At 42.4% G+C, this 109,651-nt stretch overlaps 2 protein-coding genes across 9 annotated transcripts; both read left to right on the top strand.

The window, feature by feature from the left end:
* Positions 1–45,245: 45,245 nt before the first annotated feature.
* LOC125240547 (choline-phosphate cytidylyltransferase A-like) lies at positions 45,246–83,681 on the top strand. 4 transcript variants are annotated; one of them, XM_048148455.1, is made up of 9 exons: positions 45,246–45,366; positions 45,938–46,140; positions 74,055–74,277; positions 75,150–75,247; positions 77,705–77,867; positions 78,345–78,514; positions 79,618–79,919; positions 80,080–80,152; positions 82,379–83,681. In XM_048148455.1, exons 2-9 carry the CDS (start codon positions 45,973–45,975, stop codon positions 82,430–82,432), a joined length of 1,251 nt encoding a protein of 416 aa, XP_048004412.1. In that variant the 5' UTR covers positions 45,246–45,366; positions 45,938–45,972; the 3' UTR covers positions 82,433–83,681. The 4 variants fall into 4 exon arrangements, with proteins under 4 accessions (XP_048004412.1, XP_048004411.1, XP_048004413.1 ...); XM_048148454.1 differs by having other exon boundaries at positions 80,080–80,144; positions 82,379–83,677; XM_048148456.1 differs by lacking the exons at positions 45,246–45,366; positions 45,938–46,140 and adding an exon at positions 65,358–65,489 and having other exon boundaries at positions 80,080–80,144; positions 82,379–83,673.
* On the top strand, positions 64,927–109,357 carry LOC125240548 (choline-phosphate cytidylyltransferase B-like). Of its 5 annotated transcripts, none has more exons than XM_048148461.1 (9): positions 64,927–65,378; positions 91,060–91,170; positions 92,866–93,088; positions 96,550–96,647; positions 99,014–99,176; positions 106,231–106,400; positions 107,292–107,593; positions 107,769–107,833; positions 109,220–109,357. In XM_048148461.1, exons 2-9 carry the CDS (start codon positions 91,060–91,062, stop codon positions 109,327–109,329), a joined length of 1,242 nt encoding a protein of 413 aa, XP_048004418.1. In that variant the 5' UTR covers positions 64,927–65,378; the 3' UTR covers positions 109,330–109,357. The 5 variants fall into 5 exon arrangements, with proteins under 5 accessions (XP_048004418.1, XP_048004415.1, XP_048004420.1 ...); XM_048148458.1 differs by lacking the exons at positions 64,927–65,378; positions 91,060–91,170 and adding exons at positions 86,076–86,270; positions 87,722–87,924; XM_048148463.1 differs by lacking the exons at positions 64,927–65,378; positions 91,060–91,170 and adding exons at positions 86,076–86,270; positions 87,722–87,924 and having other exon boundaries at positions 107,769–107,841.
* The last annotated feature ends 294 nt before the right edge of the window (positions 109,358–109,651 follow it).

The following is a 109,651-nucleotide window of genomic DNA, read 5'->3' as shown; positions in this document are numbered from 1 at the left end:
TCGGCCCTCCGCGTAGTTACTGTGGGGTTGAGGAAGTTGGAGCTTAAACACGACCCAATAGTAAAAGTGTCTTGAGAAGCTCACGACGGGCCTGCGGCCTGCGGCCTCCGGCCCGTCGTTTCGCTTCTCTAAGACACTTTTACTATTGGGTCGTGTTTAAGCTCCAACTTTCCGGTCCGCCGGCGAGCCGATCAGGGACGCTCCGGGCCTTCGGCCCTACGCGGAGCTCGGCCTTCGGCCTTCGCTCGGTTTCGAAGCTCCGCGTCGGGCCTTCGGCCCGCCGCTTCGCTTATTTAAATACTTTTAATTATTGTTTTGCTTGGGAGCACAGTCTGTACGCAGCTCGGCCTGCGGCCTTCGCGTGCTCGGGAGCACTCTGCCCGCAGCTCGGCCTGCGGCCTTCGCGTGCTTGGGAGCCTCTCAGGCACGCTCCGGGCCTTCGGCCCTCCGCGTAGTTACTGTGGGGGTTGAGGGAAGTTGGAGCTTAAACACGACCCAATAGTAAAAGTGTCTTGAGAAGCTCACGACGGGCCTGCGGCCTGCGGCCTCCGGCCCGTCGTTTCGCTTCTCTAAGACACTTTTACTATTGGGTCGTGTTTAAGCTCCAACTTCCCGGACCCGCCGGCGAGCCGATCAGGGACGCTCCGGGCCTTCGGCCCTACGCGGAGCTCGGCCTTCGGCCTTCGCTGGGTTTCGAAGCTCCGCGTCGGGCCTTTGGCCCGCCGCTTCGCTTATTTAGATACTTTTTGTTATTGTTTTCTTGGGAGCACAGTCTGCACGCAGCTCGGCCTGCGGCCTTCGCGTGCTTGGGAGCACTCTGCCCGCAGCTCGGCCTGCGGCCTTCGCGTACTTGGGAGCCTGTCAGACACGCTCCGGGCCTTCGGTCCTCCGCGTAGTTACTGTGGGGATTGTAGGATTTGTAGGGAAGTTGGACCTCCGGCCTGCGGCCTCCGGCCCGCCGCGTCGCTTTTTAGACACTTTTACTTATATTTTCTTGCTTGGGAGCACTGTCTGTACGCAGCTCGGAACTTGGACCGGAGCAATGACCGTCGGGCTGTAAAACGCTCCCTCAGGCTGGTAGGGAAATTTGACTTTGTCGCCTCTCGCCGCCGTTTTTGACTTTTCCAAAAATTTTTTTTTCTCATTTCTATTTTTGGCCCCCGCTCTTACCACGTGCCAAATTTGAACGCGCTCGGACCGAATATAAAAAAAAAAAAATTTCAAAGTCGGCCATTTTGAAATTTTGTAAATGCCATTCGATGGACCTCAGATAACTGTACAACATTAGTTTAAGCACTATTAACCTTTTTCCTACCGTTACGGAGCTATGGGGATTTAAAAAAAAACTCCATACAAACTGGTAGGGAAATTTGACTTTGTCCCCTCTCGCCACCGTTTTTGACTTTTCCAAATTTTTTTTTCTCATTTCTATTTTTGGCCCCGTTCTTACCACGTGCCAAATTTGAACGCGCTCGGACCGAAAATAAAAAAAAAAATTTCAAAGTCGGCCATTTTGAAATTTTGTAAATGCCATTCGATGGACCTCAGATAACTGTACAACATTAGTTCAAGCACTATTAACCTTTTCCCTACCGTTACGGAGCTATGGGGATTTAAAAAAAGGACCTCCATACAAATTTCAATTGGCCTTCAAAGGGCGCCATTTTGAATTTTTTAAAATTTTCTTTTTGTATACTAATCTTGGGGTGGCTGTCTACCCGTGTGCAAAATTTCAGCGCGCTCGGACCATTTTGAAATTTTTCAAAAAAAAAGTCGGCCATTTTGATTTTTTTTTTAATGCCATTCGATGGACCTCGGGTGACTGTATAACATTTGTTTGAGCACTTTTCACTTCTTTGTACCGTTACGGAGCTATGGTAATTAAAAGAAAAACCTCCATTCAAATTTCAATTGGCCCTCAAAGGCCGCCATTTTGAATTTTTCAAAATTTTCTTTTTGAATACTAATCTTAGGGCGACCTTCCACCCGTGTGCCAAATCTCAGCGCGCTAGACCATTTTGAAAATTTTCAAAAAAAAAGTCGGCCATTTTGATTTTTTTTTAATGCAACTTTTTTCTACTCGGATACCTGTATGACATTTGGTCGAGCACCCCCGGCTATCTCTTACGGTTTAAAAGTTGCCATACAAAATAAATGTGGCCAGTTTTCCCACATTTGTAGCACTTTTCAATTTTTTTATTTCATTCGAATCAAGGCCGCTTGGAGATTCTACGACCAAAATTTGAGCACTCTACGATAAATTTGAAAAATTGTCAAAAAAAGTCGGCCATTTTGAAAAAAAAATGGCGGCGTCAAAAACTGCCCAGGGTCCTCTATGACATTTGGTCGAACACTCCCCGGCTAACTCCAGCCGTTTAGCCAGGCCGTCCGACATTTTTTACCCGGAACCGGTAGACCGACGGTCTGTCTATCCGGGGTCGCAGGACCAAACTTATACGACCACAAAACACTGCCACCTGTAGACCGACCATCTTTTGAAAAATGTCAGTCGGGTTGTAGCTTTATATTATATAGATCTATACGACCACACAAACACTGCCACCACGAAAAACCCCCTCTGCCTATTTTTTGAAAAATGTCAGTCGCAGGTTGTAGCTTTATATCTATATAATATAAAGCTATTATATAGATATAAAGCTACAACCCGACTGACATTTTTCAAAAAATGGGCAGAAGGGGGATTTGAAGGTGGCAGTGTTTGGTGTGGTCGTATAGAGTTTGGTCCTGCGACCCCGGATAGATCAGACCGTCGGTCTACCGGTTCCGGGTAAAAAAATGTTGGACGGCCTGGCCAAACGGCTGGAGTTAGCCGGGGAGTGTTCGACCAAATGTCATAGAGGACCCTGGGCAGTTTTTGACGCCGCCATTTTTTTTTCAAAATGGCCGACTTTTTTTTTTGACGATTTTTCAAGTTTGTCGTGGAGAGCTCAAATTTTGGTCATAGAATCTCCAAGTGGCCTTGATTCGAATGAAATAGAAAAAAATTGAAAAATGCTACAAATGTGGGAAAACTGGCCACTTTTATTTTGTATGGCAACTTTTAAACCGTAAGAGATAGCCGGGGGGTGCTCGACCAAATGTCATACAGGTATCCGAGTAGAAAAAAGTTGCATTAAAAAAAATTCAAAATGGCCGACTTTTTTTTTTTTTGAAAATTTTCAAAATGGTCCTAGCGCGCTGAGATTTGGCACACGGGTGGACGGTCGCGCCAAGATTAGTATTCAAAAAGAAAATTTTGAAAAATTCAAAATGGCGGCCTTTGAGGGCCAATTGAAATTTGAATGGAGGTTTTTCTTTTAATTACCATAGCTCCGTAACGGTACAAAGAAGTGAAAAGTGCTCAAACAAATGTTATACAGTCACCCGAGGTCCATCGAATGGCATTAAAAAAAAATCAAAATGGCCGACTTTTTTTTTTTTTGAAAAATTTCAAAATGGTCCGAGCGCGCTGAAATTTTGCACACGGGTAGACAGCCACCCCAAGATTAGTATACAAAAAGAAAATTTTGAAAAATTCAAAATGGCGCCCTTTGAAGGCCAATTGAAATTTGTATGGAGGTCCTTTTTTTAAATCCCCATAGCTCCGTAACGGTAGGGAAAAGGTTAATAGTGCTTGAACTAATGTTGTACAGTTATCTGAGGTCCATCGAATGGCATTTACAAAATTTCAAAATGGCCGACTTTGAAATTTTTTTTTTTTTTCGGTCCGAGCGCGTTCAAATTTGGCACGTGGTAAGAACGGGGGCCAAAAATAGAAATGAGAAAAAAAAATTTGGAAAAGTCAAAAACGGTGGCGAGAGGGGACAAAGTCAAATTTCCCTACCAGTTTGTATGGAGGTTTTTTTTTAAATCCCCATAGCTCCGTAACGGTAGGAAAAAGGTTAATAGTGCTTAAACTAATGTTGTACAGTTATCTGAGGTCCATCGAATGGCATTTACAAAATTTCAAAATGGCCGACTTTGAAATTTTTTTTTATTTTCGGTCCGAGCGCGTTCAAATTTGGCACGTGGTAAGAACGGGGGCCAAAAATAGAAATGAGAAAAAAAAATTTTTGGAAAAGTCAAAAACGGCGGCGAGAGGGGACAAAGTCAAATTTCCCTACCAGCCTGAGGGAGCGTTCTACAGCCCGACGGTCATTGCTCCGGTCCAAGTTCCGAGCTGCGTACAGACAGTGCTCCCAAGCAAGAAAATATAAGTAAAAGTGTCTAAAAAGCGACGCGGCGGGCCGGAGGCCGCAGGCCGGAGGTCCAACTTCCCTACAAATCCTACAATCCCCACAGTAACTACGCGGAGGGCCGAAGGCCCGGAGCGTGTCTCACAGGCTCCCAAGTACGCGAAGGCCGCAGGCCGAGCTGCGGGCAGAGTGCTCCCAAGCACGCGAAGGCCGCAGGCCGAGCTGCGTGCAGACTGTGCTCCCAAGAAAACAATAACAAAAGTATCTAAATAAGCGAAGCGGCGGGCCAAAGGCCCGACGCGGAGCTTCGAAACCCAGCGAAGGCCGAAGGCCGAGCTCCGCGTAGGGCCGAAGGCCCGGAGCGTCCCTGATCGGCTCGCCGGCGGACCGGGAAGTTGGAGCTTAAACACGACCCAATAGTAAAAGTGTCTTAGAGAAGCGAAACGACGGGCCGGAGGCCGCAGGCCGCAGGCCCGTCGTGAGCTTCTCAAGACACTTTTACTATTGGGTCGTGTTTAAGCTCCAACTTCCCTACAACACCCACAGTAACTACGCGGAGGGCCGAAGGCCCGGAGCGTGTCTGACAGGCTCCCAAGCACGCGAGGCCGCAGGCCGAGCTGCGGGCAGAGAGTGCTCCCAAGCACGCAAAGGCTAAAGCAAAAAAGCAAACAATTGCAAAGCAATAAATCAAACAAGCAAAGGACAAAAACAAAAAAGCATAGCTCAAAACCAAAAACAAAAAGCAAAAGCAAAGCAAAGCACAAAAGCAAAAAAAAAAAGAAAACAAAAAAAAAGACCGCGGGGCCCTCGGGCCCCGCGCACCTTTAAAAAACTAGTCTATATCTATATAATATAAAGCTACAACCCGACTGACATTTTTCAAAAAATAGGCAGAGGGGGTTTTTGCGGGTGGCAGTGTTTGGTGTGGTCGTATAGAGTTTGGTCCTGCGACCCCGGATAGATCAGACCGTCGGTCTACCGGTTCCGGGTAAAAAAATGTTGGACGGCCTGGCCAAACGGCTGGAGTTAGCCGGGGAGTGTTCGACCAAATGTCATAGAGGACCCTGGGCAGTTTTTGACGCCGCCATTTTTTTTTCAAAATGGCCGACTTTTTTTTTTGACAATTTTTCAAATTTATCGTAGAGTGCTCAAATTTTGGTCGTAGAATCTCCAAGCGGCCTTGATTCGAATGAAATAAAAAAAAATTGAAAAGTGCTACAAATGTGGGAAAACTGGCCACATTTATTTTGTATGGCAACTTTTAAACCGTAAGAGATAGCCGGGGGGTGCTCGACCAAATGTCATACAGGTATCCGAGTAGAAAAAAGTTGCATTAAAAAAAAATCAAAATGGCCGACTTTTTTTTTTGAAAATTTTCAAAATGGTCCTAGCGCGCTGAGATTTGGCACACGGGTGGACGGTCGCGCTAAGATTAGTATTCAAAAAGAAAATTTTGAAAAATTCAAAATGGCGGCCTTTGAGGGCCAATTGAAATTTGAATGGAGGTTTTTCTTTTAATTACCATAGCTCCGTAACGGTACAAAGAAGTGAAAAGTGCTCAAACAAATGTTATACAGTCACCCGAGGTCCATCGAATGGCATTAAAAAAAAATCAAAATGGCCGACTTTTTTTTTTGAAAAATTTCAAAATGGTCCGAGCGCGCTGAAATTTTGCACACGGGTAGACAGCCACCCCAAGATTAGTATACAAAAAGAAAATTTTAAAAAATTCAAAATGGCGCCCTTTGAAGGCCAATTGAAATTTGTATGGAGGTCCTTTTTTTAAATCCCCATAGCTCCGTAACGGTAGGGAAAAGGTTAATAGTGCTTGAACTAATGTTGTACAGTTATCTGAGGTCCATCGAATGGCATTTACAAAATTTCAAAATGGCCGACTTTGAAATTTTTTTTTTTTTTTCGGTCCGAGCGCGTTCAAATTTGGCACGTGGTAAGAACGGGGGCCAAAAATAGAAATGAGAAAAAAAAATTTGGAAAAGTCAAAAACGGTGGCGAGAGGGGACAAAGTCAAATTTCCCTACCAGTTTGTATGGAGGTTTTTTTTTAAATCCCCATAGCTCCGTAACGGTAGGAAAAAGGTTAATAGTGCTTAAACTAATGTTGTACAGTTATCTGAGGTCCATCGAATGGCATTTACAAAATTTCAAAATGGCCGACTTTGAAATTTTTTTTTTTTTTTCGGTCCGAGCGCGTTCAAATTTGGCACGTGGTAAGAGCGGGGGCCAAAAATAGAAATGAGAAAAAAAAAAATTTTTGGAAAAGTCAAAAACGGCGGCGAGAGGCGACAAAGTCAAATTTCCCTACCAGCCTGAGGGAGCGTTCTACAGCCCGACGGTCATTGCTCCGGTCCAAGTTCCGAGCTGCGTACAGACAGTGCTCCCAAGCAAGAAAATATAAGTAAAAGTGTCTAAAAAGCGACGCGGCGGGCCGGAGGCCGCAGGCCGGAGGTCCAACTTCCCTACAAATCCTACAATCCCCACAGTAACTACGCGGAGGACCGAAGGCCCGGAGCGTGTCTGACAGGCTCCCAAGTACGCGAAGGCCGCAGGCCGAGCTGCGGGCAGAGTGCTCCCAAGCACGCGAAGGCCGCAGGCCGAGCTGCGTGCAGACTGTGCTCCCAAGAAAACAATAACAAAAAGTATCTAAATAAGCGAAGCGGCGGGCCAAAGGCCCGACGCGGAGCTTCGAAACCCAGCGAAGGCCGAAGGCCGAGCTCCGCGTAGGGCCGAAGGCCCGGAGCGTCCCTGATCGGCTCGCCGGCGGACCGGGAAGTTGGAGCTTAAACACGACCCAATAGTAAAAGTGTCTTAGAGAAGCGAAACGACGGGCCGGAGGCCGCAGGCCGCAGGCCCGTCGTGAGCTTCTCAAGACACTTTTACTATTGGGTCGTGTTTAAGCTCCAACTTCCCTCAACCCCCACAGTAACTACGCGGAGGGCCGAAGGCCCGGAGCGTGTCTGAGAGGCTCCCAAGCACGCGAAGGCCGCAGGCCGAGCTGCGGGCAGAGTGCTCCCAAGCACGCGAAGGCCGCAGGCCGAGCTGCGTACAGACTGTGCTCCCAAGCAAAACAATAATTAAAAGTATTTAAATAAGCGAAGCGGCGGGCCGAAGGCCCGACGCGGAGCTTCGAAACCGAGCGAAGGCCGAAGGCCGAGCTCCGCGTAGGGCCGAAGGCCCGGAGCGTCCCTGATCGGCTCGCCGGCGGACCGGAAAGTTGGAGCTTAAACACGACCCAATAGTAAAAGTGTCTTAGAGAAGCGAAACGACGGGCCGGAGGCCGCAGGCCGCAGGCCCGTCGTGAGCTTCTCAAGACACTTTTACTATTGGGTCGTGTTTAAGCTCCAACTTCCCTCAACCCCCACAGTAACTACGCGGAGGGCCGAAGGCCCGGAGCGTGTCTGAGAGGCTCCCAAGCACGCGAAGGCCGCAGGCCGAGCTGCGGGCAGAGTGCTTCCGAGCACGCGAAGGCCGCAGGCCGAGCTGCGTACAGACTGTGCTCCCAAGCAAAACAATAATTAAAAGTATTTAAATAAGCGAAGCGGCGGGCCGAAGGCCCGACGCGGAGCTTCGAAACCGAGCGAAGGCCGAAGGCCGAGCTCCGCGTAGGGCCGAATGCCCGGAGCGTCCCTGATCGGCTCGCCGGCGGACCGGGAAGTTGGAGCTTAAACACGACCCAATAGTAAAAGTGTCTTAGAGAAGCGAAACGACGGGCCGGAGGCCGCAGGCCGCAGGCCCGTCGTGAGCTTCTCAAGACACTTTTACTATTGGGTCGTGTTTAAGCTCCAACTTCCCTCAACCCCCACAGTAACTACGCGGAGGGCCGAAGGCCCGGAGCGTGTCTGAGAGGCTCCCAAGCACGCGAAGGCCGCAGGCCGAGCTGCGGGCAGAGAGTGCTCCCAAGCACGCAAAGGCTAAAGCAATAAATCAAAAAAGCATAGCTCAAAAACAAAAAGCAAAAGCAAAACACAAAAACAAAAAGCATAAGCATAGCTCAAAAACAAAAACAAAAAAGCAAAACAAAAGCAAAAAAAAAAAAAGAACACCGCGGGGCCCTCGGGCCCCGCGCACCTTTAAAAAACTAGTCTATATAATATAAAGCTACAACCCGACTGACATTTTTCAAAAAATGGGCAGAAGGGGGATTTGAAGGTGGCAGTGTTTGGTGTGGTCGTATAGAGTTTGGTCCTGCGACCCCGGATAGATCAGACTGTCGGTCTACCGGTTCCGGGTAAAAAAATGTTGGACGGCCTGGCCAAACGGCTGGAGTTAGCCGGGGAGTGTTCGACCAAATGTCATAGAGGACCCTGGGCAGTTTTTGACGCCGCCATTTTTTTTTCAAAATGGCCGACTTTTTTTTTTGACGATTTTTCAAATTTATCGTGGAGTGCTCAAATTTTGGTCATAGAATCTCCAAGCGGCCTTGATTCGAATGAAATAAAAAAAAATTGAAAAGTGCTACAAATGTGGGAAAACTGGCCACTTTTATTTTGTATGGCAACTTTTAAACCGTAAGAGATAGCCGGGGGGTGCTCGACCAAATGTCATACAGGTATCCGAGTAGAAAAAAGTTGCATTAAAAAAAAATCAAAATGGCCGACTTTTTTTTTTTGAAAATTTTCAAAATGGTCCTAGCGCGCTGAGATTAGGCACACGGGTGGACGGTCGCGCTAAGATTAGTATTCAAAAAGAAAATTTTGAAAAATTCAAAATGGCGGCCTTTGAGGGCCAATTGAAATTTGAATGGAGGTTTTTCTTTTAATTACCATAGCTCCGTAACGGTACAAAGAAGTGAAAAGTGCTCAAACAAATGTTATACAGTCACCCGAGGTCCATCGAATGGCATTAAAAAAAAATCAAAATGGCCGACTTTTTTTTTTTGAAAAATTTCAAAATGGTCCGAGCGCGCTGAAATTTTGCACACGGGTAGACAGCCACCCCAAGATTAGTATACAAAAAGAAAATTTTGAAAAATTCAAAATGGCGCCCTTTGAAGGCCAATTGAAATTTGTATGGAGGTCCTTTTTTTAAATCCCCATAGCTCCGTAACGGTAGGGAAAAGGTTAATAGTGCTTGAACTAATGTTGTACAGTTATCTGAGGTCCATCGAATGGCATTTACAAAATTTCAAAATGGCCGACTTTGAAAATTTTTTTTTTTATTTTCGGTCCGAGCGCGTTCAAATTTGGCACGTGGTAAGAACGGGGGCCAAAAATAGAAATGAGAAAAAAAAATTTGGAAAAGTCAAAAACGGTGGCGAGAGGGGACAAAGTCAAATTTCCCTACCAGTTTGTATGGAGGTTTTTTTTTAAATTCCCATAGCTCCGTAACGGTAGGAAAAAGGTTAATAGTGCTTAAACTAATGTTGTACAGTTATCTGAGGTCCATCGAATGGCATTTACAAAATTTCAAAATGGCCGACTTTGAAATTTTTTTTTTTTTTTTTCGGTCCGAGCGTGTTCAAATTTGGCACGTGGTAAGAGCGGGGGCCAAAAATAGAAATGAGAAAAAAAAATTTTTGGAAAAGTCAAAAACGGCGGCGAGAGGGGACAAAGTCAAATTTCCCTACCAGCCTGAGGGAGCGTTCTACAGCCCGACGGTCATTGCTCCGGTCCAAGTTCCGAGCTGCGTACAGACAGTGCTCCCAAGCAAGAAAATATAAGTAAAAGTGTCTAAAAAGCGACGCGGCGGGCCGGAGGCCGCAGGCCGGAGGTCCAACTTCCCTACCAATCCTACAATCCCCACAGTAACTACGCGGAGGGCCGAAGGCCCGGAGCGTGTCTAACAGGCTCCCAAGTATGCGAAGGCCGCAGGCCGAGCTGCGGGCAGAGTGCTCCCAAGCACGCGAAGGCCGCAGGCCGAGCTGCGTGCAGACTGTGCTCCCAAGAAAACAATAACAAAAAGTATCTAAATAAGCGAAGCGGCGGGCCAAAGGCCCGACGCGGAGCTTCGAAACCCAGCGAAGGCCGAAGGCCGAGCTCCGCGTAGGGCCGAAGGCCCGGAGCGTCCCTGATCGGCTCGCCGGCGGACCAGGAAGTTGGAGTTTAAACACGACCCAATAGTAAAAGTGTCTTAGAGAAGCGAAACGACGGGCCGGAGGCCGCAGGCCGCCGGCCCGTCGTTTCGCTTCTCAAGACACTTTTACTATTGGGTCGTGTTTAAGCTCCAACTTCCCTACAACCCCCACAGAAACTACGCGGAGGGCCGAAGGCCCGGAGCGTGTCTGACAGGCTCCCAAGCACGCGAAGGCCGCAGGCCGAGCTGCGGGCAGAGTGCTCCCAAGCACGCGAAGGCCGCAGGCCGAGCTGCGTACAGACTGTGCTCCCAAGCAAAACAATAACAAAAAGTATCTTAACAAGCGAAGCGGCGGGCCGAAGGCCCGACGCGGAGCTTCGAAACCCAGCGAAGGCCGAAGGCCGAGCTCCGCGTAGGGCCGAAGGCCCGGAGCGTCCCTGATCGGCTCGCCGGCGGACCGGGAAGTTGGAGCTTAAACACGACCCAATAGTAAAAGTGTCTTAGAGAAGCGAAACGACGGGTCGTACTATTGGGTCGTGTTTAAGCTCCAACTTCCCTACAACCCCCACAGTAACTACGCGGATGGCCGAAGGCCCGGAGCGTGTCTGACAGGCTCCCAAGCACGCGAAGGCCGCAGGCCGAGCTGCGGGCAGAGAGTGCTTCCAAGCAGACAAAGGCTAAAGCAAAAAAGCAAACAAGTAAAGCAAAAAACAAACAAGCTAAGCAAAGAAACAAAAAAGCAAAAAAGCAAAGCAAAAAAACAAACAAGCAAAGCAAAAAAAAAACAAAAAAGCAACAAGAAAGACCGCGGGGCCCTCGGGCCCCGCGCACCTTTAAAAAACTAGTAATATAAAGCTACAACCCGACTGACATTTTTCAAAAAATAGGCAGAAGGGGGATTTGAAGGTGGCAGTGTTTGGTGTGGTCGTATAGAGTTTGGTCCTGCGACCCCGCATAGATCAGACCGTCGGTCTACCGGTTCCGGGTAAAAAAATGTTGGACGGCCCGGCCAAACGGCTGGAGTTAGCCGGGGAGTGTTCGACCAAATGTCATAGAGGACCCTGGGCAGTTTTTGACGCCGCCATTTTTTTTTCAAAATGGCCGACTTTTTTTTTTGACGATTTTTCAAGTTTGTCGTAGAGAGCTCAAACTTTGGTCGTAGAATCTCCAAGTGGCCTCGATTCGAATGAAATAAAAAAAAATTGAAAAGTGCTACAAATGTGGGAAAACTGGCCACTTTTATTTTGTATGGCAACTTTTAAACCGTAAGAGATAGCCGGGGGGTGCTCGACCAAATGTCATACAGGTATCCGAGTAGAAAAAAGTTGCATTAAAAAAAAATCAAAATGGCCGACTTTTTTTTTGAAAATTTTCAAAATGGTCCTAGCGCGCTGAGATTTGGCACACGGGTGGACGGTCGCGCTAAGATTAGTATTCAAAAAGAAAATTTTGAAAAATTCAAAATGGCGGCCTTTGAGGGCCAATTGAAATTTGAATGGAGGTTTTTCTTTTAATTACCATAGCTCCGTAACGGTACAAAGAAGTGAAAAGTGCTCAAACAAATGTTATACAGTCACCCGAGGTCCATCGAATGGCATTAAAAAAAAATCAAAATGGCCGACTTTTTTTTTGAAAAATTTCAAAATGGTCCGAGCGCGCTGAAATTTTGCACACGGGTAGACAGCCACCCCAAGATTAGTATACAAAAAGAAAATTTTGAAAAATTCAAAATGGCGCCCTTTGAAGGCCAATTGAAATTTGTATGGAGGTCCTTTTTTTAAATCCCCATAGCTCCGTAACGGTAGGGAAAAGGTTAATAGTGCTTGAACTAATGTTGTACAGTTATCTGAGGTCCATCGAATGGCATTTACAAAATTTCAAAATGGCCGACTTTGAAATTTTTTTTTTTATTTTCGGTCCGAGCGCGTTCAAATTTGGCACGTGGTAAGAACGGGGGCCAAAAATAGAAATGAGAAAAAAAAATTTTGGAAAAGTCAAAAACGGTGGCGAGAGGGGACAAAGTCAAATTTCCCTACCAGTTTGTATGGAGGTTTTTTTTTTAAATCCCCATAGCTTCGTAACGGTAGGAAAAAGGTTAATAGTGCTTAAACTAATGTTGTACAGTTATCTGAGGTCCATCGAATGGCATTTACAAAATTTCAAAATGGCCGACTTTGAAATTTTTTTTTTTTATTTTCGGTCCGAGCGCGTTCAAATTTGGCACGTGGTAAGAGCGGGGCCAAAAATAGAAATGAGAAAAAAATTTTTTGGAAAAGTCAAAAACAGCGGCGAGAGGGGACAAAGTCAAATTTCCCTACCAGCCTGAGGGAGCGTTCTACAGCCCGACGGTCATTGCTCCGGTCCAAGTTCCGAGCTGCGTACAGATAGTGCTCCCAAGCAAGAAAATATAAGTAAAAGTGTCTAAAAAGCGACGCGGCGGGCCGGAGGCCGCAGGCCGGAGGTCCAACTTCCCTACAAATCCTACAATCCCCACAGTAACTACGCGGAGGGCCGAAGGCCCGGAGCGTGTCTGACAGGCTCCCAAGTACGCGAAGGCCGCAGGCCGAGCTGCGGGCAGAGTGCTCCCAAGAACGCGAAGGCCGCAGGCCGAGCTGCGTGCAGACTGTGCTCCCAAGAAAACAATAACAAAAAGTATCTAAATAAGCGAAGCGGCGGGCCAAAGGCCCGACGCGGAGCTTCGAAACCCAGCGAAGGCCGAAGGCCGAGCTCCGCGTAGGGCCGAAGGCCCGGAGCGTCCCTGATCGGCTCGCCGGCGGACCGGGAAGTTGGAGTTTAAACACGACCCAATAGTAAAAGTGTCTTAGAGAAGCGAAACGACGGGCCGGAGGCCGCAGGCCGCAGGCCCGTCGTGAGCGTCTCAAGACACTTTTAATATTGGGTCGTGTTTAAGCTCCAACTTACCTACAAATCTCACAGTAACTACGCGGAGCGTGCCTGAGAGGCTTCCAAGCACGCGAAGGCCGCAGGCCGAGCTGCGGGCAGAGTGCTCCCAAGCACGCGAAGGCCGCAGGCCGAGCTGCGTACAGACTGTGCTCCCAAGCAAAACAATAACAAAAGGTATCTAAATAAGCGAAGCGGCGGGCCGAAGGCCCGACGCGGAGCTTCGAAACCAAGCGAAGGCCGAAGGCCGAGCTCCGCGTAGGGCCGAAGGCCCGGAGCGTCCCTGATCGGCTCGCCGGCGGACCGGGAAGTTGGAGCTTAAACACGACCCAATAGTAAAAGTGTCTTAAAGAAGCGAAACGACGGGCCGGAGGCCGCAGGCCGCAGGCCCGTCGTGAGCTTCTCAAGACACTTTTACTATTGGGTCGTGTTTAAGCTCCAACTTCCCTACAACACCCACAGTAACTACGCGGAGGGCCGAAGGCCCGGAGCGTGTCTGACAGGCTCCCAAGCACGCGAGGCCGCAGGCCGAGCTGCGGGCAGAGAGTGCTCCCAAGCACGCAAAGGCTAAACCAAAAAAGCAAATAAGCAAAGCAATAAATCAAACAAGCAAAGGACAAAAACAAAAAAGCATAGCTCAAAACCAAAAACAAAAAGCAAAAGCATAAGCAAAGCACAAAAGCAAAACAAAAAAAGAACACCGCGGGGCCCTCGGGCCCCGCGCACCTTTAAAAAACTAGTCTATATAATATAAAGCTACAACCCGACTGACATTTTTCAAAAAATGGGCAGAAGGGGGATTTGAAGGTGGCAGTGTTTGGTGTGGTCGTATAGAGTTTGGTCCTGCGACCCCGGATAGATCAGACCGTCGGTCTACCGGTTCCGGGTAAAAAAATGTTGGACGGCCTGGCCAAACGGCTGGAGTTAGCCGGGGAGTGTTCGACCAAATGTCATAGAGGACCCTGGGCAGTTTTTGACGCCGCCATTTTTTTTTCAAAATGGCCGACTTTTTTTTTGACGATTTTTCAAGTTTGTCGTGGAGAGCTCAAATTTTGGTCATAGAATCTCCAAGTGGTCTTGATTCGAATGAAATAGAAAAAAATTGAAAAATGCTACAAATGTGGGAAAACTGGCCACTTTTATTTTGTATGGCAACTTTTAAACCGCAAGAGATAGCCGGGGGGTGCTCGACCAAATGTCATACAGGTATCCGAGTAGAAAAAGTTGCATTAAAAAAAATTCAAAATGGCCGACTTTTTTTTTTGAAAATTTTCAAAATGGTCCTAGCGCGCTGAGATTTGGCACACGGGTGGACGGTCGCGCTAAGATTAGTATTCAAAAAGAAAATTTTGAAAAATTCAAAATGGCGGCCTTTGAGGGCCAATTGAAATTTGAATGGAGGTTTTTCTTTTAATTACCATAGCTCCGTAACGGTACAAAGAAGTGAAAAGTGCTCAAACAAATGTTATACAGTCACCCGAGGTCCATCGAATGGCATTAAAAAAAAATCAAAATGGCCGACTTTTTTTTTTTGAAAAATTTCAAAATGGTCCGAGCGCGCTGAAATTTTGCACACGGGTAGACAGCTACCCCAAGATTAGTATACAAAAAGAAAATTTTGAAAAATTCAAAATGGCGCCCTTTGAAGGCCAATTGAAATTTGTATGGAGGTCCTTTTTTTATATCCCTATAGCTCCGTAACGGTAGGGAAAAGGTTAATAGTGCTTGAACTAATGTTGTACAGTTATCTGAGGTCCATCGAATAGCATTTACAAAATTTCAAAATGGCCGACTTTGAAAATTTTTTTTTTTATTTTCGGTCCGAGCGCGTTCAAATTTGGCACGTGGTAAGAACGGGGGCCAAAAATAGAAATGAGAAAAAAAAATTTGGAAAAGTCAAAAACGGTGGCGAGAGGGGACAAAGTCAAATTTCCCTACCAGTTTGTATGGAGGTTTTTTTTTAAATCCCCATAGCTTCGTAACGGTAGGAAAAAGGTTAATAGTGCTTAAACTAATATTGTACAGTTATCTGAGGTCCATCGAATGGCATTTACAAAATTTCAAAATGGCCGACTTTGAAATTTTTTTTTTTTATTTTCGGTCCGAGCGCGTTCAAATTTGGCACGTGGTAAGAGCGGGGGCCAAAAATAGAAATGAGAAAAAAATTTTTTTGGAAAAGTCAAAAACAGCGGCGAGAGGGGACAAAGTCAAATTTCCCTACCAGCCTGAGGGAGCGTTCTACAGCCCGACGGTCATTGCTCCGGTCCAAGTTCCGAGCTGCGTACAGACAGATAGTGCTCCCAAGCAAGAAAATATAAGTAAAAGTGTCTAAAAAGCGACGCGGCGGGCCGGAGGCCGCAGGCCGGAGGTCCAACTTCCCTACAAATCCTACAATCCCCACAGTAACTACGCGGAGGGCCGAAGGCCCGGAGCGTGTCTCACAGGCTCCCAAGTACGCGAAGGCCGCAGGCCGAGCTGCGGGCAGAGTGCTCCCAAGCACGCGAAGGCCGCAGGCCGAGCTGCGTGCAGACTGTGCTCCCAAGAAAACAATAACAACAAGTATCTAAATAAGCGAAGCGGCGGGCCAAAGGCCCGACGCGGAGCTTCGAAACCCAGCGAAGGCCGAAGGCCGAGCTCCGCGTAGGGCCGAAGGCCCGGAGCGTCCCTGATCGGCTCGCCGGCGGACCGGGAAGTTGGAGCTTAAACACGACCCAATAGTAAAAGTGTCTTAGAGAAGCGAAACGACGGGCCGGAGGCCGCAGGCCGCAGGCCCGTCGTGAGCTTCTCAAGACACTTTTACTATTGGGTCGTGTTTAAGCTCCAACTTCCCTACAACACCCACAGTAACTACGCGGAGGGCCGAAGGCCCGGAGCGTGTCTGACAGGCTCCCAAGCACGCGAGGCCGCAGGCCGAGCTGCGGGCAGAGAGTGCTCCCAAGCACGGCAGCAAGGCTAAAGCAAAAAAGCAAACAATTGCAAAGCAATAAATCAAACAAGCAAAGGACAAAAACAAAAAAGCATAGCTCAAAACCAAAAACAAAAAGCAAAAGCATAAGCAAAGCACAAAAGCAAAACAAAAAAAGAACACCGCGGGGCCCTCGGGCCCCGCGCACCTTTAAAAAACTAGTCTATATAATATAAAGCTACAACCCGACTGACATTTTTCAAAAAATAGGCAGAAGGGGGATTTGAAGGTGGCAGTGTTTGGTGTGGTCGTATAGAGTTTGGTCCTGCGACCCCGCATAGATCAGACCGTCGGTCTACCGGTTCCGGGTAAAAAAATGTTGGACGGCCCGGCCAAACGGCTGGAGTTAGCCGGGGAGTGTTCGACCAAATGTCATAGAGGACCCTGGGCAGTTTTTGACGCCGCCATTTTTTTTTCAAAATGGCCGACTTTTTTTTTGACGATTTTTCAAGTTTGTCGTAGAGAGCTCAAACTTTGGTCGTAGAATCTCCAAGTGGCCTCGATTCGAATGAAATAAAAAAAAATTGAAAAGTGCTACAAATGTGGGAAAACTGGCCACTTTTATTTTGTATGGCAACTTTTAAACCGTAAGAGATAGCCGGGGGTGCTCGACCAAATGTCATACAGGTATCCGAGTAGAAAAAAGTTGCATTAAAAAAAAAAATCAAAATGGCCGACTTTTTTTTTTTGAAAATTTTCAAAATGGTCCTAGCGCGCTGAGATTTGGCACACGGGTGGACGGTCGCGCTAAGATTAGTATTCAAAAAGAAAATTTTGAAAAATTCAAAATGGCGGCCTTTGAGGGCCAATTGAAATTTGAATGGAGGTTTTTCTTTTAATTACCATAGCTCCGTAACGGTACAAAGAAGTGAAAAGTGCTCAAACAAATGTTATACAGTCACCCGAGGTCCATCGAATGGCATTAAAAAAAAATCAAAATGGCCGACTTTTTTTTTTTGAAAAATTTCAAAATGGTCCGAGCGCGCTGAAATTTTGCACACGGGTAGACAGCCACCCCAAGATTAGTATACAAAAAGAAAATTTTAAAAAATTCAAAATGGCGCCCTTTGAAGGCCAATTGAAATTTGTATGGAGGTCCTTTTTTAAATCCCCATAGCTCCGTAACGGTAGGGAAAAGGTTAATAGTGCTTGAACTAATGTTGTACAGTTATCTGAGGTCCATCGAATGGCATTTACAAAATTTCAAAATGGCCGACTTTGAAATTTTTTTTTTATTTTCGGTCCGAGCGCGTTCAAATTTGGCACGTGGTAAGAACGGGGGCCAAAAATAGAAATGAGAAAAAAAAATTTTTGGAAAAGTCAAAAACGGTGGCGAGAGGGGACAAAGTCAAATTTCCCTACCAGTTTGTATGGAGGTTTTTTTTTTAAATCCCCATAGCTCCGTAACGGTAGGAAAAAGGTTAATAGTGCTTAAACTAATGTTGTACAGTTATCTGAGGTCCATCGAATGGCATTTAAAAAATTTCAAAATGGCCGACTTTGAAATATTTTTTTTTTATTTTCGGTCCAAGCGCGTTCAAATTTGGCACGTGGTAAGAGCGGGGGCCAAAAATAGAAATGAGAAAAAAAAATTTTTGGAAAAGTCAAAAACGGTGGCGAGAGGGGACAAAGTCAAATTTCCCTACCAGTTTGTATGGAGGTTTTTTTTTAAATCCCCATAGCTCCGTAACGGTAGGAAAAAGGTTAATAGTGCTTAAACTAATGTTGTACAGTTATCTGAGGTCCATCGAATGGCATTTACAAAATTTCAAAATGGCCGACTTTGAAATTTATTTTTTTATTTTCGGTCCGAGCGCGTTCAAATTTGGCACGTGGTAAGAGCGGGGGCCAAAAATAGAAATGAGAAAAAAAATTTTTTGGAAAAGTCAAAAACGGCGGCGAGAGGGGACAAAGTCAAATTTCCCTACCAGCCTGAGGGAGCGTTTTACAGCCCGACGGTCATTGCTCCGGTCCAAGTTCCGAGCTGCGTACAGACCAGGGATGTAACAGATGTGGTTTTAACGGAACCGGAAGCGGAAGCGGAAGTTTTGAATTTAGTTTAACGGAAGCAGAAGCGGAACCGGAACCAGAAGCGGAAGTTATAGATGTTAAAAACGAAATGAAAAAATACCACATAGGTATAACATAAACCAATACTAATTAAATTACCTAGAACTTTTAGGTGTTTACTGTTCAGCCTGTAATCAGCAGTTTGTAATCAGCCTTTAGGCCCACTTAGGTTTTAAAAACGAAAAGAAAAGTTACCTGATATTTTATCCGAAGTATATCAATCATTACAATCCAAAAATTTAAATCACCTTGAACTTTAAGATGTTTAGTTGTTTAGGTAATCACTAAAAACACATAAGAATCCTTTTAAACCTTTATTATGCCGTAAAAGGTTTTAGAAACGAAAAGAAAACTTACTCGTAGGTAGTATAATACAATCCAAAACTAACCAGTAAAAATTATATGTGTAATTGTTAGCACACAATAGGCTACTAGACTCGTATCGAATTTAGAACATCAAGTTATTGTTTTCTGTAGTATTTGACTTAAGAAATCAATATTTATAGCTTGCGGGCATTAAAAGTGCGTGATGATTGCGTATTTTTAATTAAAGATGTGTGTATGTTTTTTTTTAATTATGGACTCCGAAAACGGTGTTGGCCAATGGAGTGACGTCACATAATTCAGATCAACTATGGAAATTAGAGGTAGTAATCTGATCTCCATACAAGCAACCTCTACTTATTGAATTTAAATTCCTAGTCGTTGACGGGTGTGACAATGTGAAATATTTTTTTCTAAATATACTGACGTCATGTCATAGATATTCTATAGATTAATATGGCTTATGTTGTTTTTGCCTGATCACGTAAAAGTAAACTTTAAATAATTTTTTTGCGGCTTTTTAAGTCGTAACAAAATATGGTACTATTTTTTTCGTTTAATTAGACAGTAATTAATAATATGAGACCACAGTATAAGACATACTTTGAAAAAGGGTCAAGTAGCCTAATTTTTAAATTAAATGGAGTGATTGTAAAAAAAAGTAAACTGTATTTAATAAACAAATTAACAGCTTTATCTCCCGGCAGTTTGCTTCTAAGGGGATCGTAGATAAGCCCTGCACCACTGAATAGTTGTTCACTCGCTACTAACTAGGTGGACAGGACAAATATTGGCGCGCAATGGAATGCAGCGATTGATGTTTAGTATCGCAGCACGTGGAAACGGAGAGATGAGCGAATGACAAGTATAGACCTGTTGGTCTTTGATGTACGCCGCTCATGTCCCACCGTCGCGCTAGGTTCCGACATCCGTTATAACTTCCGTTTGAAAAATAACAGAACCGGAACAGAAGCGGATGTGTAAAACAAAACGGAAGTTCCGCAGTAACGGAAGCAGAAGCAGAGCTCCGTTACATCCCTGGTACAGACAGTGCTCCTAAGCAAGAAAATATAAGTAAAAGTGTCTAAAAAGCGACGCGGCGGGCCGGAGGCCGCAGGCCGGAGGTCCAACTTCCCTACAAATCCTACAATCCCCACAGTAACTACGCGGAGGGCCGAAGGCCCGGAGCGTGTCTGACAGGCTCCCAAGTACGCGAAGGCCGCAGGCCGAGCTGCGGGCAGAGTGCTCCCAAGCACGCGAAGGCCGCAGGCCGAGCTGCGTGCAGACTGTGCTCCCAAGAAAACAATAACAAAAAGTATCTAAATAAGCGAAGCGGCGGGCCGAAGGCCCGACGCGGAGCTTCGAACCAAGCGAAGGCCGAAGGCCGAGCTCCGCGTAGGGCCGAAGGCCCGGAGCGTCCCTGATCGGCTCGCCGGCGGACCGGGAAGTTGGAGCTTAAACACGACCCAATAGTAAAAGTGTCTTAGAGAAGCGAAACGACGGGCCGGAGGCCGCAGGCCGTAGGCCCGTCGTGAGCTTCTCAAGACACTTTTACTATTGGGTCGTGTTTAAGCTCCAACTTCCCCACAACCCCCACAGTAACTACGCGGAGGGCCGAAGGCCCGGAGCGTGTCTGAGAGACTCCCAAGCACGCGAAGGCCGCAGGCCGAGCTGCGGGCCGAGTGCTCCCAAGCACGCGAAGGCCGCAGGCCGAGCTGCGTACAGACTGTGCTCCCAAGCAAAACAATAACAAAAAGTATCTTAACAAGCGAAGCGGCGGGCCGAAGGCCCGACGCGGAGCTTCGAAACCCAGCGAAGGCCGAAGGCCGAGCTCCGCGTAGGGCCGAAGGCCCGGAGCGTCCCTGATCGGCTCGCCGGCGGACCGGGAAGTTGGAGCTTAAACACGACCCAATAGTAAAAGTGTCTTAGAGAAGCGAAACGACGGGCCGGAGGCCGCAGGCCGCAGGCCCGTCGTGAGCTTCTCAAGACACTTTTACTATTGGGTCGTGTTTAAGCTCCAACTTCCCTACAACCCACACAGTAACTACGCGGAGGGCCGAAGGCCCGGAGCGTGTCTGACAGGCTCCCAAGCACGCGAGGCCGAAGGCCGAGCTGCGGGCAGAGAGTGCTCCCAAGCACGCAAAGGCTAAAGCAATAAATCAAAAAAGCATAGCTCAAAAACAAAAAGCAAAAGCAAAACACAAAAACAAAAAGCATAAGCATAGCTCAAAAACAAAAACAAAAAGCAAAACAAAAAAAGAACACCGCGGGGCCCTCGGGCCCCGCGCACCTTTAAAAAACTAGTTAATTAATATTATATATAGCTGCAACCCGATTGATTTCATATATAGATGTTTTATTTGGAAACGGTGGGGGGTAGGGGGAGGGTCGATGCGGGGTTGTATAGAGACGGTCGACGCGTGGTCCGGAAAAATATGGATTTTCGTCTCCGACTCCTGGGTCAAAAAATGTTGGACAGCCTGGCAAAACCGGGGGAGATAGGTGGGGGGTGCTCGACCAAATGTCATAGAGGACCCTGGGCAGTTTTGGAGGCCGCCATTTTTTTTTCAAAATGGCCGACTTTTTTTTTGGTCATTTTTCAAATTCATCTTAAAGATTTGAAATTTTGGTCAAAGAATCTCTGGGGGGCCCTGATTTCAAAAATAAAAAAAAATTTTGAAAAATGCTACAAATGCAAAAAATTTGGCCACTTTTTTTTTGTATGGCAACTCCTAAACCGTAAGAGATAGCTATAGGGTGCTCGACCAAATGTCATACAGGAGCCCGAGTAGAAAAAAGTTGCATCAAAAAAAATTCAAAATGGCCGACTTTTTTTTTTTTTTTTTTTTTTTTTCAAGTTGCTCCGAGCGCGCTCAAATTTGGCACGCCGAGAGGTATGGCCCCCCAGATTACAAATGTCAAAAAAAATTTTTCGAAAATCCAAGATGGCCGCCGTTATGGCAAAATCAATTTTCCAAGTAATTTCGCGAGCCCGAAGGGCGAGCTTCAGGGTGGGAGGCCGAAGGCCGACCGCGGAGGGCCGCAGGCCCGGAGCTCGACTTTAGGCTCCCACCCGGGCCAAATCCAAGTAATTTCAGGCGAGGCCGAAGGCCTCGCCGCGGGCAGAAAATGCTCCCATACAATTTCCTTACAAAAGTGTCTAAATAAGCGTAGCCGGCGGGCCGAAGGCCCGACGGCGGAGCTTCGGAGCCGGGCGAAGGCCGGAGGCCGAGCTCCGCGTAGGGCCGAAGGCCCGGAGCGTCCCTGATCGGCTCGCCGGCGGTCCGGGAAGTTGGAGGTTACACACGACCCAATAGTAAAAGTGTCTTAGAGAAGCGAAACGACGGGCCGGAGGCCGCAGGCCGCAGGCCCGTCGTGAGCTTCTCAAGACACTTTTACTATTGGGTCGTGTGTAACCTCCAACTTCCCTACAACCCCCACAGTAACTACGCGGAGGGCCGAAGGCCCGGAGCGTGTACGAGAGGCTCCCAAGCACGCGAAGGCCGCAGGCCGAGCTGCGTACAGACTGTGCTTCCAAGCAAAACAATAACAAAAATATCTAAATAAGCGAAGCGGCGGGCCGAAGGCCCGACGCGGAGCTTCGAAACCCAGCGAAGGCCGAAGGCCGAGCTCCGCGTAGGGCCGAAGGCCCGGAGCGTCCCTGAGAGGGGCCGGCACGTGAGCCCGGCGGGCCGCAAGGCCCGCGGGGCGAACCCACGCGGTCAAACTGCTCACCCCAAGTGTCTTAATAAGCGTAGCGGCGGGCCGAAGGCCCGACGCGGAGCTTCGAAACCGAGCGAAGGCCGAAGGCCGAGCTCCGCGTAGGGCCGAAGGCCCGGAGCGTCCCTGATCGGCTCGCCGGCGGACCGGGAAGTTGGAGCTTAAACACGACCCAATAGTAAAAGTGTCTTAGAGAAGCGAAACGACGGGCCGGAGGCCGCAGGCCGTAGGCCCGTCGTGAGCTTCTCAAGACACTTTTACTATTGGGTCGTGTTTAAGCTCCAACTTCCCTACAACCCCCACAGTAACTACGCGGAGGGCCGAAGGCCCGGAGCGTGTCTGAGAGGCTCCCAAGCACGCGAAGGCCGCAGGCCGAGCTGCGGGCAGAGTGCTCCCAAGCACGCGAAGGCCGCAGGCCGAGCTGCGGGCAGAGTGCTCCCAAGCACGCGAAGGCCGCAGGCCGAGCTGCGTATAGACTGTGCTCCCAAACAAAACAATAACAAAAGGTATCTAAATAAGCGAAGCGGCGGGCCGAAGGCCCGACGCGGAGCTTCGAAACCGAGCGACGGCCGAAGGCCGAGCTCCGCGTAGGGCCGAAGGCCCGGAGCGTCCCTGATCGGCTCGCCGGCGGACCGGGAAGTTGGAGCTTAAACACGACCCAATAGTAAAAGTGTCTTAGAGAAGCGAAACGACGGGCCGGAGGCCGCAGGCCGCAGGCCCGTCGTGAGCTTCTCAAGACACTTTTACTATTGGGTCGTGTTTAAGCTCCAACTTCCCTACAACCCGCACAGTAACTACGCGGAGGGCCGAAGGCCCGGAGCGTTTACGAGAGGCTCCCAAGCACGCGAAGGCCGCAGGCCGAGCTGCGGGCAGAGTGCTCCCAAGCACGCGAAGGCCGCAGGCCGAGCTGCGTACAGACTGTGCTCCCAAGCAAAACAATAACAAAAGGTATCTAAATAAGCGAAGCGGCGGGCCGAAGGCCCGACGCGGAGCTTCGAAACCAAGCGAAGGCCGAAGGCCGAGCTCCGCGTAGGGCCGAAGGCCCGGAGCGTCCCTGATCGGCTCGCCGGCGGACCGGGAAGTTGGAGCTTAAACACGACCCAATAGTAAAAGTGTCTTAGAGAAGCGAAACGACGGGCCGGAGGCCGCAGGCCGCAGGCCCGTCGTGAGCTTCTCAAGACACTTTTACTATTGGGTCGTGTTTAAGCTCCAACTTCCCTACAACCCCCACAGTAACTACGCGGAGGGCCGAAGGCCCGGAGCGTGTCTGACAGGCTCCCAAGCACGCGAGGCCGCAGGCCGAGCTGCGGGCAGAGAGTGCTCCCAAGCACGCAAAGGCTAAAGCAAAAAAGCAAACAAGCATAGCTCAAAAACAAAAAGCATAAGCATAGCTCTGAAACAAAAAGCATAAGCATAACTCAAAAACAAAAAGCAAAAGCATAAGCAAAGCACAAAAGGCATAAGCAAAGCACAACAAAAAAAGAACACCGCGGGGCCCTCGGGCCCCGCGCACCTTTAAAAAACTAGTTTTAATATTATATATAGCTGCAAAACCACTGATTTCATATATAGATGTTTTATTTGGAAACGGTGGGGGTTAGGGGGAGGGTCGATGTGGGGTTGTATAGAGACGGTCCATGCGTGGTCCGGAAAAATATGGATTTTCGTCTCCGACTCCTGGGTCAAAAAATGTTGGACAGCCTGGCCAAACGGTGGGGGTTAGGTGGGGGGTGCTCGACCAAATGTCATAGAGGACCCTGGGCAGTTTTGGAGGCCGCCATTTTTTTTTCAAAATGGCCGACTTTTTTTTTTGGTCGTTTTTCAAGTTTGTCCTAGCGACCTGAAATTTTGGTCATAGAATCTCTCTAGGGTCTAGATTCGAACGATAAAAAAAAATTTTGAAAAATGCTACAAATGCGAAAAATTTGGCCACTTTTTTTTTGTATGGCAACTCCTAAACCGTAAGAGATAGCTATAGGGTGCTCGACCAAATGTCATACAGGAGCCCGAGTAAAAAAAAGTTGCATCAAAAAAAATTCAAAATGGCCGACTTTTTTTTTTTTTTTTTTTCAAGTTGGTCCGAGCGCGCTGAAATTTGGCATGTGGAGAGGTATGGGCCCTTAGATTACAAATGTCAAAAAATTTTTTTCGAAAATCCAAGATGGCCGCCGTTACGGAAAAATCAATTTTTGAAGTAATTTTCGCGAGCCCGAAGGGCGAGCTTCAGGGTGGGAGGCCGAAGGCCGACCCCGCGGAGGGCCGCAGGCCCGGAGCTCACCTTTGGGCTCCCACCCGGGCCAGATCCAAGTAATTTCAGGCGAGGCCGAAGGCCTTCGCCGCGGGCAGAAAGTGCTCCCATACAATTTCCTTACAAAAGTGTCTAAACAAGCGTAGCCGGCGGGCCGAAGGCCCGACGGCGGAGCTTCGGAGCCGAGCGAAGGCCGAAGGCCGAGCTCCGCGTAGGGCCGAAGGCCCGGAGCGTCCCTGATCGGCTCGCCGGCGGTCCGGGAAGTTGGAGGTTACACACGACCCAATAGTAAAAGTGTCTTAGAGAAGCGAAACGACGGGCCGGAGGCCGCAGGCCGCAGGCCCGTCGTGAGCTTCTCAAGACACTTTTACTATTGGGTCGTGTGTAACCTCCAACTTCCCTACAACCCCACAGTAACTACGCGGAGGGCCGAAGGCCCGGAGCGTGACGGAGAGGCTCCCAAGCACGCGAAGGCCGCAGGCCGAGCTGCGGGTAGAGAGTGCTCCCAAGCAAAACAAAAACAAAAAGTATCTAAATAAGCGAAGCGGCGGGCCGAAGGCCCGACGCGGAGCTTCGAAACCCAGCGAAGGCCGAAGGCCGAGCTCCGCGTAGGGCCGAAGGCCCGGAGCGTCCCTGAAGGGGCCGGCACGTGAGCCCGGCGGGCCGCAAGGCCCGCGGGGCGAACCCACGCGGTCAAACTGCTCACCCCAAGTGTCTTAATAAGCGTAGCGGCGGGCCGAAGGCCCGACGCGGAGCTTCGAAACCGAGCGAAGGCCGAAGGCCGAGCTCCGCGTAGGGCCGAAGGCCCGGAGCGTCCCTGATCGGCTCGCCGGCGGACCGGGAAGTTGGAGCTTAAACACGACCCAATAGTAAAAGTGTCTTAGAGAAGCGAAACGACGGGCCGGAGGCCGCAGGCCGTAGGCCCGTCGTGAGCTTCTCAAGACACTTTTACTATTGGGTCGTGTTTAAGCTCCAACTTCCCTCAACCCCCACAGTAACTACGCGGAGGGCCGAAGGCCCGGAGCGTGCCTGAGAGGCTCCCAAGCACGCGAAGGCCGCAGGCCGAGCTGCGGGCAGAGTGCTCCCAAGCACGCGAAGGCCGCAGGCCGAGCTGCGTACAGACTGTGCTCCCAAGCAAAACAATAACAAAAAGTATCTTAACAAGCGAAGCGGCGGGCCGAAGGCCCGACGCGGAGCTTCGAGCCGAGCGAAGGCCGAAGGCCGAGCTCCGCGTAGGGCCGAAGGCCCGGAGCGTCCCTGATCGACTCGCCGGCGGTCCGGGAAGTTGGAGCTTAAACACGACCCAATAGTAAAAGTGTCTTAGAGAAGCGAAACGACGGGCCGGAGGCCGCAGGCCGTAGGCCCGTCGTGAGCTTCTCAAGACACTTTTACTATTGGGTCGTGTTTAAGCTCCAACTTCCCTCAACCCCCACAGTAACTACGCGGAGGGCCGAAGGCCGGAGCGTGCCTGAGAGGCTCCCAAGCACGCGAAGGCCGCAGGCCGAGCTGCGGGCAGAGTGCTCCCAAGCACGCGAAGGCCGCAGGCCGAGCTGCGTACAGACTGTGCTCCCAAGCAAAACAATAACAAAAAGTATCTTAACAAGCGAAGCGGCGGGCCGAAGGCCCGACGCGGAGCTTCGGAGCCGAGCGAAGGCCGAAGGCCGAGCTCCGCGTAGGGCCGAAGGCCCGGAGCGTCCCTGATCGACTCGCCGGCGGTCCGGGAAGTTGGAGCTTAAACACGACCCAATAGTAAAAGTGTCTTAGAGAAGCGAAACGACGGGCCGGAGGCCGCAGGCCGTAGGCCCGTCGTGAGCTTCTCAAGACACTTTTACTATTGGGTCGTGTTTAAGCTCCAACTTCCCTACAACCCCCACAGTAACTACGCGGAGGGCCGAAGGCCCGGAGCGTGTCTGAGAGGCTCCCAAGCACGCGAAGGCCGCAGGCCGAGCTGCGGGCCGAGGGCTCCCAAGCACGCGAAGGCCGCAGGCCGAGCTGCGTACAGACTGTGCTCCCAAGCAGAACAATAATTGAAAGTGTCATAATAAGCGTAGCGGCGGGCCGAAGGCCCGACGCGGAGCTTCGAAACCCAGCGAAGGCCGAAGGCCGAGCTCCGCGTAGGGCCGAAGGCCCGGAGCGTCCCTGATCGGCTCGCCGGCGGACCGGGAAGTTGGAGCTTAAACACGACCCAATAGTAAAAGTGTCTTAGAGAAGCGAAACGACGGGCCGGAGGCCGCAGGCCGCAGGCCCGTCGTGAGCTTCTCAAGACACTTTTACTATTGGGTCGTGTTTAAGCTCCAACTTTCCTCAACCCCCACAGTAACTACGCGGAGGGCCGAAGGCCCGGAGCGTGTCTCAGAGGCTCTCAAGCACGCGAAGGCCGCAGGCCGAGCTGCGGGCAGAGTGCTCCCAAGCACGCGAAGGCCGCAGGCCGAGCTGCGTACAGACTGTGCTCCCAAGCAAAACAATAACAAAAAGTATCTTAGCAAGCGAAGCGGCGGGCCGAAGGCCCGACGCGGAGCTTCGAAACCCAGCGAAGGCCGAAGGCCGAGCTCCGCGTAGGGCCGAAGGCCCGGAGCGTCCCTGATCGGCTCGCCGGCGGACCGGGAAGTTGGAGCTTAAACACGACCCAATAGTAAAAGTGTCTTAGAGAAGCGAAACGACGGGCCGGAGGCCGCAGGCCGCAGGCCCGTCGTGAGCTTCTCAAGACACTTTTACTATTGGGTCGTGTTTAAGCTCCAACTTTCCTCAACCCCCACAGTAACTACGCGGAGGGCCGAAGGCCCGGAGCGTGTCTCAGAGGCTCTCAAGCACGCGAAGGCCGCAGGCCGAGCTGCGGGCAGAGTGCTCCCAAGCACGCGAAGGCCGCAGGCCGAGCTGCGTACAGACTGTGCTCCCAAGCAAAACAATAACAAAAAGTATCTTAGCAAGCGAAGCGGCGGGCCGAAGGCCCGACGCGGAGCTTCGAAACCCAGCGAAGGCCGAAGGCCGAGCTCCGCGTAGGGCCGAAGGCCCGGAGCGTCCCTGATCGGCTCGCCGGCGGACCGGGAAGTTGGAGCTTAAACACGACCCAATAGTAAAAGTGTCTTAGAGAAGCGAAACGACGGGCCGGAGGCCGCAGGCCGCAGGCCCGTCGTGAGCTTCTCAAGACACTGTTACTATTGGGTCGTGTTTAAGCTCCAACTTCCCTACAACCCCCACAGTAACTACGCGGAGGGCCGAAGGCCCGGAGCGTGTCTGACAGGCTCCCAAGCACGCGAGGCCGCAGGCCGAGCTGCGGGCAGAGAGTGCTCCCAAGCAATTAATCAAACAAGCAAAGCAAAAAAACAAAAAAGCATAGCTCTAAAACAAAAAGCATAAGCATAGCTCAAAAACAAAAACAAAAAGCAAAACAAAAAAAGAACACCGCGGGGCCCTCGGGCCCCGCGCACCTTTAAAAAACTAGTCTATATAATATAAAGCTACAACCCGACTGACATTTTTCAAAAAATAGGCAGAAGGGGGATTTGAAGGTGGCAATGTTTGGTGTGGTCGTATAGAGTTTGGTCCTGCGACCCCGGATAGATCAGACCGTCGGTCTACCGGTTCCGGGTAAAAAAATGTGGGACGGCCTGGCCAAACGGCTGGAGTTAGCCGGGGAGTGTTCGACCAAATGTCATAGAGGACCCTGGGCAGTTTTTGACGCCGCCATTTTTTTTTCAAAATGGCCGACTTTTTTTTTTGACGATTTTTCAAGTTTGTCGTAGAGAGCTCAAATTTTGGTCATAGAATCTCCAAGTGGCCTCGATTCGAATGAAATAAAAAAAAATTGAAAAGTGCTACAAATGTGGGAAAACTGGCCACTTTTATTTTGTATGGCAACTTTTAAACCGTAAGAGATAGCCGGGGGGTGCTCGACCAAATGTCATACAGGTATCTGAGTAGAAAAAAGTTGCATTAAAAAAAAATCAAAATGGCCGACTTTTTTTTTGAAAATTTTCAAAATGGTCCTAGCGCGCTGAGATTTGGCACACGGCTGGAAGGTCGCCCCAAGATTTATATTCAAAAAGAAAATTTTGAAAAATTCAAAATGGCGGCCTTTGAGGGCCTATTGAAATTTGAATGGAGGTTTTTCTTTTAATTACCATAGCTCCGTAACGGTACAAAGAAGTGAAAAGTGCTCAAACAAATGTTATACAGTCACCCGAGGTCCATCGAATGGCATTAAAAAAAAATCAAAATGGCCGACTTTTTTTTTTGAAAAATTTCAAAATGGTCCGAGCGCGCTGAAATTTTGCACACGGGTAGACAGCCACCCCAAGATTAGTATACAAAAAGAAAATTTTAAAAAATTCAAAATGGCGCCCTTTGAAGGCCAATTGAAATTTGTATGGAGGTCCTTTTTTAAATCCCCATAGCTCCGTAACGGTAGGGAAAAGGTTAATAGTGCTTGAACTAATGTTGTACAGTTATCTGAGGTCCATCGAATGGCATTTACAAAATTTCAAAATGGCCGACTTTGAAATTTTTTTTTTTTATTTTCGGTCCGAGCGCGTTCAAATTTGGCACGTGGTAAGAACGGGGGCCAAAAATAGAAATGAGAAAAAAAAAATTTGGAAAAGTCAAAAACGGTGGCGAGAGGGGACAAAGTCAAATTTCCCTACCAGTTTGTATGGAGGTTTTTTTTTAAATCCCCATAGCTCCGTAACGGTAGGAGAAAGGTTAATAGTGCTTAAACTAATATTGTACAGTTATTTTTGGTCCATCGAATGGCATTTACAAAATTTCAAAATGGCCGACTTTGAAAATTTTTTTTTTTTATTTTCGGTCCGAGCGCGTTCCAATTTGGGACTTGGTAAGAACGGGGGCCAAAAATAGAAATGAGAAAAAAATTTTTTTGGAAAAGTCAAAAACGGCGGCGAGAGGGGACAAAGTCAAATTTCCCTACCAGCCTGAGGGAGCGTTCCACAGCCCAACGGTCATTGCTCCGGTCCAAGTTCCGAGCTGCGTACAGACAGTGCTCCCAAGCAAGAAAATATAAGTAAAAGTGTCTAAAAAGCGACGCGGCGGGCCGGAGGCCGCAGGCCGGAGGTCCAACTTCCCTACAAATCCTACAATCCCCACAGTAACTACGCGGAGGACCGAAGGCCCGGAGCGTGTCTGACAGGCTCCCAAGTACGCGAAGGCCGCAGGCCGAGCTGCGGGCAGAGTGCTCCCAAGCACGCGAAGGCCGCAGGCCGAGCTGCGTGCAGACTGTGCTCCCAAGAAAACAATAACAAAAAGTATCTAAATAAGCGAAGCGGCGGGCCAAAGGCCCGACGCGGAGCTTCGAAACCCAGCGAAGGCCGAAGGCCGAGCTCCGCGTAGGGCCGAAGGCCCGGAGCGTCCCTGATCGGCTCGCCGGCGGACCGGGAAGTTGGAGCTTAAACACGACCCAATAGTAAAAGTGTCTTAGAGAAGCGAAACGACGGGCCGGAGGCCGCAGGCCGTAGGCCCGTCGTGAGCTTCTCAAGACACTTTTACTATTGGGTCGTGCTTAAGCTCCAACTTCCCTACAACCCCCACAGTAACTACGCGGAGGGCCGAAGGCCGGAGCGTGTCTGAGAGGCTCCCAAGCACGCGAAGGCCGCAGGCCGAGCTGCGGGCAGAGTGCTCCCAAGCACGCGAAGGCCGCAGGCCGAGCTGCGTACAGACTGTGCTCCCAAGCAAAACAATAACAAAAAAAGTATCTAAATAAGCGAAGCGGCGGGCCGAAGGCCCGACGCGGAGCTTCGAAACCCAGCGAAGGCCGAAGGCCGAGCTCCGCGTAGGGCCGAAGGCCCGGAGCGTCCCTGATCGGCTCGCCGGCGGACCGGGAAGTTGGAGCTTAAACACGACCCAATAGTAAAAGTGTCTTAGAGAAGCGAAACGACGGGCCGGAGGCCGCAGGCCGCAGGCCCGTCGTTAGCTTCTCAAGACACTTTTACTATTGGGTCGTGTTTAAGCTCCAACTTCCCTACAACCCCCACAGAAACTACGCGGAGGGCCGAAGGCCCGGAGCGTGTCTGACTGGCTCCCAAGCACGCGAGGCCGCAGGCCGAGCTGCGGGCAGAGAGTGCTCCCAAGCAATTAATCAAACAAGCAAAGCAAAAAAACAAAAAAGCATAGCTCTAAAACAAAAAGCATAAGCATAGCTCTAAAACAAAAAGCATAAGCATAGCTCAAAAACAAAAAGCAAAAGCAAAAGCAAAAAAACAATAAAGCAAAACAAAAAAAGAACACCGCGGGGCCCTCGGGCCCCGCGCACCTTTAAAAAACTAGTTAATATTATATATAGCTGCAAAACCACTGATTTCATATATAGATGTTTTATTTGGAAACGGGGGGGTTAGGGGGAGGGTCGATGTGGGGTTGTATAGAGACGGTCCATGCGTGGTCCGGAAAAATATGGATTTTCGTCTCCGACTCCTGGGTCAAAAAATGTTGGACAGCCTGGCCAAACGGTGGGGGTTAGGTGGGGGGTGCTCGACCAAATGTCATAGAGGACCCTGGGCAGTTTTGGAGGCCGCCATTTTTTTTTTTCAAAATGGCCGACTTTTTTTTTTGACCAAATTTCAAATTCATCCTAGAGATTTGAAATTTTGGTCAAAGAATCTCTGGGGGGCCCTGATTTCAAAAATAAAAAATAATTTTGAAAAATGCTGTAAATGCGAAAAATTTGGCCACTTTTTTTTTGTATGGCAACTCTTAAACGGTAAGAGATAGCTATAGGGTGCTCGACCAAATGTCATACAGGAGCCCGAGTAGAAAAAAGTTGCATCAAAAAAAATTCAAAATGGCCGACTTTTTTTTTTTTTTTTTTTTCAAGTTGGTCCGAGCGCGCTCAAATTTGGCATGCCGAGAGGTATGGGCCCCCAGATTACAAATGTCAAAAAAAATTTTTCAAAAATCCAAGATGGCCGCCGTTATGGAAAAATCAATTTTTCAAGTAATTTTGCGAGCCCGAAGGGCGAGCTTCAGGGTGGGAGGCCGAAGGCCGACCCCGCGGAGGGCCGCAGGCCCGGAGCTCGACTTTAGGCTCCCACCCGGGCCAAATCCAAGTAATTTCAGGCGAGGCCGAAGGCCTCGCTGCGGGTAGAAAGTGCTCCCATACAATTTCCTTACAAAAGTGTCTAAACAAGCGTAGCCGGCGGGCCGAAGGCCCGACGGCGGAGCTTCGGAGCCGAGCGAAGGCCGAAGGCCGAGCTCCGCGTAGGGCCGAAGGCCCGGAGCGTCCCTGATCGGCTCGCCGGCGGTCCGGGAAGTTGGAGGTTACACACGACCCAATAGTAAAAGTGTCTTAGAGAAGCGAAACGACGGGCCGGAGGCCGCAGGCCGCAGGCCCGTCGTGAGCTTCTCAAGACACTTTTACTATTGGGTCGTGTTTAAGCTCCAACTTCCCTACAACCCCCACAGTAACTACGCGGAGGGCCGAAGGCCCGGAGCGTGTCTGAGAGGCTCCCAAGCACGCGAAGGCCGCAGGCCGAGCTGCGGGCAGAGTGCTCCCAAGCACGCGAAGGCCGCAGGCCGAGCTGCCTACAGACTGTGCTCCCAAGCAAATCAATAACAAAAAGTATCTTAACAAGCGAAGCGGCGGGCCGAAGGCCCGACGCGGAGCTTCGAAACCGAGCGAAGGCCGAAGGCCGAGCTCCGCGTAGGGCCGAAGGCCCGGAGCGTCCCTGATCGGCTCGCCGGCGGACCGGGAAGTTGGAGCTTAAACACGACCCAATAGTAAAAGTGTCTTAGAGAAGCGAAACGACGGGCCGGAGGCCGCAGGCCGCAGGCCCGTCGTGAGCTTCTCAAGACACTTTTACTATTGGGTCGTGTTTAAGCTCCAACTTCCCTACAACCCCCACAGTAACTACGCGGAGGGCCGAAGGCCCGGAGCGTGTCTGAGAGGCTCCCAAGCACGCGAAGGCCGCAGGCCGAGCTGCGGGCAGAGTGCTCCTAAGCACGCGAAGGCCGCAGGCCGAGCTGCGTACAGACTGTGCACCCAAGCAAAACAATAACAAAAAGTATCTTAACAAGCGAAGCGGCGGGCCGAAGGCCCGACGCGGAGCTTCGAAACCGAGCGAAGGCCGAAGGCCGAGCTCCGCGTAGGGCCGAAGGCCCGGAGCGTCCCTGATCGGCTCGCCGGCGGACCGGGAAGTTGGAGCTTAAACACGACCCAATAGTAAAAGTGTCTTAGAGAAGCGAAACGACGGGCCGGAGGCCGCAGGCCGCAGGCCCGTCGTGAGCTTCTCAAGACACTTTTACTATTGGGTCGTGTTTAAGCTCCAACTTCCCTACAACCCCCACAGTAACTACGCGGAGGGCCGAAGGCCCGGAGCGTGTCTGAGAGGCTCCCAAGCACGCGAAGGCCGCAGGCCGAGCTGCGGGCAGAGTGCTCCCAAGCACGCGAAGGCCGCAGGCCGAGCTGCCTACAGACTGTGCTCCCAAGCAAATCAATAACAAAAAGTATCTTAACAAGCGAAGCGGCGGGCCGAAGGCCCGACGCGGAGCTTCGAAACCGAGCGAAGGCCGAAGGCCGAGCTCCGCGTAGGGCCGAAGGCCCGGAGCGTCCCTGATCGGCTCGCCGGCGGACCGGGAAGTTGGAGCTTAAACACGACCCAATAGTAAAAGTGTCTTAGAGAAGCGAAACGACGGGCCGGAGGCCGCAGGCCGCAGGCCCGTCGTGAGCTTCTCAAGACACTTTTACTATTGGGTCGTGTTTAAGCTCCAACTTCCCTACAACCCCCACAGTAACTACGCGGAGGGCCGAAGGCCCGGAGCGTGTCTGAGAGGCTCCCAAGCACGCGAAGGCCGCAGGCCGAGCTGCGGGCAGAGTGCTCCTAAGCACGCGAAGGCCGCAGGCCGAGCTGCGTACAGACTGTGCACCCAAGCAAAACAATAACAAAAAGTATCTTAACAAGCGAAGCGGCGGGCCGAAGGCCCGACGCGGAGCTTCGAAACCCAGCGAAGGCCGAAGGCCGAGCTCCGCGTAGGGCCGAAGGCCCGGAGCGTCCCTGATCGGCTCGCCGGCGGACCGGGAAGTTGGAGCTTAAACACGACCCAATAGTAAAAGTGTCTTAGAGAAGCGAAACGACGGGCCGGAGGCCGCAGGCCGCAGGCCCGTCGTGAGCTTCTCAAGACACTTTTACTATTGGGTCGTGTTTAAGCTCCAACTTCCCTACAACCCCCACAGTAACTACGCGGAGGGCCGAAGGCCGGAGCGTGTCTGAGAGGCTCCCAAGCACGCGAAGGCCGCAGGCCGAGCTGCGGGCAGAGTGCTCCCAAGCACGCGAAGGCCGCAGGCCGAGCTGCGTACAGACTGTGCTCCCAAGGAAAACAATAACAAAAAGTATCTTAACAAGCGAAGCGGCGGGCCGAAGGCCCGACGCGGAGCTTCGAAACCCAGCGAAGGCCGAAGGCCGAGCTCCGCGTAGGGCCGAAGGCCCGGAGCGTCCCTGATCGGCTCGCCGGCGGACCGGGAAGTTGGAGCTTAAACACGACCCAATAGTAAAAGTGTCTTAGAGAAGCGAAACGACGGGCCGGAGGCCGCAGGCCGTAGGCCCGTCGTGAGCTTCTCAAGACACTTTTACTATTGGGTCATGTTTAAGCTCCAACTTCCCTCCAACCCCCACAGAAACTACGCGGAGGGCCGAAGGCCCGGAGCGTGTCTGAGAGGCTCCCAAGCACGCGAAGGCCGCAGGCCGAGCTGCGGGCAGAGTGCTCCCAAGCACGCGAAGGCCGCAGGCCGAGCTGCGTACAGACTGTGCTCCCAAGCAAAACAATAACAAAAAGTATCTAAATAAGCGAAGCGGCGGGCCGAAGGCCCGACGCGGAGCTTCGAAACCCAGCGAAGGCCGAAGGCCGAGCTCCGCGTAGGGCCGAAGGCCCGGAGCGTCCCTGATCGGCTCGCCGGCGGACCGGGAAGTTGGAGCTTAAACACGACCCAATAGTAAAAGTGTCTTAGAGAAGCGAAACGACGGGCCGGAGGCCGCAGGCCGCAGGCCCGTCGTGAGCTTCTCAAGACACTTTTACTATTGGGTCGTGTTTAAGCTCCAACTTCCCTACAACCCCCACAGTAACTACGCGGAGGGCCGAAGGCCGGAGCGTGTCTGAAGGCTCCCAAGCACGCGAAGGCCGCAGGCCGAGCTGCGGGCAGAGTGCTCCCAAGCACGCGAAGGCCGCAGGCCGAGCTGCGTATAGACTGTGCTCCCAAACAAAACAATAACAAAAAGTATCTAAATAAGCGAAGCGGCGGGCCGAAGGCCCGACGCGGAGCTTCAAAACCGAGCGAAGGCCGAAGGCCGAGCTCCGCGTAGGGCCGAAGGCCCGGAGCGTCCCTGATCGGCTCGCCGGCGGACCGGGAAGTTGGAGCTTAAACACGACCCAATAGTAAAAGTGTCTTAGAGAAGCGAAACGACGGGCCGGAGGCCGGAGGCCGTAGGCCCGTCGTGAGCTTCTCAAGACACTTTTACTATTGGGTCGTGTTTAAGCTCCAACTTCCCTACAACCCCCACAGTAACTACGCGGAGGGCCGAAGGCCCGGAGCGTGTCTGACAGGCTCCCAAGCACGCGAGGCCGCAGGCCGAGCTGCGGGCAGAGAGTGCTCCCAAGCAATTAATCAAACAAGCAAAGCAAAAAACAAAAAAGCATAGCTCAAAAACAAAAAGCATAAGCATAGCTCTAAAACAAAAAGCAAAAGCAAAAGCAAAAGCAAAAAAACAATAAAGCAAAACAAAAAAAGAACACCGCGGGGCCCTCGGGCCCCGCGCACCTTTAAAAAACTAGTCTATATAATATAAAGCTACAACCCGACTGACATTTTTCCAAAAATAGGCAGAAGGGGAATTTGAAGGTGGCAGTGTTTGGTGTCGTCGTATAGAGTTTGGTCCTTCGACCCCGGATAGATAAGACCGTCGGTCTACCGGTTCCGGGTAAAAAAATGTTGGACGGCCTGGCCAAACGGCTCGAGTTAGCCGGGGAGTGTTCGACCAAATGTCATAGAGGACCCTGGGCAGTTTTTGACGCCGCCATTTTTTTTTCAAAATGGCCGACTTTTTTTTTTGACGATTTTTCAAGTTTGTCGTAGAGAGCTCAAATTTTGGTCATAGAATCTCCAAGTGGCCTCGATTCGAATGAAATAAAAAAAAATTGAAAAGTGCTACAAATGTGGGAAAACTGGCCACTTTTATTTTGTATGGCAACTTTTAAACCGTAAGAGATAGCCGGGGTTGCTCGACCAAATGTCATACAGGTATCCGAGTAGAAAAAAGTTGCATTAAAAAAAAATCAAAATGGCCGACTTTTTTTTTGAAAATTTTCAAAATGGTCCTAGCGCGCTGAGATTTGGCACACGGGTGGACGGTCGCGCTAAGATTAGTATTCAAAAAGAAAATTTTGAAAAATTCAAAATGGCGGCCTTTGAGGGCCAATTGAAATTTGAATGGAGGTTTTTCTTTTAATTACCATAGCTCCGTAACGGTACAAAGAAGTGAAAAGTGCTCAAACAAATGTTATACAGTCACCCGAGGTTCATCGAATGGCATTAAAAAAAAATCAAAATGGCCGACTTTTTTTTTTTGAAAAATTTCAAAATGGTCCGAGTGCGCTGAAATTTTGCACACGGGTAGACAGCCACCCCAAGATTAGTATACAAAAAGAAAATTTTGAAAAATTCAAAATGGCGCCCTTTGAAGGCCAATTGAAATTTGTATGGAGGTCCTTTTTTTAAATCCCCATAGCTCCGTAACGGTAGGGAAAAAGTTAATAGTGCTTGAACTAATGTTGTACAGTTATCTGAGGTCCATCGAATGACATTTACAAATTTTCAAAATGGCCGACTTTGAAATTTTTTTTTTTTATTTTCGGTCCGAGCGCGTTCAAATTTGGCACGTGGTAAGAACGGGGGCCAAAAATAGAAATGAGAAAAAAAAAATTGGAAAAGTCAAAAACGGTGGCGAGAGGGGACAAAGTCAAATTTCCCTACCAGTTTGTATGGAGGTTTTTTTTTTAAATCCCCATAGCTCCGTAACGGTAGGAAAAAGGTTAATAGTGCTCAAACTAATGTTGTACAGTTATCTGAGATCCATCGAATGGCATTTACAAAATTTCAAAATGGCCGACTTTGAAATTTTTTTTTTTTTATTTTCGGTCCGAGCGCGTTCAAATTTGGCACGTGGTAAGAGCGGGGGCCAAAAATAGAAATGAGAAAAAAAAATTTTTGGAAAAGTCAAAAACGGCGGCGAGAGGGGACAAAGTCAAATTTCCCTACCAGCCTGAGGGAGCGTTCCACAGCCCAACGGTCATTGCTCCGGTCCGAGGTCCGAGCTGCGTACAGACAGTGCTCCCAAGCAAAAAAATATAAGTAAAAGTGTCTAAAAAGCGACGCGGAGGTTCGAAACCCAGCGAAGGCCGAAGGCCGAGCTCCGCGTAGGGCCGAAGGCTCGGAGCGTCCCTGAGAGGGGCGCCAACTTCGCTACAACCCCCACAGTAACTATGCGGAGGGCCGAAGGCCCGGAGCGTGTCTGAGGCTCCCAAGCACGCGAAGGCCGCAGGCCGAGCTGCGGGCAGAGAATGCTCCCAAGCAGAACAATAATAAAAGTGTCTAAAAAGTGGCCTCCGGCCCGCCGCGGAGCTTCGAAATCAAGCGACGGCCGAAGGCCGAGCTCCGCGTAGGGCCGAAGGCCCGGAGCGTCCCTGATCGACTCGCCGGCGGTCCGGGAAGTCGGAGCTTAAACACGACTGTCGTAGAGAGCTCAAATTTTGGCCATAGAATCTCCAAGTGGCCTCGATTCGAATGAAATAAAAAAAAAATTGAAAAGTGCTACAAATGTGGGAAAACTGGCCACTTTTATTATGTATGGCAACTTTTAAACCGTAAGAGATAGCCGGGGGGTGCTCGACCAAATGTCATACAGGTATCCGAGTAGAAAAAAGTTGCATTAAAAAAAAATCAAAATGGCCGACTTTTTTTTTTGAAAATTTTCAAAATGGTCCTAGCGCGCTGAGATTTGGCACACGGGTGGACGGTCGCGCTAAAATTAGTATTCAAAAAGAAAATTTTGAAAAATTCAAAATGGCGGCCTTTGAGGGCCAATTGAAATTTGAATGGAGGTTTTTCTTTTAATTACCATAGCTCCGTAACGGTACAAAGAAGTGAAAAGTGCTCAAACAAATGTTATACAGTCACCCGAGGTCCATCGAATGGCATTAAAAAAAAATCAAAATGGCCGACTTTTTTTTTGAAAAATTTCAAAATGGTCCGAGCGCGCTGAAATTTTGCACACGGGTAGACAGCCACCCCAAGATTAGTATACAAAAAGAAAATTTTGAAAAATTCAAAATGTCGCCCTTTGAAGGCCAATTGAAATTTGTATGGAGGTCCTTTTTTTAAATCCCCATAGCTCCGTAACGGTAGGGAAAAAGTTAATAGTGCTTGAACTAATGTTGTACAGTTATCTGAGGTCCATCGAATGACATTTACAAAATTTCAAAATGGCCGACTTTGAAATTTTTTTTTTTTATTTTCGGTCCGAGCGCGTTCAAATTTGGCACGTGGTAAGAACGGGGGCCAAAAATAGAAATGAGAAAAAAAAAATTTGGAAAAGTCAAAAACGGTGGCGAGAGGGGACAAAGTCAAATTTCCCTACCAGTTTGTATGGAGGTTTTTTTTTTAAATCCCCATAGCTCCGTAACGGTAGGAAAAAGGTTAATAGTGCTCAAACTAATGTTGTACAGTTATCTGAGATCCATCGAATGGCATTTACAAAATTTAAAAATGGCCGACTTTAAAATTTTTTTTTTTTTATTTTCGGTCCGAGCGCGTTCAAATTTGGCACGTGGTAAGAGCGGGGGCCAAAAATAGAAATGAGAAAAAAAATTTTTTGGAAAAGTCAAAAACGGCGGCGAGAGGGGACAAAGTCAAATTTCCCTACCAGCCTGAGGGAGCGTTCCACAGCCCAACGGTCATTGCTCCGGTCCGAGGTCCGAGCTGCGTACAGACAGTGCTCCCAAGCAAAAAAATATAAGTAAAAGTGTCTAAAAAGCGACGCGGAGGTTCGAAACCCAGCGAAGGCCGAAGGCCGAGCTCCGCGTAGGGCCGAAGGCTCGGAGCGTCCCTGAGAGGGGCGCCAACTTCGCTACAACCCCCACAGTAACTATGCGGAGGGCCGAAGGCCCGGAGCGTGTCTGAGGCTCCCAAGCACGCGAAGGCCGCAGGCCGAGCTGCGGGCAGAGAATGCTCCCAAGCAGAACAATAATAAAAGTTTCTAAAAAGTGGCCTCCGGCCCGCCGCGGAGCTTCGAAATCAAGCGACGGCCGAAGGCCGAGCTCCGCGTAGGGCCGAAGGCCCGGAGCGTCCCTGATCGACTCGCCGGCGGTCCGGGAAGTCGGAGCTTAAACACGACCCTTTTACTATTGGGTCGTGTTTAAGCTCCAACTTCCCTACAACCCCCACAGTAACTACGCGGAGGGCCGAAGGCCCGGAGCGTGTCTGAGAGACTCCCAAGCATGCGAAGGCCGCAGGCCGAGCTGCGGGCAGAGTGCTCCCAAGCACGCGAAGGCCTCAGGCCGAGCTGCGTATAGACTGTGCTCCCAAGCAAAACAATAACAAAAAGTATCTTAACAAGCGAAGCGGCGGGCCGAAGGCCCGACGCGGAGCTTCGAAACCCAGCGAAGGCCGAAGGCCGAGCTACGCGTAGGGCCGAAGGCCCGGAGCGTCCCTGATCGGCTTGCCGGCGGACCGGGAAGTTGGAGCTTAAACACGACCCAATAGTAAAAGTGTCTTAGAGAATCGAAACGACGGGCCAGAGGCCGCAGGCCGCAGGCCCGTCGTGAGCTTCTCAAGACACTTTTACTATTGGGTCGTGTTTAAGCTCCAACTTCCCTCTAACCCCCACAGTAACTACGCGGAGGGCCGAAGGCCCAGAGCGTGTCTGAGAGGCTCCCAAGCACGCGAAGGCCGCAGGCCGAGCTGCGGGCCGAGTGCTCCCAAGCACGCGAAGGCCGCAGGCCGAGCTGCGTACAGACTGTGCTCCCAAGCATAACAATAACAAAAAGTATCTTAACAAGCGAAGCGGCGGGCCGAAGGCCCGACGCGGAGCTTCGAAACCGAGCGAAGGCCGAAGGCCGAGCTCCGCGTAGGGCCGAAGGCCCGGAGCGTCCCTGATCGGCTCGCCGGCGGTCCGGGAAGTTGGAGGTTACACACGACCCAATAGTAAAAGTGTCTTAGAGAAGCGAAACGACGGGCCGGAGGCCGCAGGCCGCAGGCCCGTCGTGAGCTTCTCAAGACACTTTTACTATTGGGTCGTGTTTAAGCTCCAACTTCCCTACAACCCCCACAGTAACTACGCGGAGGGCCGAAGGCCCAGAGCGTGTCTGAAGGCTCCCAAGCACGCGAAGGCCGCAGGCCGAGCTGCGGGCCGAGTGCTCCCAAGCACGCGAATTAACAAGCGAAGCGGCGGGCCGAAGGCCCGACGCGGAGCTTCGAAACCGAGCGAAGGCCGAAGGCCGAGCTCCGCGTAGGGCCGAAGGCCCGGAGCGTCCCTGATCGGCTCGCCGGCGGTCCGGGAAGTTGGAGGTTACACACGACCCAATAGTAAAAGTGTCTTAGAGAAGCGAAACGACGGGCCGGAGGCCGCAGGCCGCAGGCCCGTCGTGAGCTTCTCAAGACACTTTTACTATTGGGTCGTGTTTAAGCTCCAACTTCCCTACAACCCCCACAGTAACTACGCGGAGGGCCGAAGGCCCGGGCGTGTCTGACAGGCTCCCAAGCACGCGAGGCCGCAGGCCGAGCTGCGGGCAGAGAGTGCTCCCAAGCACGCAAAGGCTAAAGCAAAAAAGCAAACAAGTAAAGTAATAAATCAAACAAGTAGCTCAAAAACAAAAAGCAAAAGCAAAAGCAATATATCGTCGCTTAGCACCTATAGTACAAGCTTTGCTTAGTTTGGGGCTAAGTTGATCTGTGTAAGGTGTCCAAAAAAAAAACAAAAAAAACTATGAACCTATACATATACGAGAAAGTAGGTATTAGTAATAGTATGTTACAAAACGACGGTATTTTATACCCTATGTGACTTGTGCGCTTCTGCCAAGGGAGTTACAGACAGGACCTAAAAAAGTAGGTATAACCTGGCAAATGGCAAAAAAGTGTATATATTAAAAAGCATCAGCACTGTAATTACTAATGTCACCCCTTTCTGTCCTATAAGAAGGCTAGAAATAGTTTATTGCACATCTAGAAAATTCTGATACTTATCATCATCAGATGACATTTTAAGCGTCGAGTCTAATATAACCCGTAAAAGTGTACGCGATTGAGTAGTTACGGATGAAATTGTGTATTTGGTCCATTTAAAAATATATCATTTCAGGCATTAGGCTTTGGTAAATGTGAGTGTGCACGGCAAAACGTCCCACTTTGTCGATTGCTATAAAGCCGCTGTGGGGTCAGAATTTACCTCTTGTATATAATTTGTATTTTTATAATAACCTTTTGTAAATTTCCGTAGCTAAGTAATTCGGCACAACAAATAATGTATCAAAATTTCAGTATACATTTAAATTTTATTACTCGCGGACAGACCGGCCTTTTTATTATATAGATAGCCTCCCGCAGGCGCAGTCGGTTCTTATGGTATCTTGGATACCGTTGTTGACTTTTTTCCATGTCAAACAGATAGATACATTTAATTTTCTTCTCAATGTTATTAATCTCAATTCTCCTTCTATAATATTATATTAATGTGTAGTAAATAATAAACCGCGCTACATTCCAGTTATTCAGTGCATATTATTTACCCTACCGCATCTACACCGCTTTTCAAATACATCATTTATATCAAGATACAAGTAAATCTCGCCTTAATGGTAACCGACAAAGTGGGACGTTACTGAACACACTCACAAATATTTTTACGCTACGAAAAGGAAAAAGTCATTATATCCTAACTTTATCTGGGAAAATTATACCTTTCAGATGGTCTCCCTAAAAACCATAGACAAGATGCAAGCCATCCGTTATTATTTCGCATCTACTTGCTTGAAGTGTCAAAATGAACGAAATTGTCGTTTGAACTGGTCGTCAGCCGTCAGAGAGGACAGTAGTGAAATATTTTTACGAAAATAATAAGTTTATCTATGCCAATAATAGTGTACGAGGGCTGATTGAAAAGTTCGCGGCTTAAATATGAAATCAAAACCAAAGTTTTTTTATAATATTTTTATTTCTCTACGTAGTCCCCGTTAAGGTCTTTGCACTTATTCCATCTGGATTCCAAAGCCATTATACCACTTTTAAAAAAAAAATCCTCCAGGCCTTCAAAATAGGTATCCACTTCAGCTTGGACCTCGTCGTTGGTCAAAAATTTCTTACCACCCATGTGTTTTTTTAAGTTTGGAAATAAATGGAAGTCCGATGGTGCCAAATCGGGTGAATAAGGCAGATGCGGCAATAATTCAAACCCGCAATTATGAATTTCTGCCATTGACTTTAGTGACGTATGCACGCGTGCATTGTCCTGGTGGAAAAGAACTTTCTTTGTCAGCACTCCAGGTCTTTTTACTTTCAAAGTCGACGTAAAAGTCGACGTAAAAGTCGACGTAATCGACGTAAAAGTTCGCAATAATAGTCCGAGTTTATAGTCGTACCTTTTTGGAGATAGTCAACCATTATTACACCCTTTGCGTCCCAGAACACTGATGCCATAACTTTATTTGCCGACAAAATGGCCTTTGCCTTTTTGGGTGGCGGAGATCCAGCACGAACCCACTGTTTTGATTGCTGTTTAGTCTCGGGCGTATAGTGGTAGACCCATGTCTCATCCATAGTAACATATCTGTCCAAAAAGTCTTGAGGGTCAGCTTCATACAGGTCTAGACAGTCGCGTGAAATTGTTAGACGAGTGATTTTTTGTTCCACTGAAAGGAGCTTTGGAACCCATCTCGCCGACACCTTGGAAAACCCTAATTCGTTAACTATAATGTTTTGAGTTTTTTCACAGGAGATGCCTACGATGTCGGCTATTTCTCTCACTTTTAACCGTCGGTCTTGGATTATCATTTTGCATACAGTTGCCACATTATTTGGATTGGTCGCAGTAGTTGGCCTCCCGGAGCGAGGGTCATCTGCGATACTGACTCGTCCCCGCTTGAATTCAGCTGCCCACTTTTTTACCATCGTATATGATGGACCGGATTGCCCTCAAGCCGCGTATCGACTGCGCGCGGCAAATCATCGAACATTGGCTCGCGCGGCGGCCGCGCAATATGGGGACGGGTCTGCCGCGCGCGGCAGCTTGAACATTGGCGCGCTCGAACGTGCCGCGCGGCGAACCAGTTCGTGTCGGTTTTTGGTGGCGCGGCAAAGGAGCGTCAGTGTGTTGTGCGTGCGCAATTGGGACGGACCTAAATGAATGTTTGGTCACGGATCGCCTGCCGCGCGCCGCTGCCGCGCTATATGAAAATGTTGAGCTTTAAATTGGCTCGCGCACCAAAACGCAGGTTTGGCGCGGTTGAACATGGCTCGCGCGGCAGCCGCCCGCAGTCGATACGCGGCTTAATGTACACTGCATATCTTCATAAATTTGTTTCGCAGTCAATCCTTTTTTATGAAGATATTTAATTACATCACGTTGCTCCAAATTGTCCATTGTGAAAAAACTGCTTACACGTATTTTTAAATGAGAGGGAAAACTTATTTTAAAATATTGCATTTAATTAAAATTTCGCGGGATGACAACTAAATAATGACAGTTCAAAATGACGGCAGAAAAAAGAAACTAAGTTTTTTTTTTAATGGTCAGGCCGCGAACTTTCCAATCAGCCCTCGTAGATTTTAGGAAATAAAATAACCTTGCAAATGTTTAATGTATTTCCTAAAAAAGATAAATGTTCTTATCAGAATATTCAAAAAATTGTTAATATTTCAAATAATTTAATTTTACTACGGGGTTATTATTTTTTAATCAAATTTTTCTGACAACGTCTATGACCTAGAATTTTCCATTCCACGTCCATCTTTCATGAAGAGCCAATGCCAAGTGATTGGTTCGCCAATGTGTGAACAGCGGCTCTTATCTTGGCCAAGGGGTTTCACAAAGGGTTGGTGGAACCGATGGCCATATGTGTACAGCGGCCATGACATTTTATCCCGCCAGGCGGCGCCGGTGTGCAACTTTGGTGGTGGGCTGCACAGACGAAATAAAAACTGAGAGAGGCTTTACAGACCTTTCAACTGCAACTTCCGATGGACGTCCGATCGAAATTTATAAACTTACAAGTTACAAGTTTACAGGCGTTTTCTGGCAACACTTGCCCCGTTTTTTACAATTTGCGTTTTATAAAAGTACTGTGTTACAATTTTACAGGTTACAGGAACAAGTGCCTGTAGCTTAACCAAAGACAAAAATATGGGAGTTTAATAGTTTTAAACTCATAATCGAACAGGCGTTTTATAAAAATATTGTAAATTACAAGTGTAGGTTGGTACACTTGTAACAAAAACTTACAGGGGTCTGTACCCCTGTAGTCTTGAGTCCTGTAACGGCATCTAAGTAGTTCAGTTTTCTCGGTTATTTCATTCAACAGTGTTAATAAAATGATCCGTCTCTTGAGAGATTCTTCATCCGATTCTTCAGATGACGAGATACCGCGACAGCGTCGACCTAGGTTGTTTCGGTCTCGAACAAATTTGGACTTTCGGACGCCGTACGAGTTCAACGAACGATTTAGAATGAACTCCACGCAAATGGAAAATGCCGAATGCCGAGATTGGAGATTCCTTGGAGTCCCCGACCAACACCAATCACGCAATGAGCTCGAAGTTGCAGCTCTGCGTTGCCTTGGACTGGCTCGGAACTGGCTGCCAATACCATGCTGTGGGTGACATGCACGGCGTCTCCAAGTCAAGTGTGTGCAAAGCTGTCCATGGCGTTGTTAAGGCTATAATTGCTATAAATAATAAATTATTCAACAAAGTAGTCGCCTGGCCAGAGGATATTAATGAGGTAAGTTGCTACTAGTTTTTTGAGCATATTTAGAAATCTGCTAATATTAAACTGTTCAATTGATTTGAGAATTGAGGTGACAATAAGAACTATGTATGATTCAATATGTAAATTAAATTGTTTAATAAAGGGGACTTATAAAGCTTATAGTCATACTAACCCGCTGCATGTTGGGATGCAATAAATTAAATTAAACTTTTTAAATAAACAGACAAAGCTTCAAAGTCCCGACAGTAGAACGAGTTTTTATGACAGATGTTTTTTTTTAAATAGTGATGTCCGCCACACCTGTAGATGTCACTTGTAATCGAGATTTACCGTGGTCCATTACAATTGTAAACTTTTGTGTGTATTTATAAAACACCTGTAATCGTGCACAGTGCATTACAGGTACCTGTAGCCTGTACACTTGTAACCTGTAACTTGTAACTTTATAAAATATGTAACTTTATAATATATGCACAGTTGCACACTGATCGGTCGCGGTCGCGGTCGATTTACGACGGACGTCCGCGTAGTATGTTCCTAGCTTAAACGCAGTTGGCCATTGGCGCCAAGATCCTTTGATGTGTGGACAAAAAACCGACACCAATCGGTTGGCAGGCAAGCGCAAGCGCCAACTTACGGCCAAGTAGCCCTCTACACGCTTGGCCAAGGGGGTTGGTGGAACCGTTGGCCATATGTGTACAGCGGCCATCAGTGTGCCTCCTCATTCCGACTCAAGAATCTGGCAACTCAATGTACTTCTTGCCATACATGTATAGTTGTATAGTGGTTGTATACAAAAATGTAAGTTTATCTACATTGGTTTGGTTGACATTTCATCAGTCATACCTGTCATATTTTATGTTTGTGATTGTGATTTCGCTTAATTCTCATCCAAAAAATTCAAGTTATTTTAAATTGCTTCTGCGACTTTTTGACAATGGTGCGTCAGATTTTTCATGAAGATTTTTTAAATTCAGCATTTCTCTTCTATTACAACTTGTCACTTTGATGAATTTTATTGTTTTCATTTTCGGTATTGTTTACAATCATTTTGTGTATTAGAAAATTCATATGCTTCAAAAATAGTTTCTTGCTGTGTATAAGATAACTGTATGTAGCCTTAGTATTATTCAATTGGTACATTTTCGGTGAGCGACGACGACGGTTTGTTCTCGGGCTTTCTGGTTTTCCTCATTTCTATTAAAATATTACGATAGCAGATAAAGTTAAATAACAATTTTTTACAAGATTTTCTATTTAAAGTTGTAGTGTATGGGGTGGGTGTTTTCAGATTAATTAAAGTCATGTCATGTCAGATTAACAAATTGTAACTATTTTTTCTATATTGCTATACTATAAAATATGAGGTCAGTAATCATATTGTTATGTTTGTCACCTGAGTCATCTCATATGAACAAGCATATGACCATCCCAATTTACCAAGGAAACTATGTCTTAATGAGATTTCCTTATGACTGTTATTGATAACTTCATGTTAAATTTCAATACAGGTGGCAATTGACATCGTCCGGTACTTCAGAATATAATGTCGAGAAAGAGGTTGCGAGGAGAAGACAATAAAAAGTTGAACATAGAGGAAACTATGAGCACGTGCAGTGCAGGCGCAGGGGAGGGGAAGGGAAGTGCTCTGCAGGCACAGAATGGCAGTGACACCAGCTTCTGCAGCTCCAGCCAGACCCTTGAGCCCGTACAGGTCAGTCAAACATTCATCAATAACTAATCTCATAAATGACACTCTGTATGCCTTGGAGAATACTTTTCCTAACAAACCATACTTAATAAACAAAATATGGAAAACCTGTAATAGTGCAGGATTTAAAAGACATCAGGATTTTAAATGCTTGTTTAAAAGTAAATACTGAACAAGTTGTGAACCAATTCACTGCCATACAATTTATAATTTACTAAATGGAAAAATTGAATTGAAAACAGATTAAACAGAAATGTGATAAAAAATTAATAATAATAACAGTGTTCAGTAGCCAGTTTGATGTATGGATATGGCAACTATGTCTATCACTCTATTTTCGTTGGTAATTTGTTACCCCTCAGCCTCCCCATGGTAACATAAATATAGTGAACTAGCTTTTGCCTGCGGCTTCGCTCGCATTAGAAAGAGATAATAAGTAGCCTATGTCACTCTTCATCCCTTCAACTATCTCCACCTAAAAAATCACGTCGATTCGTCGCTCCGTTTTGCTCTGAAAGACGGACATACAAACAGACACACACACTTTCCCCATTTGTAATATTAGTATGGATTAGTATGGATTACAATAGGATATACAGATGTAGTGCAAAAAGCTTTTCATTCATATTTTTTACGAAAACGTTCGTATTTGTCATGTTAGTTCAGACAGTGTCAGTATGTGTTGTACCAAAAACATATAACTCCGTATAGACGGATAAAGTCTAAGAAAAAAACGTACCTCAGTACCATTCAGAAAAAGGTACGCTGGCCTAGATGGCGTCACACCTTTGGGGAACGCTCGTCTAGATGGCTCTAATATTAATATTTGACATTTTAACACATATCAGGCTAACAATATGGGCCAAATTGTCAAAACTGAAGTTCAAAAGTTTTAAGCTTGTGACGAGAGATGGCAGTCTTTGCACTGTGATTACACATTTTACTTCGACAGTAGCTCTCTATAATACTCGATCCTCTTTGGTTGTACTGACACTGCCTGAACTAGCATACTGCCTGCTAGCAGCTAGCTGGCTGAAAAACCTTTGTTTAGCCAATTTTTTTTCATCGCAAGCACAAAAGCATACACCTAAGTAGGAAAACACTAATAGAAGGAAGAAACATAAGGAATATTGATTTATTAATCTCTGGTACTGTAGACTGTACTATTTAGACTCTGAAACATACATCTTACATATTTTCAACGCCTGAGTACGTTATTATTTTTAAGTATTATAATTTCAAGTTTTATCTTTAAGGCAAGGGCTTCACCTAAAAATACTAGAGAAGGTCTTCTGGGTTCCTCTTCATATCTTATACTATTAAACGAGCAATTCTTGTATATTTATTTATTTATTTATTTATATATACCGACGATCTCGGAAACCGCTCTAACGATTTCGCTGAAATTTGTTATGTGAGGGTTTTCGGGGGTGAAAAATCGATCTAGCGTAGCCTTAGATCCCGGAAAACGCGAATTTTCGAGTTTTCATGAGTTTTTCTTTCGCGTTTGTAAACATAAAATATGGTCCTTAATTTCGCCGCGCGCGCATCGATTCCGCTTAGCTCAGTCGTACGAGGTCGGTCTAATGTACGCAGATAGATCGTAGGTGTCAGGGTTTCGAATCCCGGCCAGAAATTAAGTTTTTGTTTTTTATTTATTATTTTTTTTTTATTTAAACTTTATTGTTTTTGTATTTAAAGCAGAGAGATTTATAAGAGTTTTTTTTTAATCTAAAGACGTGATATATTAAAATACAACCGAGCAAAGCTCGGTCGCCCAGATATTTTCCTATAAATCGTCTAAAAACTCAAGTTAAATAAAAGCTTTAAAAAGATGCTGCGATTTTTCAGGTTTTTTGTAGGCCAACCTACCTCTGGGTCATTCCAGCGAAACCGACACCACAGGCATAAAAATTAAATAGCTTAATTTACATTTAAATCTACATCTAGAGAATAGAACATTATGCCTAATTTTATGAATCAATGAGTTTTTCCTTTTTATGACATTTTTTTGCATTTTATATGTGTCCAAACGTACCCCTAGCACCAGTTGTCTAAGGTGGCATATATATACCCTAAGTTGGCAGCGCTATTTCGCGCTTTTAATAAACATTATGGAGAAAGTGATATGTGTAAAAGAAAATATATTTAAAGCTGTTTAAACCAGTGGCAAGTAAATTTAAATTAAGTTTCATGGTTAGGATTTATTGGGCGTCTACACAATGCGTAACTCACGTCCCGCCCGTCACAATAAAACAAAGTTTTTTCTTGTTTACCCTAAAAGTATCTAAACTCTTGATGTCTTACTTTGTGAAAGTAACAATTAGGTTGAGGTTGGTTATTTTAGCTAAAAACGCGTTGCTTTTGTGAATAAAAGTATACTTTTAACGCTTTTCAAAGTAGGTCCCACCCGTCACAGTGACGGGTGAGCAAAATGGGTTATCTGATAAAACTTGAGTTAATGAGTATAAAATCCTTCTTTTAAGTTTAGTTAAACCTAACTGGGTTATATTAAAGAAAATTATATGTCTAATATTGCTTAATTCGGTTGTGGTATTACTTTTTAGAACACAATGAATGCAATGAGGCCTATGAGTCAGGAAGAAGTCTTTTTCATTAAAACTGGTAAAATTTTTGACATTATTTCTGACCCACTGATAACAGTATGTGGTAATTAGACTGTTTGACAAGGTTTGACAATTTTCTGAACCTTTAAAAATTCAAGTTGAAAAAATATTTTTTTTGGTTTAATGCTCTAAGAAAACTACTGAAATTATTACTTGTAACATTAAATAATTAATAAAAGAGCTGATTTAAAGTAAATACAAACGAACTGTCTTTATATTTTTCATATATTTGTATACTCAAATGTTACTCGTCCCACCCGTCACAAAGCGCTGTCCCACCCGTCACAAGCATTGAGAAGCAAAATTATTTTTGTTTTACGAGTTATTTGCGTAAATTATACTAATATCTAATCTATATAATATCAGGAATTAAATAAAAAATGGTTGTTTAACAAAAGTTTCGTAGTTTCTTACCAATTGCGAATTGTGTAAGTCAAGTCGGAGAGGAGAGGCACTTTGAAGTCCCACCCGTCACACTTCTTATACCATCAATTTCTCATAATAATAATGACATTTTCATATTTTTTTTGATGGTATAGTACGCATTGATTATTCAAGTAATTGATAATGTCATATTTAATACGCTAATTGTTGCCGTTTGGCAGAAATAAAGCAAAATGTAGGCAAAAAAGAGTATAAATATCCCACCCGTCACAATGGAATGACCCCTCTATAAATATTAGATCACCTAGTTACGTATTTAATTTTTTACAAATAGTTTCTTATGCTCACTCAATCCTCACACTTTTGAAAAGCCGAATTTTGATGAAAAACATAAGATTTAGACCGCTATTATATGTGTATAGTTTAGTAAAAGTGAAATGGGAATTTGTAAAATACAAAACGAACCACTAACGTGTCAGGTTTTTTTATAATAAATTTTTGTAAGTGCTCACTCAGTCCACACGTTTTGAGAAAGTTAAAAATGTAAATATCTTACGATTTGTAGCACCTAAGACACTCGAAAGTACTTCAACATTTAGTAAAAATTTTTACTAAATATCCACCATCTAATATTTTATATTCGTTGTCTGGTTTTAAAGATATTCAGACATAACTTTTCTCATACAAATGTATCAAGTAGGGTGACCACACTATGTCGGCTCCTGATTTTCCCCACCTTCCCATTGTCATATTGAGATTGGGGAGTTTCGTTCAATTTTGATAATAGTTTATATTAAACTAATACCATATTAATTGTCCATCTGCAAACTGTTTTTAGGTTATGTTCTTGGCCTAGTGATGATGTGTATTGTGTAATTTTTATCGACGTCAGGATAATAACCATATCGACATCTATATCGCTCGTGCGTACTGGCGCGACAGAGCCAGACTAACTGGCACGGCGTTTCGTTTTCGTTTGGCGTCGGAGTAATGCCATTCGGCTACGCACGCTGTAAAGCTGCTAACACATGACCGTACGAGCACCGTACCGCACCAAGGTCATCCATATGGATGCTTGCTAGCTTGTAAATGGGAGCGAGAAATAGTTATTACTTTCTCGCTCCCACTTACAAATCCGGTACGCTCATCTGTTAGCACGATTAGATTACCAGGTTCTGGTTTCTTACTAGTGAAGTATTATTTTCTTTGTTTCTTACCAATTATCATTCATGTCCTTTTTAATGCATGAATGTCGATATGGTTATTATCCTGATATCGATAAAAATTACACAATACACATCATCACTAGGCCAAGAACATAACCTAAAAACAGTTTGCAGATGGAGAATTAATATGGTATTAGTTTAATATAAACTATTATCAAAATTGAACGAAACTCCCCAATCTCAATATGACAATGGGAAGGTGGGGAAAATCAGGAGCCGACATAGTGTGGTCACTCTACTTGATACATTTGTATGAGAAAAGTTATGTCTGAATATCTTTAAAACCAGACAACGAATTTAAAATATTAGATGGTGGATATTTAGTAAAAATTTTTACTAAATGTTGAAGTACTTTCGAGTGTCTTAGGTGCTAGAAATCGTAAGATATTTACATTTTTAACTTTCTCAAAACGTGTGGACTGAGTGAGCACTTACAAAAATTTATTATAAAAAAACCTGACACGTTAGTGGTTCGTTTTGTATTTTACAAATTCCCATTTCACTTTTACTAAACTATACACATGTAATAGCGGTCTAAATCTTATGTTTTTCATCAAAATTCGGCTTTTCAAAAGTGTGAGGATTGAGTGAGCATAAGAAACTATTTGTAAAAAATTAAATACTTTTGCTGGTTACGGCCGATTTTTTTCTATGAGCCAGTTGGAATCCGTTAAGTATCAATTTATCAAACTGCCTGTGCCAACTAGAAAGCCAAGTACAGCTAGTAAAAGTAGAGACAATTTTAGTATTTTCGCACATTAGCAGTTTCAATTAACCGTAGGACATGCATCTTTAGGAATTTCCTACATTAGATATTATGATGATATTCGATATTATGTCTTTCTGACTTTCGTACTTCATAGTAATATTATAATTATTATACATAAATGGGAAAGTGTGTGTGTCTACTTGTTTGTCTGTCTTTCACGGCGAAACGGAGCGCTGAATTGATTTTCTAAGTAGAGATTTCCAATTTATGGCCGCCGTTCGACGCCGTCCCCACCGCTTTGCGATGAGACCGGGCAGAAGGTAAAAACTTGTATGTCGCTTCAGTTCGTACTTTACATTCGGAACTCGAGAGTATCGAGTACCTGCCATTTTTTTCTCGTCTCGAATGAAGCCGAAATTCTCGAGTAGTCTCGAGTTTCGAACTGTGGAGAGTGACAAAGTTGCCTAACTTTTTGTCTCTATCTAACCCTCCACTTCTCTAAATGGGGGTGGAAGTTTGTATGGAGCATCCCGTAATTTTCTAATTTAACGCGAGCAAAGCCGCAGGGAAAAGCTAGTAATAATTTAAGTTTACACGAAGCGAGTGTGGCGCATTATAAGACAGAAAACACACATAAAAAACTACTTTTCCCCCTCACTAGCTCGGAAACACGTGTTTTATCCTTTAATGCCAGCGGGTAAAAACGCGTTTTATCCACTAGTGGGTAAAGTAATTTGACCTTGAATATAGTTAAATTAACTGCTTTAAAATTGATAAAAGTAGGTGAATCTAGTAATGAAGATGATTTACCACCATATATGATAAATATACATTACAGTAGGTAAATATGGTTATTTTTTTCCCACTAGTTCGCAAAGTAGTACATTATTTGCCATGTGGTAATTTCCCAGAGCCATGTCAATGTATAAAACGTCGTACGATACACATGCTAAGAGGGGATTCGTAACACGCGTCCATTCAAAAGTTTCAAAACACTTCCTTCGGCCTTGTTTTAATTGCCATTTTGAATTTTATCTTTTCCGCAATAGTATCGAAATATATACTTGGCTTGGTTTATACATATTACATATACTAGCTTTAGCTCGTGCTGAATTCGAAACTTGCGGACTGCTCCATACAAACTTCCACCTCCCATTTTAGGGAAGTGGGGGTTAGAAAGAGCCTATGTCACTCTCCATCCCTTCAACTATCTCCAGTTAAAAAATCACGTCAATTCGTCTTTCCGTTTTGTCGTGAAAGACGGACAAACAAACAGACACACACACTTTACCATTTATAATATTAGTATGGGTGTATAAACAGCTACCGGTCAACAATTGACACGAAGTTATAATTACGTTGACCGATACTATTATTCCGGCTTATTATGAAAACGAAAGCCAAATGAATCAATAGTTGGGCTCGCGGCCAACTATGTGGCGTGATCACTGGCCATGCCTCTGCATAAACATGTTACTCCACCAGTGGGTACACTAGGTCTATTTTCGGCTATTCCGTTTAATATTGACGTGTGAATATGATTAGTACTTGAACGGTTACAACGAAACAATAACCGTGTAATGTTATATAGGTTAGCCTAGCCTCATAATTGTAAGCGTCTTCTGTACCTATGTTTTATCGATCTGTCTAAAGACTGGACGAAGTGCAATTTTATTAAAACTTACACTTAAATTGTATTAAATCCTTTCATTCATATAACACATAACAAAGTATCATTTCTCTGGATTAATTGCGTTCGCAATTAATAAAATTCGGCTAAAAATATTGTATAACCCAAAATGAACAGTGCATGTGTTCGGTAAGCAGTTAACATATCATCATGCCTTTCAAAAGAAGTTGTTCAAAAAACTGATGCATAATTTAACAATTATTATACACTTACGCAAGCGCTCAATGCCATTAAAAACTGGGCTAGATTGTTTAGTGTTTAAATACATTAGGGAAGGTTGGGTACGGTTGAATCTTTAACGTATTACACAGTACGGCTCCTTAAATCTTGTAAATAATGAAAACTTGGAAATAAGTACTTAAAGTTTCTTCGTGCTCCTTCTTTTTAAAACATAACTTTTCCTTTGCTCTTCTTGTCGTTGAGGAGACAGTAGAAGTTCGAGAAACTATAAAAAATAAATAAACAGAAACGTCGATCGCTGCTACACCACCTAGGCTTAGAATAAATTTAAAAGTGGACAATGGCCTTGGGTGAGGTTTGATCCAGAGGTTGTGAGTTCAAGTCTCACCCAAGGCAGTCATTTTCCACTTTTAAATTTATTCTAAGACTATAAATAAGTATTCAAAAATTGAATCTAAAATATCCATAAAAAATAATTGATAATGTTATACCTATCTAATACAAAAACGAAATTTTACGAGAATGGTTGAAATTTGTGATCTGTAACATATACGTATACGAAAGCATTTTTGCCCAATAATATGGAGACTTCGCTTACGGTGGTCGATCTCTCAAAATATTGAACAGTTCAATGATTCTGGGTCTGCGGATAGTGCGTGGAGTGTAGTGAATAGTGCATCGGCATTAGGGTAAGCGGAGATCGCAGTCGCCACGCCGCGGCATCGGCGGGCTCGTGCCAGTTGGCTCGGCGAGGCGGCGCCGCGCTCAGATCGTCGCAGAAATGTCGGTCAGCGGCTCAGCGGGCCGGTCGTTGCCTCCCTTTTGCCGGAATAAGTGTCGCTTGGGCCAGGCGGGTTGGGCTGGGCTGGCCTAGTACTACGACTACTATCGCAATTAGTACCGTCACCTGCAATAACATGTTACTCTTTGATGTCCGCAAAAATATGTGGCACGCTCTTATAGGTCTACAAATAAGATCGTATCAGATATTATTGCGGCCTTCGAAGAGTAACATGTTATTGCAGGTGACTATATTACATGTGACCTATTATGTCTATATTTTTTCACAGCAACAACTAGTAAAGGCTATCTTGTTTATTCGAAAATTGATAGCAAATTTGCATTTTATCGACAAGAGCGCAAAGTAATTTCATAAAATTTTTAACTTATGCTGGATGTTAGATTGTACTTATAAATGTGAGTGAGTTTAAAACGTCCCGTGGGTCCCGTCTCGTCTTTTAGTAAAACGACTCACTTTGTCGAATGCTATTAAAGCCGTTTTGTCAGTTTATTCATATAAAGATACATAGATAGCAAATCTCGTCTCTACAAACGATTATTTTGAATCATAAATATTTAATAAACTGATGGATTTGATTTAGTTTGATGTTTTAAAATAAGTATTTTATTCGTGTTGGTGTGATGAAAAATTTGTGTTTCACGACAAAGTTTGTTTAACTTTTGTGCCTTGAAATCCTCACAACCTTTAATATTCCACTTCTCGAATCACTCGGTACGCTCGCGGTTCAATTTCATAATCTTTCGCCTGCTCGGGTATCAATATTGGCAGTGGCACTAGCGGTTAAACAACAGCTTTGCCCCCTTGTAAAACAAATAACAATAGGCATTTTGACCGTGTCTATATTCATATCTTAGCAATAAAATAATGAGATAATTAAATACATTTGTTAGTCGTATACCTCGAAATCAGAAAAACCTTGTAGCTTTTCACCTATTCGCGTTTCGCCGCGATCTCAAAATTTCTGAACAATATTTTTTTCTTGTAGTATGATTTGTGGTCGCCAATTACAATGGTGTATAAAATGGTTTACTGACGATTCGCCAAAAAACGTTTCCCAAAGTTTCACATCCCAAATTATCATTTCCCAAATAAACGTTTGGCAAAACAACTTATCGCAAATTGACATTTAGCAAAACTTTTTTTGGCAAGTATTTGTTTCCCAAAATATTTACTTGGCCAAATTTCATTTTACCAAATATTATTTAGTCAAAGGTATTGTTAGGCAAAATTTCCATTTCCCAATATATTGTAATTAAATGGCGCACTAGAAAATTGTTTGTTGATTTTATACTTTGTGTCCAAGATTTGTGTGAAATAATGTGTATGTCGTACTTTTTTCCTCCTGCTGCAAATGTCAAGGATGACATTTTCACTTACATCTCCGGATACATTTTATTAAAAAGAAACCTTAATTTATGTTTTCAAGACCATTATGTTCTATTAATTTTTAAGTACTTTAAAAAGCCATTTCCAGTTTGCTCACTGTCAACCTAACACGCTCCTCCTCGCTTCGCTCGTCGTCGCACCTAAACTGATCCTGTCGCACACGAGTTTTCTGTTACAATACTAATAAAATGATTACATTACATTTATGCCTTGTAATATTTATTGTCAAACGTGGTTTTGCATGGTGTAATTTGTAGAAACATTTTTTGACAAAAAAGTGGTTGACAAAATAATTTTGTCCAGTAATTAATTTGACAAAAATAAAGTTGAGCAAACTTTTCTTGTCCAACTGAAGCCTTGGGAATAAAACTGAAATTATCATTTGACAATTTTAAGTTAAATTTGGCAAAAAAATCTTCGGCAAATTAAATTAATCCCGTAGAAATGAAAATGCAAATGCCTAAATAATTTGGAAATTTGCGATGTGAAATTTTGACCAAACATGTTTTTGGGATATAAGTTTTGCCATTAAAAACGTTTGCGAAATAAAGTTTTGTCTAAATAAAATTTGACTAAGTAAAATTGTGCCAAATGATAATTTGACCAAACAAATTCATTGCGAAACATACCTTTGCCAAACAATACTTTGGGAAATGAAACTATTGCGAAATGATTATTGGGAAATGAAATTTGACGAAACGTTTTTTGGCGAAACGGCAGGACACCGTATAAAATTCATAGTATATTTATTATCCTGCCTTTTTTCACTGTAGTCGCTTTTCACCTCAATAGATATTTGTTTGTAATGCGTTATTAGATATTGTGATATTTCCTTTTTTTTAACACTTTAGTTCTATAGTTTTGTTTTGCAAATGGATTTCGCATTTGTAGGTTTTCTCCTGGTTATATAACCTCGTTGTGCATATCACTGATATTACTAATAAAATATTATATTACTAATGCAAATGTTGATGTTGATATATGTCCATTTGACCACGTATTATATCCCAGTGATATAGCCTTTTTTTTAAACCATTAATACAATAGTATGAGACCTAGGTAAAATGCGACTAAAAATATTTGCGGCTAACTGAATAGGCCATTAGTGATAAACGCTACATTAAAATCTGCTACTGTTGTAAAAATCTATTGAAAATACATATATGCGAGTAACAAAATATACTATCGATATTACACGCTACAACAAAATACGCCATCGCGGCAAAACGCGAATAGGTGAAAAGCTACAAGGATTTTTTGATTTCGAGGTATACGACTAACAAATGATAATTAAATATATGAAGCCTTAGTTACTAGTGTTACTACTACCCCTATACGGCTGTTTATTATTTGAGTTTAAACTACTAAACCTCGGAGGAAAAATAAACTGGAGGCGCCTTCGTGTTGCATTTGCTTCTAAAAAAGTCTGCCGAATTTCGCGGGGAGTGAGGAAGTAACACATCCCAAAAATACGTGTCAGTACACACGCACATTTTGACAAAAAAAACAACACATGCTCAATAGGATGCACTCAAACATAAATGGCATATCATCCTCGTCAATATTATTATAAACTCTATTATAATTACAATTAAGTTGATTCTTACATAATATTAAAATCAAGCCTCGTAAATAAAAACTCTATCGTACGTCCCGTTCGAAAAAGTATTTTCATCACATTTGCTGTTTAAAGGTATCATTACGTCTACGTGTACTGAAGCATAATGTACTATTTTATTCCCAAGGGAATAATGGATTTAGTTTTAAAAATTAATACAATCCGTACAATACTTCAGGCAAAGGATGTTTCAATCTGCCAAGGATTTTTATTGCACAACAAAAATTTGACTATTAAGCTATAAAATATATTATACGGTATGAAAAATGCATTTTATTTATGTTTTACAATTATTTCAGTGTGTTTTGCATTTATTTCGTAAAATTTGACTCAGATAAATTGTTATAATTTACAATCTGACAATTACTCTCTACTCGCGCTTGACCGCGGGCGTACGCGAGGCACCCACCGTTGCCTAGCAACGGAGAGTACAACATAAAATTAAGTACAATTTTAGTTCAATTATTATGATTTATATGCTTTTATGAACGTTGCATTTAATTTATATGCAGTATTTTCGTGTTTGTTTTCGTTCAAAAAGTGTTTGTTACCAAAAACAATGGATTTAATATGAATAATCTAATTTAGATCAAGATACACTACTGGTCGCAAGTCGCAACGCCGCCGGTTGAAGGTTTTGCCTTATGACTGTTTCCTCTGTATTTTTCTCTCAAATGTGATGAAAAACATTGTGTGTAACTCGGGGAGTATGAATATTACTAACTCGAGTCTTTAAATCGCTCCGGCAAGCCGTCGCGATTTAACTTACTCTCGTTAGTAATATTCAACTTCCTCCCCTTGTTGCACAATGTACTATTATTATTTGCAAACGAGTTATAAATCGATTCTACGTGATTGGATAAATGTCATTAATCTGACATATGACAAAAATATTTTTATCTAAAATTTATAAGAACAACAAAAAAATACTAAAATTGCGTACATATGGAACTTTATACTTTATTTTTATAAGCTTGAGGTGGCTGAGTGTTTATTACACGTGCTCATGGCATATTCGGGCATATTTAATTACCAGTGATCCGTGGAGAAGCGATTTTGTGAATGACCATAAATCAAGAATATTATATACCATGGATTTTGCGTGCCGACCAATGAGTTGAAGCCAGGTTCATTCACCTTTACTCCTATGTTCTATCTCTTTCCGACACTGTGATGTATTGCCAGATTAGTTACTAAAAAAAACGTATAAAACATTCTTCAATCAAATTGACTTACTTTTCTTTGTATTATACGAAAAAAAACTCAATCAAAAACCTTATTTCTCCGGTATTTACCTCCTGCGTACTATGGGAACACTAATAATAAAAAAATATGCCCGATATGTCAGAATTGTCAAAAGTCATTCACCGATTCAGATATTTATTTTGCGAAATAAACGTTTTTCGACGATTTACTTAAGTTCTGCGCTATGTATTGCATAGTGAACCATTGTGGAAGTAAATGGAAACCGAAATCCGACGTAAAATTTCACAAGTAAGTACTTATTTTACCAAAATGTTCATAAACCTCGCTGGCAATAAATTTTCTGCTATTTTGCTTGTAATCTTGGTTAGTTCTTATCATTATATTGTTTTCATTGTCTCAAATTATATCAAAATTCCCACGAATAGGTTTAGAACGATAAATATGACCTTTAAAGAAAAATAATGCTATGTGTGGTTTTACGACTAGGGTGACCAATCTTTTTCTTGCATGGTATTTACTCTTATTGAATGGAGCTAAATCTATCAACTTGGTACGGTTTCTATGTTCATAGTTCATATCACAGTATAATAATACCAACTTTATTGTTTATGTCTTTACAATTAACATGAATAATATTAAACTTTTCAGTGTTCCAAAAGATGAAGGAAGGAGGCAGCGTTGGCTGTCGATTGTACCGATAAAAGGAAATGTTTCAGAGCGTTCGACAATTTGCAGATTTGCACTTTAAGCCTGAAGATACGACGGAGATATCGTGGCATAAACATTAAATTGAGATACATATATATATATATATATATACATGCGAAGAGAATTGAAATACGTACGAATTGAGAACCACCTTCCTTGAGATTTGGGGCGGCGCTTAAAAATAAAGATACTGTTTTAAAACGTCCTAGTATTTCATTATTTCCCCATTGACAAATACTTCCCTTATATTTTTGTGGCTATTCCCACTAGTTACCACCAAGTTTTTACCTGTCCTAACTACTGGGATTTTCCCCACATTGTTAATTACCACACCGGGGGTTGATAGCTACTGGGATTAGTTTTCCCAGTAGTTACTACCAAAATATTATTGTGATAGTTTAAAGTGACTGAAACATTTTTTAATAAATACAGGTGTCAGTAAAAGAAAAGTTATATTTTAAGCCTCGTGTTGCAATACTCACCACGCTCTTATTCTGGAACGGTTCTGAAAAAAAAATCCCAGTAGTTTACCACTGGTAAAAACTGTACCGTATTTTGTGGCGTAAGGCAAAGTAACTGCAGAGTGATATAGAAATGGACCTTATTGGCGGTTGACAAATTAGTAAGGTGCATTAGAGTAATTCCGAATGACAGAAATGTTCAGATAATTCCGAAAGGGGAATCTTGATATGACGGAAATAATGGTGATTTCTATGCGACTTTCCTAATTAGACGACTTTCGGAATTGCCCTAATGTACCTTACTTTTTGAGTTTGTGAGGATGGATGTTCACTTTCGTGATAAAACGATTGATCGGATTTGAATTTAATAAGTTACAAAATTAATCAGTCGTATAAACGTAATACGTCAAATTCCGCGGGATATCCCTAATGTATGCTTAATCATGGACATCCTAAAGAAAGAGATGCAAGACCGGCGTGACGTAATTCAAGGTCAAATTTTCTGGCTTCAACGTAATGTTCGGCACGCAATATCCATGGTATATAATATTCTTGCCATAAATCGATTGTGAAATTGTATTTACGTGACTTTCTGAACATTTGTTCAAGTTTTTGGGCAGAGGGGTAAGTAACTGAAAGGCTACTCCAGTTCTATTTCCTCCGAGTACTAAACATACAACAAAATTCGATATGAGTAGGTATATCATATTTTAAAAACAATGCATCTGGATAACAACATTTATAACAATAAGGTAATAAATTCAGCGATATGATTTTTTATTTGTTTTAGTTTTTATTCGACATATGAGGTTCATAACGGTGTTTCACAAAAAAAGTTCCATATTATAGCTCTTCCATATCCTCATAATACCACTTTCTTTCGTGTCGTGTTTAATCTATCCTAATATTATAAATAGGAAAGTGTGTGTGTCTGTTTGTGTGTCCGTCTTTCACGGCAAAATGGAGCGACGAATTGACGTAATTTTTTAGGTGGAGAGAGTTCAAGGGATGGAGTGACATAAGCTACTTTTTGTCTCTTTCTAACGCGAGCGAAGCCGCTGGCAAAAGCTAGTTTTATATATTTATCATTTAGTTCACAACATATTCTTAACTTTTAGAAATATAGCTGAATTACCCCCGAAAACCGCCTTATAAACATTTTCAATGTCAAAACCAGTGATTGTTAATTAACACTTTTGTGTAATGTCTAAATTAAAAAAAATGCAATGTCTCAATTATGCGGAAACACTCACCAAAACGTACTAGTTGCAAGTGTTGCTGCAAAAAATGGAAATGACCATGGACTCTTACTTGTTTACCTATGTACTAAATACAACTACTACAAGCTTACTGTTTAGTAACTCCAAAAAGTGCTTACTATTCGAATACTTAGTAGGTAGGTAGGTTGAGGCGTTATGCGAGAGGTCTAGTTGTATATCATTCTGTGTTTACTTAAGCATTCAAAGATAAAAAAGATGTACTAGCTATGTAGATTATGCCTTCATAGTGTTATATTTTGTCTGGGGTAATTAATAGTTATTTGTTATACAAGGGGGCAAAGTTGTATTTTAACGCCGAGTGTGGAATTGAAAAACGAGCAAGTGAATGTTTCTATAGTTGAACCACGAGCGAAGCGAGTGGTTCGAGAATAGAATCCTGAACTTGCGAGTTTTTTAACACACGAGAAGTAAAATACATTTGCACCCGAGTGTAACACAAAACTTTTCCCCTCAGTATAGCGAGGAAAATACAATGCAAAAAATGCGTTTATCACTGCTTCCAGTAGTTCCACAGGTGGTAAATCATCTTTATTACTAGATTCACCTACTTTTATCAATTTTAAAGCAGTTAATTTAATTTTATTCAAGGTCAAATTACTTGCGACTGGTGGATAAAATGCGTTTTTACCCGCTGGTATTAAAGGACAAAACACGTGTTTCCGAGCTAGTGAGGGGAAAACTATATTAAATACTTTGCTAAATCTTCAAATCGGTGTACAAATAAAATGGTGATGTGATTTAGTGCAGTAATTTAGTTATATAGCGTCAGCAACGGTAGGCCACTCAAGTTGTAAACGGTTTGCAACACCAAGGTAAAAACGTTTTCGAGGACCATTAAAATATGTAAGAAGTCGAAGACGATACAGTAGGGTAGGGGTCAATTCTCCATTCAAACGCTCTCGACTATTTCCTCTCTGGTTTTTGAAGATAGAGCAATGATTTTTTCAACACAAATTGTTATTATTTTTATCTGTGTCTGACCGTTTTGATTTTTTTGATATTCTGCTTTTTAAAGACTCTAGAGCCAATCAAAAATTTCCAAAAACGGCCTTTTTCATTGTGGCGCAAAAAAAGGTGTGATACTCAAGATTGGTAACAATTAACCAGAAAAGCTAAAAGGTCCGACATAGATTATTTCATTGTTATTCAGATTCTCAAATTTCGTTCTGATTGATTAAGAGGGCTTTCGTGTTAAAAATAGTGAAATCGCAACCGAGCGCTTGATCATACCGTGTGTGGTATCAAATTAAAGGGCTTTGCGAGTAGTTTATAAATATATATCACATTATAGGACTTTTTCTACTTGGTCTAACAAAATATGAGAAAATGTCCAAAAGTGGTAATAATTGTACCGGTGAAGGCTCGTTTTCAAAAAATTGGCAAAAATCAATAATAGCAATTTATAATCACTAAGGCATAACAGCAATTTAAGTAAACGTTGCAGATTAATTTAGTACAAAACTTACTTCGATGTGATGTAGATTTTCAAAGAAATTGTCACTTAATTTTAGGTCATTTCTGAAAAAAAATGAATTCGCCTTAGGCTAGTTTACTCTTTTTCAAAAACTTAAAATAAAAATCTAGTCTGAAATGATTATGGTACAGGATATACGAATTATAAATTTACCCGTTTTAATATTCAAAATTGTCCAAATTTTACAAATAAGATCGACTGATTCAGCTCTGTAGGTGCGTTTTTCTAAACGTGCATTAGAGAAAAATTCATAATTAATTTAATGAGTTAGTTTTCAAAAATCCAGTCTTATAAAAATCAAGATAATAAGATGCTCTAACTGGAACTTGAATTAAATAAATCTATTGGATAACGGAAAGTGTAGTATTTCACCGACTAAAACTATCAATTTTACATTCTTTTGACGTTTTTTTTGAAAGCAGCCTTAAGTTTTGAAAGAGGAAAGAGTCGAGAGCGGAACCTCGATTTTAAAGATTTTTTTGAAATATCTTTTGACTGAGTTGTTCTTAATGGACAATTTTTTTCGATAAATCTAGTTAATAACACTTGTATATTTAACTAAATATCCCAAGTTGAAAGGGGGGCTCCTTTCCATTTTAGCATTTTCGCTACCGTATCCTCTAAAGGTATTGCAAACGATATTCGTAGTAGGTTGTATGTTCATAATTTCATGTTGAATAAAACACAATAGAGAAAACCTGAAATGAACTTAACCTTAGGAAGTACCTATTACAAAATGTATGTACTATACAATGTTATCTTTCCGGTGTTGCATTTAAAATACTGAGTTTAAGTGGATATTTCTTATTTGCAGCGATAAGTACCTAATGCATTATAGTCAGCTTCGCAACGGTCATAAGCTCAGCCGATTCATGAATTGTGCCTACTTATTTAGGTAGGTGCGTATAGTCTCAAAATCGTGGTTCGCATAATATAGCGTAGGTCTGCCATGCTTTAAATTCGACGGTATGATCATCAAGGCTCTTTTGTGTTTGCCGATTACCTACACCGAGACCTATGGTCCGACGAGAGTAATTTCATATGAAATGAGTTGCGTTCATGGTACCTAGGACATTTATCTGTTGATCAGCTGATGGAGTCGGAAAGAGATTAAACTACTAACTTGTAAGATTATTTCAGAAGTGTTTTCTATGGTAGGTAACTCAGATATTTCCTCCCCAAAACTAATGTAGTGCATCTGTAGCTGTACCATGGGAATGACACTACAAATTCGGTAACGCCGGCGAACTGATTGTTATTGGGTCATTGTGTATTATTCATACTTGTTATGGAGGATTTATCCCCAAAAGCTGCATTTTGCTTTGACCATCATTATTTGAAGTTATTCAATGGGATACGTAAATTAACTTTTTTTTTCTTACTTTTACTTAATAGTTTTTTTTTTAAGTTACATAAAACAATACTATTTCTCTTTTGATACGTTTTGTCAAAATCGGACGATCTGTAAAAAATATGTTTTCATAAAACACCTCGCTACGCTCGGCTTCCTAATGGCCGCTGTACGCATGGGGCCAACGGTTGGACCAACCCTTGGTGGAACCCCTTGGCCAAGCGTGTAGAGGGCTACTTAACCGTATGTTGGCAGTTGGCGCTAGCGCTGGCCGGCCAACCGACTGGTGTCGGTTTTTTGTCCACACATCAAAGGATCTTGGCGCCAATGGCCAACTGCGTTCACACGGTGGCGCCTCATTCAGTTTGTCGTCAGCCGTCAGAGAGGACAGTAGTGAAAGATTTACGAAAATAATAAGATTATCTATACCAATAATAGTGTTGATATTAGGAAATAAAATACCCTTGCAAATGTTTAATGTATTGGCTAAAAAAGAAAAAGGCGCTTATCAGAATATTCAAAAAATTGTTAATATTTCAGATAATTTAATTTTATCATGATGTTATTATTTATTCATTAAATTTTGCTGACAACGTGAATGAACTAATCTAGATAATTAGTTCATTCACCTTTTCCATTCTACGTCCATCTTTTATGAAGGGCCAATGCCAAGTGATTGGCTCAGCAATGTGTAAACAGCGACTCTTATCTTGGCCAAGGGGTTCCACCAAGGGTTGGTCCAACCGTTGGCCCCATGTGATCAGCGGCCATAAGGGATGAAATTTTGATATCCTCTGAAAAAATCGTTTACTATGATGTCTAATTGTCTACTATCACCATGCAAACGCAGCTTGCTTCCATCTAAAAGTGAAGTTTTTTTTCATAACTAGTAAGATGTCTATACATATTGTGTGAGATAGGATAGAGTAGAGAAGATTAGGGGCGCCGGGGGTAGACGTACGAATACGAGAGAGAGGATAGAGGAGATTGGGGGCGTAGAAGACATGTACCTATGGATGACGAAATTGTATTAAAGAAACATGAATGACAATTTGTTAATAAATGTATGACTTATTGCTGAATTTATGGAGGATAATAATGTGTAATTTGTCCCCTAAATATTTAAATAATTAAGTAGATAAATGATAATAATAAGTAGACAAACTATTGATGTTACTTTCACTAAAATAATATATTCGAACAATTTGTAAAATTTATCGTTATTTCTAGTAATGTAAGATGTTGTAAACAATGTTTTGCTACACCCTTTCCAGGGTCCATTATGTATACTTATGCCCATGTAACATATTGGAATGCAAATAAAGATCTATCTATCTATCTATCTATCCAAGTTTGCAAAATAACTATACTTATTGACCATGTCCACAGTATCCAACTTAAAATTCAATTGCTCTTTTATAATAATTTCGTACAAAATAATACGAGATTTTTTTTATTTGAGTATTTTCTGTTATCACTGATTATAGGATTTATCCATCCAATAGGTAGTTGATTGATTATTTTATGATGAAAGCGGGATATGTATTTATAAAGTTATGATAGAATCGCAGCGATGTTGACGTCCGGGCGCTCGAGTCCTCTTCGGAACAACTCGTGTCGTGGCGCGACGCGTGTCTGGTGAGCCTCCACGTCGACGTCGCGCCACCGGCGCCGCCCCGCGCGCCGCGCCGCAGACCCCGGCGGATGCCCCGCTGCCGCTGCCGCGCGCTCGCGCTAACCTTACAATCAACGAATATTATATTTATCATTCCGCGCTTACACAACCCACTCACTCCACGTCTCTCCACTAGTGACTAGTCGACCAAATGGAATAAAAGAGTTGTATCCGCGATACTCGTCTGCACATTCTTGGTGCAATTTTAACCGTGGCTAAACATACTTTTAGTAAACATATAAATATGCGGGTAAATCCCTAAATTAACATCTTTGGATTATTAGAATGTGTGAAAAATATTATCATAATTTTATGAAAGTGCGGATCTATCCATAATTATAATTTGCAAGGGGAACTTTCGCTCCCGGTCTACAAAGCGATGAGATAGTTGCGAGTAGTCTCACAAGGATTAGAGTGTCGTCAGTGAGATTAGTTAGACCGGAGGAAGCAGAGGAGTCGGCGAGATGTCGGTGACGACCACGACGACGCTGAGCGCGCGGCGCGGCGCCGGCCCCGAGCCGCGCCTCAACGGCCTGCTCAAGCACCCGCAGCCGCCCGCACCCACAGACCTTCCCGTGAGTCCCCCTCGCTCTACATCTGCTAGACTAGTTAGGACCGGACCCGTCCTCCATTGATACTAACGTCCTATGTCCATAACATAGATCGCTAGAGAACGGTACATACGCCTTTAATAGGTATTGAGAATAATATCCCATTTTTCTGCATTCAGTTTCCTCAAACGGATCATATTTGTTTTGAAGTTCTTGCTGTGATCTATTTAGTCACTCCTCCGGTGACTAGACAACGTCAAACATTGACTCATTTGTCTACTGCTCTGAGTGAAAGTGTGTCCACTAACACGTTGAAGTGTGTACACAATAAACGATGGCTGCTTGGAAAGTTCTGCAGACGACCCGTTCTTTTGGCATGAGATAGAATTCCTTTCTGGACCCAAAACATGCGAGTTTTGTGCTAGGACTACATTCGTTTTGTGACTGCATGCCTACGTCTTGCCTTAACACATTACGATTGCTTTTTGCAGCATTTTCCACGAAATTTTAAAATATACATTAAAACAGAATAAACAGTGTGTAAAGCTAATACGGGCGAATATCTTAACGGTTGTGAGTATAGGACATAAGAAATGTAATTAGGCAGCTAACTTTTACTTAAAATAAAAATTGTATCCACGCTAAATAATTCATCTTTCACTCATCCATCGGACACGGAGAGTTCGGGTTAAAGAAATTTATTATCTCATAAGAAATTTTACATTTCACTTAATGAGTATTAGATACATAACTTAGTTAATTCACTAGTAGGCAGCAAGGTTCACATTTCTTAATGATAAAATTCAAAGTTCATAAATCATAATTTACACAATGTAAAAAAACAATTGTAATATTAGACTACAGTAGGTGTTTATGACTCTAAAAGTCAGGTAGAATGATAATTGAACGCATTCCTCTGGTCGCAACTGATGCTCGACAACACATGTTGTGCGCAGTACAGGTCCGTATTCAGGCAACTGGAATATTTTGAATGATGTGGTCTTTGAGTTTCTTTTTGAAACTAAACAGAGTAGTTGCTTCCTTTACTGTTTTTGGTAAATTATTGAAAATACGTGCTCCTTCATAAGTGATGTTTTTATTACCAAATTTTTTTTGTGCGCGGTGGTGGCAGATATAAGTTATCAGCATTTCGAAGAATTCGTTTGCCTTTTTCTCTGTTTGTGACGAAAGTTAGTTGAGTACGTATACTTTTGGTTAGTATTTTTTTTATAAGTATGCATATTTTGTATATATATAACTGATGAACGCTCATAAGCTTTGTTTCAGAATATATTTTATTTGTTGGAGTGAGATAATCATAATGAAACAGTGTTTTGACTATTTTGTTTTGCGTGATTTGGAGACCTATGTAAAGAACTTTGTATACCATGGTTTGCAATAAATGATTATCTTATCTTATCTTATCTTATCTTATCTTATCTTTAAGAGTCGACTTCGTTGCGCTCCCCCAAATCTCAATAAGGTAATCCAGAGTTACAAATAATAAATACCTATGTCAGTAACTCAGTATCTAATATACTTACTCCTGTACATTTGAAATATATGTATAATATGTATACAGTATGTAAACTAACGAAAACCATTTACTGTAACCCGTAAATGTCCAGGTGATACTGAGAAACTTTTACTATGGGATCAACCCCGAAATCACGAAAATATCTTCTGACAGTTTCATAGGTAGTTTTATTTTATAGTAAGTATTTCCTATGGGAGAGTAAATTTTTATTTCGCGTTTTGGGTGTTGGTCCCATAGTAAAAGTTGCTCTGTGTAACTTAAATATTAACAGGCTTCAGTAAATGGTTTTCGTTGGTTTACATACTGTATATATTAAACGAATATAAATATATATAATAGGTAGGTATTTTTGTATCTTATTGTTTTTCTATCCCAAACCTCCTTCTATTTTTTCACTTTCGGGAATTATAAAGAATATCCCCCAAGAGCCACCTATAAGCCATAGTTCCAAATTCAAGAATAAAACTTTCTAGAAATGTAAATCTTAAGTAATCAAATTATAAACTATTTCTTCATTCCCTCTTGATCTGTCATTGACTGTAATCACATTGGATTGTTTCCTTACACTAGAGTGCCTTGAAAATTCTTACAAATATAATTATTCTTCATGCAATTGTATAACATCCGCTTCGATACGACAACTGTGAGTAAAAAAAAAATATTGCCGTTCGCTATCACATGTAAATGATGTGTCTGCAGGAGGCAGTGCGAGTGCGAGGTTGTTTGCTGAAGCGCGGTCGTCAAGCTTGCTCAGGCAGGGCTTATGTTGACGTCACAACTCACCGTTGACGTACATAATTATAATTTAACTTTAAAATATGTACTTACTATGTTATGTGTATGGCGACTATGGGATATGGGTTAAATTGTGGCGTAGGCAGTGTTTCTTTCAACCCCTTATTTGCCAAGAGTGGCACTGAAACTTTAGTAGTTTCATGTGTTCTGCCTACCCCTATATGGGATACAGGCGTGATTGTATGTATGTATGTATGTATGTTTGAGAACGATCAGATCAGAGTTGTAAAAGTCGATTTGGAGAACTTTATTTGGTCATTATTCTGAATTATATGTAGGCAATAAGCAGGGAGCGTACTTTTCATGCCGATGACATTAATCTGACGTCACGCTCCGTATAGGCTGAACCCAAATAATTTTATTGTAAATTATTAATCATTAGTCGTCAATCATTTTAATCGTATACAAATTACTTCAAAAACAGTAATCCATTTACATGTGGCATAAATAATACCTACTTGAAATGTGAAACGTGAATAAAATTATTTGATTTGTTTTTATAAATAAATTTAATTAAATAGTATTGTTAACAACACATTACAATAAATACGTAGAAAAGAGAATTTCTCTCTAACGTAAAGCACACCTAGGGAATGCAAACCGGTAAACCGGTTTACCGGTTTCCCGGTAATTTTGCCAAATTTGGGTTCGGTAAATTACCGGTAAATATACTCAAAAACCGGTTTTTTACCGAAATTTAAATTTACTTAAAAATTACTACAAAAAGCACTTCTGTCGCTGTTTCTTCGTAAATAAACACTTGTAGGTACTTCTGGTAATCACTTTATTTAGTAAGAATTCGTTTTCTACATGAAAACGTTTATTTTTATATATTGTGGTATTGAAAACATGTCTGTTATATCCTTATATCTTACCCACTGTAATACGTCGACAGTCAATACGCGCGAGAGGGATGACTGGTTGTCGTTTCAAACGTACCTAAGTACAATATGTCTGCCGACATGTTTCGTGGCATATGGAGAGTATATAGATCCATCATCAGGCATGAGCTCTTGCAGCGGCTAGAGTCCGTGCATTGTTGCCTGCACTGTGCGTGCCTGCATAGTCGGTTCCAAGATAAAAAATACCTGATTTCTATAAAACCAACAAGTTTGGACTGTGGATAATCAGTTCACTATCCACAGTTGGGTTTATAAACTCCAAATTTAGACCCCGAATGAAGGATAAGACCATTAATTCACTCATTGTTATTTAAATATTTGATTAGCTTTTAAGATAAGACCCCTCCTCCTCGCCATGGTATTTTCATTGCTGAGGGTCGTGAAGTCCCAATATAATCAGTTTTATTCTGACTTTCTGTTCCGGTTCTGAAGTTGGGTGTAGAGGATAGAAAGGATCTCATCTGTCCATCTTGCGACCTCTGGATCGTTAGCCATCAACCTTGCCAGTAATGATTAGTTGCTCAAGGTTGTGGCCTTTTTCCCTCCAAAAACTCCAAAATTCTACGTAAACAGATGGTTGATAACCTGGTGTTGATTTTCAATTCACGTAAGATAGACACATTTGTACGGAAGGCAATTCAGGGTATTTGCAAAATCTTCATCTAGCACCACATCTCGAAAACGTCAATGCGGTTGCAGCCTTTTTCAGACTCCAAGTCTCAGCTCCGTAGATGAAAATGGAGAAGACTAGAGCGTAAACCAATCCGGTTTTGGTTTTTCTAGAGACATGCGGTTCTCAGGAACCAAGACTAATGGAGATAATCCTTGTAGCTAGGACTCTTTTGGCCATTCCTATGCGTATTCTGATTTTTTTTTCAGAAGAACCGATATTGTCGATGTTTGCGCCGAAGTATATGAAGTCATCTACTGTTACTGGCCTAAGAGCATCTGTGTGTTGTATCTACCTACCACAATCCACCACCATGAGCTTGGTTTTTACTGTGGTTAATCTTGAGATGCGTTTCGAGACTGATGCGTTCCATTTTACCAGTGCTGTCAACCATTTCCGCTTCATTGGCAGCCAGAAAATTGGTGTTATCTGCCTATCGAAGATTTGTTATTTTGGTGCGCACCAATGATGATTCTTCCCTCCCAGCTTCCGCAGGCTCTTCTGATGACACATTCACCGAAGGCAGGTGACGGGTAATCTTATCAACACCTTTTACAAAAGTAAAAGGGCTCGAAGGTTCTCTGCTAATTCAGTTTCCTTTTTCAACGGAATTTCAATTCAATGAAAGCTACCAAATGCTTGATGACAAAACGATGCAGTCAAAGGCTTTGCTATAGTCGATGAAGCAGAGGATCATCGAAGTACTGAATTCATAAGCCATCTCTATCAATGGACGTATATTTAGGATCTGTTTGCACCTTTGCCCTTCACGAAACTTGCCTGTTTTTGCGGGATCTGCCAGTCCAGCATGTGACATAACCTGCTGTGTAACACAGCACGTTTCTAGTGGGATATAAGAATGATTTTATCGAAGATGAGTGCTAATTGTAAGATTTAGCATCTAAAATGTATTTATTTTTTGTAACAAAGTCTTAAAACCTGCTTTTTTCAAGATTTCATTAATCATATTTGTCTTTTGAAAGTGGTAGTTTAATGAACACTACTAAAAAAACTACTTAATTATCGATTTTGACGGAAAATATTGATTTTTCATGAAATAAAATCAAAACCGGGAAATTACCGGTTTACCGGTTTTTGCGACGCTATGTCGGTAAATTACCGGTTTTGAAAAACGACCGGTAATTGCATTCCCTAAGCACACCATCCTTCTTGCATTCATTACCATGCAAAGAAATTCATAACTTAAAATGATTGATGACTAATGATTAATAATTAACAATAAAACAATTTGTGATCACCCTATATGGAGCGTGACGTCAAATTGATGTCATCGGCACGAAAAGTACGCTCCCAGGCAATAAGGGTTCATAAAATTGAAATGCCTAAGTTATTTAACGACTCGGAACTCTCGGAAGTTCTGTAATGAATGTAATTGTGTATCGTTGTAAAATATTTCTGTGTTCAGCAACGCACATTGAAAATTATCAATAACGTGTAAATATTGCTTTATAAATCTATGTAGATCAATATACCTAGTAGCCAGAAGTTATACAAAAACTTGTTCATAAATTATGAATATTTATATGTACATATAGTTGTTTAGTACGAGTTACGAATTCCCTCTTGCGCCTGTATCTTACGACTTTTTACAGAACATACGGCTTTGAAATTTCGTCATGGCAAGTAAATATACTTTTCAGTACAGATGGTGTTGGTCGTGTTTTAATTTATCGCCACTCGTTTCGAACTTCCTTTTTTACGCACTTGTATCGTAATATACTATTGTACACTAGTGTGGGAAAAAGCAAAACAATGTACTGTAAAGTAACTTAAAATTCACATAGCAACTTGGAATAGGCTTATGGGTCGGGGCGGCCGTATTGTTATTTATCTTATATTATAGTATTTAAAGGAGGTCAAAAAAGACGAGTGGCGTGGGTAACAATTTGAGGCGAAGCCGAAAATTGTTATTAAGACGCCACGAGTATTTTTTTACTCAGTTAAACACCGTTGCATATAATACTTTTTCTACGACTATGCGCTTAGTTTTTAATAGTTTTCTTGAACAGCTTTCGTAAAATTCACACTATCCCGTATTTTGACGCAAAGGTTTGCACTATCAGCTCAGCTGCCCAAAGCCTTTCTGCGCACGCGCGCAGTATCGTTATAACAACAAATAACAATGCGTTGCCATGGTTATATATAGAGCCAAACAATGCGTTTTCAGTTTTTACGATACTGCGCACATGCGCGGAAAGCCGGCGGGCGCTGGCTTTGGGGAATAGACTTTTATGTAGGGTTTTAAAGATCTATGCACGACCCTGTAAATAACGAAGCATTTAATTGCAACATTAATTGGGTGTGGAATGAATATTTATTCAACTCCGCGCTATGGTTTCTTCTCTATTTCTACAGTATTGTTTTTCCTTTTGTAATTGCTAATTTTGATGATGTGTTGGCAGAATAAATGTTTTATACTTATTCTATTCTATTCATATTTACATGTTTCACGTTTGCTGAGCGAAAATATTTAGATCGCTGAGCTAACCATTATGTTATTGTACATACAGTAGCTGTAATAGGAAACTCAAGTCGGGCGTGACATGCTGGTTAGTGGCTTTTATAATTATTAGAATGGCTTCTAGTTTTAGGTACTTTAACTCCAAGGCTACGTTGGAAAATCAATTAGTGGCAGGCATGTAACATGGCCTAGTGGTGTGTGACACGATCGATATTTTAAACGCATTCAGGATTTCTTTTTTAAATGAAATCAAATATATATGTTCTTTCAAATCGTAATGTAGAATTCGTTTCTTAATTATTTTTATTTTCTATATCACCTATTCGAAAAGGATTTTTTCTTCCCCGCTAGGATGGCTCAAAGTGAACCTTAACTTTTCTGTATACATTTTTTAGGTTAATTTCTAATAATTATTTCCTCATAGGTGATGTGAAATAGGGCCACAACTGCCACAAGGAACAAAATTAAGTATATCGTCACTACTTTGAAAAAATCTCGTATCTCACGCTGCTCCTCAAAGTTAAAACGCAGTAAGTCTATATGCATTCCATACATACTTACTACAATTTTCTTTTCATTGACAGACGAAGATACGAGTTTTTTTAAAAGTAGTGACGATATGTATATTTGGGCAATACCAGAAATTGGGATCCAAATGAGTGACAGTTTGTTAACAAAAAGTTAACTCACTGTCAGTTTGTGACGACAATTAAGCAGTCGAGAGTGTCAGTAGACCCGTTCAAATAGCTTACCGCTAATACGTTTTTAGAAACTCGTTCTAGGTCAAGACTGTTTAAAATTATTTCTATTCTAGCCATGTAAATTGCCACCTAATTACCGTAACTCAAAGCTATTATGTACATTTACACGAGGAGAACGCTTTAATTAAGTTAGGAGTAATTAAGATAGGTAATCCGTTATTATAACTAGGTACTATGCGTGTTGGATGTTCCTTATGATTTGAGTAAGACGAGCGCGGCATTACGTCACATCGCGCCACTTTATTATCGCACCCGGCGGCCGGCGGCCGACGCTGCGCCGCGCCGGTGCTCGCAGAGCTGAACCTTGACACAGCACATGACAAGCCGACCCATTGTATTTAGTGTAGTGTTACGCGTTTTTCGGTTTCTCGACTATGTGGGGTGACTGGACTTAGCTTATCGCTTAATGCTTCTGAACTCATTTAAGATTCCAAAGAACACAAACAATTAGTCAACATAACCACAGTATAATAAAGAGTACTATCGTACAGTATGGCCACTCCCGCTCCCCGCTGAAAGTGCCGCCCACCCGCTCTCGATTACCTCACAGTTACCGCCTGTAAAAAACGCGAACAGTCGACCTGTCATATCTCACTCATACAAGCATGGTACGCGTTCACCTACACGAGCTTAGACTGTGTGCTAGGAACGCGCCTCCTTCATATATTTGATCGCCAGTGTCCGAGATGTGACATACATAACTATACATATAGAAGTCTTTTCCGTTATTAATACTTTGCTGGATTTATTTTTGAATTGATTAGTGCATTATGCAAAGTCGTTGGGCTAAAATTATGTAAATATTTCAAACGAGAGTTTGCAATATTTTTACGGCCCAAGTATTTATACTACATATTCATCACATTTACAACAGAAAAAAAGTGAAAAACGATATAGGTAAAAGTTAATTATAATAGTTGAAATTTCATAACCCCGCCCCGCCTGTGTGCAGCTGCACAGTGCACATTTAGATAAGTAGGTGTGCGAGTGTGATGAAAAAGGTATTAGGTACTACCTACCTAGTACCTACAGACTTCGGTCTTAAAATTAAAATAAGGATATTGAAACATGACATTACGTAAATACTACTTCCTACTGGGTCTTAAAAGTTAAGGTGAATCCAGTCTGACTTTTAGATTTTTCTCAGTTTTCTAGTACAATTTTGAACACAACTTATTATTTAGTCATATTCATATGAAAGTAAAATATCATATTATAAACTAAACCTAAAAATAAACTTTAACTAAATAATAAATAAATCTAATTTTATTTTGCCAAAGTTCAACCTTTGAATTGTTGATTAGTGGTGCAAGGATACGCGAAAGTAGAAATGTTGAAGTTACACTACCTATAAGGTGACAGCAGAGCAGTAGTGCCACCAAATGGAGGAAATGGTGACATGAATAAGAATGTAACAGTTGGTAGATATGTGTTTGTTGCAGTCACTGAGGTTGGCGGCGCCGTTCAGCACGGACCCGATGGCGGTGGCGGAGCGCGAGCGCTGCACGTACGGGCGCGTGTCGCGCGCGGCGGCGGCGGCGGGCACGGCGGGCCGCCGCGTGCGCGTCTACTCCGACGGCATCTACGACGTGTTCCACCAGGGCCACGCGCGCCAGCTGCAGCAGGCCAAGGCAGTATTTCCCAACGTATACCTGATCGTCGGAGGTTAGTGTAGTGTCTACAATACTAATAGCTCATAACATAAAACATAAGTTACCCTGTGGCTCAGATCATGCAAATAGTTAAAAGGTAGTTTTTCAAACCACATGATCTCTCAATTCTAGTTTTTAACCCCCGACGCAAAATCGAAGGGGTGAAAGCTGAGTGTTTGTCTGTCTGTCTGTTTGTCTGTCTGTCTGTCTGTGTGTGTGTCTGTCTGTGTGTTCCCGAACGGATGAACTGATTTAGCCATGTTTCATGAAAATCGGTCTACATACTATGTCGCGGTAGGGGGTTTTTTCAAAATTTTAATTTTAGGTAAATTAATACTTTACGAAGAATAATATCAATTTGTCGTAAATTCATTTCATTGGGCATAATATATAATGATTATGCCCCTGAGGCAGGTATGAGAATTTGGGTATCAATTCACACAATTATCTTCACCACCCTTTACCACCTGGCGTCAGCCGATATCATGAGTAGACACTGTAGATAGTACAAATAATATACTGTAATCCTTTAAACAATGATGTTTGGATCAAAGATCTGGTGTTTATGTCCGGTAATCTCCTTTTTTTGCGAAGGTCATATGTAATTTGCAGTGTACCTATAACTGGTTTTCATCCAGAGATGCGCGAGGTAGCTAAACCGAGAGCAAAATCAATGTAGGCTGCGAAAACTAAAGTACTTAAACGTCAATATCTTCAGCGAACTTGATTCGGTACCAACATTACCAACCCGCTCATAAAATTCTTGTCACGAATGACTTTATGAAGATAGCCACAGTGAGCCCATTTCTGACTTTTGGATATGATTTTATGGAATGTCTGTGTGTGTTGTGATGAGTAGTAATGCGATGGTGGTGTGTGTTGCAGTGTGCAACGACCAGCTGACGCACAGCCGCAAGGGCCGCACGGTCATGACGGAGGACGAGCGCTACGAGGCAGTCCGCCACTGCCGCTACGTCGACGAGGTAACACCGGTTCTTTATTCGGACTCTGTCACGCCTGTTCCCGGAGAGCTAGGCAGAGACTTTGGACTTGCCACTATGCTTGCCGATTTATTTATTTACTTCTGGCCCTTTTTCTTGATTTCTTCTTCCGATTAGACCACCGAATGCCCGCCGAGGTCTTCTTTTTCCAATTCCCAGTTCCACTTCCCCCAGTTCCACCATTTTATACACTCTCTTTGTTAGTCTTCTTTCATTCATTCTACGTGTTCAAAGCATCTCAACGTAACTTTCCCAATTTCTGGCACTAAGTGCCATGTCCCATTTGCTCAGTTGACACGTATCTCTTAATACACTGTTCCTAATTCTATCTTGTAAGTCGCACACAACAGCGATTGTAGTGGCGACATCTGTCCTAATCGTTAAAGCCTCCGCCACACATAAAGCGTTTTGATAGCGTAGCGTTAGCTGAGCGCAATGATAGCGGTGCGCCGGCGGAACACTGGCGTTCCGTTCGCAATGCGCGCGCATTCCGCTCGCAATCCGCGCTCGTTAGTTCCCGCCGGCGTCTGCTGGGCGCAACGCCAGCGTTCGTCCGGCGCACCGCTATCGTTGCGCTCCGCCTACGCTATCAAAACGCGCATGTGTGGCCGAGCTTTAAGTGTGACTCCTCATTAAAAGATAACTAACTGAAATTGCGAAGTCAATGGCATTTTGACTGATGTAAATTGAGAGATGTTGAAAATTCAAATCTCATCACAGAATATATAATAGTACAAGTACAGAAGGCCCACTGCTTTGATGTTCACGACATGCCGCCTTTTTAAATGCCTACAAAATTCTCACAAAGAAACGAGCCGCACGTGTTCGGCGCCCGGCGATAGGGTTGCCTATGGACTAAAACGAATTAATACTCAGGTAAAATGTTATAATATTATATTCAAGTCTTGGGTATTTTCTAGGTATATATATATTTTTATATATTTTTGTTTGAGTTCCAACATCACAAGCCTTATTGAATCTTTTCGGGGGAGTTAATCAGTAGTAGATCTGTTTAAAAATGTCCTATGGTATTTATTTTCTTCATGATATCTATTTAACTAAGCATTATTAGCCATTCCACACGCGGACATCCCATATGAACCTTAAAAAAAACTCGCGACGTAAAGTAACATTAGAAAGTGCAAATGTGCGTTCCGTGAGAACGCGCGCCACCCCCGATTAGGCCGCGAGCTCGCGGCCGCTGGCATGTACTTGTAGCGCGGTGATAGAATCGCGGAGTGAGCCGCCCCTGATCTCATTAATTTCTAAATCGATTTTGACAGTTACATTTTCACCTTAACAGCTGAAACAAGGGTCATGTTGCTTAGAACGAATGAGCGAAATAGCATTTTACTTATCTAGTGAGATAAAATGACATTTCAAATATTATTTTATAGACCGGAAAATTATTATAGAGCGAGGTCACTTAGATTACACTGAATGATATGTCACGCAGGTTCAAATCAAACCTCGATGATGTTTAATATTATTTCATTTTTAAACGACCGACGGTGTCTTTTTCGGCTTGCTAAAATTGTTTCGTTTTTCTCTAATACTCACAGTTCTTATCAACATATTCTCATGAAAAGTTATCAGCAGCAGCAGAATTAAAATTTTTATGTTTTTGTTTTTCTATAAAAAAAAACAGGTGGGTGTTTAAGTTGTTTGTTAACTATTGTGTGCAAACTACAATGGAAACATATGAATGAGACAAGACCAATAAATATGACACCCATTTAGTATTGTGAGTCTCAGTGACGAACACAAATGCGCATGCCATTGTAATATTGTTCTGCCATCGATACACATCGATAGCTATCAGTAGCAATTTCCGCGAGCGCTGCGCTACAGCTAATAAACGTGACATTTTTAGTGGTTGATATCGTTCAACTAGCTTGACCTCTGTCTTGTTGTACCTCAAGTTCGAATTTTACTTGGTCGTGCTGTCTTGAGGAAACTTTCATGATATGTAGTAGACAACATTTACAATCTTTTAATTATTATAATATTAAAAGTGCCTATAATTATTTTTATGATGTGCAATTTGCATTTCAAAGATTAACCCATAGCACAGTATAATAAAGAGTACTATCGTACAGTATGGCCACTCCCGCTCCCCGCTGAAAGTGCCGCCCGCCCCCTCTCGGTTACCTCACAGTTACCGCCTGTCAAAAACGCGAACAGTCGACCTGTCATATGTCACTCATACAAGCATAGTACTCGTTCACGTACACGAGCTTAGACTGTGTGCTAGGAACGCGCCTCTTTCATATATTTGATCGCCAGTGTCCGAGGTGTGCCCATAGTGAACATAAGTCTCGACCTAAAACAAAACAGTAGATCTAACCTGTCATATTTGTCTAAATATTGCTGGAAATGTAAAACAGTACAAAAAATACAAAGTAGATTGCTACAATGAGTTGTGTGCTTGTGTCGCAGGTGGTGCGGGACGCGCCTTGGGAGTACGACGAGGCGTTCATGGAGAAGCACAAGATCGACTTCGTGGCGCACGACGACATCCCCTACACCACCGAGGACTGCGACGACACCTACGCCTGGATTAAGGCCAAGGACATGTTCGTCGCCACCGAGCGCACTGAAGGTCAGTCACACTCTGTCTTCCATACGTACCATAAATTAGGGTTGGTAGCAGTAGCAGGGATGTAACGGAGCTCTGCTTCTGCTTCCGTTTCTGCGGAACCTCCGTTTTGTTTTACACATCCGCTTCGGTTCCGGTTCTTTTTATTTTTTTATTTAGAACACATGCATACTGTTATTTTTCAAACGGAAGTTATAGCGGATGTCGAAACCTAGCGCGACGGTGGGACATGAGCGGCGTAGATACATCAAAGATCAAACCAACAGATTTATCTATCTACTGTCATTGAAATGAAATGAATTTAATTTACGAGTACTATAAGTTATTTATTTTATCTAAACAGAAAATTAAGATGAAGAACGTGTGTATTGGCGAGATCAAATGTGATTTTTCCTTATTAACCGTCAACAGGCCCCTTCTATCTCTAGGCATACCTACATAACAAGCATTTAGATTTTGGTCGCCTCTTGACTGTTGCAGGCGTGTCGACGTCGGACATCGTGGCGCGGATCGTGCGCGACTACGACATCTACGTGCGGCGCAACCTGGCGCGCGGCTACTCCGCCAAGGAGCTCAACGTCTCCTTCCTCAACGAGAAGAAGTTCCGCCTGCAGAACAAGATGGACGAGCTCAAGGACAAGGGCAAGAAGGTAACGCGGTTAAGCCCCATTTAGATGGTACGAGTTTCTCGCCCGTTTTGGTCGAGAAACTCGTATGACATTATCGTATGCGATTATCGCCTGCCGATTATCGTACGAAAACGTTTACATTCGTGCGAGAAATAAAAACTCGCATACGAGTATCGTATGCGATACTCGCCAGGCGATTATCGCCAGGCGAAATAGTTTAGACGGAGAGTTGAATTTTCGGGAGATAATTCCATAACATTTCTCGACTCGTCTAAACCGGTTCTCGTATGACATTTCTTCTCGAACGTGCGATTATCGCACGAATCGGGGCGAACCGATTTTCATGCGAGTTTTGCCTGTCAACTTGCGTGCTTAGTTGCTAATTAATTAATTATAAACACATATATTATATGCTTTTTTATAACATTGGATATAATTTACTTTGGATTTATTTGAATTTAAGTTGAATGGTACCCAATAATATTAAAAACACTATAAATTATTTATGACGGTCTAAATAATAATTATATAATAGGGAAAATAATAAATTCGACCGTAGCGTTACCTAGCTAATAAAATCTTAGTTGCGATACTTGCGATTAGTTTTAGGATATAATTAATTGAGCATAGAATATAGATAAGATTTATTTTAAATGATAGCAGTATACTCCATATGGGGTAAAATGCCAGTTTTTGGTTTTAGCAGTTACTGAGAGTTAGCTATATAAAAATACCATGATTTACATGATTTCTGTTTCTAGGTAAAGAAAATTCATTTCGACTGAGTAGCGCATAAACTCGTATACGATTCTCGCATACGTGTTTTGTTTACACGGAGACATACAAACATCAAAGGCGAGGCGATTATCGCCTCCTCCCGTGCGATATCGTACGCATAGTTTACATGATACGATATTTTTTCTCGTACTTCGATAATCGTACGTTCGAGGCGAGAAACTCGTACCATCTAAATGGGGCTTTACTCTCCGCTTTCCTGGCGACTTGTGATTGCTTTAGAAAATGAGAAAGCCTGCGATATTTTCCCGTGTCTGAGCGCCACTTACTTAAAATCGTGTATACTAAAACAATTTTACTATTGTATTCAAAAAATATTCCTTGTTTAGGTGATGACAAACATCGGTGAAAAGCGCGTCGACATCCTGACAAAGTGGGAGGAGAAATCTCGTGAGCTGATCGACACATTCCTACTGTTGTTCGGGCCGGACGGGCGGCTGTCGAGCATCTGGAACGAGTCGAAGGGGCGCCTCATGCAGGCGCTGAGCCAGCCGCCGTCGCCGCGCGCGTCGCCGCCGCCCAGCGAGAACGGCGACGACTCGCAGGACCGCGCGCTCGCGCTCGCGCTCGCCGGCGAACACGCGCCCGCGCCCGCGCTCGCCAGGGCTCTGGCGCACGCGCGCATGCACAGGTGAACATTATACGAATAATACTTCCCACATGATTAGTCTCTCCCCTTACTTGCTGCATAGAGACGAATACACTATGCTCCCTTGTCCGAGCGCTGTTCTTGGAAATTTATTACGAAAGATCTGCGATTGATATTGATACATTTAATGACTGTATTTCAGAAGCTCAGCGTCGCCCCCGCCACCCAAGTCGCGCCGCTACGAGACGCTGTGGGAGCCACAAGCAGGTAACTGGGTAATATACTCTGCTTAGCTAGTCTAGTGTATAAGCGTATCATGATGACGTGACAGTCCCGGATTGTTCTTCCAGACTTAAGAAATGATAATAATATACGAGGGCTGATTGGAAAGTTCGCGGCCTGACCATTAAAAAAAAAACTTAGTTTCTTTTTCCTGCCGTCATTTTGAACTGTCATTATTTAGTTGTCATCCCGCGAAATTTTAATTAAATGCAATATTTTAAAATAAGTTTTTCCTCTCATTTAAAAATACGTGTAAGCAGTTTTTTCACAATGGTCAATTTGGAGCAACGTGATGTAATTAAATATATTCATAGAAAAGGATTGACTGCGAAACAAATTTATGAAGATATGCAGTGTACATTAGGGCAATCCGGTCCATCATATACGATGGTAAAAAAGTGGGCAGCTGAATTCAAGCGGGGACGAGTCAGTATCGCAGATGACCCTCGCTCCGGGAGGCCAACACTGCGACCAATCCAAATAATGTGGCAACTGTATGCAAAATGATAATCCAAGACCGACGGTTAAAAGTGAGAGAAATAGCCGACATCGTAGGCATCTCCTATGAAAAAACTCAAAATATTATAGTTAACGAATTAGGGTTTTCCAAGGTGTCGGCGAGATGGGTTCCAAAGCTCCTTTCAGTGGAACAAAAATCACTCGTCTAACAATTTCACGCGACTGTCTAGACCTGTATGAAGCTGACCCTCAAGACTATTTGGACAGATATGTTACTATGGATGAGACATGGGTCTACCACTATACGCCCGAGACTAAACAGCAATCAAAACAGTGGGTTCGTGCTGGATCTCCGCCACCCAAAAAGGCAAAGGCCATTTTGTCGGCAAATAAAGTTATGGCATCAGTGTTCTGGGACGCAAAGGGTGTAATAATGGTTGACTATCTCCAAAAAGGTACGACTATAAACTCGGACTATTATTGCGAACTTTTACGTCGATTACGTCGACTTTTACGTCGACTTTGAAAGTAAAAAGACCTGGAGTGTTGACAAAGAATAGTTATTTGTTATACAAGGGGGCAAAGTTGTATTTTAACGCCGAGTGTGGAATTGAAAAACGAGCAAGTGAAAGGATTCTATAGTTGAACCACGAGCGAAGCGAGTGGTTCGAGAATAGAATCCTGAACTTGCGAGTTTTTTAACACACGAGAAGTAAAATACATTTGCACCCGAGTGTAACACAAAACTTTTCCCCTCACTATAGCGAGGAAACTACAACGCAAAAAATGCGTTTATCACTGCTTCCAGTAGTTCCACAGGTGGTAAATCATCATTATTACTAGATTGACCTACTTTTATCAATTTTAAAGCAGTTAATTTGACTTTATTCAAGGTCAAATAACTTTACCCACTAGTGGATAAAATGCGTTTTTACCCGCTGGTATTAAAGGACAAAACACGTGTTTCCGAGCTAGTGAGGGGAAAAGTTCTTTTCCACCAGGACAATGCACGCGTGCATACGTCACTAAAGTCAATGGCAGAAATTCATAATTGCGGGTTTGAATTATTGCCGCATCTGCCTTATTCACCCGATTTGGCACCATCGGACTTCCATTTATTTCCAAACTTAAAAAAAACACATGGGTGGTAAGAAATTTTTGACCAACGACGAGGTCCAAGCTTAAGTGGATACCTATTTTGAAGGCCTGGAGGTTTTTTTTTTTAAAGTGGTATAATGGCTTTGGAATCCAGATGGAATAAGTGCAAAGACCTTAACGGGGACTACGTAGAGAAATAAAAATATTATAAAAAAACTTTGGTTTTGATTTCATACTTAAGCCGCGAACTTTTCAATCGGCCCTCGTATGTTCTTTAAACACTAATAGTTATTTATGTCACTGCTACATAATGAGCTCAGGGTCTTAGGGATGGGGTGCGAGGAGGTTACCCAAGCTGCCGAAGACCGGAATAAATAGAGAAATATGATTCGAGCACTACACCCCAGAGAGTAACAAGATTTAAAGAAGAAGCTACATTATGACATTAATGACAGTGCATTAAAACTCTGCAGAAAAACAAACAAATTGAGATTCTGAACTTTACACGAGTTTTGATGCCTAATTATGTACTGTGGAACTAGGTCTATCACGGAATACTTCTCCATTAAAACTTGTACACAGGCTTACCGCTATGCATTCTGTTTTAATTTGGGAGAGATATGTGTGAAGGTTGTTTATTAAAGTGTCTTGTTGGTTGTCAGATGCGTCGAGCTCTGAAGGGCTGGGGGCGGAAGCGGCCGCACTGCGCCAGCTGACGGACGACGGCTCGGACAGCGACGACGACTACCACGACACCAGCGCCTACCTCTAGGCTCACACACACACACACACACACGCCGGCACCGATGTACATTGAACCACAATTGAAACAAGGAACAGCGGCATTACGTTAGAGGTGGTACACGTGTGATAAGTGCACTCGTCTGACACAAGAGTGCCGCCGCTCTGAGGTTCAGAACCGATAGCACAATATGTAAAGCCTGGCAAAACGGACATAAAAAGTGACGACATCGTAGTGCCGTCCCGTTTTCTTACATACTTTGATTTGAACGAGACGAGACGACACTATGATACCATTTTTTGATGTCTACTCTTTTTGACCAAGCTGTATATGAAATAGTAACGCCCATATATCTGTAAAATCCTACTCGGGTAAGCCTGGGCTACTGCGGTTACTGAACTATCAGGGTTCTTGATTAGCAGGTTTTACAGTGTGCATAGATCTGTTATGGTATTTTTAGGTTTTAATATTTCGGGCACAATGTATATATGTGTTTAGGCCGTGACTACAATGTAATGATTAGTCCTATAACCTTATTTTAAGCCATCACGAATTATTCTAACATAGACAGGGGCCAATCTGTACTGTACCTAATTTAATGAGCTAATCATGGGTAGTTTACCTTAGTTCCTATATTCAAAAGACTATGCCAAATCTCATGCTTTTTATGTAATGATATGCGTCTAAATACTATTCCAAAAATGGGGCCCAGTGTTAGGGAAGTAGTCAGCTATACAAAATATAGGTTCTCACTTGTCGTCATATTATGTAGAACGTTAAGTAGTAATGTACATCGCTGCCGCTCGAGTGAGTTACAAGATAATGTACAATGCAGAAGATATTTTCGAGCTGTTATTTAAATTATTTTATAGAGTATGTTACGTCTGGAAATTTTGTATGATGTTTGACTTGTTTGAGTACAATTGAGTGAATGTATTTAATAATTTTAGTCTTAATAACCTATTATTTATGTTTCTATAATAAAAATCTCTTTATAATCTCGTTAGATATGTACAGGGCACCTGTAGTTTTTTTAAGCACCATGAAACATTAATTGTAAGGTGTACTCGGGTAATTCCGAACGTCGAAAACCGTCGGCAAATTCCGAAAAGGGAGGGTTCCTTTCTTACTATGGAATCACGGGTGATTATCATTTGAATTTCGGAATTTTCCGACGGTTTTCGACGTTCGGAATTACCCGAGTACACCTTATCGGTTTTGTCAGTTAATTAAAAGGTGCTTATTATTAAGAAATGTTTTTTATTACTTCCCTTTATAATCTTTATATGTATAGGTAGGATTTTTTTACACGACTGTTCCTTGGCTTGGACACTTGATTTGAACTGATGATGTTGGTCAAATCAAGTTACTCCCACTTCCCACTTGCTACCATCAAGTATTATTATAAGTTCCACTTTTACCACTATTACGTCGCTATTACGAAGTTTTGTTTTTCTCTGGGTGTCAGCTCCGATGCACGACTGGAATTTACTCTTGCCAATGATAATAAATGTTACTAAACATACGATTTTAATATCAGCTACCTACTGGGCTACTGCTTATGGACTTACAAACTGAGTTTTTTTTAACCATTGAAAGTTTGTACGAATACCCCTCCCTCCCCTCGACCCTCGGTGGGCGAGTCCGAGGCGCACTTGGCCGATTTTTTATTATGTAAACAGATATTAGTTAAATTTAAGTTGGCTGAACTTAAATTCGCTGATAAATACTTAAATTCAGTGAGGTGCTTCCTTACGTGAAAAGTGTCCGGGTTTTCCCCGGACACTTCTTGACTCCCCGCCCGGACGGCCTCCAAACTAGGACAAATCCGGGGAAACCCGGACGGATGGCAGCCCTAGATAAAGGTATAGTGATCCTAACGAACATGCCCACTTTTGGGCTGGGGAGAGGACAAACCCTTGTCAACTTAGTTACCGGAGGCCATAGATTTATAATTATTAAACTAGATTGTTTAGTTAGGTCAAAAAGTGTGTCCACATGAGAGGTCATTGTTTGGGCTGGTGTCCCTCTCGCACTTACTGACAATGTCATCATTATTCAGTGACGTCATCACTGTCATACATTGGGGATACCAGTCAATTTTCAAAGTTACTACCAAATCTACTAATACCAAATACTATGTAAACTCTACGAGTTAATACGTGCAGCTCGGTGCCAAAGTTGGCAACAGGCACACTAGCGCTCCTAGCGGCATGAGTTGATCAAAATAGTTTAGTTTCATACAGCATAAAATTAAAAAAAATTACAAATTCTTATTTTTTTGTTTTATTCCGTCTAAAAATGTTAAAGTAGATCAAGTAATAGCATTTTCTATTTTAATTTACTCAAATAAAAGTCTGAACAACTACTTTGATCAACTCGAACCGCTAGATGGCGCTAGTAAAATTGTTGCCGCTCAATTGTATGGGAAACGTCAGAAGCTGCACGTATTATAGTATATAGTATTTGCTAATACCCATTTGAACATATTTTTTAATTATACAAATCTTTGATTTATTGGCATCAAAATAATTACATTATAATTATTTTCCAATTTTTTGAAATATAATATAACACTAAAATAATATAAGAAGTTATAAAATCAGGTAATATCAGGGGCGGCTCACTCCGCGATTCTATCGCCACGCTACAAGTACATGCTGGCGGCCGCGAGTTCGCGGCCTAATCAGGGGTGGCGCGCGTTCTCACGGAACGCACGTTTGCACTTTCTATTGTAACATTACGTCGCGAATTTTTTTTAGGGTTCATTATGCGATGTCCACGTGTGGAATGGCTAATAATGCTTAGTTAAATAGACATCATGAATAAAATTGGACAATCTTACACAGATCTTATTGATTAAGTCCCACGGAAGAGTCCAATAAGGCTTGTGATGCTGAAGGCTTAAACAAAATATATAAATACTGTATATATACCTAGAAAGTACCCAAGACTTGAATATATAGTATAACATTTTATCTGAGAATTAATTCGTTTTAATCCATATAGGCAACCCTATTGCCCGACGCTGCGCACGTGCGGCTCGTTTTTTTGTTAGAATTTTGTAGGCATTTAAAAGGCGGCATTTCGTGAACATCAAAGCAGTGGGCCTTCTGTACTTGTACTATTATATATTCTGTGGTAATATACAGATAAAAATACTACTACTATGGGAACCTCATTAACACTGGCAACACGTGCGAGAGGGACACCAGCCCAAACAATGCCCTCTCATGTGGACCGTTTTCGCTAGTCTGATACGATCGACTTTCTGTTTCAGTAATAAGGTTCAATTTCGTATGGCAAAAAATGTGATTGAGCTGTCCCCTGTAAAGGTCTTTGCCGGAGGCAGTCGATGTAAAGAAAACGAAATGATCACGTAATTTGGGACTTGGGTACGTCCCCTCTATATATATCCTGTGATGTGAGTGAAAGCGTGAAAGAGTTATTTGTTTCTCGCTCTAACTTGAGTGAAAATAATGATAATAATCTATGATCCCAGTGTTGCCACTTTAATAAATTCTAAAATAAAATCTCTTGCATGTCTCGCGCGACGTCACAAGGTACGATTGTTTTATTATCTATATTGGTTGACGTTTCAACTTTCAACACGAAGTGACGTTTGTGGTAGATACGTAAAAGTATTGAGAGTTTTTTACAAAATTTATTTTGTAATTTAGACTACTATTTATAAAATACCCCGTTTAACCGATTTACAAGACCGAAGTGATCCCATAAGTGGTTCGTAAACAACGTCTCGAACGGAGTACTCAAAATAATATTTTGATTTACTCTTCCCAGATTCTGACCAGGTGCGTGACATTTCCAAGGTGATTTTTTTAAAGTCCAGCATCTTGGTACTCTATTTGTAATACCATGTCATAAGTATGTCTGTATAATGCTGTTTTCCTTGGTATTTTATTATTTTACTAAGTACAGTATCTCTAATTACAAATCCTTCCCTACTAACTCTTTCACAGTCAACGTTTTCCTAGCTATTAATTAAAGCAAATTGGCGAAACTCGAGAGAGCACATGTGATTGTGTGACCTGAAAAACCCAGATAAGTTCTGTTTGAAGGCGTTTTCCCGCCTCGTAGATGAATAAAGGCTGGATGATAAAGGCATGCACTCAATGTGTTAAAGAATTGGCTTGTGTGGCCGCCCTCTGACTGGCGGGTGGGCACAAATGGGTAAGAGTCATTCGCCGGTGATACAAGCAAATTTGTCACTGCAATAATTTAGTATTTTAACTAGATGGTGATATGATATGGCTATCTTTCTCTGACTGTGACTGTGTCTGTGTCAGTGGCATGTGCCCATACTCTTCTTTCCTGGTCAGTTGTCAGTGCAAGTACCTACATAGATCAAGTGTACTAATACTAAATATCTCTATGGCCTTCTTGATCACATGATCACATGAATTAATTACATCACATGAATTAAACTTATTTTGATAAAACAATGAAAAATAATGTTTTATTATATTTATGTGTGGACCTACAGTAATAGAAAAATAAATAAAGAGACAAAAGGCAGTAGTGTGAAATGTTGCAGCAAGTAATGGCAACATGGAACAGATTTGATGATGGAGAAACATTGGAACTCTGTGATAGGATTAACACAAACTTATTGTGGAGTTGATAGAATTGTGCTCAATAAAAAGGTTTGTAGCCTATGGAAAGAAACATAGACAGGGATATATTTGATGATGATCACAATTTTCTTAGTTCTCCAATAGTAGCACGGAGTGCAAATGTTGTCTTTTTTTAAAGGTTTATTAATACATATTATTCATAAAAATACTCTAAAGTTATCAAGCTGATAAATTTTGTTTGTTCCTTTTCTATAACCCCAATATGTTGGAAAGGGACAAACAAACTTTATCGGCTTGATAACTTTAGAGTATGTTTATTAATAAGGGGGTTAGAATTTAAAGTTGTTAAAACTTGTTTTATTTGTATGTGCTCCAGAATGGCAAATTTTGGTTTGAGTTTGCATTCAATTGTGATATTTAAATTTTATGGTTGAGTTATTAAAGTCAAGATATGAATTCATAAGATCTACTTTTTGGTGATATGATCAATCTGCTACTACCTAACTTACTTTAAGTTAAAGTGTACTTATTTGGTATGAGGTGTACTTATATGATAATGAGCTATTATAAATATACTCTTAAAACTGGATTTTCATTTAATTTTTAGTCATGAATATAATGACTGGTCATAACTATTATTTATAACAATCTGTTACCTTTCAATTCAGGTAACAACTGATGTCTTCCAGTACTCCATTGTATAATGTAGAGTAAGAAGCTACAAGCAAAAGAAAATACAAAGTGTAACATGGCAGAAACAACAAACATGCACAGTGCGGACGCAGGCTCGGGGAGGCAAAGTAACCTGCACTCTCAGAATGGCAGCGGCACCAGCTTCTGCAGCTCCAGCAACACTCTCGAGCTTCCACAGGTCAGTGCAAGATAAATATCTAACTAAAACTTAACTTAAGTCTTTTATTAAATGGGTGAATCAACTTTTTCTTGCCTGTTATTGCCATGGTTACGGTCCCCTGAGTCACGCCGGTTTTATGCAAAATAATGCTACTGAAATTATGCAAAAATGCATGTAGTCCATGTTTGTAGGTGGCAAATTAAGGAAAGGGCTTGTTAACACCAGAAAAATGCTTGTGTATAGTTTAAGTAGCATAATTTTGCATAAAACCAGCGTGACTCAGGGGACCGTAACCATGGCAATAACAGGCAAGAAAAAGTTGATTCACCCAAATTGAATTTCACAACAGATAAAAAAAGAAAGTCATGTTAGTCAACACAATGGCAACACTATAATCCTTTAGCTTAAAGATCCTTTAATCAGTTCATATAAAAGAAGCACATACTGGGTCTCTATGGGCTATGTAAATGTAACAGAGTAATGTAAGTTAGAGTAAAATGCCAGTAACCTGCCACCTTATAATTACTCAGGCCATCTTCTACTAAAAATGAACTCTGTTAACAGAACTGTGGAATTGCCCTACTGCTATATGCAATGCTGTGTATATGTGTAGGAAATAATTCATGGAAAACTATGAAGGAGATTTTTCGTTGATACCTTTTAAGTTTACTAATGCATACAGGAAAAAATATCCAAACCAGTGTGTAAACCAGAAATTATATCATGAGGGTCAAGCAATTAAACAAAACCATTATCATCATCATTATCGTCTTATCAGCCATTTTTCACCCATTGTTGAGCATAGGCCTCTCTGTGAGGATGCCACTTCATTTATGGCTTATGGCGCTACTGAGACAATCTCACTCAGAAAGAAGCAAAATCCCTTCATGGGTTTCTCAATACAGGTTAAATGGTTACCATACGGTTTTATTTTCTCTTACCGCGTTTTTGTAAATCAGACACCTCATTGGGACTGATTAATATGTCGATTAAGTTCCTGTGTTGATACCTATCCAATGGGTGTAAAGCACTCGCTATAAGAGTAGGTATGAGTAATTATGGCACTTTGCACAGCACTTATCGACAGGCCCGAATGTATGATATTTCCTCATAACATCATTTTACTGTAATTTTGTCTCAGCTAGTACTACTTTTAATTGTAAAAGAAGTATTTAGTTTAAGTTTAGTTTTAAATTTAATTTAATTCTATGTATATGTAAGAACAGAAACACAAATTTATTGGTTTATACCCCCTCTTTCTGGAAGAGCGGGGTTTTCTGTCACAAGCAAATTTTGCTTAAAAGAAAATCCCGACCTCGTTGTGTAACCCCCTTATATTAACCTAATAAACTTTTTAATTTTTTCATTTTTTTTTATGATGCAGCGTTTACAATCACACGTTGAAAGGGACGAATCTATGTAGATTGGGAGTTGTCTCTTCATAGTGAAATCACTTGATCATGTACTATTTATTATGTACATAAATCATAATAAACTAAAATAAACTATGATAAAGTTGGTGGTTTAGTTGTTCGTAAGCGACATACCACACCACCCGGTCCAGTGGGTAAACTAGATTAATTTAGTCTAACTTCGGGGCCTGTCTTCGGAGCGACTCGTGGCGCATCGCGAGTCTGGTGAGCGTCCACGTCGACGTCGCGCCACCGGCGCCGCCCCGCGCGCCGCGCCGCAGACCCCGGGTCTGTCGCTGCCCGCTGCCGTTTGCTCGCGCTACTATCAATAAGCAAGTGTTCATCATTCCTCGCTTATACAGCGCACTCACTCCACGCCTCCTCTATAGGTACACTGGCCAAGTAGATCGAATAATTCGCGATATTCTTAAATTCCATCCGTTTATCTTTCTCAGTGATTGGCGGGAAACGTAGTTTTATGAATGTGCCTATAGTTATAATTTGCAAGAATCGGGCGCGAATAGTCTACAAAGCTATGAAATAGTTGTGAGTAGTCTGACACGGATTAAAGTGTTGTCAGTGAGTTTTAAGAAGTTAAATTGGACGAAGCAGAAGAGTGTCTAGTTAGACCGGAGCACAGATCAATACAACAAGATGGCCCTTACAGGGCGACTCGCGGTCACCAAGCATACGACAAATCAGGTTTATAAAAGTTTGAACGCGTGCGACACCGATCAGTAGCGCCCAAGTATACGACCCGCTAACAGTGTCCGTGTCCGCTCGGGAAAAATCTTAAATAATCAATTTTGGTTGCAAACAATGGTCTCTTACAGCATAAAGTGGTGTGGCAAGTCTTCTAACACTTCTACATGTAAAAAAGATGGAATAACATTCCACAGTTAAGTCAAATTAATTATTTTGTTGAATATTGTTTATTGTCCGCGGAGTTCATTTATACTGGTCAATATGGTTGTGCTGAGCGGCGCCGAGGCGCGTCCATCCCTCTTTACCGAGTTAACAATGTGATATGCTATCCCTTTCACGTAAACGACTAGGCATGGGGCCATGTTAGTTTATGTCTGTTGCGGGAACTTCGTACTGCCGTTCGTACCATGTGCTACCATTTTATGAAATATAAAAGAAAGCAGATTTGTAATAGTGAATAATTATCTAGAATCTGTAGAGTCTGTAGTGGTATTTAGTTCATTGATTAGTTTAGAATATTTAGTTGGTTATTTAACTTAGTAAATGTAAGTAAAAATGCACAGTTTAGTTAAAAGTTACTAGAATGATTTTTATTGAGATGCTATCACAATTATCATCCTTCTTGCGTTATCCCGGCATCGGCATTCGCCACGGCTCATGGGAGCCTGGGGTCCGCTTTGGAATCTACTACCAAGATTTGGCGTAGGCACTAGTTTTATGAAAGCGACTGCCATCTGACCTTCCAACCCGAAGGGTAACTAGGCCTTATTATAATTTAATTATAATATTATAATTTGTTGCAAAACAAATTCACCACAGTACTGGTACCGGTACCATTGTCTATAATAGACATGTCCCATTCCCATCCCTACTGCTAATCATAAAGGCGCGCCATTATTTGAAACGACCAATGGCAGCACCGTGCGCGCCCGCCTCACCCCGCAAGGATTGGTGATTTGCGTCTCGAACAATATCGCTTGCATTTGGCTTCTAGTGGGGTGTTCTGTGGACCGGAGGAAGCAGAGGAGTCGGCGAGATGTCGGTGACGACCACGACGACGCTGAGCGCGCGGCGCGGCGCCGGCCCCGAGCCGCGCCTCAACGGCCTGCTCAAGCACCCGCAGCCGCCCGCACCCACAGACCTTCCCGTGAGTCCCCCTCGCTCTACATCTGCTAGACTAGCTAGGACCGGACCCGTCATCGATTGAAACCAACATAGATCGCTGGAAGACAATGCATACCTACAATATCTAACTTAGCGTATTTGTTTTTCTGTGTCTCATTTTTGAATCAATTGTGTATATATGAGTTCTTCATGTGATAGGTACCTAGTACCTACCTAATAGTTGATAAGTTTAGTGATGACAATGACTACCTATTGTATACATCATCGTATTTTTCAAACAAAATGGGTAAACTGACAGATGTCAGGTCAACACAACACAGATGGCAGTTAGCACTAGCAGGTTGATTTCTAACTATATTCTTAGACAACGTAATTTTGTCGTCGTGAACAATTTAAACAAACTTGTTTAGCGATAATAGATTGTGGAGATGGTTAGTTGGCTTTATAAATGGGATTGACTGAATTTAGGATTGTTCAACATTAACTTATTAGTTACCATCCATTAGTTAGGCAATTTCGCTTAGCCTAATGGTGTTTGAGGTAGTTAACGAATAAACGTTATCAGTTATTAACGTTATTAGTTATCATTAAACGAATAAACCCTGTTTGTAGGCAAATTGCTGCCGCTGCACTCGTAGGTGTTTTGTTTAGTCGCCTTCAATCTGTCAAAAGCAGTTTGCATAAATTTTCATGTTATCATAAATTAACAGTTAAAGAGCTTGCATAGTTGAAGTGCATTTCACATCGTCCCGGATGGACTCCGTCGCTTATACAAAATGTATACCTAGGCACATTGAAAATGCACTCCGGTGGGTCTCTGCTGCGACCGGCTCGATGTTCATTATCATTGCTGTTCTTGGAACCATACCGAAGTAATAAGTAAAGCATTTTGTAACGATCAGCAATGCTCAATCACCGGGCAAAGCGAAAAACGTGTAACGTTACAATGAGTCAGATTGTCAGGCGATGTGTCAAGGTTCAGCACGGTGATTACCGGCGCCGGCGCCGAGTGGCGTGATGTGACGTACTACCGCGTCATAACTCATATCTTATGTCACGTACAAATAATATTTTCAAACTGTACTATACCTACTTATTTTTCTACTTGTCAAATTTAATTGAATTTAAACCGAGCGTACATACCGACCTATGTAGGTATATGTACGTTTGAGTATATATACCACACATACCCGACTCAACCATCAGGATGTTAATTACGCTATGACTATGACAGTTGTAATGAATTAATACGAACAATCACGCGTGGCCGCGATATAAACAAAACGATATCGATAAAAACAATTGCTTCCTAGGCCAGAAACGCGCATGTGACTAATAGAAGATTCCAAAGGTTACATGTGCCGACTGATACAGACGTATTGAAATCTAAGTAACTACAATTTGATGGACACTGCACGCCACCTGCAACGTCGGAGTGCAGGTCGGGTTGCCGTCAGTCTCTGTTGGCGCGTAGTCTTCATAAGCTATTGTAACCAAAGAAAAAAAAGTACTGGCGATTAATGTACATTTGAACGGAGCTAATATCACTGAATTACAAGAAGTAGGGATTTTTGACATATCTACACTAAGCTAAGCGAAATAACGAATAACTATAGAGTGCCTATTAGACCTGAAGGATAGCGCAGTGTCTCCACCAGCCTCTAGATGATGACAAAGAAATGTGAGGAAAGTTAAAGTTTGTGCGTGGTTGTTGCAGACGTTGGTTTCGGCGGCGCCGTTCAGCACGGACCCGATAGCTGTGGCGGAGCGCGCGCGCTGCACGTACGGGCGCGTGTCGCGCGCGGCGGCGGCGGCGGGCACGGCGGGCCGCCGCGTGCGCGTCTACTCCGACGGCATCTACGACATGTTCCACCAGGGACACGCGCGCCAGCTGCAGCAGGCCAAGGCTGCCTTCCCCAATGTGTACCTGATCGTCGGAGGTTAGTGTCTACAGTACCTCGTTCCTCTTATAGCATGAAGCTCACAGTTGTTTGCCAAGATTGGAAGTATCATCATCCCCTCTTGGCGCGCCTTTTTCTTTCTCTTTAACTTGTGCAGTACTGTCATATTCGGTATGACCCAATTAGTTCCTGTATAAATGATTCAGTACCTTCATGTATTGAGGTTGTTTTCTTAGTTATTTTTCAATGTTTGATCTCTGTGATGATAGGTGTAGTGTTTGTTATAAGTACGTAATCATTTTGAGAAACAAGCTGCAGGAGACTAAGTGAACCCATCCAGTTTTTAACCCCCGACGCAAAAACAACGGGGTGTTATAAGTTTGACGTGTCTGTCTGTCTGTTTGTCTGTCTGTCTGTCTGTGTGTCTGTCTATGGCATCGTAGCTCCCGAACGGATGGACCGATTTAGATTTAGTTTTTTTTTGTTTCAAAGCTGAGTTAGCTGGGAGTGTTCTTAGCCGTGTTTTATGAAAATCTGTCCACTATTTTTTGGTTAGGTTATGTATATTGTAAGTAAGATGTATTGGTACTACTGGTTCTCCAACATTTGGTCTTTGTGTTCCTAATAAATAACTGCAATGCAAATAGGTGTACTTACTCTTCTGTATTAGTTAACATGACGAACGAAGCCTTCGCTCTTCTAGTAAAATACATAGTTAGTAGTAAAGTACCTACGTTCTTATTTATTGTGTTTTTGAATGGCATTTAATCATGCAATGTATGTCAGCTGTGCGAGTGTTTTTTCATATCCGTGCAATCACTAGATAATACAATACCTAATTACCCTATTATAGCGATAACAAATGTCGAACCATAATAATGATCACACCAATCAATTTACCAGATAGACGTGACAAAATTAAATTCTTAGGAAACAATTTATTGGACAGAACATGTCGCACGATTTAATCGTAAGTTTTTATCTTAGAGCCAGTCATCAAGAGTGATGATAACATTCCTGCAATGTGTACAATTTACGCAATTACCTTCACTGCCCCTTATCAGCTGGCGCTATCGCGAGTAGATAGGTACATACGTGTAATAACTTAAGCTTACCTTGATCCTCTGAATTTGATTTCATGAAAAACGCTATGATACGTTCGTTTTGCCACTTTGCTGTTAAATATACTGTATGGAACTTCTATCATCGGAGATGTGTGTGCATCAGAATGACTGACCAAAATGGCAGATCGATGTTGGAGTACCATCAGCATTTACTACCTATTTACTACCTAGATTGACATATTTGCTACCTAAGTTAGAAAAAAGATTTTCTATAAATAAAGTGGGCAGTCATTATGACGTCAGGATGACTGCCCAAACTGAGTATGTCGGGGTTGGACCCCCTAATTTGCAACAATGATTTACTGTGATTTACTACCTATTTGCTACCTACACATATATTTTTTTCAGATTTTTTAGGTAAAAAATAACGATTTTATGAGCAAAGCATTATTTTTAGAGGTTTCTTCTATAAAGTGATTGCCCAAACTGAGTATATCGGGGTTGGACCTCCTAATTTGTAACAATATATGTACTATGATTTACTACCTATTTGCTACCTGTACATATATTTTTTTCAGATTTTTTAATGAAAAAATAACGATTTTATAAGCAAAATATTTTATTTTATTTAACATTTTTTTTTAATAAAAAATCTGAAAAAAATATATGTACAAGTAGCAAATAGGTAGTAAATCATAATACATACATTGTTGCAAATTAGGGGGTCCAACCCCGACATATTCAGTTTGGGCAATCACTTTATAGAAGAAACCTCTAAAAATAATGCTTTGCTCATAATATAGTTATTTTTTACCTAAAAAATCTGAAATAAATATATGTGTAGGTAGCAAATAGGTAGTAAATCACAGTAAATAATTGTTGCAAATTAGGGGGTCCAACCCCGATATACTCAGTTCGGGCAGTCATCCTGACGTCAGAATGACTGCCCACTTTATGGAAGAAATCTCTAAAAATAATGCTTTGCTCATAATATCGTTATTTTTTACCTAAAACATCTGAAAAAAATATATGTGTAGGTAGTAAATAGGTAGTAAATCACAGTAAATCATTGTTGCAAATTAGGGGGTCCAACCCCGACATACTCAGTTTGGGCAGTCATCCTGACGTCAGAATGACTGCCCACTTTATTTTTGGAAAATCTTTTTTCTAACTTAGGTAGCAAATAGGTCAATCTAGGTAGTAAATAGTAGCAAATTTCATTCATGCATTCATTTTTATAATAAGTTACCTGACACTGCTTTGAGATTACCCCTCCCAGCTCTTAAGAACTACTTAAAAAAATCATTGATGTTAAAGGCTTATTACAGAGTCGAGGACTATTTGACAGACAAACATGCATGGCCCGAACCAGAAACTACAAAAAACGAATAGCAATTAAAATAATTGTATTATGTATAGAGGACACAGTTCAGATAAGAAAGCACATCATGACAATTTGATATGTTTTCTCTGAAGAAGAACGACGTATTATTAAGCAATAATATAATTTATTGAAATTGATTTCCATAGAGTACCTAGTCTGTTCATATTCTTTGATGAATACTTTTGCATGTTAAATTGTATGTTGTTATTTAATGCATGTTAATTATAAGATGTAATGTTTTGAAAAGAAGTTGCCCGCCGAGTTTCTTGCCGGTCCCATAGTGGATACCCCCCTCCCAACTGAGGGGGGACTGAAATCTTCTCGAGGCTGAGGCGTAGGGTTAGAGCCGGCGTAGCTTTATTTGACGTTCATATGCGCATTGTAATAGGTAGTAAATGCTGATGGTACTCCAACATCGATCTGCCATTTTGGTCAGTCATTCTGATGCACACGGAGATGTGCCTAGTTATACACTGAGCTGACTGTTTAACTGGGTCACAGAACTCAGGATGCCTAAATAAATCATCATATGCCTTGCGTTAACTAACTACAACTAATCCCGAGAATTGACGTAGGCACTTGTGCAAAAGCGATTGCCATTTGACTTCCCAACTTCCCGTAAGAGGACAAACTAGTCCTAATTGGAATTACTCCGGAATTTGGATTAGATTGTAATTAGAATTACTTCTCACGACGTTTTCCTTCTCCGAAAAGCGGCCGACAAATAAAATCGCTGTCAATAGAAATTGTCGACAATGTAAACAAACCATTATATAAAATATCAATATTTTAGCACAATTTTATTATTTTAAAGGTTGAGGATCATAATGTGATATGAATTGATTAAATAACACGTGGATTTAGCCAGTATCTGATGAGTTAGAATGGAAACTAAATACATTTTAACTACAAGGTTTGTTTACATTGTTCACAAGTTCCATTGATGGCGACTTTATGAAATAAAATTTCTTACATGTTACAAATTCATTGAACCGGGATGGAATCTTTATGTGTTGTGATGAGTAGTAATGCGATGGTGGTGTGTGTTGCAGTGTGCAACGACCAGCTGACGCACAGCCGCAAGGGCCGCACGGTCATGACGGAGGACGAGCGCTACGAGGCCGTCCGCCACTGCCGCTACGTCGACGAGGTAACCCACTCTGTCGTTTGGTCTTGAGTTTTTTTTATTAAATTAGATTTTACCTAGTAAATAATTTATGATAACAAAAGAGATCCTACATTGGTATTCATAGTCCGGATACAGCTAATAATCGACAAGTTTAATAACTGTCAAGTTTAAATAAATTACAATTAAAAACGGCATCAATGATAATAATGATACAGACTAGGTTTGCATTACATAGCACTGACTGATGGGATAATTACTTTGTACTGTTGGCACCTAATGTAGGTACCTATTACTTACGAAAGTTTCAAATATGTTCTCAATCATAGTCTCTCACATTGACTTACGTTGTATAAACATAGCATTTATCCCTGGTAAATGTTGGGCAAAATATTCCCAGTACTAACCACAACACCTTGATGGTTATAATATAATACAGGCTGTATTTTTAACCGCCGCACCCAAATCTCAAGGAAGGTGGTTGAGGTGGTTCTCAATTCGTCTGTTGTTTTTTTTTATGTTTGTTCCACGATATCTCCGTCGTTACTGGACCGATTTTAAATTTTTTTTTGTGATCGAATGTATATGCATACAGATTGGTCCCCTTTTTATCAAAGTTCGTCGTTTAATATCGAACCCAGTTCTGATGATGGGATCCTGGAGAAATCGAGGGAACTCCTCAAACCTGAAAGGCATACACATGGTGATTTTTGTGTTTTTATAAGAACAGCATGCAGTTACGTACGGAACAGTGACATTTGGTTCAGTGGAACTGCTGATGATGGTCAGAACGGGATTCCTCAAATCTTTTCAAGTCAAATTCTGTCAAGCTCGATTTCTTATATGTAATCGGATATCGGATTCATGAGGAATTGAGGAAACTCCTCAAACCTTAACGGTATACGTATATTCAATAAATTTGTGTTTCCATCAAATAATCAAAGATTTATATTAAAGGCAGTTTTAAAAATTACCTACACATTTCTACATAATCCAACATTCGCAAGTACCTTTCACCAGAACCCAAAAAGCGGCGGTTTTTTTTCTTAAAAATTAATGATATTACCTCAAATTTTAACCAGCCAAGGTTTTCGTGCTATAGAACCCATACAACAAGTAATTATAAGTCCCTAACTACCAGTGGCTCGTTTCTCGAAAGGTACAAGCCACTATTACAAGTGCGCGAACTGTCAAATCGTATGGGTTGTCATGGAAACACACTTGTAATACAAGGCTTGTACCTTTCGAGAAACGGGCCACTGAGCGTAATTATGTGGGCTGGGGTGTGACTCTTATTCAATTTATGTGAGAATGTCCTATAACATTTATTAATATTAATAAAAACCTGACCAAAAACATAATTATGTCAACGCGCCATGTTGCGGGATTTCATTGGAACTATTTTTTTCATACTATATACTATAATTGTCACCGCATACATTAAAATAACAGCGCCCTCGTGACAATGGTTATATATTTCTGGCCAGGCTTTAGGTACTAGCGTCTTCCTCGAACGCTATCGGTAATAAAATATAGGAATAAGTACCTAGTTGCTATCATTTATTTAACCGGGTTGACCTTTGTGATAAATCACAAGTTCAATTTAAATTAGTTGTTTTATCTAGACGGAACGAATTATAGTAGCAATGTTTCTAATGAAACAATATGTGTGTCGAAGTCTAGTCAAAGGTCACAGAGGTTACAGGTTTGTAGATTTCCTTTAGTATAAGATTTGCTTGTATTTTTATATTAATGGACGGTCAAGGCACCCTCATGACAAGCGAACAGGCGGCAATTTTTGTTTGAAACCGACATATTATGGTGTTACCTATCGGGTAATTTTATGTTATACTTTCTCGTATTCAGCATACAGTAGAAACAGATTCACCCCTATTCTAGACAACGCCCTTTTAAACGCCTTGCCGTTTATTGAATAGCCCTAACGATTGGCCCTTTGAAGTGTTTACCCGTTCATTTGATTATAGCTCTAGGAAAGGGTTACATTTTGAGATACCTCTTAAATGAAACGAAAAGTCATGTGTGTATGTTTGTTTGTCCGTCTTTCACGGGAAAACAGAGCGACGAATTGACGTGATTATTTAAGGGGAGTTAGTTGAAGGGATGAAGAGTGAAATAGGCTACTTTTTGTCTCTTTCTAACGCGAGCGAAGCCGCGGGCAAAAGATAGTTTATTATAAATGGGAAAGTGTGTGTCTGTTTGTTTGTCCGTCCCTAAAATGGGAGGGTGGACGTTTGTATAGAGCATTCAACAACTTTCGAATTTACCGCGAGCAAAAGCTAGTATGGCAATAAATTGGTACTTACATAAGTAGGTAAGGTACGCCTCTTCTCTCCCCGCGCAGTTTCTAATTTACATATACGATCTGGCAGATAGTGCGGGACGCGCCGTGGGAGTACGACGAGGCGTTCCTAGAGAAGCACAAGATCGACTTCGTGGCGCACGACGACATCCCCTACACCACCGAGGACTGCGACGACACCTACGCCTGGATTAAGGCCAAGGACATGTTCGTCGCCACCGAGCGCACCGAAGGTCAGTATCGATTATAGGGACTAGATAAATAACAAAGCAAAATAGACTCTCGCTTCGTCATATAGTTACCATCCTCTTACCATCACCACACCTCGGCGGACACTGGCGATCAAATATATGAAAGAGGCGCGTTCCTAGCACACAGTCTAAACTCGTGTACGTGAACGAGTACTATCCTTGTATGAGTGAAATATAACAGGTTGACTGTTTGCGTTTTTGACAGGCGGTAATTGTGAGGTAACCGAGAGCGGGTGGGCGTCGGTTCAGCGGGGAGCGGGAGTGCCCATACTGTACGCTAGTACAGTCGCCATCAGATATATAAGAGCGCCCGAGGTACTCACAAATATCTGAACACGCCTCTAACGCCTAGGCAATAGAGGCGTGTTCAGATATTTTTGAGTACCTCGCGCGCTCTCTTATATATCTGATGGCGACTGTACTCTTTATTATACTGTGCCATCATACAAAATCCAACATTAAAATAACGAGTACTGATCATTGGTCTAGCTTTCTGTTTAAAGCACCATTTCAACAATTTAAAAAGTTTGGAACTCGACAAATAATACCCTTTATATGCAACATTTCAGTCCCTAAATGGAGACTGAAATGTTTTTAGTTTGTTGACTGACGATAAAATGCGCACTGACATTTTGTTTTTTTGTGACTTGAATCGATAGATTATGTATGGAACGCAGAGATCATTGATTATAATTCTCCTTTTGTATTAAATCCTTTTCAGTTGTCTAGTCTAGTCTAGTTTATCGGATGGAGAACTATCGCAATGTCTGCATCTGGCTTTTTTATTTACCAGTTGAAGTCTAATCAGACACTACTTAAATTCAAAAGATACCAAATCTCCGTTTAATCGTGATTTAATTTTACAAATAATCTGCGTCAACATAATGCGCGTGTTTAATTTTTTATTTATCTAATCTGATGTGTAGACAGAAGTGAAAACGTGTGTATATACCTAATCTTCGTTAACAATGTACTTAACTACTTACATTACATATGTAGGGGAGATCCGCCATGAAACGGACATAATTTTGAAGCAAGATTACATACTGTAGTTAAAAACTTAGGAACTTGTTAACTATCCTTAAACATTTCGGACATACTGTAGTACTTATAATTGTTAATACACCGCATTTAATGAAACTAAATTTTTGTCAGAAAAATATATTTGATTTATCTCATTTATGTCCGTTTCATAACGCATGTAGTTTGAATCGGACAGTCATGGGTGTCTTGAAACGGACAAGGAACCAATGCCTTACTTTGAGGCACATAAATACTCAATGGTTCACAAAGTTACTGCTTTTACATATTGATAATTATTTTAATAAGGCAATTACTTTAATAGAACCCAAAAGGAGGTCATATAATTAACTACCACAAAAACTCCACAGCAGACTCTACTGCAGCTTTTTCTGGACGAATCCTCTTCTTTGGCGACATCTGATAGTGATGAAAATAAATAAAACCAGTTAAAAAAACCTACTGTACTAACTATAATGTGCAGGAATAATGAATCGGACATTGACTGGTACATAATTGTACGTCCGATTCATTGCACATCTAACCTATAAACATTCTACCCAAATTCCAAATAATTAAGTATGGCACGTATTTAACCGGGCGACTAAATAACCATAGAAATGGGTATCAAAAATAATAGTTTGGCGACTAAAATGGGGCCTCAAAATATTTCAATATGAGGTAGCATTTTAATGTCATTACGGCTACGGTTCATTCAGACGCGAGTACCAACTATTTATTTGTCAACTGAATTATTATATTGGAAATAATTTAAGAGATACAGTTTAATAGGAAAACGGCTGTCTATTAATATAAAATATACAGTTCGTTTAAGGTGGCTCGCTTTCCATACAAAAAACATCTACCATTTATTTAGTCACCGCACACTACAACTAAATAAAAATATGCGCATACATCTACTATACATTATCCATCGTCGCAGTATTGAACGAAATACATTGTTTCATACAGAAATCATGGACAAATCCATGTGAATTTTGTATTAATTTTACGAAAATGTGTGTGCCAAATTTTGTGTACAGACACAGAGCCGTCATATTTCGCGCATTTTTAGTTGACATTGTCATCAGTGACACTTGGCTCTTGACAAGTAATTATTTAAAGATATTGGTTTACTTAACTCAAGCAGACTCAGAAATAATGACGCATTTTGTCAATAAAGATACATATCGTGTATTTCGACACTGCTAGTGTAAATCGAAATGGCGTCTCGGTCAAATGCATTGACTATGAAACAGGAGATCTCGAGTTCGATTCCGGGCTCTTTTTTAATAATTTGAACTTTTTTTGGATTTATTAAGTTTTATTTTTATTTTTTAATAGAATAAATATTCTATTAAAAAAGACTCTTACTATATTTCTTTCCTATTTTTTATTTTCATACAAAAATACATTACAATCTTTATTATGCCTTTGTTGATAAAATAAAATATTACACGTCAGGTCAGGTACATAGGTCATAGTGTGGCATAGTATTAGTATTAGTAATGTGCTGACTTCCTTACATTTACTGAGCTAGTTGACCTATGTTATTGTTGTGTGAATGTTTTTCTTCAACAACTAAATAGTTATATATATGAATATGTATGTAGGTATGTGGGTAGCTTTTGCACATTGTAATTTTTCCTCAGTCACCCGCTGAGCTCAGAGACCACGAACGCTGTAGTGTTCGAAACGTCGGGATAAATTGTAAATTCATTATACACGATTTAATCCGTTTTAATAGTTTTTATTTCATGAGTAACTATCGCGGTAACTGAAGACAATATTAACTAAATGGTTACAAATAATAATTATCATCAATATAATCTGGTCCAGGCAGGCAATTATGGTCGCGCGATAAATGATAAAACATCTGGCCGTCCCTATAATCGCACTTACTAATAGTGCGACAGGGACGGCCTGATATTTTATCGTCTATTGCGCGACCATGCTACCCGGGCTGTACTAGCTTTAGCCCGCGGCTTCGCTTGCGTTAGAAAGAGACAAAAGTAGCATATGTCACTCTCCATCCCTTCAACTATCTCCACTTAAAAAACATGTCAATCCGTCGCTCCGTTTGGCCGTGAAAGACGGACAAACAAACAAACACAAATTATCTTTGGTGAAAGAACGAATTCTTCCACTTCAGATTATAGAGTAACCAGCTTTTCCCATTTATAATAAACTAGCTTTTGACCGCGGCTTCGCTCGCGTAAGAAAGAGACAAAAAGTAGCCTATGTCACTCTCCATCCCTTCAACTAAATCCCCTTAAATAATCACGTCAATTCGTCGCTCCGGTTTTGCCGTGAAAGACGGACAAACAAACAGACACACACCCTTTCCCATTTGTAATATTAGTATGGATTTGACATTATTATTTATATTTAAATAATTATATATGTATAGCCCAATTTCGTCGGTAACAGCGTGTTATGTAATGGCGTCGTTGGGGAACAATCGTCTGTCACGCCGTGAAGGTGCGTTCGATTCCCAGGATTATATAAACTTTTTGTATTTTTCTGGATATAAATTTCGTTTTTTTTATTGACTGAGCAAGAATGGAGAGCCGAAGGTATCAATTTTGTCTTAGAGAACATATTGATTTTTTTATTGTCATTTTGATTTTCTATTTATTAAGTTGAGATATAAAACACAACTTTTAATACCCTCGCTAAATATAATATTTTATCGAAATCACTCCTTAGATAAAAAAAGTCCACTTGAGTTTTTAAAGCATTACGTTACTCAGTTAACTATTGCATTTTCATTTACTAATTTAAGATTTCAAAAGCGATTTGAATACCCTTGCTCCATCAAAAATAAACAATTAGAAAAAAAAAATATTCGGATCGTAGTTTTGAAACTAAAATTTATCTATACTTTTTGGATTTTTTTTAAAATATCAGATTAGGATAATTATGTTAGAAATTCTGAGTTCGACGAACAAAAAATAGTGTCACATAGTGTTGTGTTCCTGCCGGTGAGTAAGGCTGCCAGAGCTCAACGAGGGTGCGGGGTGCTGACGACGGGAGGACTTACGGAACTAATTTGTTCCGTCTATTGTCCTTTGAGTCGTCGGCAACCCAAACCCTCCTTTGAACTTGTACACTCCTTTTTGCTGTGCATACGCAGCAAAGGGGAGTGTACAAGTTTCTAATGGGGCGGCAACGCGCAAGCGACACTCTTCGAGTTGCAGGCGTCCATAGGTTACGGTGACCGCTTTCCATCAGGCGGACCGTATGCTTGTTTGCCACCGACGTAGTATTAAAAAAAAAAAAAAAGAGAAAAAGTCCTGGATTCGAACCCAGTACTTCCATGCAAATCATGCGATGGCACGTATTTACCGCAAGGCTATTTAAACAAGCTGTCGCCGCGTGAAATTATCGACTAGAAGGAATACAAAAACACTGTTTGTATGTGTGAGTGGTACTTAAAAATAGTGTAAAATAGTAAATTTATTTACATTAAGGGGATTAACGTTACAATGAGAAGTTGAATGTTTGTTGTAATACGTCAATTTTAATATTAAATGTTCGCGAAGCATAATTGAAAGTATATAAATGCCTGTACGACTCCACAAAAAAAATAAGACTGGTAATTTGCAGATTAACGCCATCTAACGCAGCCTGAGCTTCGGGTAACCTAGGCGAGCCACCTTAAAATATTTATATAGCAAATTAACATAAAAAGTACATTTAAAATTTATACATCGGCACTCATCACCTGAGCTATCATTTTAATAAAAAAAAAGGATTCTTATAAAATATAATGGTCGACAAAATATTATATTTATGGGTAAGAAATTAGGTGTTTGGGAGTGCTGGCAACTTCGTCTCTATACAATGAATTAAACTTTTCATGACGTTTACTCTATCGAATCTAAGGCCGGCCTTACGCAGTCTTAACATCACTCTGAAAGATTCATTTTTTGGCAGGAAAACCTTATTCAGAATATGCTTTGGCATAAATCGTTCCGCAGATTTTATCGAATCTTATGCTGGCATAATGTTAATGAGCAAACTAATCTTCTAAATTAAGAGTACTTCCGTAGATTTTTGTTTGCATAATATTTAGGCGGTAAAAAGTTGTCCATCTTCTTCCTATTTCTGTTATGATAGCGAGTCATGTCTGTTGGGGATGCAAGATACCTAACACTCCTCCTCGCTTCGCTCGTCGTCGTACCTAATGGTGCATCTGGGACTGTATTTCGTTTCCTCTTTGCTATCGTTGTTTTGTTCACACAAAGTACCTAAGAATTATGCCATAGCAAATTTGGTAGGACTTATATTCTACTAAAAAAATAACCTAACCCTAACCCACTTTTCTGCTAGCAGAAAATAATTCTACTCTTGTAATATTATACCTATTATACGATTATCATGGTAATTTTTTTAAATACCACGTCGGTGGCAAACAAGCATACGATCGGCCTGATGGACTTATATTCTACTAAAAAAATAACGTAACCCTAACCCACTTTTCTGCTAGCAGAAAATAATTCTACTCTTGTAATATTATACCTATTATACGATTATCATGGTAATTTTTTTAAATACCACGTCGGTGGCAAACAAGCATACGATCGGCCTGATGGAAAGTGGTCACCGTAACCTATGGACGCCTGCAACTCAAGGGGTATCATATGAGCGTTACCGACCCATTAGAAGCTTATACACTCCTTTTTGCTGTGTACTTATTATAATATGATTTGGTACGCGTTACCTTATAGAGATATTTAAATACTATTCGTGGTTTACGGGTCGCAAATACGATGTTTGAATAGAATAGAATAAACATTTATTCGTGAACATAGGCAAGACAAAATACACATAATAACAAGACAGAAAGGAATGAAGTGCCACGAAATGGTCTCATCTCAGCGTGTTGCTGGTGACTTTCAGCGCTGATCTTCCGATGAGACCATCGGTACGTAGCAACCTTCAACCCGTTTTCATAAAGAAAGGATTTTATATGTGTTTAAAAAAAAACCTACTTACCATTATTTTTTTTAGTTGCCTCCGCAATTTAAATACTACTTTAAATGATGAGCCAAGTATAATTATTTAGGTGCTAACATCTAGATGACTACAAATATTAAAAATCTTACGCTTTACAATACTAGGTGCCAATTATTATTTTGGTCGCCAAAGTATTGTTTAATGTTCCTCGGTAATATTTTTGTCGCTTGAAATTTGCTGCCGTTTTTTCAATAATAATGATGCTTAATATTCGAGGCTCATATATTTTTTTTGTCGCCACAATATTAAAACACAGCCAAATTATATTATTGTATGCCCAACTTAACTTCCCGTTTAATATTTTAGTTGCCCGGTTAATTATATGCCATTAAGTATTGATAAGATTATGTCTCACCATACCCTATTTTCTTGAGAATATATCGCAGCTAGTACAACCATTAAAATTATAGTTTGATGATTTTACATACATACATACATACAACATACATACAATCACGCCTGTATCCCATAAAAGGGTAGGCAGAACACATGAAACTACTAAAGCTTCAGTGCCACTCTTGGCAAATAAGGGGTTGAAAGAAAACGAAACTGTGACATGATGTGTTCTTGATGATTTTATGGAATTTTAAATCAGTTTTCAAATATACATTTTTTACTAACCTCGCGCGGTTCTACAATTTGAAGAATAGTGAACTAAGTAATGACCGCTGGGATCTGTCATTATTGTAGGCTTACCTATGGTCATCAGCGTTGCCAATAACCATAAGACATGTTCTCTTCGATTTTTTTAAGATATCGATAGTGTCCGTTTCATATCCCCTACATAATACAATATAGTTATTTACTCGTATGTGATTATCTACATGTACCGCGCGTAGCCGATGTCATCTGTACAGACGAATCGTGCGGCACCGCGAGTCGCCGCGTGTTCATCTGAACTTAGCCATAGCCTAAATTCAAGTAAGAGGTAATATCAACTAGTGATTGATTGAGCGGAGGGAGCTGCAGCTATAAGCGACCTTGACTGTTGCAGGCGTGTCGACGTCGGACATCGTGGCGCGGATCGTGCGCGACTACGACATCTACGTGCGGCGCAACCTGGCGCGCGGCTACTCCGCCAAGGAGCTCAACGTCTCCTTCCTCAACGAGAAGAAGTTCCGCCTGCAGAACAAGATGGACGAGCTCAAGGACAAGGGCAAGAAGGTAACGCCTTTGCGGGTACTCTCCGCTTTCCTGGTGATTTGTAATTGCTTAAGACAGTTAAGACGCAACAGGAGGGGTCAATTCTCCATAAAAACGCTCGCGATAATTTTTCAACACAGATTATTATTATTTTTATCTGTGTCGGACCGTTTTGATTTTTTTGATATTCTTATTTTTAAAGACGCCCATCGAAAGCCCATCAAAAATTTCCATAAACGGCCTTATTGTTTATGGCGCAAAAAAAAGTTGTGGTATGCAAAATTGGTAACAATAGGCTAGTTTCCTATACTTAAAATAAAATATCTTTTATGCAGTACACGAAATAAAGCACCACATAATTAGAAGAATAATATGGACAGTGGTTATGTTTAAACATAATTTCTATTTAATAAGTCAAAGAGAAAGATATAAAGTAAATGAATTGACCGTGACGTCACTCCTCAGTATTTCATAGTAATTCCATATTAGCATATCGTTTTGACAGTTCTTAAAAAGAAGCTGATTTGACTGGTGGAAACTAGCCTATTAGCCAAAAAAACTAAATGATCCGACACAGATTATTTCATTGTTATTCAGATTCTCAAATCTCATTACGATTGATTAAGTTTTGAAGGAGGGAACAGTCGAGAGCGGTAATAAAGATATTTTCGAAATACCTTTTAACCGACTTGTTCTTAATGGACATTTTTTTTGATAAATCTAGTGACTCGTAATAACACAAGTATATTTAACTATAATCCCTTTCCATTGTAGCATTTTCGCTCCTTCTTAAGAAAACGAGAAAGCGTCGATATTTTCCGGTATCTGAGCGCTACTTAATTATATCGTATATGCGAAAATAATCTCTTTCTTTCTTTCTTTGTATTCAAAATATGTATAATCCTTGTTCAGGTGATGACGAATATCGGCGAGAAGCGCGTTGACATCCTAACGAAGTGGGAGGAGAAATCTCGTGAGCTGATCGACACATTCCTACTGTTGTTCGGGCCGGACGGGCGGCTGTCGAGCATCTGGAACGAGTCGAAGGGGCGCCTCATGCAGGCGCTGAGCCAGCCGCCGTCGCCGCGCGCGTCGCCGCCGCCCAGCGAGAACGGCGACGACTCGCAGGACCGCGCGCTCGCGCTCGCGCTCGCCGGCGAACACGCGCCCGCGCCCGCGCTCGCCAGGGCTCTGGCGCACGCGCGCATGCACAGGTGAACATACAAATAACACTAATCATCCCTGGATCTGACATAGCACTTACCCACTGTCATAGAGACAAACGCATTGTACCTCCTGAACGCTGTTTTTGTTTTGTTTACGATTGATACATTATCCATTGTAAAGAAAACAATAGTAGACTTGAACCGGTAATTAATATTTTTTCAGAAGCTCAGCATCGCCACCGCCACCCAAGTCGCGCCGCTTCGAGACGCTGAGGGAGCCGCAAGCAGGTAACTGGGTAATATGCTCTGCTTTGCTAGCCTAGCCTTAGTACACAATCACATCGACACGCTGCTCACTGCACCGTATCCCACAATCTCACGCATGTTTGCATTTTGTTTTTAGCTTCCATTTTTATTGATCGCTGTTACCGTTTCATTCATAAGGACCGTGGAAAAATGACAGTTGTTTCTATATTTCAATATACTTCTGTTATTAATGCTGAAAATTATTCATTCAGCTATGAATCAAATTATTGCTTGTTCATGGGCTCCAGGGCCCCTCCACTGATATGAAGTTGTGTATAAACATTTCATTCTTAGACATTAATGTTAGCCTATTTTCCAAAAATCGCTTCCGTACTTTCGTAATAGTTTTCACTTGTAAAAGTCTTTGTAGTCATCAAAATTCTTAACAATACAAATGATGAGAATAGAAACCAGGTATAGGAAAATCTTTACTCCTGCACGTCTGTGGTTATAGGTACAGGTCGATTCACAATACCTGACAGGAATGCAAATGGAATGAATGAGTGAATGGTACTGTCTAACCCCCTTATTCATAAACGTACTCTAAAGTTATCAAGCCGATAAAGTTCGTTTGTCCTTTTCTATCACACCAATACGTTGGCAAGGGACAAACGAACTTTATCGGCTTGATAACTTTAGAGTACGTTTATGAATAAGGGGTTAAGTGTGTGACAGATTAACCAATAAAATAGTGGCTCTTGATGATTACGACTGTGTACCAATGCAGGTGTCACTCACAAAACAAAAGTTTTTGTTCTTTTCATTCGTGACGGCTTTCGTGCATCAACCTGTACAAGTGTACACAGAGCGAGTCGTGTTCTCGCGCGGCAAACGGTGCCGATTGGCCGACCTCGGCCGTTTGCCCCGCGGTGCTGCACGTTCTGTGTGGGACCGCTAAGATTTTCGTATATTTGAATGTATTGCATGCTCTTCTTTTGACAATTTAGTCGATGATAATCATAAGATTTGTTATCGTTTTACATGATTCTTGTTTCGCTTTAGTAGAAGAAAGAGGTATCGGTGAATCAGAATCTGATAGCCTGACAAAAAAGAAGAGAAATCAAAATGTGTCAACATCAAGAGTGTCGCTTAACTTCTAACCTGGGTAAATCCATTGTGCTTTAAGGTTGATTATATAAAAAAAATCGGATTTGAAAGATTGGCAACCTTATAGCAAAATGTATTTACCCAAGTTTGAAGTTAAGCGACACAAGAGTCGTCCCGTTTTCTTATTACCCATTGAATTCAAAGAGACGTCACTATAATACATTTACTTAATTTCTACTCTTTTTTGTCAGACTAACCTAATATGTATAAGAAGATAGATAGGCGATTGTATTATAAAGAGGTGTCTGTTTGTTGTGTCAGATGCGTCGAGCTCTGAAGGGCTGGGGGCGGAAGCGGCCGCACTGCGCCAGCTGACGGACGACGGCTCGGACAGCGACGACGACTACCACGACACCAGCGCCTACCTCTAGGCTCACACACACACACACACACTCCGGCACCGATGTACATTGAACCATGCCCACTGTCCATGTCGACTTGTAACAACGAACACCAGCGTATCGTTAGAGGCAAAGTTTCTTACGAAATCACTTCTGTGGTGTGTTCTGATTGGCCCAGACTTTAAACGGAAATTGAACTCGGAACACCGAGACAATAAATAAATTGTTCCTTACCTGTCTGATGCACGTGTCACAAGTGAAACGGACTTATCTGTCACCGTCACGTTGTGCTAGCTGATGTAGAACGAATACTCGAGTACGAAAATATAATTACGTTTTTAACTAAAATAAA

Source organism: Leguminivora glycinivorella, chromosome Z, assembly GCF_023078275.1.
Source record: "Leguminivora glycinivorella isolate SPB_JAAS2020 chromosome Z, LegGlyc_1.1, whole genome shotgun sequence".
NCBI classification, from domain to species: domain Eukaryota; kingdom Metazoa; phylum Arthropoda; class Insecta; order Lepidoptera; family Tortricidae; genus Leguminivora; species Leguminivora glycinivorella.
The sequence above is the reverse complement of the archived record's forward strand: the minus strand, read 5'-3'. Positions and strand labels throughout refer to the sequence as shown.

Excerpts from the sequence above, each read along its gene's own strand:
- LOC125240548 (XM_048148458.1), top strand. The coding sequence starts at position 87,802 with ATGGCAGAAACAACAAACATGCACAGTGCGGACGCAGGCTCGGGGAGG. Across the intron at positions 87,925-92,865 it reads ACACTCTCGAGCTTCCACAG|ACGTTGGTTTCGGCGGCGCC; the intron begins GTCAGTGCAAGA and ends TGGTTGTTGCAG. Across the intron at positions 107,834-109,219 it reads GCTGAGGGAGCCGCAAGCAG|ATGCGTCGAGCTCTGAAGGG; the intron begins GTAACTGGGTAA and ends TTGTTGTGTCAG.
- LOC125240547 (XM_048148454.1), top strand. The coding sequence starts at position 45,973 with ATGTCGAGAAAGAGGTTGCGAGGAGAAGACAATAAAAAGTTGAACATA. Across the intron at positions 75,248-77,704 it reads ACTGCCGCTACGTCGACGAG|GTGGTGCGGGACGCGCCTTG; the intron begins GTAACACCGGTT and ends CTTGTGTCGCAG. Across the intron at positions 78,515-79,617 it reads TCAAGGACAAGGGCAAGAAG|GTGATGACAAACATCGGTGA; the intron begins GTAACGCGGTTA and ends TTCCTTGTTTAG.